The 129,211-nt window shown below is 47.8% G+C and overlaps 2 protein-coding genes across 3 annotated transcripts; one reads left to right on the forward strand and one right to left on the reverse strand.

Annotated features, from left to right (window-relative positions):
* The first annotated feature begins 20,074 nt into the window (after positions 1-20,074).
* Positions 20,075-69,384, forward strand: LOC140426787 (acid sphingomyelinase-like phosphodiesterase 3b). 2 transcript variants are annotated; one of them, XM_072511952.1, is made up of 8 exons: positions 20,075-20,311; positions 32,021-32,231; positions 37,923-38,020; positions 39,257-39,400; positions 41,519-41,688; positions 43,162-43,342; positions 52,064-52,197; positions 62,372-69,384. In XM_072511952.1, exons 1-8 carry the CDS (start codon positions 20,251-20,253, stop codon positions 62,738-62,740), a joined length of 1,368 nt encoding a protein of 455 aa, XP_072368053.1. In that variant the 5' UTR covers positions 20,075-20,250; the 3' UTR covers positions 62,741-69,384. The 2 variants fall into 2 exon arrangements, with proteins under 2 accessions (XP_072368053.1, XP_072368054.1); XM_072511953.1 differs by having other exon boundaries at positions 52,100-52,197.
* Positions 69,385-76,369: 6,985 nt separating this feature from the next.
* On the reverse strand, positions 76,370-96,156 carry LOC140426788 (transmembrane emp24 domain-containing protein 9-like). The gene is made up of 5 exons (XM_072511954.1): positions 95,984-96,156; positions 89,025-89,125; positions 87,614-87,739; positions 81,340-81,486; positions 76,370-80,509 (listed from the first exon to the last, which is right to left on the reverse strand). Exons 1-5 carry the CDS (start codon positions 96,120-96,122, stop codon positions 80,360-80,362), a joined length of 663 nt encoding a protein of 220 aa, XP_072368055.1. The 5' UTR covers positions 96,123-96,156; the 3' UTR covers positions 76,370-80,359.
* Between the last annotated feature and the right edge of the window lie 33,055 nt (positions 96,157-129,211).

Consider the following 129,211-nt stretch of genomic DNA (forward strand, 5'->3'; position numbering starts at 1 on the left):
TAAGGGCAATTTATCATGGCCAATCCACCTAACCTGCACATCTTTGGACTGTGGGAGGAAACCGGAGCACCTGGAGGAAACCCACGCACACACGGGGAGGATGTGCAGACTCCGCACAGACAGTGACCCAGCCGGAATCGAACCTGGGATCCTGGAGCTGTGAAGCAATTGTGCTATCCACAAGGCTACCATGCGCCGCCCGGGGATGTCATTTCCGCGCCAGCTGGCGGGGCAACAAAGGCCGTTTCCGCCAGCTGGCGGGGCAGAAATTCCTCCGGCGTTCGCCTAGCCCCTCAATGTTGGGGCTCGGCCCCCAAAGATGGGGAGCATTCCGCACCTTTGGGGCGGCGCGATGCCCGTCTGATTGGCGCCGTTTTGGGCGCCAGTCGGCGGACATCGCGCCGTTTTGGGAGAATTTTGCCCCACACTTCTAACAGTTCAATTTCACTACCAGAAAGGCTGATAAACAGTTATTAACATATTTCCACATTGCTAAAAGGGTGCTGGCCTGGTTCCATTCTCATCTATTTGATCATAGCCAGACAATCAATTGTTTAAAAATTCATTCATGGTTTGTGGACCTCACTGACTAGGCCAGTATTTATCACCCATCCCTAATTGCCCTTGAGAAGGTGGTGGCAAGCTGCCTTCTTGCATCATTGCAGTTTATGTGGTGTGGTACACCCACAGTGCTGTTGGGAGGGAGTTCCATGAATTTGACCCGGTAACAGTGAAGGAACGGTGAATATACCTTCAAGTCAGGATGTGAGTGGCTTGGAGGGGAACTTCAAGGTGGTGATGTTCAATTTGTCTGCTGCCCTGGTCCTTCTAGATGGTAGCGGTTGTGCGTTTGGAAGATGTTATCTAAGGAGCCTTGGTGAGTTCCTGCTGTGCATCTCTTAGCTGGAACACACTGCTGCTACTGTGCATCGATGGTGGAGGGAGTGAATGTTCGTGGTCGGGATGCCAATCAAGTGGGCTGCTTTGTCCTGGATGGTGTCAAGCTACTTGAGTGTTGTTGGAGCTGCATTCACCCAGGCTAGTGGGGAGTGTTCCATCACACTCCTAACTTGCACCTCGTAGATGGTGGACAGGCTTTGGGGAGTCAGGAGGTGAGTATATGGCTGGTCCAGTTAGGTTTTTGCTCAATGGTAGCCCACAGGATGTTGATTTGGGATTGAGCAATGGTAATGCCATTGAATGTCAAGTGCTCACTCTTACCGATACTGTCATGGACAGATGCATCTGCAGCAGACAGATTGGTGAGGATGAGGTCTAGTATGTTTTTCCCTCTTGTTGGTTCCCTCATCACCTGTTGCAGACCCAGTCTAGCAGCTATGACCTTTAGGACTCAGTCTGTGGTGGTGCTACCAAGACATTGACGTCCCCACCCAGAGTACATTCTGTACCCTTGCCATCCTCAGTGCTTCCTCCAAGTGGTATTCAACATGGAGGGGGTACTGATTTATCAGCTGAGGGGTGAGAGTGGGGGGGCAGTACATGGTAATCAGCGGGAGGTTCCTTGCCCATGTTTGACCAACTGTCATGAGACTTCATGTGATTCGGTGTCGATGCTGAGGATTCCCAGGACAATTCCCTCCCAACTGTACACCACTATGCCGTCCGCCACTCCTGCTGGGTATGTCCTGACGGTGAGACAGGACATACCCAGAGATGGTGATGTGGTGTCTGTGGCATTTTCTGTAAGGTATGATTCCGTGAGTATGCCTATGACAGGCTGTTGCTTGACTGGTCTGTGGGACAGCTTTCCCAACGTTGGCACAAGCCCCCAGATGTTAGTAAGAGGACTCTGCAGGGTCAACTGAGCTAGTTTGCTGTTGTCATTTCTGATGCCTAGGTTGATTTGTTACAATGGTTTCTCTTTCTGCTCCTGCATCATGACCTCTGTTGTCCCCGAAGGATCTGTCCTTGGCCTCTCCAGTATCCCAACTACACGCTGCTCCTTGGCAACATCAGTTAGTGTGCACAGGTACACTGAAAACACCCAGCTCCACCTTTCTCAACTCCACCACTGTTGTTAAATTATCAAACCGTTTATCCGACATCCAGTAATGGCTGATTAGAAATTTCCTCCAACTAAATTTTGGGAAGACTGAAGCCACTGTTTTTGATCCCTACTCCAAACTCCTTTCCCTGGCTTCGGACTCCATCCCCATCCCCGGCAACAGTCTGAGATGAAAACAGTCTATTCCCAACCTTGGCATCACAGTCCATTCAGGATAAGCCAATGACCTCAAGCTGACGCCATTATTGAAGCCTGACTATTTCTACCCTGTACCATCGCCCGATTTTGACCCTGCTGATGTGTTAGGTGTTCTGGATCACATACAGGTCACCAACACTTGAAATAGTGCAACACTATTTTATTGAATCATTAACTGTTTAAACATACTTGAACTGTGGGTAAATACGATACTAGCTTTAACTAAAGACCTTTGCCTTGTCCTAACCAGTCGATGCACTCAGCACATGGTGAATGTCTGTGTTACAGGCTGTGAGCTCTGTCCTCCTAGCTAACTGCTATTCGAATGAGCGGAAACTCTGATGCCCCCTGTCTTTATAGTGCATGTGCTCTCATTGGCTGCTGATTGGCTGCGGTGTTGTGTGTGTTGATTGGTCCCACTGTGTGTCCATCAGTGTGTGTCTGCACCATGATATACTGGTGTATATTATGACACCTGCCTCAGCTCACCTGCATTTGAAACCTTCATTCATTCCTTTATTCCTGCCAGACGTGACAATTCCAGCCTACTCCTGACTGGTCTCCCACATTTTGCCCTCCATCAACTTGAGGCTATCCAAAGCTCAGGTGCCCATGGATTAACTCACACTAACTGTTTCCAGCTTCCTCCATGACCTTGTGCCTCTCTCTCACTGTGATTACCTCCAGCCCCACAACCCTCTGAGGTACCTGTGCTTGTCTAACTCTGGCCTCCTCCCTGGCCCCAATTTTAATCTCGCCACCATTGGTGGTTGTGCCTCCAGTTGTCTCGGCCCCAAGATCTGCAATTTCCTCCGTACACCTATCCGCCTCTTCACCTCGCTTCTTCCTACCTTAAAACCTATCTTTGTGGTGATTTGATGTCTCCGTACATGGCTCTGCATCATTTTGTTTAATGTATTAAAGTCGCTATACAAGTATAAGTTGTTGTTATGCCCGTAATGATAAGATTTCACTTTCTGCTGTACATTTAATGATCGTTATGTCAGCCCATACAGGAAGTCCCCTCTGCAAAAACTCAGTGAGACTAGTTAATGGGCTAGATACTGGATATTCCGTCTTAACCTGCTCCTCTGCTGTAACATTTACCTACAAATAATGATGAGCACTATTATCCTTGCCATTAATTATATTGCCAGTAAATTTTGGCCTCTTCTGTATCCATAGTCTGGATGTATACTCTAACTTTGTGTGTTTTGTGTGCATCACCCTCGTATGTGTTACAGCGTACAAAAGTGTGTCTCCCTCCCAGTTTCTGGGTATTTCAAGCTCTTGGTGCCTGCATACTCTCTGAGCTTGAGTCTCTCTCCACAGATGTCGTCTCAAGTGCATCATTTTGCTCTATCTTTTTGCTAGATTTGACAAAGAGACATCCAGACTTGAAACGTAGCTCTGTTCTCTCTCCACAGATGCGGTCAGACATGCTGAAATTGTCCAGCACTTATGTTTTTTCTCTATGCTTGTGTGTGTCCCTGGAACCCTCCCACCCTATTCTCTCTCCCTGTATGTTGGTGTGTCTCATTCCCTGGTGTGTTTCAGTATGGGGCCAGTCTGTCTCTCTCTCCCTGTTTTGAGTGTATCTATTGTTACGACACCCTGGGCAAGGGCACTGTCAATTCCAGCCCCACTTGGCCCAGAGTCACAACGCAAGTGAATTAATAATTAATTCTTATAAAATACCCAAGGTCTTTGGCCGTTGGCAGCCCAATAATTACAGTCACCAGGTTTGTAAATTTAAACACCATTACTGTTGATTTATAACAAGAATTATAATAAAATATGCAGCTAATACAACTAGTTAACTATTAACCAGGTTTCCTCTGGGTGCTCCGGTTTCTTCCCACAAGTCCTGAAAGACGTGCTGAATTGGACATTCTGTATTCTCCCTCTGTGTACCCGAATAGGCGTTAGAGTGTGGCGACTACGGGACTTTCACAGTAACTTCATTGCAGTGTTACTATAAGCCTACTTGTGACAATAATGAAGGTTATTATTAACTAATTCCTAACTCCTTGTTTTAACTTGCACCCCACCCTCTAAGCGCACACATACAAGACAGACAAACACAGAGGGGAGGAAAGGGGTCAAAATAATAATCAAAAGGAAAATGAGTCTTTGTTTTCGATTATGGATTTTAGCGCACCTTTATTCAGAGCAAGCTTACAGGTTAAAGTTTCTGTTTGCAGACTGTACCAGTCATCTCTGTAAAATCATTCATTCATTCAGGTTTTCTGCAGTTTACAAATGCAATACTCACAGCTTTTCTGGAGAGGCACCATACTTCGCTTCAGACTTTGCTTCCAGTATGTGGTTTGTATTCAGGCCTCTGTAGTTTCCGTAATATAGAACACACAGCAGACTTTCTGGAGAGACATACAGTCACCTCTGCCTCTGCCTTCTGGAGAGAGGGATAGCACTCACAGCAGCTTTGCTGGCAAGAATTTGTAGGATCGTACCACTGGCTGCCAGAATCAAATCTGAAACTACTTGTCACTCTGAAAAGCATTCCACTGGGATATAATCAAATCACCACCTGTTACCAGGCAGAGTACCGTGTTTTGAGCCAATTCATTGGCCACTAGCCATGCAATCAAACCGAGACCCAACCCATCTCTCTCAATATTGACATCAATCCTGCGGTCTCATGTTCAAATCAGCACATGCTAGCAAAGTGATCTCTCCTGTAACTTCTGCAGTTTTTTTGCTTGAAGTAAAGATACAGGCTGCTTGCCTTAAAGAGACATTTCCATTTTTAAAAAAATTTGGAGTACCCAATTCATTTTCTCCAATTAAGGGGCAAATTAGCGTGTCCAATCCACCTAGCCTGTACATCTTTTGGGTTGTGGGGGCGATACCCACGAAACACAGGGAGAATGTGCAAAGTCCACACCAATAGTGATCCGGAGCGAGGATCGAACCTGGGACCTCGGTGCCGTGAGGCAGCAGTGCTAACCACTACACCACCGTGCTGCCCTCTAGAGACATTTCCATTAATCATCCACAGATCAAAATAAGAGTGGCAAAAAAAAGAAAGGGGAAATAAGGGGGATAAACAGGAAGGAGTGTACCTATGTTTCACTGTGTGTCTCTCTCTCTGTTTTGACTGTATCTACGTTTCACTGTGTGTGTGTATCTCTCCCCGTTTTGAGTGCATCAATGTTTCACTGCGTGTGTGTGTCTCTCTCTCCCTGTTTTGAGCGTATCTATGTTTCACTGTGTATGTGTCTCTCTCGCTGTTTTGACTGTATCTAAGTTTCACTGTGTGTGTGTCTCTCTCTCCCTGTTTTGACTGTACTTATGTTTCACTGTGTGTCTATCTCTCCCTGTTTTGACTGTATCTATGTTTCACTGTGTGTGTCTCTCTCCCTGTTTAGAGCGTATCTATGTTTCACTGTGTATGTGTCTCTCTCGCTGTTTTGACTGTATCTAAGTTTCACTGTGTGTGTGTCTCTCTCTCCCTGTTTTGACTGTACTTATGTTTCACTGTGTGTCTATCTCTCCCTGTTTTGACTGTATCTATGTTTCACTGTGTGTCTCTCTCCCTGTTTTGAGCATATCTATGTTTCACTGTGTATGTGTCTCTCTCCCTGTTTTGACTGTTTCTAAGTTTCACTGTGTGTGTCTCTCTCTCCCTGTTTTGAGTGTATCTATGTTTCACTGTGTGTGTCTCTCTCCCTGTTTTGACTGGATCTATGTTTCACTGTGTGTCTCTTTCTCCCTGTTTTGAGTGTATATATGTTTCACTGTGTGTCTCTTTCTCCCTGTTTTGAGTATATCTATGTTTCACTGTGTGTGTGTCTCTCTCCCTGTTTTGAGTGTATCTATGTTTCACTGTGTGTGTCTCTCTCCCTGTTTTTACTGTATCAAAGTTTCACTGTGTGTGTGTCTCTCTCCCTGTTTTGAGTTTATCAATGTTTCACAGTGTGTGTCTCTCTCTTCCTGTTTTGGGTGTACCTATGTTTCACTGTGTGTGTCTCTATCTTCCTAGTTTGTGTGTATCTATGTTTCATTGTGTGTCTCTCTCCCTGTTTTGACAGTATCTATGTTTCACTGTGTGTGTCTCTCTGTCTGTGTTGGCTCTATCTATGTTTCACCGTGTGTGCCTCTCTCTCTCTCCCTGTTTTGAGCGTATCTATGTTTCACTGTGTATGCGTCTCTCTCGCTGTTTTGACTGTATCTAAGTTTCACTGTGTGTGTGTCTCTCTCTCCCTGTTTCGACTGTACCTATGTTTCACTGTGTGTCTCTCTCTCCCTGTTTTGACTGTATCTATGTTTCACTGTGTGTGTGTCTCTCTCCCTGTTTTGAGTGTATCTATGTTTCACTGTGTGTGTCTCTCTCCCTGTTTTTACTGTATCAAAGTTTCACTGTGTGTGTGTCTCTCTCCCTGTTTTGAGTTTATCAATGTTTCACAGTGTGTGTCTCTCTCTTCCTGTTTTGGGTGTACCTATGTTTCACTGTGTGTGTCTCTATCTTCCTAGTTTGTGTGTATCTATGTTTCATTGTGTGTCTCTCTCCCTGTTTTGACAGTATCTATGTTTCACTGTGTGTGTCTCTCTGTCTGTGTTGGCTCTATCTATGTTTCACCGTGTGTGCCCCTCTCTCTCTCCCTGTTTTGAGCGTATCTATGTTTCACTGTGTATGTGTCTCTCTCGCTATTTTGACTGTATCTAAGTTTCACTGTGTGTGTGTCTCTCTCTCCCTGTTTCGACTGTACCTATGTTTCACTGTGTGTGTCTCTCTCCCTGTTTTGACTGTATCTATGTTTCACTGGGTGTGTCTCTCTCTTCCTGTTTTGAGTGTATCTATGTTTCACTGTGTGTGTCTTTCTCCCTGTTTTGACTGCATGAAAGTTTCACTGTGTGTGTCTCTCTCTTCCTGTTTTGGGTGTATCTATGTTTCGCTATATGTCTCTCTCCCTGTTTTGACAGTATCTATGTTTCACTGTGTGTCTCTCTCTCTGTTTTGACTCTATCTATGTTTCAGTGTGTGTGTGTGTCTCTCCCTGTTTTGACTGTATCTACGTTTCACTGTGTGTGTCTCGCTCCCTGTTTTGACTGTATCTACGTTTCACGTGTGTGTCTCCCTGTTTTGATTGTATCTAAGTTTCACTGTGTGTGTGTCTCTCTCCCTGTTTTGATTGTATCTTTGCTTCACTGTGTGTGTGTCTCTCTCTCTGTTTTGAGTATCTATGTTTCACTGTGTGTCTCTTCTCCCAGTTTTGTCTGTAACAATGGTTCGTTGTGTGTGTCTCTCTCTCCCTGTTTTGAGTGTATCAATGTTTCACTGTATGTCTCTCTCCCTGTTTTGAGTGTATCTATGTTTCACGGTGTGTCTCTCTCTCCCTGTTTTGAGTCTATGTTTGTTTCACTGTGTGTGTCTCTCTCCCTGTTTTGACTGTATCTATGTTTCACTGTGTGTGTCTCTCTCCCTGTTTTGAGTGTGTCAATGTTTCACTGTATGTCTCTCTCCCTGTTTTGAGTGTATCTATGTTTCACGGTGTGTCTCTCTCTCCCTGTTTTGAGTCTATGTTTGTTTCACTGTGTGTGCCTCTCTCCCTGTTTTGACTGTATCTATGTTTCACTGTGTGTCTCTCTCTCCCTGTTTTAAGTGTCTGTTTCACTGTGTGTCTCTCTCTCCCTATTTTGACTGTATCTATGTTTCACTGTGTGTCTCTCTTCCTGTTTTGACTGTATCTATGTTTCTCTGTGTGTGTCTCTCTCTCCCTGTTTTGAGTGTATCTATGTTTCACTGTGTGTCTCTTTCTCCCTGTTTTGAGTGTATCTATGTTTCATTGTGTGTCTCTCTCTCTCCCTGTTTTGACTGTATCTATGTTTCACTGTCTGTGTCTCTCTCCCAGTTTTGAATGTATCTATGATTCACTGTGTGTGTCTGTCTCTCCCTGCTTTGACTGTATCTATGTTACAGTGTGTGTGTCTCTCTCCATGTTTTGACTGTATCTATGTTTCTCTGTGTGTCTCTCCCTGTTTTGACTGTATCTATGTTTCACTGTCTGTGTCTCTCTCCCAGTTTTGAATGTATCTATGATTCACTGTGTGTGTCTGTCTCTCCCTGCTTTGACTGTATCTATGTTACAGTGTGTGTGTCTCTCTCCATGTTTTGACTGTATCTATGTTTCTCTGTGTGTCTCTCCTTGTTTTGACTGTATCTATGTTTCATTGTGTGTGTCTCTCTCTCCTGTTTTGACTGTATTTATGTTTAACTGTGTGTCTCTCTCTCCCTGTTTTGATTGTATCTATGTTTCGCTGTGTGTGACTCTCTCTCCCTATTCTGACTGTATCTATGTTTCACTGTGTGTCTCTCTCTCCCTGTTTTGAGTGTATCTATGTTTAACTGTGTGTCTCTCTCTCCCTGTTTTGATTGTATCTATGTTTTGCTGTGTGTGTCTCTCTCTCCCTGTTTTGAGTGTCTGTTTCACTGTGTTTCTCTCTCTCACTGTTTTGACTGTATCTATGTTTCACTGTGTGTCTCCCTCACCGTGTTTTGTGTGTCTCTCTCCCTGTTTTGACTGTATCTATGTTTCACTGTGTGTGTCTCTCCCTGTTTTGACTGTATCTATGTTTCACTGTGTGTGTCTCTCTCCCTGTTTTGACTGTGTCTATATTTCGCTGTGTGTCTCTCTCTCCCTGTTATAAGTGTCTGTTTCACTGTGTGTCTCTCTCTCCCTGTTTTGACTGTATCTATGTTTCACTGTGTGTGTCTCTCTCCCTGTTTTGACTGTATCTATGTTTCACTGTGTGTGTCTCTCTCTCTCCCTGTTTTGACTGTATCTATGTTTCACTGTGTGTCTCTCTCTCCCTGTTTTGACTGTACCTCTGTTTCACTGTGTGTGTCTCTCTCCCTGTTTTTAGTGTATCTATGTTTCATTCTGTGCCTATCTCTTTCCCTGTTTAAAGTGTTGATGCACGATTACTTACTGCAAAGACGAGGTTAAGCATCACTGAAGGATTTAATAGACTAGAACTGTTCCCCAGCAGCTCAGGTACGGAATGAGGACTGCTGGGACAGCACTGACTCTTATACCCCGCCTATCAGGGCAGAGCCACATACTATACAGCCAATGGTAAACCACCAGGTTTAACCAATGGAACTTCAGCCTCTCGGGTACTGCAATACCTGATAATACCACATTCACCCCCTGTTAAAAAGAGTCCGTCGGGGGTGGTGGCCAGCGGCAACAACTATATTCAACATGGTACGATCAGCTATGGAGGTACCGTGACGCCTCCTTATAGTGTTTAGAGGATATTTACAGTCGTGGCAGATATATACAGTCAGTGTTTATTATTTATAATTACAGATCGGTTAAACTGAAGCAATCAGTCGGTCGGGTGCCCTGGTCATCCCCTGGGATCGTCTGAGCCTCGGTGGTGATTCCGGCGGGGGTCCGGGCGTTGCGGCTCTGGGAGCGTGGCTTCGGCCTCCATGGCAGCTTTGTCACCCGTAGACGGCACTGGTGGAGAAAACGGTTGACCTGGAAGGGGGGTGCCTGTAGGGGGCGGCAGTGGGCGGCAGGGCGCCCGGCAGGAGCGGCGGGAAGACTGACCCTCCTGTGAGGTGCTGTGGGGGGGGGGGTTGGGGTGCGCTTGGGGTTTCCGCGTACGCCAGGTACCGTAGGGAGACCGTGTCTTGTCGGCCGTCTGGGAATGCCACGTAGGCGCACTGGGGGTTAGCGTGCAGCAGATGGACCCTCTCGACCAATGGGTCCGACTTGTGCGCCCGCACGTGTTTCCGGAGCAGGATGGGTCCGGGTGTTGCTAGCCAGATTGGGAGAGGGGTCCCGGAGGAGGACTTCCTGCGGAAAACAAGGAGACGTTCGTGAAGTGTCTGATTGGTGGTCGTACAGAGCAGTGACCGGATGGAGTGGAGGGCTTCCTGGAGGACTTCTTGCCAGCGGGAGACTGGGAGATTTCTGGACCGTAGGGCCAGGAGGATGGTCTTCCAGACCGTTCCGTTCTCCCTCTCTACCTGCCCGTTTCCCCGGGGGTTGTAACTGGTCGTCCTGCTTGAGGCGATGCCCTTGCTGAGCAGGAATTGACGCAGTTCGTCGCTCATAAAGGAGGACCCCCTATCACTGTGTATGTAAGCGGGGAAACCGAACAGTGCAAAGATGCTATGGAGGACCTTGATGACGGTGGTTGCGGTCATGTCGGGGCAGGGGATGGCGAATGGGAACCGGGAGTACTCGTCAACCACGTTCAGGAAGTACGTGTTGCGGTCGGTGGAGGGGAGGGGGCCTTTGAAATCCATGCTGAGGCGTCAAAGGGACGGGAAGCCTTTATCAGCTGTGCCTTCTCTGCCCGGTAGAAGTGCGGTTTGCACTCCGCACAGATTTGGCCGTCTCTGGTGGCTGTCCTGACCTCCTCGATGGAGTAGGGCAGGTTGCGGGTCTTAACAAAATGGAAAAAAACGAGTGACCCCGCGGTGGCAAAGGTCCTCGTGGAGGGCTCGGAGGCGGTCCACTTGTGCGGTAGCACATGTGCTGCAGGGCAGGGTGTCAGGAGGCTAGTTCAGCTTCCCAGGACGATACAAGATCTCATAATTGTAGGTGGAGAGTTCTATCCTCCACCGCAAGATCTTATCGTTTTTTATCTTGCCCCGCTGTGCATTATCTAACATGAAAGCAACTGACCATTGGTCAGTGAGGAGAGTGAATCTCATGCCGGCCAGGTAATGCCTGCAATGTCGCACAGCTTCTACTATGGCCTGGGCCTCCTTTTCGACTGAGGAGTGGCGGATTTCGGAAGCATGGAGGATACGGGAGAAGAAGGCCACAGGTCTGCCCGCTTGGTTGAGGGTGGCCGCCAGAGCTACGTCGGTTGCATCGCTCTCGACCTGGAAGGGGAGGGACTCGTCGATGGCGCACATCGTGGCCTTTGCAATGTCAGCTTTGATGCGGCTGAAGGCCTGGCGGGCCTCCATCGACAGGGGGAAGGTTCCGGACTGGATTAGGGGACGGGCTTTGTCTGCTTAGTTAGGGACCCACTGTGCGTAGTAACTAAAAAAACCGAGGCAGCGCTTCGGGGCCTTGGGGCAGTGAGGGAGGGGGAACTCCATGAGGGGGCGCATGCATTCAGGGTCGGGGCCTATAACTCCATTTCGCACTACGTAGCCGAGAATGGCTAGACGGTCGGTGCTAAATACGCAGTTATCTTTATTGTACGTTATGTTAAGGATTTTAGCGGTCTGGAGAAATTTTCAGATGTTGGTGTCGTGGTCCTGCTGGTATTGGCCGCAGATGGTGACGTTATCGAGATACGGAAACGTTCTGCGTAAGCCATACCGGTCAACCATTCGGTCCATCTCGCGTTGGAAAACCGAGACCCCGTTAGTGACACCGAAGGGAACCCTTAAAAAATGATAGAGCTGCCCATCTGCCTCGAAGGCAGTGCATTTGCGGTCACTAGTGCGGAGGGGTAGCTGGTGGTAGGCGGACTTGAGATCCACCGTGGAGAAGACCTTATAATGCGCGATCCTGTTTACCAGGTCGGATATGCAGGGGACAGGGTACGCGTCCAGCTGCGTAAACCTGTTGATGGTCTGACTGTAGTCAATGACCATCCAATGTTTCTCCCCGGTCTTTACCACCACTACCTGGACTCTTCAGGGACTGTTGCTAGCTTCAATGACCCCTTCCCTCAGTAGCCTTTGGTCCTCCAACCTAATGAAGGTCTGGTCCTGGGCACTGTACCATCTGCTCCTGGTGGCGACGGGTTTGCAATCCGGGGTGAGGTTCGCAAACAGGGAAGGTGAGTTGACCTTAAGGGTCACGAGGCCGCAGACAGTGAGGGGGGGTATAGGGCCGCTGGATTGGAAGTTCAGACTTTGCAAGTTACATTTGAAGTCCAACCCCAGGAGTGTAGCTGCACAGAGGTGCGGAAGGACATAAAGGTGGAAATTGTTGAATATCCTTCCTTGGACTGTGAGGTTTGCTAGGCAGAACCCCTTTATCTCCACTGAGTGGGAACCGGAGGCCAGGGAGATTCTTTGATTTACAGAGTGGGTAAAAAGTGAACAGCGCCTTACCGTGTCGGGGTGTATGAAGCTCTCCGTGCTCCCAGAGTCGATCAGGCAAGACGTCTCGTGGCCGTTGATGAAGACCGTCGTCGTTGCTGTTGCGAGTGTTCAAGGTCGATTTTGGCCCAGAGTCACCGAGGCCAGATGCAGTAGTCGCAAATTTTGATCGGGCAGTGTTCCGGCCGGGCTGGGGTCCTGGGGCCCCATCCAAGATGGCGTCTCCCATGGGTCGCACATGGTGGTCGGAGATGAACAAAATGGCGGCGCCCATCCGTCCAGCGTGGTGTCCGAGGAACAAGATGCCCGTGGGCCGCAAGTGGCCCTAGGATACGTGGGTGGCGGTGACTGCTGGCCGCCTGGGGCCCGAGGAGAAGTTCGCTGCGGCAGTCCGGAGTCGCCGCTGGAGACCGCGACCACCGCTCATGCCTGGCAGACCCCCACAAAACGGCCATTCTTGCCGCACCCTTTGCAGGTGGATGTGCGGACCGGGCAGCGCTGGCGGGGGTGCTTTGCCTGCCCGCAGAAGAAACAGCGGGGCCCATCGGAGTTGGCAGGCCGCCTTACAGCGCAGGCCTGCGGGGACACGGAGAAGGTCTGTGGGGCTGCCGCTGCAGGATTCCATGCTGCCCAGGGGGCCGCCGCGTGGTCGGGCACGTAGGATTGTGTGTTCCTGGAGGCAACGTCCATGGACCCTGCCAGGGCCTGTGCCTCGCTAAGTCCCAGGGTGTCTTTCTCTAAAAGACGCTGGGGGATCTCTGAGGAGCTCATATCTGCTACGAAGGCATCCCGGACTAGGAGTTCCGTGTGCTCACTCCCCGAAACTTGCGGGCAGCCACAGCTTCTGCCCAGCACCAATAGCGCGCGGTAGAACTCCAACGACTCCCCGGGGCTTTGCCGTCTCGTTGCAAGCAGGTGACGTGCATAGACCTGATTTACAGGGCGGATATAAAGTCCTTTTAAAAGTTTGATTGCTGCATCAAAGTCTTCCGCCTCCTCGGTGAGGGTGTAGATCCCAGGGCTTACCCTTGAGTGCAGAAGATGCAGTTTCTGCTCCCCCGAGGGTGTGCCTCCAGCCGTCTCAAGGTAGCCTTTGAAACACACCAGCCAGTGCTCAAAAATCACCGCTGAGTTCTCCGCATGGGGACTGAGTTGCAGACACTCCGGCTTGATTCGGAGATCCATCCTTTCTACTTAAGTCTAGTCTATTAATTTGATGCGCGATCAATTACTGCAAAGACGAGGTTCAGCATAACTGATGGCTTTAATAGACTAGAACAGTTCCCCAGCAGCTCAGGTACAAATGAGGGCTGCTGGGACGGCACTGACTCTTATACCCCGCCTATCAGGGCGGAGCTACATACTATACAGCCAATGGTAAACCCCCAGTGGACCAATGGAACTTCAGCCTCTCGGGTACTGCAATACAAGATAATACCACAATTGTATTTATGTTTCACTGTGTGTGTCTCTCTCCCTTTATTGACTGTATCTATGTTTCACTGTGTGTCTCTCTCTCCCTGTTTTGAGTGTATCTATGTTTCACTGTGTGTCTCTCTCTGTTTTGACTGTATCTATGTTTCACTGTGTGTGTCTCATTCTCTCCCTGTTTTGAGTGTATCACTGTTTCACTGTGTGTGTCTGTCTCTCCCTGTTTTGAATGTATCTATGTATCACTGTGTGTGTGTCTCTCGCTCCCTGTTTTGAGTGTATCAATGTTTCACTGTGTGTGTTTCTCTCCCTTTTTGAGTGTATCAATGTTTCACTGTGTGTGTCTGTCTCTCCCTGTTTTGAATGTATCTATGTATCACTGTGTGTGTGTCTCTCTCTCCCTGTTTTGAGTGTATCTGTGATGAATGATAACTGTATAACTGTACCTTTAATGTGATGATCCCTTTAAGACCGGGTTTGGAACCCTGGATGAGTCCGCCTCTGGCTCCGCCCCCCCCCCAGGGAACTCTATAAAAGGTAATGTTCAGTGGGCAGCGTGCAGTGAGCACACTTCTCGGCAGCTGTCTGGTTCTCTGTTAAGCAAAGCCTTTGAATTATCAATCTTCTCTCTCGATTTGTAATTGAGGGTATCTCAATTTAATTAGCAGAATACTTCGCGATGGACAGCGGACTAAAGCCAGAGAAGCTCAATTAGGACGCTCGGTCGCCGGAGGCCACTGAAATTTTTTAATACTGGTTCCGGTGTTTTGATGCCTATCTGAACTCCTCAGAGACTGCAGTAGATGGACCTCGCAAGCTGAGCTTACTACATGCTCGGGTGGACCACAGACTCTCCTCCGTGATCGAGAAGGCTACGACGTACGAAACAGCGGTCGAAATCCTGCAGAAGCGCTTTGTTAAGCCGATAAACGAGGTACATGCCCGACATTTGCTCTCGACCTGCCGCCAGTGTTCCGGGGAAATGTTAGACGAATACTTGGAGAGACTCACCGCGCTCGCCAGGAACTGCGATCATAAAGAGGTGACGGCAGAAGATATGAACCTACATATTCGCGATGCGTTCGTGTCCGGTATCCGATCCACGTACATCAGGCAGCGGCTCCTAGAAGACGGGGCAAAGGATCTCCAAGGCACTGTAACGCTCGCCTCTTCTCTGGAAGCGGCCCACCATAATCTCCGCACGTACTCTGCGAACCTTGTGAACCCCTCTCGATCCCCTTCAGACTCGGCCACGCTACAGGCCTGCGCCATGCGACGACCCGCTCACACCGAGGGCACACCGTGCTATTTCTGTGGGCAAGGCCAACACCCACGCCTGCGTTCCCCAGCCCGCTCCGCTATCTGCAACGACTGCGGAAAGAATGGGCACTTCGCAAAGGTCTGCCTGGCTGGGCCCAAAGGCCAGAAACAAAAGTCTCATCGGGCTCAGAAATCGAACTCCCAGGCCCACAGGTCCCGCAACGCGGCTGCGCGCCAGCCGGACACGCCCACTTCTGACGCATCATTCAAAATCCGACACATGCGACCGACAGCGGATGCCATTTTGTGACTCCCAGTGGCCATTTTGTGAGTCCGACTCAACCGAGGACTCTGACTACCCGCAAATGGGAGCGATCACTCTCGATCAATCACGGCAGAAGCACCTGCGGAACTCAATGATGCAGGTCCAAATCAACGGCTGCGACGCCCCCTGCCCATTTGACTCCGGGAGCATGGAGAGCTTTGTTCACCCAGACACGGTAAGACGCTGCTCCTTGTGCACCTATCCCGCCTCCCAAACTATCGCCCTCGCATCTGGGTCTCATTCGGTCCAAATCATGGGGTATTGTGTCGCGAACCTCGCTATTCAAGGCGCCGAATACGCCCGTTTTAAACTTTATATCCTCCCTCACCTTTGCTCCCCCATGCTGCTCGGTCTGGACTTTCAGTGCAGCCACCGAAGCCTGACACCGACGTTCGGTGGCCCCCTGCCCCCACTCACGGTATGTAGCCTGGCCGACTGAGCCTCAACTGTCAGGGGAAAAACCGTGGTTTTAATGAGTGGTCGGGCTTTGTCTGCATATCTGGGGACCCACTGGGCATAATAGGAAAAGAGCCCCAAGCACCGTTTGAGTGCCTTGAGGCTACGGGGGAGGGGAAGTTCCTTAAGGGGGCGCATGCAGTCGGCAACACTTAAAATCGCACCACCCCCCTCTTCGCAAACCTCACTCCCGACTGTAAGCCCATCGCCACCAGGAGTCGGCGGTACAGTGGCCAAGATATGACTTTCATCAAGTCAGAGGTTTAACGACTACTAAAAGGGGTCATAGAGGCTAGCAACAGCCCTTGGAGAGCACAAATATTGATGGTCCGGTCTGGGGAAAAGCAACGAATGGTGGTGGACTATAGTCAGACCATAAACCGTTTTACGCAACTCGATGCGTACCCACTTCCCCGCATAGCAGAAATGGTAACCAAATCGCCCAGTATCGGGTATTCTCCACGGTCGATCTAAAATCCGCCTATCATCAGCTCACTATCCGCCTGGAGGACCGCCCCTATACGGCCTTCGAAGCAGCCGGTTGGCTTTTTCACTTCCTCAGGGTCCCTTTAGGCGTCACAAACGGAGTCTCTGTTTTCCAAAGGGCGATGGATCAAATGGTGGACCAGTATGGCTTACGGGCTACATACCTGTACTTGAACAACGTCACCATCTGCGGCCATGACCAGCAGGACCACGACGCAAACCTGAGGAAGTTCCTCCAGACCGCCTGGGCCCTCAATCTGACATACAGCAAAGAGAAATGCGTGTTCCACACAACCCGACTAGCCATCTTCAGCTACGTCGTGGAAAACGGGATCCTGAGCCCAGACCCCGACCGCAAGTTCCTTAAGGAACTTTCCCTCCCCCGTAGCCTCAAGGCACTCAAACGGTGCTTGGGGCTCTTTTCCTATTATGCCCAGCGGGTCCCCAGATATGCGGACAAAGCCCGACCACTCATTAAAACCACGGTTTTTCCCCTGACGGTTGAGGCTCAGTCGGCCTTCAGTCGTATCAAGGCCGATATCATCAAGGCCGCCATGCACGCGGTGGACAAAACCATCCCCTTCCAAGTAGAAAGCGATGCATCAGACGTCGCCCTGGCTGCTACCCTCAACCAGGCGGGCAGACCAGTAGCGTTCTTCTCCCGAACCCTCACCGCCTCGGAAATCCGGCTCTCTGCAGTCGAGAAGGAGGCACAAGCCATAGTAGAGGCCGTGCGGCACTGGAGGCACTACCTACCTGGTAGGAGGTTCGCCTTCATCACCGACCAACGGTCGGTCGCCTTTATGTTCGATAACGCACAACGGGACAAAAAAAAGAATGATAAAATTCTGAGGTGGAGGATAGAACTCTCCACTTATACGTTCGATATTACATATCGCCCGGGGAAGCTCAACGAGTCGCCAGATGCCCTGTCCCGCGGCACGTGCACCAACGCGCAGAAAGACCACCTGAGGGCCATCCACGATGACCTCTGTCACCCGGGGGTCACCCGACTTGCTCAGTTCATCAAGTCCCGAAACCTACCTTACTCCACCAAGGAGGTCAAGGCCATGACCAAGGCTTGCCAGATCTGTGCGGAGTGCAAACCGCACTTCTACCGACCAGACAAGGCTCACCTGGTAAAGGCCTCTGGGCCCTTTGAGCGACTAAGCGTGGACTTCAAAGGGCCCCTCCCATCCATCCCCCGCAACGTTTATTTCCTCACTGTCATCGATGAATTCTCCCACTTCCCATTCACTGTCCCATGCCCCGATATGACCTCGGCCTCCGTAATCAAGGCACTGCAAAGCATCTTCACCCTGTTTGGTTTCCCCGCTTATATCCACAGTGACTGGGGTACATCATTCATGAGCGATGAGCTGCGTCGATATCTGCTCAACAAGTGCATCGCCTCGAGCAGAACGACCAGCTATAACCCGCGGGGAAATGGGCAGGTGGAGAGGGAGAACACGACAATTTGGAAGGCTGTCCTTCTAGCCTAACGGTCAAGACGTCTCCCAACCACCCGCTGGCAGGAGGTCCTACCCGCTGCCCTACACTCCATTAGGTCGCTCCTCTGTACTGCCACGAACGAGACCCCCTCACAACCGTTTGTTTGTCTTCCCCAGGAAGTCCACCTCTGGGGTCTCGCTTCCACGTTGGCTGATGACTCCGGGATCAGTTCTACTCCGGAGGCACGTGAGGAGCCATAAGACAGACCCACTAATCGAGAGGGTCCAACTGCTACACGTAAACACTCAATACGCCTACGTCAAGCACCTCGACGGCAGGTGACACCGTTTCCCTGCGAGACCTGGCACCCGCTGCCTCTCCCACCGATGGCCCCCCCTTCTACCGAAGCTCCCCACCCTGCACCGGCTGCCGACTCCGACAGCGCCCGCCCCATGGCTCCTCTTCCCCCCCAGCCGGTGCCGGCACCAATCATCCTAGTCACCCCAGATACCCCCCTGCTCCAACACGGGCAAAGACTCAGACAACCGTGCTCCCGGATATACCCCCACCGAGGACGACCGTATCCGCCGCACCACCACCGAAGCTGAGATGGTCAACACGGACAATCAGAACACCCAAAAGACTGAACATGTAATTGCACTTCCCCCCCACGACGGACTATGCATTTTTTTTAAACAGGGGGTGAATGTGATGAATGATAACTGTATAACTGTACCTTTAATGTGAGGATCCCTTTAAGACCGGGTTTGGAACCCTGGAGGACTCCACCTCCGGCTCCGCCCCACCAGGGAACTGTATATAAGGGAATGTTCAGTAGGCAGCGTGCAGTGAGCACACTTCTCGGCAGCTGTCTGGTTCTCTGCTAATTAAAGCCTTTGAATTATCAATCTTCTGTCGCGAGTCGTACTTGAGGGTATCTCAGTATCAATGTTTCACTGTGAGTGTCTCTCTCTCCCTGTTTTGAGTGTATCTATGTATCACTGTGTGTGTGTCTCTCCCTGTTTTGACTGTATCTATGTTTCACTGTGTGAGTCTCTCCCTGTTTTGAGCGTATCTATGTTTCCCTGTGGGTGTCTTTCACTGTTTCAACTGTATCTATGTTTCACTGTGTGTGTGTCTCTCTCCCTGTTTTGACTGTATCTATGTTTCAGTGTGTCTCTCTCCCTGTTATGGGTGTTTCTATGTTTCCCTGTGTGTGTGTCTCTCTCTGTTTCGACTGTATCTATGTTTTACTGTGTGTCTCTCTCCCTGTTTTGAGCGTATCTATGTTTCACTGTGTGTCTCTCTCTCTCCCTGTTTTGAGCGTATCTGTTTCCCTGTGTGTGTCTTTCTGTTTCGACTGTATCTATGTTTTACTGTGTGTCTCTCTCCCTGTTTTGAGCGTATCTGTTTCACTGTGTGTGTCTCTCTCTCCCTGTTTTGAGCGTATCTATGTTTCACTGTGTGTCTCTCTCTCTGTTTCGACTGTGTCTATGTTTTACTGTGTGTCTCTCTACCTGTTTTGAGCGTATCTATGTTTCACTGTGTGTGTCTCTCTCTCCCTGTTTTGAGCGTATCTATGTTTCACTGTGGGTGCCTCTCTCTCTGTTTCGACTGTGTCTATGTTTTACTGTGTGTCTCTCTACCTGTTTTGAGCACATCTATGTTTCCCTGTGGGTGTCTCTCTCTGTTTCGACTGTATCTATGATTTACTGTGTGTCTCTCTCTCCCTGTTTTGGCTGTATCTATGTTTCACTGTGTGTGTCTCTCTCCCTATTTTGAGTGTATCTATGTTTCACTGTGTGTGTCTCTCCCCCTGTTTTGAGCGTAACTATGTTTCAGTGTGTGTGTCTCTCCCTGTTTTGAGCACATCTATGTTTCCCTGTGGGTGTCTCTCTCTGTTTCGACTGTATCTATGATTTACTGTGTGTGTCTTTCTCTCCCTGTTTTGGCTGTATCTATGTTTCACCGTGTGTCTCTCTCTCTCCCTGTTTTGAGCGTATCTATGCTTCACTGTGGGTGCCTCTCTCTCTGTTTCGACTGTGTCTATGTTTTACTGTGTGTCTCAATGTGTTTTGAGTGTATCAATGTTTCACTGTATGTGTGCCTCTGTGTGTTTCCCTCTCTCACTGCCAGTGCGTTCGTGGGGTCCGGATGTTTGAGAAGTAAATATCTCAAGGATATCTTTTTAAGCGAATCCGAATAAAGCGAACGGATTTTTAAAATGAAATCTGCGCCCTCAGATTAAATTACATGTTCTGAATGGAAATTCCGTTCCATAAAACCATGTCTTGACAGTGCAACCTTTGAATCTGGATCCAAACTTGGAACCAGGAGGAAATGACTAAACCACACACCCCACCCCGCACGTCTCCGCTCCAAATCTCCACTCCCAGGGAAAGTCTAAACAACCTTTGGAGCCTCAGGAAAAGTTCAGAGTCCTTTTTCTCCAACTCTCCGTTCGAGATGGGATACCATTTGTAAAATCCAAACCATCTTTGTTGGATCGCAGGAGGTCGCCCAGCAACATAGGGAGTGATCCAGGAGTTACTATCTGCTCTATCAATGTCACTCGTCGCTTTGTGGGTCTTTTGGGTGAGCTCCGCCGCTGCTGTGTCTCCCACAGGTGAGAATGAAGCATTCCCTCACCTCTCAACCTCCTCAGCGATGAGGGAGTCCCTCCCCTTTCTCCCTGGTTAGGTGAGCAGGGTGGGCGGGGGGAGTGAAACATTTGACTGAAGCACGCTTTTCACATCATGAGCATGTGCTAAAATCCTTCACAGCCAACTTTGTTTCACATTCACCCGTGGGCGATGGGTGTTCTGAGCGAGATGGGCAATAAATGCCTCTGAGAAACGCCTTCTGATTGAGAAACTCCTGAAGTGTAGCAGCCACTTGGTTGAATAGCCTTTCCTGAGTAGTTCATAATCAATTCATTAGTTTGGAAGTGTAGCCCATGCTAGGCAAGAGAAGTAGAATTACTAACATGCTGCAGATATGAATGTTACAGGTTAGAGGGCCGATGAATCGCTCAAGAGGGTGGGTGATGAAGAGAGACAGGAAATATTTCCTGCAGGATGGTAGAGCTGGAAGTGTTCTGGGTGAGGTGAAGCAGTAGGGTCTGGTACATGCAGGGTTAATGTGGGTGCAGTAATGTGCTTGTAGTTGTGAGTTGTTAATAAAGACTAGTAAAAATACTCGTCAGACCTATTCAGACACAGACTGAATTAGGACGACGTGGAGTTTATGAGATGGGTGTTAGCGAAGATTCTGGAGTTGGGCTCGCATCAGTTGATTATTGGGGGGGGCAGGGGAGGGATTTTTATACGGTCATGAATCCGAGCTTGGACCGGTCGAGTCCCAAGTTGGCGAGGGCATCGACAGTGGCAAAGGAGCTGAGGGGGTTTATGGAGCGCAGTGGGGCGATGGACCTATGGAGGTTTGGGAGGCCGAGGGCAAAGGAGTTTTCAGACTTTCCTATGTGCACCAGGTGTACTCCCGGATTGTTTTTTTGTGTTGGACAGGACTTTGCTGGCAGGGGTGGTCGACTCGGCGTATTCAGCGATTGTGGTTTCTGACCACGTGCCGCACTGGGTGGATTTATGGGTGGCCTGGGAAGGAGCGGCGGCTGCAGTGGAGGCTGGATTTTGGTTGCTGATGGATGAGGAGATGTGTGAGCGGGTGAGGGCTGCATTCAGGGCTACATGGAGCTGAACGACACGGGGAGGTCATAGCCGCCACGCTGTGAGAGACACGTGAGGCTGTAGTCAGGGGGGAGTTTATATTAACTTGTGCGCATAGGGAAATAACGGAGCGGGTGGAGTGGGCAAGACTGGTGGATGGGATTTTGAGGGTGGACAGGAGATATTCGAAGGCGCCGGAGGCAGGGCCATTGAAGGAGAGGCAGAGGAGGGCGGCATGGTGGCGCACTGCTGCCTCACGGCGCTGAGGACCCGGGTGATCCCAGCCCTGGATTACTGTCTATGTGGAGTTTGCACATTCTCCCCATGTCTGTGTAGGCTTCTTCTCCACAACCCAAAGACGTGCAGATTAGGTGGATTGGCCACACTAAATTGCCCCTTAATTGGAAAAAGATAATTGGTACTTGTGGTGAATGTATTCACCATAATGCATGCATGATACCATAACGTGTTACCTATGACCTGGAAGTGGTGATATGAACTGCTTCCAGGTACTGTACTGTTACCCCGGTATGGCTCCACCTCTGGCTCCGCCCACACCGGGGCATATATAGGCCGGCCTCTTGTGGGCGGCATTCATCTGTACTACTGACTCTGGCTCAGCAAGTTTACGACTAATAAAGCCTTATGTTCACTTGCTCTCGCTGCCTCTCTGTGGATTGAAGGTACATCAATTTATTAGTCATAGACAGCACCATGGAAGCCGCTTTAAAGCTAAATTTATTAGTCATAGGCTCGAACTTGGCGCCCGCATGTCCGAAGCCAAGGAAATATTTGAACATTGACTTCGATGCTTCGAGGCCTATATCGACTCCTCAGCAACGGCTCCCTCGGAGACCCTCAAACTGCGACTCCTCCATGCTCAGGTGAGCCATTGAATCTCGGTAATGATTGAGAAAGCGGCCACGTATGAGGAAGCGGTCGCAACCCTCAAGGCGCACTTCATGAAGCCCGTGAATCTAGCCTCCAACTCCTCCCACTCTGTTATTTTCCTATGCGCCCAAATTAATATAAACTCCCCCCTGACTACAGCCTCGAGTGTCTCTCACAGCGTGGCGGCTATGACCTCCCGTGTCGTTCAGCTCCATGTAGCCCTGAATGCAGGCCTCACCCGCTCACACATCTCCTCATCCATCAGCAACCAAAATGCGTGAACGAGGTGTTCGCTAGGCACCTCCTCATTACTCGCCGTCAACGGGCCGGAGAATCGTTGGACGAGTATCTGGAAACCCTGACCTTACTCGCAAGAAACTGCAGCTACCGAGATGTGACGGCTGAGGAGCATATGAACTCACAGATCCGGGACATTTACGTGGCGGGGGTCCGCTCGAACTATATCAGGCAGCGCCTGCTGAAAAACGGGACCTCCAACCTGCGGGACACGGTAAAGCTAGCGACCTCGCACGAGGTGGCCTACCAGAACCTCAGCGCGTTCCCTGCGGGCCCGGGCCCGGCGACCCCCCTCCTGGACACTTATCAGGCCTGCGCCGCGCGTCTGCCAGCCCAGCCCGGAGAACCACAATGCTACTTCTGTGGCCAGGGCCAACACCCCCGGCAGCGCTGCCCAGCCCGCACGGCGACGTTGAGCGACTGCAGGAAAAAGAAGCACTACGCGAGAATCTTCCTGGGCCGATCTAAGGCCCAGAAATCGAAAACGCACCAGGCCCGACACATGTGCTCACAGCGCCACAGACCCCGCAATGTGGCTGCGTCCCTGCCCGGAACGCCCTCCCCTGACGCGTCATCGGCATCGTACGAATTGTGGGGGCCGCCATCTTGGCCACCAGCCCCAGCAGCGACCGATGGGGGTGGCCATCTTGGGCGCCATCTTCGACCCCTTCCAACACGTGCGACACATCATGGGGGCTGCCATCTTGCGACTCCACCGACCACGCAGGCTACCCACAGCTGGGCGCGGTGACTCTCGACCAGTCGCAGCCGAAACCACTGAGGAACTCCATAATGGTCGTCCGGGTCAACAGGCACGAGACCCTCTGCCTCTTCGACTCCGGGAGCATGGAGAGCTTTGTCCACCCCTACACGGTAAGGGGCTGCTCCCTCCACACCTACCCCACCTCACAAACAATCTCCCTTGCCTCCGGTCTCATTCGGTCCAGATCCGGGGGTACTGTATCGTCAACCTCGCAATACAGGGCGCAGAGTATACCCGTTTCAAGCTCTACGTCCTCCCCCACCTCTGCGCTCCCCTACTGCTCGGATTGGATTTTCAGTGTAATCAGTGAAGCCTGACCTTACAGTTCGGCAGACCCTTGCCCCCCCTCACAGCAGCTTTGCGATCCTCAAGGTCTCCCTCCCCCTTCACTCTTTGCAAACCTCATTGCGGACTGTAAGCCCATTGCCATCAGGAGCAGGCGGTACAGCTCGCTAGACATGGTATTTATTAAGTCAGACGTCCAGCGACTGTTGAGTGAGGGGATCAGAGAGGCCATTAACAGCCCCTGGAGAGCGCAAGTGGTGGCCGTCCAGACCGGGGAAAAGAACCGGATTGTTGTGGACTACAGCCAGACAATTAACCGGTTCACGCAACTAGATGGGTACCCCCACCCACTGCATAGCGGAGATGGTCAACCAGATCGCACAGTACCGGGTGTTCTCCACGGCAGATCTGAAGTCTGCCTTCCACCAGCTCCCAATCCGCCCCGAAGAGCACCACTACACTGCCTTTGAAGCAGCCGGCCGACTCTTCCACTTCCTCAGAGTCCCATTCGGCGTCACTAATGGGGTCTCGGTCTTTCAGAGAACGATGGACCGAATGGTGGACCAGTACGGTTTGCGGGCGACATACCCGTACTTGAACAAGGTGACCATTTGCGGCCATGACCAGCATACCATGACGCCAACCTTCAGAGGTTCCTCCAAGCCGCCCAACCCTCAACCTTACATACAACAAAGAAAAGTGTGTCTTCTGTACTACCCGACTGGCCATCCTCGGCTACGTCGTGGAGAACGGAGTCCTAGGGCCCGACCCCAACCGCATGCACCCCCTCACAGAACTCCTCCCTCCCCACAGCCTCAAGGCCCTAAAACGATGCCTGAGGCTGTTCTCATACTATGTGGGCAAAGCCCGCCCACTGATTCAAATCACCAGTTTCCCCCTGACGGATGAGGCCTGCTCGGCCTTCAGCCGCATCAAGGCCGATATCACCAAGGCTGCAATGCACGCGGTGGATGAGTCCATCCCATTTCAGGTAGAGAGCGACGCATCCGACGTCGCACTGGCCGCCACACACAACCAGGCGGGCAGGCCAGTAGCATTTTTCTCTAGGACCCTCCACGCTTCTGAAATTCGACACCCCTCGGTCGAGAAGGAAGAACAAGCCATAGTGGAAGCCTTGCCGGTAGGAGGTTCACCCTCATCACCGACCAACGATCGGTTGCCTTCATGTTTGACAATTCACAATGGGGCAAAATAAAAAATGATAAAATCTTGAGGTGGAGGATCGAACTCTCCACCTACAACTACGATATCAAGTTTCGTCCTGGGAAGCTCAACGAGCCCCCAGGTGCCCTGTCTCGTGGCACATGCGCCAGCGTGCAAGATGACCGGCTTTGGGCTATCCACAATGACCTCTGCCACCCGTGGGTCACCAGGCTTACCCATTTCGTTAAGAACCGTAATCTGCCATTCCCCTCCGAGGAGGTCAAGGCCATGACCAGGGACTGCCAAGTCTGCGCTTACATCCCCCCCTCCCCGCTGCCCGCCACCACTCACAGCGCCCCATAAGCCCCCCTGGGTCTCCTGTATTGTCCCGCGCTGCCACTGCCGCCACCCATCACCCCCCACCCTACCCCCGCACCCCAACCATCTCCGACATCCCGGACTGAGGCTCAAGCTCCAGACACAATGCCCCTGGAGTCACCACCTGCGACAACTGTGCCCGCCGCACCGACAGAGCTGCGGTGGTCAAAGAGAACGATCCGGCCTCCAGATAGATTGAATATTTAATGACCTCACGTCACCCCCGCTGGACTTTTTTAACAGGGGGTGAATGTGGTGAATGTATTCACCATAATGCATGCATGGTACCATAACGCATGACCTATGACCTGGAAGTGGTGATATGAACTGCTTCCAGGTACTGTACTGTAACCCTGGTATGGCTCTGCCTCTGGCTCCGCCCACACCGGGACATATATAGGCCGGCCTCTTGTGGGCGGCATTCATCTGTACTACTGACTCTGGCTAGGCAAGTTCATGACTAATAAAGGCTTATGTTCACTCGCTCTTGTTGCCTCTCTGTGGATTGAAGGTACATCAGTACTCTAAATTTTTTTTTAAAGGAGAGGCAAAGGCTCCAGTTGGAGTTTGGGCCAGTTTCTACAGGGAAGGCAGTGGGGCAGTTGCGGAGAGCCAGAGGGGCAGTGTATGAGTCCGGGGAGAAGGCGAGCAAAATGTTGGCCCATCAGTTGCAATAGCAGGAGGTGGAGAGGGAGATTGGTTGAGTTAGGGATAATAAGGGCAAGGTGGTGATGGACCTGGAGGGGCTGAATGGGGTGTTTGAGGCGTTTTATAGGAGGTTGTACGAGTTGGCGCCCCCAACCGGGAAGGAGGGAATGCAGCGTTTCCTGGATGGCTTAGAGTTTCCCAATGTGGAGGAGGGGCTGGTTCAGGGATTGGGGGCCCCAATTTGGCTGAGGGAGGTGATGGAGAATATAGGGGCGATGCGGGCAGGAAAGGCCCCGGGGCCTGACTGGTTCCAGGTAGAGTTTTATAAAACGTTTGGGCGGGCCTGGGGCCACTACTGGTGAGGGCATACAATGAAGCAAGGCATAGAGTGAATGCCACCGCCCCCCCCTCCCCTCCCCTACATTGTTGCAGGCTTCCATCACCCTGATTTTGAAGAGGAACAAGGACCCGGAGTAGTGTGGGTCGTGCCGACCAATATCGCTATTGAACGTTATTGGTGATGGTGTTGGCATCACGAATCGAAGACTGCATCCCGGGGGTGATAGGTGAGGATCAGATGGGTTTTGTGAAGGGGAGGCAGTTCTTGGCGAATGTGAGGAGGCTACTCAATGTAATTATGATACCTTTGGAGGGGCAGGAGGTGGAGTTAATGCTGGCGATGGACGCGGAGAAGGCGTTTGATCGGTGGAGTGTGTATAGGTGCTGGAGCGGTTCGGGTTCGAGCAGGGGTTTGTGGATTGGGACCGGCTCTTATATAAGGCGCCAGTCGTGAGCATGGGCTGGTGTTGCCGAGTATGATAAACTATTATTGGCCGGGGAATATTGCTATGGTTAGGAAATGGGCTGTGGGGGATGGGTCAGTGTGGAGGTGAGTGTCGGCAGCATCATGCAGGGTTACGTGTTTGAGGGATTTGTTGTTGGCGCCTTTACTGTTCTTGCCGGCCAGGTACTCCGCGAGCCCAGTGGTGGGGTCGCCCTAAGGGTGTGGGACCAGTGGAGGCAGCAACTGGGGCTGGAGGATACCTCGGTGTGGGTGTTGATCTGTAATAACCATAGGTTTGCACCGGCGGGGCTGGATGCAAGGTTTCGAGGGTGGCAGCAGGCAGGCTTTGAGCGCATTGGCAGCTTGTTTCTAAGGGGCAAGTTCGCAGAACTGGAGGACCTGGAGGAAGTGTATGAACTGCCCAGGGAGAATGGCTTTAGGTACCTGCAGTTTGGGACTTTGTAAGGAGAGAGGTGCCGTCCTTTCCTGGGCTGCCGCCCCTGGGGACAAGGTGCTGTGGAGGGACGAAATAGGGGAGGGGAAGGTGTCAGATATCGATAAGAAGTTGATGGAGTGTGAGGGAGCCCTGATGGGGGTATTGAGCATAAATGGGAGAAGGAGCTGGGAGGGGAGGGGAGGGGAAACGTGGGCAGAAGCCTTTCAGAGGGTACATGCATCCTCATCATGTCTGAGGTCAAGCCTCGTCCAGTTTGAAGTGACCCATATGACAGTGGTGAGGATGAGTAGGTTCTTTGCGGGGGTAGAGGATACATGTGGGGTGGGCCCGCGAATCACGTCAACATGTTCTGGGCGTGTCCGAGATTGAGGGGGTTCTGGCAGGTGTTCTCTGATGCGATGTCCTAGGTGCTGGGTGTGCAGGTGGTTCTGAGTCCAGAGGTGGCGATATTCGGGAAGACCCGGGAATTCAGGGAGACGAGAGGCTCATGTTTTCGCCTTTGCCTCCCTCCAGTTCTTTTCTATGTGTCCTGACTCGCAAAGCTATACAGCTGATTAAATTAAATTGGCAGCGAGCTGACCCATATAGCCATTGTAGATCATTCTTCAGGCAGAAGCGCGCTCCTGCCATTTTAGAAAATCCGCCATGAACTGGGAAGAGCCATTGTTCAATGAAGAACAATACCACCTTGGAAGTCTGCAATCTCTTAAAGCTGTACCCACACTTTCAAAAATATTCAAAATGGATCGCAGTTTCACGCTTCTGACTCCACTGGGATTCACATACGTCTCAAACCAGGCAGAGAATTCAAGTCCACGGATGGGAAATGTTTTTTAGATGTAGCATTGCTACAGGCCCGAATAAAATATCAGAAGCGGAACAACACGCTTCTTTACTGGATCTGAATTGGACCAATTGCGGAGGACAACATTGCATGGCATGTTAGCGATGAGTCATCTGCCAAACCTGATCATGTTTTTAAAATCCTTCAATGTTTATCTCAACCTGAGATTCAATAAAATATTGCCAAATTTAATAAGAGAGGCCAACTGCCCGGGGAGCCTGTTGATTCCTCAGAAACGATCTCTTACAGGCTTGCCGAGGGATGTCAATGTGACGATTTAATGACTAAGTTCATCTAAGACAGAATCGTGGTGGGTGTTGCAGATGATTCGCTCTCATCCTACAAGTTAAAGATGACAAGGACGAGGGACGAAATAGGGGAGGGGAAGGTGTCAGATATCGATAAGAAGTTGATGGAGTGTGGGGGATATTGAGCATAACTGGGAGAAGGAGCTGGGAGGGGAGGGGAGGGGAAACGTGGTTAGGTTATTGAGCTGGTTAGACTGAGTTATTCAAACATCACAGGATCATCCCAAGGGGAGAGACCATTACATGGGGCAGAAACCAAACCCTCGATCCAGTCTATCAGGTCATAGAAAGGACCATCCAAGTGAAGGAAACAATTCCTGAACCACCCAGCAGAGTGACCTTGCCAGCGCTGTGGCGCAAAGTTACTTCACAGCAAAGCTCGGTGTCTGTGAGCAATGCCCAAGGCATCCACTGCAACCGACAGGGGCACTTGGGTAAACTGTGCAAGTCAAAACCCCAGCACTGCACAGACATCCCAAAGATAATCCACTAAGTTGAGAACAAACACCATGAACACACACACACATTCTTCTTGGTGACATCAGAGAATGCAACTCTTCATTTTTGAATGCAGACATCTTGGGAGGTGGTCATCTAACAAACTTTAACTTAAATTCGTGAACCAGATGACAGTCCTGTCAGGCGAGGAACTGTGGTTCCAAGACCTTTGGATTTCAATGATAGACATGCCACTCTCTGGAGCACGGTCTCTGACTCGCAGTCATCAACATGGAGCCACTGAGGTATGGTGACAAACAGATCTTTGAACTGATGTACATTGTCTGGAATCAGTCTTTTTCTCTTCTGAGCAGCGATGCCTGCGCAGCCCTTGATCTCCTCCAGATGGTAGAAGATGCCAAGACTAGGGTCAACAGCAGGCTACCTCCAATTACGATGATGGTACAGCTGGTAGTCTTACCAACCACTGTGCACACACAGCAACGTCCACCCAGGGTACCAGAACCAATAGGGAATCTGGAACCTCATATCGGTCTCACACCTTCAATGGCAAAAAGCAGAGGTGAGAATGTGACTCAATCTTCTTGTCACAGGATCGTCCTTCCCCGGCCCCAGAGAGCTTCCAGATGGCCCAAACGGGGGAAGAAAAAAGAAAAGGCACCACCAAGCAGAAGCCCACCTTGCAAGAAATGATCAAAAATAACAACCATGCATTGTCAGACCAGCCAGACTTGGTTTAACATCAAGCAATGGAAGAAACGGCTGAAACTATTCCCAAACGTCAGTCCAAACTCCAAGCCAGCAATACAAACCAAAACCACCGGGGCTGACCACTCTCCCGACAGAATGGAGAATGAGGTGTGGAATGGCTTTGAGGCATCCAGACCACCTGAACCTCTAACTACAAGTGATTGAAATGGGGCGATGGGATAGTGAGATTGTTACTCACGTTAACACTGTAATAACAATATTATTAGAATGGTATTAAGATTGCAACAATGAGGTTATTGCACAAGATTTATAAGAATGTAAGACTTGAAGTTACTTCATCTCCATAGGATAAAGACTCCTGGGGAGAAGGTGTAGTCGTATGGTCTGATATATAAAGTTAATGTGGGACTGAGTACAGAACCATCCACACAGTGATGTTAGAAGACACATAACCCAGAGCCAGAGGAAGCCTTGGAATTATGTAAAGACCTAGGATGGAGTCAGTGCCATACCGGACGCTCTACTGTAAATACGTACATAGTTGTGAGTTGTCTTTTGCTGTGAGTACACTCAAGATTATGAACCTACTTTGTGGTGTCTGAAGCAGAATTCTTCAGGAGGGATGGGACGGGAAAGGTTGGGGTGGGGGGGGGGGGGGGGCAGGATTTTCAAAGGGGGCCCAGAGCAGGTAGGAGTTGAAAATCATGGTCTTCGTGGTTGTCCAGGGATCCCATCCCCTCTGGCACCAGTTGAAATTTTCAAAGGTGCAGTGAGGGCAAGTGAATCCATAGAAAGCATCCTATCGGGCTGCATCACAACCTGGTATGGCAACTGCTCGGCCCAGGGCTGCAAGAAACTTCAGAGAGTCGTGATCACCGCCTAGTCCATCACACGAACTTGCCTCCCATCCATTGACTCCATCTACACCCCCCGCTGCCTGGGGAAAGCGGGCAGCATAATCAAAGATCCCTCCCACCCGGCTTACTCACTCTTCCAACTTCTTCCATCGGGCGGGAGATACAGAAGTCCGAGAACACGCACAAACAGACTCAAAAACAGCTTCTTCCCCACTGTCACCAGACTCCTAAATGACCCTCTTATGGACTGACCTAATTAACACTACACCCATGTATGCTTCATCCGATGCCAGTGCTTATGTAGTTACATTGTATACCTTGTGTTGCCCTATTATGTATTTTCTTTTATTCCCTTTTTTTCTCATGTACTTAATGATCTGTTGAGCTGCTCGCAGAAAAATACTTTTCACTGTACCTCGGTACACGTGACAATAAGCAAATCCAACCCAATCCAATCCAATCCAATGGGAACCGTGTTTGCCGCTAATTAACTTTTTAATTAGCTTTTTCTTGTCAAGTTCTTTCATGTGGGTGTCACAGGCAAGGCCAACATTTATTGCTCATCCCTTGAATTGAGTGGCTTGCTCGGTCACTTCAGAGGGTAGATAAGAGTCAACTACATTGCTGTAGGTCTGGAGGCACATGTAGGCCAGACCAGGTAAGGATGGCAGCTTTCCTTCCCTAAAGATCATTAGTGAACCCAATGGGATTTTACAACAATCGATGATGGTTGTCATGGTCACCATTAATGAGACTATCTTTATAATCTAGATTTATCAATTGAATTTAAATTCCACCAACTGCTGATGGGATGTGAACCATTTTCCCCGGGAGTTAGCCTGGGCACGAGGGTAATAATTGTAGTGACATTACCTCTATACCAGCATCCCACCAACAGGCCTAGTCGGTCAGGATAGCAATTTTCAATATTTCTTTGTGACAAGCTTGAACGTTTGTGCACATACGGTGAGTGTGCCAAGGGGCTCATATAAATTGTGTGCATTCATTTTCGAATCAGATTTGAGCATCAAGATGACCGCTGCACCTTAACTTGTCATTAATGGAGATTTTTTGCCATGTTTGATCTGGCTTTTAAAGAAGCTTCCTGTTCTCTTCAGAAAGGTAGCAACAGCTACCAGCACAGCTACCAGCTTCCTGTGCCATCAGCACCAGGTAGGCAGTCCCTGCCTACTGGACATGCTCAGTGCCACTAACTGGATTCCCAATTTGCTCCCTGCCCAATTAGGGCATTTACATGTAAAAATGAGGTCACACAATTCAGGCAAGGGTTCTGGACCTGGAATTCACCTGGGTATCGGATTCCTGATCAACTGTCCCATATTTTAAGCAATTCTCCCTTATTTTGACTGAGTCTCATATCCCTTAAGTGGTGCCTTTTGTCCTGTATTTCTAGGCCAGTCTGTGGGAGACTGGGCATGGGGGCCTTCTCTTTCCTGTGCTTGTTTTTTCCTGTGAGCATGCACACCAGGAAGAATGATGGCCTGGCCACCTGAATATCCCCATCCTGCTCATCTAGTCACCAACAATTGTCACTTGTGTCACTGCAGCACTCCCTCAGTACCGTCCTGGGAGTGGGCGTATCAGACTATATTTTTTTCTCAGACCCCTGCTATCTCATAGAGGGGACAAGTCATTATTCAGAGTAAGAACATATTGAATTAGCATATCTGAATTAGTGACATTAAGCCAAGCTCAATCCACATTGACACGTCCAGGCTCGGTGCCAGAAAAGCAGAAATATCTTTGTCTGTTCAGCCATGAAGTGTACTTTTCTTTTGCTTTCAGGTTATTTCTGGCACATCACAGATGTGCACTGGGATCCTGATTACAGAGTTACTGACAATCCATTGGCAGTGTGTCCTTCCGCATCGGAGCCCGTAAAGAATCCTGGAAAATGGGGTAGTTACCTGTGCGATTCTCCATGGACTCTGATCAATTCGTCAATCTATGCCATGAAGGATATCTTCCCGAACCCCAACTTTATCATTTGGACAGGGTAGGTATGTACTAGGTAGGGTCGTATTGTGTGTGAACACATGGTGTATAGGAGCATAGAAATGCTAGTTGAAAAGAGAATAAGGTGTATTATGTCCGCCTTCTACCATCCTGGTGGTTGCACTATACACTAACAATGGCTATAAATTTGTCTTAAATAGGCCCATACACGATGTGAGGGAAATCCCAGTGGTGGACAGTTTTGGAGACCACAAATCTAAAGTCACCTGTTCTTCCTGCTGCACTTAACATGTGGGCGGCACGGTAGCACATGGTTAGCACTGTTGCTTCACAGCGCCAGAGACTCAGTTTCGATTCCCAGCTTGGGTCACTGTCTGTGCGGAGTCTGCATGTTCTTCCCGTGCCTGCGTGCGTTTCCTCCGGGTGCTCCGGTTTCCTCCAAGAAAGCCCCAAAAGATGTGCTTGTTAGGTGAATTGGACATTCTGAATTCTCCCTCAGTGCACCGAACAGGCGCCAAATAGGGGACTTTCACAGTAATTTCAGTGCAGTGTTCAAGTAAGCCAACTTGTGACACTGATAAAGATTATTATTATTACTTGCCATGTCTCAAACTACTCATATAGTGTGTCCCAAAATGTTATTCTCAGAAGGAAATTTAATTTGTATTTGTAGGAATCCATACTAATTCTTTCTTGGAAGATTGTTCCATTAGTTGACCACATGCTCACTGAAATGTTTCTGAAGATTTGTTTGTGGATTTATCCCACCATAATTGCAGACCATGCCCTCTGGTTCTTCTGTTCTGGACAAGGCAAAATAGATTGTTATGATGGGCAAAATTCTCCCGAAACGACGCGATGTCCGCCGACTGGCGCCCAAAACGGCGCCAATCAGACGGGCATCGTGCCACCCCAAAGGTGCGGAATGCTCCGCATCTTTAGGGGCCGAGCCCCAACATTGAGGGGCTAGGCCGACGCCGGAGGAATTTCCGCCCTGCCAGCTGGCGGAAACGGCCTTTGTTGCCCCGCCAGCTGGCGCGGAAATGACATCTCGGGGCGGCGCATGCGCGGGAGCGTCAGCGGCCGCTGACAGTTTCCCACGCATGCGCAGTGGAGGGAGTCTCTTCTGCCTCCGCCATGGTGGAGACCGTGGCGGAGGCGGAAGGGAAAGAGTGCCCCCACGGCACAGGCCCGCCCGCAGATCGGTGGGCCCCGATCGCGGGCCAGGCCACCGTGAGGGCACCCCCCGGGGCCAGATCACCCCACGCCCCCCCCCCCAGGACCCCGGAGCCCGCCCACGCCGCCTTGTCCCGCCGTTCAAAAGATTGTTTAATCCACGCCGGCGGGACAGGCAATTTATCGGCGGGACTTCGGCCCATCTGGGCCGGAGAATCGAGCGGGGGGGGCCCGCCAACCGGCGCGGCCCGATTCCCGCCCCCGCCGAATATCCGGTACCGGAGACTTCGGCAACCGGCGGGGGCGGGATTCACGGCAGCCCCTGGCGATTCTCCAACCCGGCGGGGGGTCGGAGAATGACGCCCCATGGTCTCCATTGCAAAGTGTGTAGCTGTTAAATGCAGACTCTTGTTCTCAAAGATTTGATCCCAGTCAGTCCGATCATAACCCACAATAATGGCAAGCTGGAAATTCATTCTGTTCACCTTTGCTGTTCTTACAATGTACTTTAGAACTCCCTTTATACTGCTGTTACAGTGAGCTTTAACTTTTAGCATCCTCTAAACAGGTAGCTGCCATTCAAATCACCCACATGCCTCACATATGCCTTCAGTTGAATTCCTAAATGAGATTGGACCAAATTAGGCATCAAAATTGATCTCTTATAAGACTTACAAATATTAAGATTTTTAAAAAAATATATATTTTTTATTGTCCTTTTTCACATTTTCTCCCAAATTTACACCCACCAACAATAAACAATAATCAGTAATAAATATGTCAATCGCCATATCAATAACCACAATCCCATCCTCCCACCAAACCCCAAACATTAGCCCGCATGTTCACACAAACAAATGACAAATAGGAATCAGGGATCACCCGTAGTCACCATTAACACACACAGCCCCCCTCCCCCCAAACCGTCCCACCCACATGCCCCAACTAATGTTCGATGTTGTCCAGTTCTTGAAAGTGCATGATGAATAATGCCCATGAATTGTAGAACCCTCCATCCTCCCCTTCAGTTCAATCTTAACCTTCTCAAGAGTCAAGAATTCCAACAGGTCCCCCCGCCACGCTAGGGCACAGGGTGGAGAGGTTGCTCTCCAACTTATCAGGATCCGCCTTCGGGGGATCAACGAGGCGAAGGCTACAACATCTGCCTCCACACCCGTTTCCAACCCTGGCTAGTCCGACACCCCGAATATGGCCACCCAGGGGCCCGGGTCCAGTTTCACGTGCATCACTTTAGAAATTACCCTAAAAACCTCCTTCCAGTAATCCTCTAGCTTTGGACAGGACCAAAACATGAACGTGATTAGCCCCCCCCCCCCGCAACGCTCACACACATCTTCTACTCCTTCAAAGAATGGGCTCATCCTCGCCCTCGTGAGGTGTGCTCTGTATACCACCTTCAGCTGTATCAGCCTCAACCTCGCGCACGAGGTGGAGGTGTTCACTCTCCGGAGCACCTCACACTAGAACCTCTCCTCCATATCCTCTCCCAACTCTTCCTCCCACTTTGCTTTGATCCCTTCCAGTGGCGCCTTCTCCTCTTCCACATAGCTCCGTAAAGCGCTGACACTACCCCCTTCTCCAGTCCCCCTGTCATCAGCACCTCCTCCAGCAACATAGAGGCCAGCTCCACCGGGAAGCTCTGTATCTCCTTTCTGGCAAAATCTCGAACCTGCATGTATCTAAACATTTCCACCTGCTCCAGCCCATACTTCGCTTCCAGTTCCTTCAATCCTGCAAACCGACCCCTAATAAACAAATCTTTTAGCGTCTTAATCCCCTTCTCCTCCCATTTCCGAAAATTTCCATCCCACTTCCCTGGCTCAAATCTGTGGTTCCCCCGAATCGGCATTTCCCTTGACCCTGCCCCCACCCCGAAGTGTTGGCGAACCTGCCTCCAAATTCTCAATGAGTATTTCCCCGGGGCCATCGGGAGCGGCGCTGTTGCTAGTGCTTTCAATCCCGACCCCCTGCACAAACTCTCCTCCATTCTGACCCACTGGGAATCAACCCCTCTGACCCAGCTCCGCACCTTCTCCACATTCGTCGCCCAGTAGTAATCCATCAGGTTCGGAAGACCCAAACTCCCTGCCTGCCTTCCCCTCTGCAGCAGCAGCTTTCTAACTCTGGCCACCTTCCCTCCCCATATGAACAAAGTAATCCTTCCCTCAATCTCTCTGAAAAAAACCTTTGGCAGGAAAATCGGCAGGCATTGAAAAATAAACAGAAATCGCGGCAACACGTTCATTTTAACCGCCTGTACCTGACCCGCCAGTGACAGAGGGAGACCATCCCACCTTGCCAGATCAGCTTACACTCTCCCCACCAAACTAGAAATGTTGTACCTGCGGAGCCCCCCCCCCCACTCCCAGGCAACCGGCAACCCCAGGGACCTAAAGTGAGTCCCTGCCCTACGGAATGGGAACCCCCCCACCCCTGCCCCCACCCCCAGCCGAGGCATCACTCTTGTCTAGATTTAGTTTGTACCCCGAGAAAGACCCAAACACTCGAAGCAGCTCCAATATTCCCCCTATCGAAACACTCAGTTCCGACACGTATAACAGCAAGTCATCGGCAAATAAGGACACCCTATGCTCTATCCCCCCCCCCCGCACTATTCCTTTCCATACCCCAAAACTTCTTAATGTGATGGCCAATGGCTCAATCGCGAGTGCAAACAGCAGGGGGGACATAGGACATCCCTGCCTAGTCCCACAGTGGAGAGATAAGTATCTCGAGCTGATGTTGTTTGTGCGGACACTCGCTCTCGGCTCCTTATATAGTAGCTTTACCCAGTTCACAAATCTTGGTCCAATCCCAAACCGCTGCAGAACTGCCATCAAGTACCACAAATATTAAGATGACATGTATTTACCCCAAGTGCGGTGGTGTGTTTTAGTTGTCTATTTAACCTCTCTTGACAGATAGCCTCATTTGAAATAACACTCTGGAAAGTTTGACGGTTTAGGGTTACATGGGGGGGGGCCTCAATCTATGGACTACATTGATTAAGAACATATCCAAGTTTGTTGATCTCAGCATTGTGAGCAGTAGAAATAGAGCAGAAAATTCCAACGAGATACTAATAGATGAAATTAATGGACAAAATTGTGGCAAATGGATCTCAGTTGTTCGAATTTCATTGTAAGTTTATTCACTTTAGACTAAAAATAATAGAACAGTGTGTTGTCTAAATGTTCGAAATGGTGAAATGCTAAAAGCAGTGGGGGTCCAAACCATCTTGATTATCTATGTATATGGATCTCAAAAACACCGTGGACAGGTACAAATAATAACCAAAATAGTTCATGGAATGCAGAACTTTATACCTGGAGGCCAAGAATACAAGCGTGTTATAAATCATGCAAAACTTCCTATTTACATCAAACCTGGAGAACTGTGGGAGATGTTCTGGACAAACGCCGTAGGAAAGATATTGATCTGGGAGGGAGCGTTAATTTACCTGAAAATACTTGAACTCCAACGGTTTAATTACGCAGAAAAATTATACAAACCAGGGTTGTAATTCCTTGGAATTGGAATATTAAGGGGAGATTTGATCAGTTTTCAATATAATAATATTAGATATAGGGTGGATAAAGAGAAAGTAGTTCCACTGGTTGGGGAATCTAGGACCAGGGAACATTGCTTAAAAGATAGAGCAGGGCTTTTCGGGAGTAATGTTGGGAAACACTTCCATATGCAGAGGGTGGTAGAAGTTTAAAACTCTCCTCTGTCAGTGGCAATTCATGCTAGATTGTTAATTTTAAAACTGAGATTGATAAATCTTTGTCAATGAGAGGTATTGAGGGATATGGGGTAAAGGCCCCCAATGGAGCTGGGTCACAGATCAGCTGTGATGTCAGGCAGTCCAGCTTGTTAACCTCACTTACTTTTCTTGGCAAAACATTCAGCCTGGTGATCTCTGTAAAGAACTATTTCCTGGCAACTTTTCTCGGTTTGTCCCTCATAACCCTCAGTCTGTAACCTCTTGTCTTCTCCCCGTGTCTGCATGGTTTGCTCTGGGTGCTCTGGTATCCTCTCGGTCCAAAGATGTGCAGGTTAGGTGGATTGGCCATGCTCAAATTGCCCCTTAGTGTCCAAAGTTGTGCAGGTTATGTGGGGTTATGGGGTTACGGGGATAGAGTGGGGGAGTGAGCCCAGGCGGGGTGCTCTTACAGTGGGTAGGTGCAGGCTTGATGGGCCAAATGGCCTCCTTTTGGATGTCTATATCCAAATATAAAAGCAGATTACTGAGGATGCTGGAATCTGAAACGAAAAAGAAAATGCTGGAAAATCTCAGCAGGTCTGGCAGCATCTGTAGGGAGAGAAAAGAGCTAACATTTCAAGTCCGATGACTCTTTGTCAAAGTATCCTGTTTGCTTACCTCATAAGACATTCAGCTGGACCAGAGATGTCAACCAAACAGGAATCACACTGAGTCCAGTTCAGAAAGTTTATTCCATCAAGAATAAAACCTGAATCGTCCTACTATTCAATGGGATTAATGTGTAAACTTTATTCCCTTCTCCTCCAGGGATGATACTCCGCATATCCCCAATGAGAAGCTCAGTGAGGAAGCAGTGCTGAGGATGGTAGGGAATGTGTCGCAGCTCATACAGCAGGTGTTCCCAGGTGAGTGGTAACATTGTCACGGCCGACGATGGACAAGCTTCCGTGAGATTTAGATTTAGATTTATTGTCCTGTGTACCGTGGTACAGTGAAAAATATTGTTCTGCGTACAGTCCGGGCAGATCACTCCATACAGGAAAACATAGAACATAGGATAAATACATGAGGATACATAATGAAACTACATAAACATAGACAGCGGGTGAAGTATACGGTATATCGTACTATAATTAAAGAGAAGATGCTTGGGAAGATTAGTTCAGTCCATAAGTTCAGTTCAGTCATTCAGGTGTCTGGTAACAGGCAAGCAGCAGAAAGCACAGATCACTGCCGGACAGCATGCCAATAAACCCAGCAGAAATACAAAATGCCAGCTCGTAAAAGGTGGTTACACCAATAAAATAAAGTATTGTATCAATGAGAGTCAGTCCATCCTGATCACGATGTGGAGATGCCAGCGTTGGCAGCAGCGCTCCGAAAGCTAGTGACATCGAAACAAACCTGTTGGACTTTAACCTGGTGTTGTAAGACTTCTTACTATCCTGATCACGACAGAGGAAAGTGCCATCTGTTGACCAAAACTAACCGTGGCAGACATCACAGCCCAGTCTGATCTTGTTTTGACTTCAACGCCACAAAAAGCCACTAGTTCAAGAAAACTATCAAGAGCAAAAACCCCGACTGGTTTTCTTTCTGCTCCCCAGCCCAGAGTTCTTAAGACTAATTACAATTGTAAATTCAACCACACTCAACAAATGCAGCCCAGACCTATTTGGTGTTCATGGCTCAGTTCCACACTGGACTAGCCATGGGAGGAGGCTCAAGGCAAAACCTTCATTCCACAATCCTGTTTATGGCACCATAATAACTCTCCAAAATGGAGACACATAATGAGACCAAATAATAAACTGATTAGGTTAAGAGTTTAGTAAAAACTTCCTTACTATCCCCAGTTGGACTAACATCCTGAATGCTATCCCCTGACCCGTGCATCTGTGGATGCCGTGTGGAGCCTGAACGAGGCATGACTGCGACTGTCCCTACCCACATCCCTATGTTTGTTCAGTCGACTGGGCTGCCTGGGCCCACTCGGGTAGTGGAGGGCGCCCCCTGCCTGTGAAACCATATACTGTAACCATGTCTTCAGGAGAAAGGAGAAATCAGTGTCAGAGACGACCAATCAGTCGAGCCGATTGTCCAACATCTGAATGATAATTATGTTTTTATCCTTCATTCAGATACCAAGGTTTATGCTGCAATGGGAAACCATGACATCCATCCAAAGAGCCAGTTTCCTGCCACGGGTCACGTGATTTATAATCGAACTGCAGAGCTCTGGGCCCAGTGGTTGGACTCAGCATCAATTCCCACCTTCCACAAAGGTAACTTTGGCACATTTAAAGGGAGTACAGCCACTGCCGATTTGTTACAGATAATTTTATTTTTAAAACCTCTACTTAAAACATTTTTGGCATCACCCAAAAAATTACATGACACCACTCTTGGCTTATTGACAAATGATCCGTCATCCTCTTTCCCCGGGGTACTGCGTCTTCCTCCCTGTCACACACACACACACACCGCACTTGCAACTTCTGCCAACCTCTCCTGTTCAACGCCCAGTTGCTCCCAGGATAAAAGAAAAAGGTGGCAGCAACAGAAATGTTTTCAGACACCTGCATGTGTGTGCAAACATGATACGTGCAGATTGTGAGCAGGGGCCCATGCTTCATTTTAAAAGAAGCCTTTCAAGAAGTCTTGTAGAATGGAGCACCAGTAAGAACAGTCCATCTCAACTTAAATAAAATGCATAGTAAATAAAAGAGACCTGTGGATCTTTCTGATTTGACAATAAATTGGAGCTATTGCAACTTTTGCCCAGCTGCAGTGAGTGAAGCTGTTATAAGGTCAATATTGAACCAAAATAGTGAAGGAGTCCGAACACTTTATAAGTCATTGGTACGATGAACCTAGAATACTGTCTAGAATTCAGGTCACCACAGATGGATGTTGCAATTATTGAAAGGCTATGGGCTAGAGCAACCGGAAAGATTGCTGGGGTTGGAGGGATTGGGTTGAGGAACGATTAGGCAAAATGGCATGTTCTCACTCATTGAGAGGAGATTAAGAGCGAACATAATTGTTATTTATAGGATTCCAAAGGGACTGGCTAGTGCAGACTATGACAAACTATTGTGTCTTGTCCAGAACAAGTAAAACCAAGGGGCACTGTCTGCACTTGAAGGGTGCCAGCTCAACACTCATCTGGGAAGCAATGGGCACGGCCCTGATTTTAACTTTGTGTATAGTAAATGTATTTTTTTCACTAAGTCAAAATCATGCCCATTAATATTTCTGTGAGTGAGTGGTCAATCTATAGACAATCTGGGACACGGTGAAAGTGGGTGGTATTAATTCATTCAAATTCAATTTGGGTAAATTTCTTTCAGGAAAATTACATTTTGGGATACAGTAATTTGAAACATGGCTGTGGTAAATGATGAGGAAAAACTGGTAACTTTGGGCATATGGATCCCAAAGCTGTCCACCTCTGAGGATTGCCTCATGTCATGTTTGGTTGTAAAATAATTGAGAGAGATTGACAACTCCATTATTGTTGTATGTAACAACTAATAGGATGGTTGATGATGAATTAGATGGACCTAGATGCTCAGTATTTTCTTTTTGTGCAATTTCTATGTGCCACGCTTCCTACATTTATTGGGGAGGGGTGCATTGTCTCAAGGTAAGATTTTGAACTAAGGCCCTCCTCCACTCCTCAAGGTGGCTAGCCCAGTAGAAATACACAATAGGAGGGTGTCCATACTATAATTAGGCTCATCACCTCTGCTAGGGAAGATAAAAATAAATAAGTCAGGGTTTTCACTTTTGACTACTCGCTAGTGGCTCTTGCAAGGTTTGCAAACATCAAGTGAGTGCAATATCAGACTTGGCTGTTATACTCGCCAGAGTCAAATAGCCTGCTGGACACCTCTAGATTCACATCTGAAAAATTGTCATCGATGTGAAGTGCCAAGGGGGCTGTTAAAGCCCAGTGAATCGTAACCCAGCAAGAGATTGTACCTTGGGGAGGGTGGATACTGAATGTACTACCCTGCTCAAGGGCAATTAAGGATGGGGAAAAGATTCACATCTCAGAAACAGATAAAAGAAAAATAATGGCAGTCTATTGACGCAGCTTGTTGAGAGTTTATCACTGACCTATATGAACCTTTGTCTGTCCCATCATGGACGGGAAAGAAAAACTTGGGGAAGCAACCAAAGTCCTTTTTTATGGCCCTGCCATGGAGGGGGTGGGACTGGAAAATGCCGCGAGCCATTCAAAAGTCCTTTGACTTCAGCAGGAGCGGAAATTCCCGCTGGCATAAAATTCCACCCATTGACTTTCGACAGGACCAGGAAATGTCACCCTTTATGTTTTTTCCAGCGTACGTGTATGTTGCTTCCAGTGACCATTTACTTGCCACTTTAATGTGCAGGTGCCTTTTACACAGAGAAGCTGCTGCATCGGGAGGGACAGCGAATGATCATCCTGAACACAAACCTCTACTACAAAAGTAATGCACTGACTGAATATCTGAGTGACCCTGCAGGCCAGTTTCAATGGTTCGATGACATCCTCTCCAGAGCCTCAACAGCTGGCGAGAAAGTAAGAGATATTGGAGTCCCAAGCCATGATTCGCTTCATTGCAGCCCTATGCTGCAAGGAAAAGGTTTGATCGAATGGAGCTCTTTGAAACAGATATGGAGGGCAGCATTCCTGTGTTCGTGTCTGATCTACATGGATGTTGAGCGTCATTAAAAGTAACAATTATCACAGATGAAAGAGCACTATATTTAGCTAAGTTTTGATTAAAATGACAACTGAAAGGATAGTTGTCAAGGCTCAGAGTTTAAATGTACCTTATGCTATGGTACTAAGCCATATAGGTTCCATGTTAAATCCTTGGGCTGTGGTGAATTACCATGTTCCTGGATGGCACAGCAGTGAAAGTGCTGCGGAGTGGACAAATTATACCACGTTTCTGGCTCCAGATCGCTATACAATCACCTTCTTTTGCAGAAAAGGTTATAGGTAAGGGAGCATCAAGTGATGTCCCTCTGGTTATAACCAGTCAATATTTTGTCCTCAGGGTTGTAGCCATCTGGGATGGCCACTTCCAGAATACAAAATGGATGTTTGCAAAGATTGTACGGAACTATAGACAATGCTAAGAAAGCAGGCAGGCACCGAGCCTGTATGCATATTGGAACCGCAGCTCCCAGACGAGACTGAAACTGGAGGTCTATTAACATATTGATGACCCATCTCCGGGAACAAAGAAAAGACACTCAAGCAACCGATCTAGCTCCAGACCTCGCGGCTCCAGTTCCCCAAACCAAAAACGTAAACAAAGCAAGGCCAACGGCCACATATGACCCGCCGAGCCCTCAGGGCACCCCTTTATTGGTCAAGATCAATACAAGTGATCAAGATACGGCCCAATTAATTTGGGCCAAGTTCAAGGCCCGCCCAAAAGCGCGCGAAACCCCTTCGGGTATAAGAAGAAGTCCCTGAGAGAGAATTGCTCTCTTGGAATCTGCTCTCAAAGCAGAGAGACCCGTCCACCAGCATCACCAGAAGCAATAAGTCCAAGGTCAACGCTCACTACCAGATGGACGACCTTAGCTGTTCTCTTGTACCACTTCGACCCCAGCAGCCTCAGACCCGAACAACGGACATTGTTCCTCTGACTGAGTGGGCACCTGAAGCTAAGTATAGGTGTTAGCGTTAGAGATAGTTTAGTTTGTAGTACTTTGTGCATGAGTAGATATTACTGTGTGTGTAAATAAATAGTATTGACTTTGAACTAACTAATTGGTGTATTGGCCCTTTGATCAATATTCGGGTTTGAACCTTGTGGCGGTATCGAAAGATACCTGGCGACTCTAAAGCAAACGTAATTAGGATTAAGGGAGGCGACCATATTGACCGCCATATTTAGAACCAAATAAAGAGAGCAACAGGGTGACTGCACAATGGGTTGCCACTCAGACAAAGTACCGAGGGTCATTGATATGCTTTGAACCTTAAAGAAAGGATGAGAGGCAATTGGAACTAATATTTGAATCTTATTGTCAGGTTTACATCATTGGGCACGTACCTCCTGGATTCTTTGAGAAGAAAAGGGGAACACACTGGTTCCAGGAACATTTCAACAAGAGGTACATCGAAATCGTCAAAAAGCACAGCCAAGTGATAGCAGGGCAGTTTTTTGGACATCAACACCGTGACAGCTTTAAAATCTTCTACTCCAATGATGGTACAGTAAGAATAGTCTCTTCCTATTAAAATTACAAAGAGAACATAGAACAAAGAAAAGTACAGCACAGGAACAGGCCCTTCGGCCCTCCAAGTCTGGGCTGGTCATGATGCCCTAACTAAAAACAAAACCTTCTGCCCTTACTCGGTCCGTATCCCTCTATTTCCTCCCTACTCATGTACCCATCCAGATGCCTCTTAAATGTTGCTAATGTGCCTGCTTCCACCACATCCTCTGGCAGCATGTTCCTGGCACTCACCGCTCTTTGTGTGAAAAACCTACCCTGCACATCTCCCTTAAACTTTCCCCCTCTCACCTTGAACCTGTGCCCCCTTGTAATTGACACTTCCTACCTTGGAAAAAGCCTCTGACTATCCACCCTGTCTATGCCTCTCATAATTTTGTAGACAGACCTCTATCAGGTCTCTGCTCAGCCTCCAACTTTCCTGTGAAAACAATCCTAGTTTATTCAACCTCTCTTCATAGCCAACACCCTCGAGACCAGGCAACATTCTGGTGAACCTTTTTTGCACTCTCTCCAAAGCTTCCACGTCCTTCTGATAATGTGGTGACCAGAACTGCATGCAATACTCCAAATGCGGCCTAACCAAGGTTTTCTATAGCTGCAACATGATTTCCCAACTCTTGTGCTCAATGCCCTGCTGATGAATGCAAGCATGCCATATCCCGACTTAATCACCTTGGCCAGTTGTGTTGCCACTTTCAGGGAATTGTGGACTTGCATGCCCAGATCCCTCTATATATTAATGTTCCTAAGGGCTCTGCCATTTACAGTATAATTCACACATAGATTTGATCCTCTAAAATGCATCACCTCACATTTGTCCGGATAAAACTCCATCTGCCATTTCTGTGCCCAAGTCTCCAATTTATCTATATCCTGTTGTATCCTCGGACAGTCGTCGGCACTATCAGCAACTCCACCAATCTTCGTGCCATCCACAAACTTACTAATCAGACCACCCACATTTTCCTCCAGATCATTTATATATACTACAAACAACAGGGGTCCCAGCACTGATCCCTGCGGAACACCACTAGCTACAGATCTCCATTCTGAAAAATACTCTTCCACCGTTACTCTCTGTCTTCCATAACCAAGCCAATTCTGTATCCATCCAGCCAGCCGACCCCAAATCCCATGTGATTTTAGTTTTTGTACCAATCTGCCATGTGGGTCCTTTTCAAACGCCTTACTAAAGTCCATCTAAACTACATCCACAGCCCTTCCCTCATGAATTTTCTTTGTCACCTCTTCAAAAAACTTAATCAAGTTGGTGAGACTTGACCTTCCCCGTACAAAACCATGATGCTTGTCACTGACTCGTCCATTTTTCTCCAAATGTTCATATTCTGTCCCTCAGTATCTTTTCCAATAGCTTCCCCACCACTGATGTCAGGCTCACCGGCCTATAAATTGCTAGATTATCCCTTCTTAAACAAGAGAATAAAATTGGCTCTTCTCCAGTCCTCTGGAACCTCGAGGATGTGAAGATATCTGTTAAGGTCCCAGCTATTTCTCCCCTTGCCTCCCGCAGTAACCTGGGATAGATCCCATCTGGCCCTGGGGACTTGTCTACCTTAATGTAATTTAGGATACTCAACACTTCCTCCTTTGATATATTGACGTTCTCAAGATAGTTCACACACTTATCCCTGACCTCAACGTCCGTGATGTCCTTCTCCCTCGTGAATACTGATACAAAGTACTCAGTAAGGATTTCACCCACTTCTTGTGGTTTCACGCATCATTTCTCTCCATTGCCCTTGAGTGGGCCTACTCTTTGTCTTGCTGCCCTCTTGCTCCTAATATTTGCTTAAAAAGCCTTGGGATTCTCCTTGACCATGTTTGCAAAAGACATTTCATGGCCCCTTTTAGCCCTCCTAATTCCATGTTGAAATTCCTTCCTACTTTGACTGTACTCCTCAAGGCCTTTGTCAGATTTTAGATGCCTAGTCCTATTGTATGCTTCCTTTTTTATTTTGACTATGCTTACAATTTCCTTTGTCATCCATAGTTCCCGAATCCTGCCATTTCTATCCTTCATTTTTGTGGGAACATGCCTGTCCTGCACTTCAATCAACTGGCCTTTAAATGCCTTCCCACATGTCAGACGTGGCTTTGCCTTCAAAAAGCCACTCCCAATCCACATTCACCAAGTCCCATGTAATCTGGATGTAATTGGCTCTTGCATTGAAGGAAACACACTCCAGACCTACAGTCCCGCTGAGCCCTGCAGCTGCAGCTTCCCTATGCCTGCACTTACTCTGCGCTGTTTGTCTCAGTCTCACTTTTATCCCCAGTCTCTACACTTACTGGCCTACTATTCCGGTTCCCACCCTCCGCCACACTAGTTTAAACCCTCCCGAACAGCACTATCAAACCTCTCGTCCAGGATATTGGTACCCCTCTAGTTCAGGTGCAACCCGTCCTTCTTGTACAGGTCCCACCTTCCCCAGAAGACATCCTAGTAATCCATATATCTAAAGCCCTCCCTCCTACACCAGTTCCTTAGCCACATGTTCAACTGTACTCTCTCTCTGTTCCAAGCCTCACTAGCACGTGGCATGGGGAATAATCCCGAGATTACTACCCAAGGGGTCCTACTTTTTACCTCCCGACCTAACTCCCTGAATTGTCTTTGCAGGACCTCTTCCCTCTTCCTGCCTATGTCATTAGTGCCAATGTGGACAATGACATCTGTCTGTTTACCCTCCTGTTTCAGGATGCCCTGAAGCCGTTCAGAGACATCCAGGACCCTGGCACCCGGGAGGCAACACACCATCCTGGAATGCCCCTATTGAGAGGAGACTATCAAGTCTCCTACTGCTAACACTCGCTTGGACATAGCCCCACCCTGCTCTACAGCAGAACCAGTTGTGGTGCCACAAGTCTGGCTGCTGCTGGTATCTTCTCCTGAGAGGCTAGCCCCCAAAAAGTATCCAAAACGGTACACCTGTTTGAGTGGGTAATAGCTACAGGTGGCTCCTGCCTTACCTGCCTGCCTCTCCTGGCGGTCACCCATCTACCTGTCTGAACCTATGGTGTGACCACCTCCCTGAAGCTAGTGTCTATCACACTCTCTGCCCCTGTATGTTCCGCAATGAGTCCAGCTGCTGCTCCAACCGAACTACGCAGTCTGTGAGGGGATTCAGCTGGTCACACGTCCTGCAGACATAATCGCTATAAAGCTCCCAGATCTCCCACATCTGACAGGAGGAGCATATCTCCTAAATTATGATCAAAATATAAATCAATTTTTGTGTGCAGCGAGTCATAGAAAATGACTAGCACCCGTGCAGTAAGTAAGGCAAGATAGTGCAGCACATTCCTTCCATGATCCTCAGTAACAATTCACCTTGATCCTGAAGTGGAGAGCATTATATCACACAAAGGCTGCAATATTTCACTGTTTTAAATGCAGTAAATGCGGTACAATGGCACAGTGGTTATCACTACTGCCTCACAGCGCCAGGACCACCGTTCAATTCCAGACTTGGGTGACTGTGTGGAGTTTGCAAGTTCTCCCTGTGTCTGCGTGGGTTTTCTCTGGGTGCCCCGGTTTCCTGCCACAGTCCAAAGGTGTGAAAGTTAGGTGGATTGGCTTCATTAAATTGCCCCTTAGTATATCCAAAGATATGCAGGTTAGGTGGCCATGATCAATGCGCAGGGATATGTGGATAGGACAGGGAAATGGACCTACGTAGAGCGTTCTTTTGGCGGGTCAGTGCAGACTCAATGGGCCAAATGGCCTCCTTCTGCACTGTAGGGATTCTATGGATATTGATTAAAGGCCTTTCATAGGGGCATAGGAACAGAAGTAGGCCATTCAGCCGCTTGAAACTGCTCCGCCATTCAATGAGATCATGGCTGATCTGTGGCATAACTCCATTTCACTGCCTTTGGCCCATATCCCTTAATATATTTGAATAAGAAAAATGTATCTCATATTTATATTTAATAACTAATCTAGCTCCAGTTGCTGTTTGTGAGAGAGAGTTCCAAACTTCTACCACCCTTTGTGGATAGGGATGCTTCCTAATATCTGTCCTAAATGGTCTGGTCCTAATTTTTAGACCATGCCCCCTAGTACTAGAATCTCCAACCAATGGAAACAGTTTATCTTTATATACGCAGTCTTTCCCTGTTAATATCTTGAAGACTATGATCAGGTCATCCCTTAGCCTTCTAAATTCTAGAGAAAACAGGCCTAATTTGTATAATGTCACCTCATAACTTAATCCCTGAAGTCCAGGTATCATTCTTGTAAACCTGCGTTGCACTCCCTCCAAGGCCAATATATCCTTCCTGTAGCATGGTGCCCAGATCTGCTCACAGAACTCTAAATGGAGTCTAACCAGGGATTTGTAAAGCTACAGCATAACGTCTGCTAGATAGAAAGGCAACATTCCATTAGCCTTCTTGATTACTTTCTGCCCTGATTTGTGGCATTTTAAAGATCTATACATCTGAACCCCCAGGTCTCTTTGGACATCCACTGAATTTAGTTTCATACCATCTAGAAAGTGCCCTGATCTATTTTTTTGTGGTTACTTGCTTACATTGAAATCCATCCGCCACAGTTTTGCCCATTCACCTAGTCTGTCAATATCCCTTTATAATTTTACGCTGTCACCTGCACTATCTACAGTGCCAGCCAACTTTGTGTCATCAGCAAATTTGGATATATGGCTTTCCATGTCACTGTCCAAGTCATTAATGAATAATGTGAACAATTGAGGCCCGAATACAGATCCTAGTGGGACACCACTATTCACACCTTGCCAATTTGAGTACCAACCCATTATCCCTACTTTCTGTTGCTTGCCACTCAACCAATTTCCTAGCCATGTCAGTATTTTGCCCTCAATTCCATGGGCTCCTACCTTAGCTAGCATTCTCTTATGTGGGACATTATGAAATGACATTCCTGCACCCTTTCCAATACATGTATGTCCCTACTGTAGAGCTGTGATAATAACTGAACAAAGCACTCTAGGTTTGGTCTGAACAATGCATTATAGCATCATTAACTGAATAATAGCTTCAAGTATATTCTCTGTATATCTATGTTGAGCTGCTCTGCCTCTATATGTCAACATTCCGTCAACATTCTGTCATTTCTCTTGGCTACTTCATCACATTATCTGAACAAGAAAAGCAACAACGTTATAAATTCTTCTTGATCCCTGTCTACAATTATAGACTAATTCCATTCTATTGACTGATGCCACACATACCTTCCCCCTAACATTTTCCAGTATGATTGCCAATAATTATCTTCAAGCTGTCTTCCCAATTACATAATTGTTCAGAACTGCTCTAATGTGATTTTGAGGTTTCCCTCAAATGGCCAGTCAGCACCTGGCCTAGCCTCACAGCTCTTTCCTCGAGCAGTATCAGCCTCCCCACACTTGCAATTGATTAACACCTTGCATGTTTCCTTAGAAATCACGCCATTTGCAGAGTGATCATTGTGACATGCCACAAAAAAAGACAAACTTCCCTAGCTGATCCTTGGATGCATTGCTGACCATAATTGAAATGATAAAGGAAGAAAATGGGTTTGACTATAAGATCTAGAGCTAACGCCTCAAGTCCTTACTCCTTCAGTCAAAACCCCAAAGTGGTTATAAAGACTATCTCACTTGGCTCGCACTTGGGCAGAATACTCACCTGCAGAGGACAAGATAGCAGCTTTCACACATGTACACGTCCACCAAAACCACCCAATTTACTTCTCTCGTCCCAGTCCAGCAGCCACATGGTCCTATAGCAGCATCCTGACTGAGATAATCAAACTCAGCACAGTTGGAATTCAAACGCAGGATCACCCGGACCGTACCCTCAGCTCCTAACCATCAAAACCAGTTGAGTAATTGGGAAAACCAGAGAACTGTCTTTATTCAATAAACAGCAATGTATCAAGCTCCTCATGATGGTATATTCTGGCAGCGTTCACTAGCTAGCTTGACACATGAAATGATCATTAGATGAGGTAGTGAAGAGTGTCTGAACCACAATCTGCCAGGAGAGAATGGGCAGAGAATGGGACTTTCCAACACTGCTGGTTTTACTCTATGTTTCATATACTCATTTACTTCACGTGGATAAAAAAATCTTATTTTGATTGAGGTATTTGAATTTCACGCTCAACCTCCTCCAATTTGAAACTGGTAAGACAAGCAGACACTGTCTAGTCACTTAGTCGTCATTAACCAATCACCTCTTCTATTTAGGAAGAGAGGGTATTTTGGCCTTTTCTAAACTGGTTTATTTGCTTCAATGTCTTCCTAATGACTAATGCGTGTCGACTCCGCTCAGTTAACAGGCCTCTTATGTTTAGGTTAGAGTCTTCACCAATACTTTAGCATAGAACTGTGACTCTTATGTGGACATTGTTTGCAAGCTTTGGAATTTACTCCTAAATGTCTCTACCTCTCTGCCTTTCTCTCCTCCTTTAAGATGCTCCTTAAAACTCATCTCTTACATCAAGCTTTTAGTCACCTATCCTAATGTCTACTACTTTGAATTGATATTACTTTGCATCTGATCACACTCCTTTGAAACACCTCGGGCTTTACAACATTAAAGGCATTATATAAAAGCAAATTCTTAGAATTAGTGAATAGAACAGCACAAAAGGAGGCCATTCATACCATTGAGCCTCTGCTAGCTCTTCTGAAGAGCAATCCAGTTAATCTCACACCCTAGCACTTTTAAAGGACTGCTGAGGATTCTTACTCACTACAATACCTCTAGACGTTTCTCGAACTTCCTCTTTATCTATTTTCATCTCATTTCATATTCCAACAACCTCATTTACCATTACTTAAGCAAACTTCCTCTTCCTTGATACACACAGTTGCAAAGTATTCATTTCGTATCTCAGTCACACCCTTTGTCTTCTCCAATAGATCCCAACTTTAGTCCCTAATCAGCCCCACTGTTCCTCTGATAACCCTGTTACTATTTCTGTACCAACAGAAGATCTTTGGACTCCCTTTTGTATTAACCACTAACCCATTCTCGCCCTGCCTATTTTGCCCCTTCTACTTCCTTTTTCACTTCTCTGTCCTTTTTATATTCAGCGGGATTCTAGCTCAGGGCTAAATCGCTGGCTTTGAAAGCAGACCAAGGCAGGCCAGCAGCACGGTTCAATTCCCATACCAGCCTCCCCGAACAGGCACCAGAATTTGGCGACTAGGGGCTTTTCACAGTAACTTCATTCGAAGCCCACTTGTGACAATAAGCGATTTTCATTTCATTTCATTATTCAGCTAACATCTACCACACTCCCTTTTCTCTGCTTCATCTTAAACTCTAATTTCATCATCCAGAGAGATCTTGCTTTTATTATTTTTTCCCCTGTGGTTCTGTACCTAGATTAACACAAAACCATCTCCCTTTGAAAGGCCACATTTTGCTCCGTTATATTGCTGCCTGCCAGTCTTTGACTCCAATTTACCCGGGCAAGTGCCCTCCTCAATTCACTGAAACCAGCCCTCTCCAGTTGAGTATATTATCTTGGATCGTTCCATGTGTCCTTCTCCGTAACAAACATTTTGATACCACGATCACTGTTCTCATGACTGTGACAGTCTCTAGCAATGCCTTTCTCCTCAAAGTGCAGGAAACATATCAATCAAGAAAATTTCCTGAACACACATCAGAAATTTCTTCCTTTTCATCCCTCAACACAATCACTGCCCCCCTTCAATATTGGCATAGTTAGGGTTTCTCATGAACATTACTCTGTATTCATGCACCTCTCAGTAACTTCCATGCAAATCTACTCCTCTACCAACTTCCCACTATTTGATGAGCTATAGAGTACACCAAGTGGCGTAATAGCTTCTCTATTGTTTATTTCTGTCTTTGATAACAATGTTAGAAACGCAGGTTCCTTTAAGAGTAAACATGTTCATGCCCCAGGGTGAGTTAAGGTCAGGTGATAGTCATTGAAACCCGTACAAGAGCTGGGTTTTTCCCTAGTTGAGGTGGTTACTTGTGGACAGGGGGCGGATGCAGAAGGGAAGGTAGAGACTGGTATTTGTACTGAACTCTAGTGTCACAGTAAAACAGTTGTTTATTATCAGAATGTCTTCTGCTGCCTAATTCGGTCAATGGATATTTACCTATAAACACTCAAGGCCTTTCTTTCCAGTAATTTAAAATTCTCCTTAACCAAAGTTGCTACATCCACAACAAAGCCAAGGACATTGATACTGTATGAACAACATGAGCTTCACAGATAGACTATGTAAGCAAATTTTGTTGCTGTTGAAATCATCTCTTTTGCACCTCGATCATGGGTTTGACATCCTTCCTAAAGTTAAAATGGGATAGGTGCTTGATGGCTGGCGCAGACACAATGGGCGGAAGGATCTCTTTCTGTGCTGGAAACTCCATGACTCTGAGAGTACTGGACGGAAATACTGACTGGTGTCGAACCAATGGTTTGCATTAGCATTACCACACTATATTTATCCAATTTAGGCTCCAATTCTTTCTTTAAACTGTTTGATCAAACTTCTCCTCCCACTTTTGAGGTTTTTAACCTCTAAGCCTTTCTACTATTCAATCCTTTTGAAAGTTTTGTGAGTATTTATTGCCTCCTCCCACAGATTTCTTAACATTACATTTTATATGTGTCCATTGGCCTTAGACTGATAAATCACAGAAGTATTTCATTGCAGGTTCTCCAGTCAGTGCTATGTTCATTGCCCCTGCAGTGACCCCTTGGAAAACCACATTAGCTGGCTTACGAGATGGATCACAAAACCCTGGGATTCGCCTCTTTGAATACAATACAGACACTCTCCAGATCTTGGTAAGAATTCATACATACTGGACTGGCTGGCTCAGCTTTTGTAATGTAATCTCTATGTTATTTGAACTAAAATGTTGTGGTGCCTGATCTCCGCACCCACCCCAACCCATTTCTCTCACCAATGCCTGAAATTTACATGGGGGGAGGGTCCCCCTCATCTCCTGCCAGAACCTTCTGGATCAGTAGAACTCAGTCATTAGAGCCTTGTTTTTCGAGAGTTTGCACTGAAGTTTTGACAGGGGAATCCCATGACAGTTCTTCCTGCTGATCGCAAAATCCCAAGTTACTTCTTTTTTTTTCTTAAGAGAGTATCCTGTGCTTTGGTCTGGCTGGATGCTTTCATTTTGAACTGGTCATAGACTGGTATTAAAACATGATCATTTAAACTGTAAGAGCTTTAATGTCACTGGATATATTCAGCCTAAAAGATCAATGTTACTTGGATTCCAAATCAGGCATAATATTGCTGTTTACATGCAGCTGATGTCTACAAGTAGAAATCTAAAAACAACCACTGATCCCGAGCTTTAGTAGTGGGCATCACCTTGTATGGGTCCAGAACGGAACCCTAATTTTGGTTAAGATCCTGGATTAGAACTCAACTATTTGCATTTGTTAAATGTGTGAACAAATGTTACTACCCCACAGGAGCGATAACACTGACCAGTATACAGTTTTTAAATGTTAAAACAAACTTTAATTTGAACACAGAATGAAGCACATTACCGACAAAGAAATGGTTTTACAGTTAACATATACAACATCTCAACTTGCTTCCTGAACTTGCCCCTACATTCCAATTAAGCAATATATTTCAAAAACCACTTATGCATAAAATTAACAACCAGGTTTTATTTGCTTATCTTGGTGCAGAGTCCTTAAAGAGATAAACCTTTTTTTAGGACCAAGCAGAAAACCTTCCAGACAGATCTGGCCCCTCCCATTAGCTGCACTGAAAGCACATAGCATTCTTGTTACAAGATGTACCCTCATTTGTTTAGCCAGGCTCAAACTTTTACAATATTACATTAGCTCTCAAAGTGCAAACGGGTAAATGGCTTTAATATCTATTAGCAAAACACTATCCCCTCAAAAATCACTGATGACCTCACTTTTAATCAGAACTCTAGCAGACATACTGTCTGTAAGCATTTCAACCTAGGTTTTAATAAACATTACTGCAAAAATACAAACTATAAAATATGACTTCCCTCGGAGGTCAGTGCAAGGACTTCCACAAGGTCCCGGCGCGCATCTTGGGTCTTACATCTGGGGCGGGATTCTCCGACCGGATCGGAAAATCGCCGGGGGTCGGTGTGAATCCCGCCCCCGCCATCTTCCGAATTCTCCAGCCCCCCAAAAATCGCCCCGGCGTGAATCGCGCCACCCACCTCGGAGAATGGCGGGGACCAGCGCGACTCAATGGGCCCCGGGGCCACCCGAATTCTCCGGGCCGCGATGGGCCAAAGTCCCGCCCGTTTGGTCCCGCCGGCGTAAATCAAGGTTGGTCCCTACCGGTGGGACCCAGCTCTGTGGACGGCCTCCAGGGTCCTGGGGAGCGGGGGGGAGGGGGGAGCGATCTGACCCCGGGGGATGCCCCCATAGTGGCCTGGCCCGCGATCGGGGCCCACTGATCCGCGGGCGGGCCTCTGCCGTGGGGGCACTCTATTCCTCCGCGTCAGCCTTGTACCGATTTGCGATGGCCGACGCGGCGATGAGCCCCCCCCTGCGCATGCACGGGGATGACGCCAGCAGACGAGCATGCGCCAACTCGCGTCGGCTGGCGGAGGCCCTTCAACGCCGGTTGGCGTGGCGCCAAGCCCCATCCCGCCGGCCGGCGCGCACAAACCACACCGGCGCCATCCTAGCCCCCTTTGGGACGGCTCGACGCCAGAGTGGTTCCCGCCAGTGTTTGCGCTGTTTTTTCACGGCCTGACGATTTGCGCAGAATCCTGCCCCTGGTCTCCCATGATCCGGAAACCGGTAGATCAGGGATTATGAATGGAGAATTAGTCTAAGTGTCCATGAAAATGGTTCTGACTGCAGCCAAGTTAAAATGTTTCATGGGTAGTGGTTAGCATTGCTGCTTCACGGTGCTGAGGAACCGGGTTTGATTCTGGCCCCAGGTCACTGTCCTTGTGGAGGTTGCACATTCTCCCTGTGTCTGTGTCGGTCTCACCCTCACAATCCAAAGATGTGCAGGTAGGTGGAGTGGCCACACTGAATTGCCCCTCAATTGAAAAAAAAAGGAATTGGGCACTTTAAATTTATTAAGAAAGGGCAGCATGGTGGCGCAGTGTGTTAGACATGCTGCCTCACGGCGCTGAGGTCCCAGGTTCGATCCCGGCTCTGGGTCACTGTCCGTGTGGAGTTTGCACATTCTCTCCGTGTTTGCATGGGTTTCACCCCCACAACCTAAACATGTGCAGGCTAGGTGGATTGGCAACGTTAAATTGCCCCTTAATTGGAAAAAATGAATTAGGTATTCTATATTTTTTTTTAAAAATGTATTAAGAAAAATTTTGAAAAGTTAAAATAATTCATAATAAAGACAGAAAATGCTGGAAATACTCAGCAAGTCCAGCACCGACCGTTTGTTGAAGAGAGGAACAGTTATGGTGTCAGGTCACTGACCTTTTATCGGAACTGGGAGTGCTTAGAATCCCCAATCAATGTTGAGTTCAACAATTTAATATAACCTCTGCCCCCTTTCTTTTTTTGCAACGGTAACTGCTAGTGGTTCTTATTCTACTCCCAATTACAACTTCTGCGACAACGACCCGCGACAACGCAGAATCGCCGAGCAGAAACTTATAGCCAAGTTCCGCACACATGAGTGCGGCCTCAACCGGGACCTGGGATTCATGTCACATTATATTCATCCCCCACCATCTGGCCTGCGAAATCCTACCAACTGTCCTGGCTTGAGACAATTCACACCTCTTTAACCTGGGGTTACACCATCTCTGGATCTGTAAAGATTTAATCACCTGCTAATGGTCGCATTCCTAGCATTGTTTGGCATCTTTGAATTTGTCTATATATGTGTTTCTGGAACAGACCTCTTCATTCACCTGAGGAAGGAGCAGCGCTCCGAAAGCTAGTGACATCGAAACAAACCTGTTGGACTTTAACCTGGTGTTGTAAGACTTCGTACTGAACTTCTGTAATCACACTTGTTTTTTCTCTTGTCCCACTACCTTATCCTTCGTCTTCTGCCAGAAGCTCTAATCCGATTTATTCCATAATAACGCTGAATGTTATTAGCCCCAACATTATCATGAATGCAAAATCAGGGGTATTGTCAAACAGGGTTTTGTTAAACTGTGATAGTCTCCAAGGCATTTCCTTCCCTCTCACAAGAAAGAGACAGTGGAAGGAGATGGAGAACAGCAAACTATCAATGTCTAGAAGGAAAGATTAGTTGAGCATTTCAGAAGTATAGTCATGATGCTCGATCAATAACTCCTGAAGCTTGATTGGAGACAATTGAAGGCGTTTTGTACTAGATGTTTCCCCCAGCAGCGCAGGTACAGAATGCAGCTGCTGGGGAGACACAGGCTCTTATACTCCGACTTACAAGGCGGAACCAGCAGGCAGGCTTCACCAATGAAATAGCAGTCTCAGGTACCTCCCACACCAATAGTCTTACAGCATTATTTAGGGTACCGTAATACCTCTAATACTGACTACCACATTCACACCCTGTTAAAAAAAAGAGTCCGGCGGGGGTGGCAGTCTCGCGTTATACAGTGGTAGAGGTGTAGGTTATGGTGGTACCCGGTATACATTAGCACAGTGTTTTGCCTCGTTACATGTCGCAACTATTTACAGTAATTATTTACAGTCAGAATGAAGCAATTAGTCGATCGGGGGCCCTGGTCGTCCTCTGCGATCGTCGTAGCTTCAGTGGTGATGCAGGCGCCGGCTCAGGCATCTGTGGCTCCGGGAGCGTGGCTTCGGCTTCTTCAGCAGCTTCATCACCCCTAGATGGGACCAGTGGAAGGACCGATCCACCTGGGAAGGGTGCGGCTGTGGGGTGCACCGGTGGGAGGGAGGATGGGGTTGGTAATGGAGGTGTGGGTGGGGATCCAGCAGGCGCCAGGTCCCATAGAGAGACCGTATCCTGTCGGCCGTCGGGGTATGCCACGTAGGCGTATTGAGGGTTAGCGTGGAGGAGATGGACCCTCTTGACCAATGGGTCCGACTTGTGCCCTCGCATGTGTTTGCGGAGCAGGATGGGTCCAGGAGCTGCCAGCCAGGTTGGGAGCGAGGTCCCGGAGGAGGACTTCCTAGGGAAGACAAGGAGACGTTCGTGAGGCGTTTGGTTGGTCGTGGTACACAGCAGTGATCGGATGGAGTGGAGAGCATCTGGGAGGACCTCCTGCCAGTGGGAGACTGGGAGATTCCTGACCATAGGGCCAGTTGGACTGTCTTCCAGATCGTTGCGTTCTCCCTCTCCACCTGCCCATTTCCCCAGGAGTTGTAACTGGTCGTCCTGCTCAGGCAATGCCCTTGCTGAGCAGGAATTGACGCAGTTCGTCGCTCATGAAGGAGGACCCCTTATCTTGCAGGGGGTCTGTAGGCGGGGAAACCAAACAGCATGAAGATACCATGGAGGGCTTTTATGACGGTGGCTGTGGTCATTTCGGGGCAGGGGATGGCGAATGGGAACCAGGAGTACTCGTCAATCACGTTCAGGAAGTACGTGTTGTGGTTGGTGGAGGGGAGGGGCCCTTTGAAGTCCATACTGAGGCGTTCAAAGCGATGGGAAGCCTTCATCAAGTGCGCTTTCTCTGGCCTGTAGAAGTACGACTTGCACTCCGCGCAGATTTGGCAATTTCTGGTGGCGGTTAGATTAAGGATTCTTGCGGTATGGAGGAATTTTCAGAGGTTGGTGTCGTGGTTCTGCTGGTCGTGGCCGCAGATGGTGACGTTATCGAGGTACGGAAACGTGGCCCGCAAACCGTACTGGTCAACCATTCGGTCCATCTCCCGTTGGAAGACCGAGACTCTATTTGTGACACCGAAGGAACCCTTAGGATGTGGTAGGAAGTGGCAGTGGATTTGCGGTCGCTAGGGCGGATGGGGAGCTGGTGGTAGGCGGATTTTAGATCCACCGTGGAAAAGACCTCGTATTGTGTGATCTGATTGACCAGATCAGATATGAGGGGGAGAGGGTACACATCGAACTGCGTATACCTGTTGATGGTCTGTCTATAATCGATGACCATCCTATGCTTCTCCCCGGTCTTTACAACCACTACTTGAGCTCTCCAGGGACTGTTGCTAGCCTCAATAATACCTTCCTTCAGTAACCGCTGGACTTCCGACCTAATGAAGGTCCGATCCTGGGCACTGTACCGTCTGCTCCTGGTGGCGACGGGTTTGCAATCCGGGGTGAGGTTCGCAAACAGGGAAGGTGGATCGACTTTGAGGGTCGCGAGGCTGCAGACATTGAGAGGGGGTATAGGGCCGCCGAATTTAAAAGTTAAGCTCTGGAGGTTACATTGGAAGTCTAACCCTAGGAGCGTGGCAGCGCAGAGGTGAGGAAGGACGTAGAGCCGGTAATTTTTAAACTCCCTTCCCTGGACCGTAAGGTTTGCTATGCAGAACCCTTTGACCTCCAACGAGTGAGACCCGGAGGCCAGGGAGATTTTTTGGTTGACTGGGTGGATGGGAAGAGAACAGCACCTTACCGTATTGGGGTGTATGAAGCTCTCTGTGCTCCCGAAGTCAATCAGGCAGGATGTTTTATGTCCGTTGATGAGCACGGTCGTCGTCGCAGTCGAGAGTGTTCGGGGCCGAGACTGGTCCAGGGTCACCGAGGCAAGTCGTGGCAAAATTTGGATGTTTTCCTCGGGCGGTGTGTGGTTATCCGAGTCGGGGTCCTGAGAGCCCAGCCAAGATGGCGGTGCCCACTGGTCGCACATGGCTGGAGGTGTACAAGATGGCGGCGCCCATCCGTTGCTCGTGGTCCCCGGGGAACAAGATGGCGGTGCCCGGAGGCCGCACGTGGCCCTGGAAAAGGAAGATGGCAGCGCCCGCTGGCCGCATGTGGCTTGTGGAGAGAGTTGTGGTGGCGGTCCCAGTTCGCCCCCGGAGACCGCGGCGACCGCCCGGGCCTGGCATACTGCCACAAAATGGCACTTTTTGCCGCACCCTTTGCAGATGGATGAGCGGGCCGGGCAGCGCTGCCGGGTGTGCTTGCTTGCCCGCAAAAATAGCAGGGGGCCCCCCGCGGTTGCCTGGCAGTCTCGCAGCACACGCTTGTGGGGGATGCATCGGAGTCGGCCGCAGTGGGGTTCCACGCTGCCCAAGGGGCTGCCGCGCGTTCAGGGACGTAAGTGCGGGCATTTCGGGAGGCTACATCCAGGGAGCTAGCAAGGCCCCGTGCCTCCTTGAGGCCTACTGTCTCTTTCTCCAGCAATTGCTGGCGGATTTGGGAGGACAGCGTACCTGCAAAAAATGCGTCCCGGATCAAAAGTTCTGTGTGGTCGCTGGCCGAAACTTGCAGGCAGTCACAGTTCCTCCCTAACACCAGGAACGCACGGTAGAACTCCTCCAACGTTTCCCCGGGGATTTGTCGCCCCGTCGCTAGCAGATGTCGGATGTAGACCTGCTTTACAGGGCGAATATAGTGTCCTTTTAGCAGGGCCATTGCGGCCTCAAAACCATCCGCATCCTCGTTGAGGGTGTAGATCTCTGGGCTCACCCTCGAATGGAGAACCTGCAGTTTCTGGTCCTCCATAGGTTCAGTCGTGGCCGTCCTGAAGCATGCCAGCCAGTGTTTGAAGGTTGCAGCTGAGTTTGCCGCGTGGGGGCTGAGTTGCAGACACTCCGGCTTGATTCGGAGCTCCATTCTTGAAAATCTAGTACAATAAATTGATGCTCGATCAATAACTCCTGAAGCGAGACTGGAGACAATTGAAGGCTTTATTGTACTTGATATTTCCCCCAGCAGCGCAGGTACAGAATGCAGCTGCTGGGAGACACAGGCTCTTATACTCCGCCTTACTGGGCGGAACCAGCAGGCAGGCTTCACCAATGAAATAGCAGTCTCAGCTACCTCCCACACCAATGGTCTTGCAGCATAATTCAGGGTACCGTAATACCCCTAATACCGACTACCACAAGTCACAAATGTTTACCTATTATTCTTGGATGTAATCACTTACTGCAATGTTAAACTCCTGGTTCATATCTTTGTACCCCACACTCTAAAAGTTGTGACTTTGGAGCAGCAGTCATTAAAAAGAAAATAGAACAATGAACTCCATTGCAAAATGAGTACAATTTGTAGAGAGACATGCTGAAACTTTATGGTGGCCTGGCCAGAGCACTCAAATTATGTTACGACCCCCTAGGCTTGTGCACGATCAATTCCAGCCCCACTTTACCCAGAGTCACAACACAATTGAAATGAACTCTTAATTTTAAAATGTACGCCAAGTCTTTGGCTTCCCAATAACTACAGTCACCAGGTTTGTAAGTTTAAACAAAATTAATTTTTATTAATAAAAACTATAATTAAATAGGCAACAAATACAACTGGTTAACTATTATCTAATTCATAACCCCCCCCCCCCTCCCCTTTAACTCACCCCACCATCTCTACACACACAAGACAGATAAGCACAGAGGGAAAAGAGGGATATAAAAATAATACTAAAAGTAAAAGGATGAGAGTTTCTGTTTAAGACCGACATCTTCCAGTTAAATCTTTCTTCAAACTAGGCCTGCAGTTGGATATCTTTGCTTTCAGTCTGCAGTGGTTTTCACTCTAGACTCATCAGGGTCTCGAGACTTCTCTGCAGACTCAGAAACAGCAGGCAGGGAACAGTTGAAAGACAGCGAGCAAGAGAGAACAACACACAGCCTCTCCTCTCAGCATCCAGGAGGATTTCTCTGCTGGATTTCGTTTTGGTCACGCAGGAATAAGAGAAGCCTTGAAGCTGTGTGGAGAATAACCACAAACTGATTTCTAGCAGAATGGGGCCAGCCCTAAGACTTTAGTCTCACTTCTCCTTTAGGGCTCTGATAAGAAAGGATATTCACAGTGACCTTCTGAAAGGGAGGAATGCATAATAATTTGTAGGTCCTCCTCCTCCACGCAGAGCAGTCTTGAGGGTGAATTTGGATAGGCATCTCACCAACATGAATACACCTTTTAACAAATAGCTGATTGGTCAGATTGCGCTAAAATTATTTGCTGCATGGAACCCATGTAAAGCTGTCAGTGTGTTAAAGGTTTGAGTTATAAATTGCAACTTACATGTGTGCTGCTGAAATACAAGTAAACATGGTTAACTAATGAAAACTTCAAGGTTTCTTACCTTCACCCATACCTGTTTGTGATGCCACAGGTACACTGCACAGCACCGGTCAGTTGCTCACGCCTGCCAAGCATGCTACACTACTTTTCATCTGATGGGTATGCCCAAATTTTGCATACAGGGAAGCCTTCCTCTTGCAGTACCATTTCAATATCTGTTCAAGATCTAATACCGCAACAGGCCAGCTTTCTTGCCTGCAATCCCCATTCTCCAAATTGCTTTGGATTTCATTTGTTTTTGTGAATTACTTCTATTAGAACATAGAACATTACAGCGCAGTACAGGCCCTTCAGCCCTCGATGTTGCACCGACCTGTGAAACCACTCTAAAGCCCATCTACACTATTCCCTTATCGTCCATATGTCTATCCAATGACCATTTGAATGCCCTTAGTGTTGGCAAGTCCACTACTGTTGCAGGTAGGGCATTCCATGCCCTTATTACTCTTTGAGTAAAGAACCTACCTCTGACATCTGTCTTATATCTATCTCCCCTCAATTTAAAGCTATGTCCCCTCGTGCTAGACATCACCATCTGAGGAAAAAGGCTCTCACTGTCCACCCTATCTAATCCTCTGATCATTATGTATGCCTCAATTAAGTCATCTCTTAACCTTCTTTTCTCTAACGAAAACAGCCTCAAGTCCCTCAGCCTTCCCTCATAAGATCTTCCCTCCATACCAGGCAACATTCTGGTAAATCTCCTCTGCACCTTTTCCAATGCTTCCACATCCTTCCTATAATGCGGCGACCAGAATTGCACGCAATACTCCAATTGCGGCCGCATCAGAGTTTTGTACAGCTGCAACATGACCTCATGGCTCCGAAACTCAATCCCTCTACCAATAAAAGCTAACACACTGTACATCTTCTTAACAACCCTCTCAATCTGGGTAGCAACTTTCAGGGATCTATGTACATGGACACCGAGATCTCTCTGCTCATCCACACTGCCAAGAATCTTACCATTAGCCCAGTACTCTGTCTTCCTGTTATTCCTTCCAAAATGAATCACCTCACACTTTTCTGCATTAAACTCCATTTGCAACCTCTCAGCCCAGCGCTGCAGCTTATCTATGTCCCTCTGTAACTTGTAACATCCTTCCCCACTGTCCACAACTCCACCGACTTTAGTGTCATCTGCAAATTTACTCACCCATCCTTCTACGCCCTCCTCCAGGTCATTTATAAAAATGACAAACAGCAGTGGCCCCAAAACAGATCCTTGTGGTACACCACTAGTAACTGGACTCCAGTCCATTCAGGCTTTGGAAATGTTTCCAAAAAGCAACTTTGAACAACAGTTGACTGTGTGTGTGTGTGTGCCCACATCTTCTCCCAATTTTCACCTTTAGGCCACTGAATTCTGTTTGGTATATTCTTGTGGGCACTGTCTGCACCAGTACCCCTTTCAAGTGGCCATGGTTTTCTGTGTGCAAGCCCAGATGCTGAGCACGGCATTGAGTGCCATGAAACCTAGAATGATCCCAATGTCCACCCATATATATTCTCCATCAGGGATCACTGACATGCAAAACTGGATAAGTGTGGAGTGAGTACCCACTGCCTTGATTTAAAAAAGAAACAACATCCTTTGCCCAGAATTACAGGGAAGAATTGTTACAATGCATGTCTCGCGTGAGTACAGACCTGGGATTGTGACCAGCAACTTCTGGTCAGTCTTTTGGTACTCATTTTAGGACTGCAGTGTGCTGCAGTCACTTGTTAAAGCAGCTGTAGAACATCCCTGTGTTTGAAATGGAGCATGCTTTATTAAATCAAAATATGACGACTATTTGGTCTTATTCTGTATATCTTTCTCCCCTTCAACCACCGTAGGACATGGTGACATATTATTTAAATTTGACTTTTGCGAACACCTGGACTCCACGTTGGGAAAAAGAATACCGCCTCACGGAATCATTCCAAGTACCTGATGCCACAGTTGAATCCATGCAGACTGTGCTGGATAAAATAAGCTGGGACAAGCATCACCTGCAGAAGTATTATGAATATAATTCGGTCAGTTACGATTTGGGGGAATGTAACGAGTGGTGCCGGATTGATCATGTTTGCGCAATTAAAGATGTCGATTATGGAAGTTACAAAACCTGCATCATGTCTGAGGGAATATCCAAAATCAATGAAATGTGGTTGCTGTTGTGGCTTTCTGTGTTATTATCTCCCCTGTTATTCCCTTACTATTGACTGCAATGTCACACAATGGAATTTCACTTGTCTATATGTAATCTGATAATCTTTTAATCCGATATTACTGTTCAGAGTTAGTGTTGATCGCGCAAAATGCATGTGAACATGGAACATAACCACCACATAGACCTGTTGGGTAATCTTGTTTCGGTAATTTAAATCTGTATTCGCATTCATGTGATTTAAATCTGTATTCACATTCGAGTTCCCCATACTTAGAGCATGAAGGCACCACCTTCATTAATACCAGGACAGAGAAGGGTCCAGGTTCAGCTCACTGGTGGATCTTTTGTCCTATAATAATAATCTTTATTGTCACAAGTAGGCTTACATTAACACTGCAGTGAAGTTACTGTGAAAATCCCCTAGTCGCCACACTCCGGCACCTGTTCGGGTACACTGAGGGAGAATTCAGAATGTCCAATTCACCTAACGGCATCTTTTGGGACTTGTGGGAGGAAACCTGAGCACCCGGAGGAAAAACACGCAGACATGGGGAGAACGTGCAGACTCCGCATTTACAGTGACCCAAGGCAGGAATTGAACCTGGGACACTGGCACTGTGAAGCAACAGTGCTAGCCACTGTGCTACTGTGCTACCCAATTGAACCTAGGAATCAAGAAAATACATTGAAGATGTTTTTTCAAAAGGAACAAGTGTAGGATTCTATATATGAACACTTAAGAGTTTCGCTCTCGAAAATCACTTTCCCGTTACGAACCTGCACATCAATATAACCACTGTTCTAGATTAGTCTCAGCGATAATATCAAATTATACCTGTCAGCAAAGGATGTTCCTCTCAGAGAAGCTATTGAATTGATGGTTGTAGATCAATCAGCTTAATTAACCGATATTAAACCAAATTTTCAGTTATCATTTTGTCAAATATTACTGGACTGTTAAGACTATCTACCACTCAGAATTTCCTTGTTGGTTTAAACCAAGATTAAACCCTGGTCTTTTGACCAAAAGGACAATCCCAATTGGTATCCTGCTTGAGGAGTATTCTTAAATGCTGAAATAAAGTGGAGCTGAAGGTCTGGAATCACAAGTTCCCACAAGGGCAGCACGGTAGCACAAGTGGATAGCACTGTGGCTTCACAGCACCAGGGTCCCAGGTTCGATTCTCCGCTGAGTCTGCACGTTCTCCCCGTGTCTGCGTGCGTTTCCTCCGGGTGCTCCGGTTTCCTCCCACAGTCCAAAGATGTGCAGGATAGGTGGATTGGCCATGCTAAATTGCCCCTTAATTGGAAAAAATGAACTGGGTACTCTAAATTTAAAAAAAAAGAATAATAACCCAAATATTCATGCAGCAGCAAATTTGCCAAGATGCACAAGGAGGAGTGGCAAGCTACAATAGTCCCTAGGCTAGATTGCAAGCACTGCCAGCTTAAAACCTCTTGACTATGTTATTAAACTAGATATCCAGAACAGAGAGCTCAAATCTCACCATTTGCCGTCTGTGAATTAGGTAGATAGAAAATTGTATTATTGAGAAACCTGCCTCAGAGACCTCAGGCATGCGCCGTTCAGCACTGGTTCCCACAAACGGGGACCGGATGGAATGGCACTTGTGGGGGTCTCCCAGGGGATCAGAGACCCCCAGCTGCGTGCCTTTGGGCAGGGTGGTGCCCTGACACTGCTGTACCCAGGCGCTGGCAGTGACACCTGGGTACTAGCCTGGCCCTACCAAGGTGCCCAGGTGGCACTACCAGGTGGCCTGGGCACTGCCAGGTTGGCACTGCCAAGGTGCTAAGCTGGCATTTTTTGTGCACGCGTAATCGGGCCGGGGTTGCCCGGCATGTGTGTTGCGTAGGTGCGGGGCCAGGGACCCTCCCATATTGCATTCGGGCTGGGGGGAGGGGGTTGTTGGGAGATCAGGACGCCTTTTAAAAATAGTGTTCCGATCTCTCACTACAACGGGGAGTTCCAGCGAGCAGAGCTCCTCATTGTACAAAACGGGGCTATGTGTGGCCTCGGCCGTGTGGTCCCCGTTCAGGCCCCTTAGTCAACATGAGTCGCGTTGAATAGCCATGTGTTTCTCGGCACTGCTCGCTAGGGGACTTTTTTCCCTTTTGGGAGAATCGTGCCCCATGTTTCCTCTTGTGGGTGAGCCCAGAACTCGGGGGCACTTTTAAAATTTGGGGTCGCCCTTTTAAGACCGAGAGAGAGAGAAGTTCTTTCTCTCAGAGGATTGTGTGACTTTGAAACTGTCTGCCTCAAGTGGTGGTGGAGGTGAGGTTACTGAATATTTTTAAGGCAGGGTTAGATAGGTTCTTGTTGGGAAAGGGAATCAAAGGTTATTGGGGGTAGAGGGGAATGTGGAACTTGAAACATAAACCGATCGGCCATGAGGCATGGTACTCTGGTATCGTTGCACTCTCGCTCGAGCGAGGTGAGGCCAGTGAGTAACATGAGCCCTGCCGGGTGCCGGGGGTTTTACGGTGTGGCTGGCCCATTCCCTTTAGCGGAGTCGGGGTCTCGCCGGGAGGCTAATTGTTAAGTAATGGGTTAATTAGTTGTCTCATTTATGTTAAGTATCCATTAATTGACACATTGCAATTAGTTGTGTCATTTATGTTAAGTATCCATTAATTGACACTAATATGTAAAGGGGCTTCAGGTGGCCTGTCAGGTGATGTATAGTTAGAGTTTTGTGCAAAGGCTGTTGGAATGAAATAAATGTGTGTTTGTGAAAAAGGAACAGAACTTTAGACTCTTCATATCACAGCAACTAAAACGTATAACAATTAGTAGGAGAGAATGATGCTGTGTAAATGTGAAGGGTTGAAAGGTACAACTTTTCCAGATCAAACCAAGGAGTGAGTGAGAAAAGGAAAAAAAAAGGGATATATTGCTGAACTGAGGATAAAGATGGCTGGATATGACTATCCTCCCTTATTTTCTGAAAGGGAATCGTACGACCAATGGAGAAGTGCAGTAGTTATGTGGACTAAGGTAACTGCTTTGGGAAAGAGAAAACAAGGTATGGCATTAGCTCTTTTTCTACCATATGGCAGTAAAATCCGAAACAAAGTGCTTTCTGAGCTGGAATTGGAAGAGTTAGACTAAGAAGGTCTGGAGACTTTATTACATTATATGGATAAGATTTATAAGAAAGATGAAGTATTAAGTGCGTATGAAGCATGGTCGGATTTTGATAAGTTCCGGAAAATGGAGGATATCTCCATGGAAGACTATATAATGGAATCTGGCAGACTCTATAAAAGGCTGCAGAAACAAAACCTGGAATTTCCACAGTCTGTGTTGGCCTTTAAATTACTTGACTGCGAGAGTGAGCAACATGGATAGGCTCCTGGTTTTGACAGGAGTTCAGTTTATTGATAAGGATGCCTTATTCGAACAGATGACAAAAGCTTTACAAAAGTTTCTGTGGAAACATTTGATTCCGATGGCTCTGATGATCCAAATAGGTCAGCCTCCCCGACCAGGCGCCGGAATGTGGCGACTAGGGGCTTTTCACAGTAACTTCATTGAAGCGTACTCGTGACAATAAGTGATTTTCATTTCATTTCATTTACATTTTCATTTCATTTCAGCCTGCAAAAAGGCAGAATATGGAAGATACACTACTAACAGGATGGCAAAATTGTATGGCTAAGAACAGGGCTCAAGACTATAGAAGGAGACCGAGACAAGGAAATTATGAAGACAGAAACCCAATCAACGATTGTACGAAGTAAAGAAAAGAGAGTAATTCTGGATCAAATCGTGGAAAAATGGATAGAGACAGGAATGGGTCCACCGGCAAAATTCCTTACGGATAATGGGGGAGAATTTGCTGATGATGAGTTTAGGGATATGTGTGAAAACATGAATATCAGAGTTATGAATACGGCTGCAGAAAGAAAGCCCATTTAGTAATGGTGTCTGTGAAAGAAATCATGCTGTCATCGATGACATGCTTTGGAAAATTTTGGTAGATTGACCAAATTGCAGGCTAAATTCAGCTTTAGCATGGGCAGTACATGCAAAGAATTAATTGCAGATCATTGGGGGCTTCAGTCCTTATCAACTAGTGTTTGGTCAAAATCCTAAAATTCCATCCATTTTGGATGACCAGCCTCCAGCTTGGGAGGGGACTACAATTAGCTCTGGTTTTGCTGAACATTTCAATGCATTGCATACCAGTAGAAAAGCTTTTTTGGAAGCAGAAGTCTCTGACAGAATTCGCAGAGCTTTAAGACATAACGTACGGCCATCAGATGCCGTTTTTCAGCAAGGAGGCATGGTATACTATAAGAGAGACAATTCTAATGAATGGAATGGCCCAGGGATGATCATAGGCATAGATGGCAAAACAATTATTTTGCAACATGGTAATCAAATTGTTAGGGTGCATTCATCAAGGATAATGGGTACTGATTACAAATTTTCAAATTTAGACAGAGCAGACAGACATGACGAGGAACCAGAGTCATCTGGGACACATGTGTTACAGATCTATGAGGACCAATTAACTGATATAGACAGGGTTTCTGTGGAGAACACAACACTTCTGATGAATTAGAACAGGCTATTTTTCCGAAAGGGCAACTGCCAAAAGTTGGTACAAAAGTGACATACTTGCCTGAAGGGTCTAGTCAATGGAAGGATGCAACTGTTATTAGTAGAGCAGGGAAGGCCACTAGAAAGTATAAACATTGGTTGAATGTACAGCATTCAGGGGAAGGAGTCAAAACAATGGATTGGGAAAACAAAGTTCAAAAATGGAGGGCACAGAAACGCAGTGCCAGTTCAGATAGTACATCGGATAGTGAACAGGTCCGCAGGAAAAGGTCGAGAACTATTGAAAGGACATCCCACAACAGAAGGGAAAGATCAAGCAGTAGCAGAAAAAAACGAGATACCAGGCGGGAGAGGGGACGTAGTTTATCAAGATCTCGGAACACGAGTAAGACAACAAATACTAATAGGAGTAGAAGCCCACATGCACGTGAGATTTTGGTGGCTTCAAATAAATTAGATGAAAAAGTTATCAAAGAAGCTAAACAGTAAGAATTGCATAGTTGGAGTGAATTTTGGGTATACACAGAAGTACCGGATAGGGGACAAAGAGCTCTATCCCACAGATAGATTTGCACGGAAAAGGTTCTTCCGGATGGAACTTATAAGGCAAAGGCCAGGTTTGTGGCAAGGGGATTTGAAGAAAACTTAGAAGATCAGGATTTAAAGGTCGATTCACCTACAGCAGGAAAGGTTATTTTAAAGATCTTCTTGGTTCTATTATCCACAAAGGCATGGGAATTCAAATCTATAGATATAAAAGCTGCCTTTTTGCAGGGGCATCAGCTCCAGAGACATTTTTCTCCGTCCTCCTAAAGAAGCAGCTAACACAGAAGGGGTACTCTGGAAGTTGAACAAATGTGTATGTGGATTAAATGATGCATCTAGAGTCTGGTATTTTTCGGTAAGGTCAGTTTTGTTAAAGTTAGGCTGTTGTCAGTTGAAAGCAGATCCTGCAATGTTTTACTGGCACTATAAAGGAAATCTTTCTGGCATATTTATGATGAATGTCGATGATATTTTGTGGGGTGGTACTAGTGATTTTGAAGCTATTGTAATCTCTGGTTTGAGGAAAGAATTCAATGTTGGAAGTCAGGCTTCCGGTGCATTTAAATATATTGGACTGGAAATTGGACAGACTAAGTTAGGGGCAACTTTACGTCAGCAATCTTATTTGGAAAGCATCAGCCCAATAGCAATTAGTCGTGGCCAAGATTCACGAAAAGATGCAATGGTTTCAAAGATAGAAAAACAGCAACTGCAAAGTTTAATTGGGCAACTGAACTGGTTAGGTAGACAGACTAGACCGGACGTGAGTTTTGGTGTCTTAGAGTTGAGATCCCAAAGTGGAAGACGTAATAAGAGCAAATAAAGCGTTGGCCAAACTAAAAATGCAGGAGTGTGTTTTAGGTGACCTTGGGCACTTGAAACTCATAGTTTATACTGATGCGTCCTACTCAAATTTATGTGATGGGGTTTCAAGCGCAGCACGTTTTATAATTTTCCTGTTGGGGAACAATGGTAAATGTTGCCTGCTTGTGTGGGAAACAAAGAAAATAAGGAGAGTGGTAAAAAGCACTTTGGCTGCTGAGACGTTAAGCCTTGTAGAGGCGGTGGATATGGAAAGAGGTTAAGGATAGACATCGCAAGTTTGAAGCAGATGTTGGACAGAGGGGAAATAACACAAATTAAATGGGTCGACAGGAGCTATCAACTGTCAGACTGTTTTACAAAAAGAAGGGCGAGTTCACAGAAACTTTGGGATATTGTTAATGAAGGGCACTTGTTTCTGTGACTGTTTCTTTTTTCTTTCTCGTCCAAACAAAAAATAAGGGGGGGGGGGGTAAATCATGTGTGTGTTTTTGAGTTTCTTGAAATTTTGTTTTCACCTAATTATTTTTTTTTCTCCTAATTTTTTTCTCCAAGGAAGGGGAGACTGTTAAGTAATGGGTTGAGATACATTGCAATTAGTTGTCTCATTTATGTTAAGTATCCATTAATTGACACTGATATGTAAAGGGGCTTCAGGTGGCCTCTGTCAGGTGATGGATGGTTAGAGTTTTGTGCAAAGGCTGTTGGAATGAAATAAATGTGTGTGTGTGAAAAAGGAACAGAACTTTAGACTCTTCATATCACAACAACTAAAACGTCTAACACCAATTGTCACCGCTTGCGCCTTGTTTCCATGTGATTGATGGGTGCGGGCCCTTGTCCAACGGCCTCCCATCATTCATCGGCCTCCCCATTGGTCACACTGGCACCGATTGGTGCTCCTTTTGAGGGGCGTGGGCGTGGGCCTGGCCCGGGGGTGGGAGGGGGGGGTGGAAATCCTTTTGTGGGGAGCCGGGTGGCCATCTTTGCTCACGGGCGGGGAGCCCAGTGGCGCTGGGTGTGCCGCACCCGATGCTGAGTGGGGTGTGGGACCCTCGGCTGCGGGGAGTGGGAGGCGCTTGAGGGGTTCCCTGTGTAGAGGTGGGCAGCATTGGCGGGGGGGTGGTGGAAGAGAAGCCACTTGCGTCGCCACCATGCTGACCCCTGGATCATGTGTGCCCGTTCCAGGGGCAGCTCTTGTCCCTGCCCGTCTAATCAACCGTGGCCCCCACCGGCTGCCGGGGCCTCTGGCCATGCAGCTGAGGATATTGCAGGTGAGGAGTTGACTGACGTGGTCGGGTGGGTGCTTCATGCAGCCTGGATGGGATCCCATGGTGGGCGGGCTATGTGGGAGTCATTGCCTGGAGTCCCAGTCAAATCGTGATGCCTGGGCGGCGTGGTGGCACAGTGGTTAGCTCTGCTGCCTCATGTCCAGGGACCTGGGTCCAATTCCTCGGATGACTGTGTGGAGTTTGCATTTTCTCCCTGTGTCTGTGTGGGTTTACATAGAACATAGAACATCGAAAAATACAGCACAGAACCCATGATGTTGTGCCGAACCTTTGTCCTAGATTAATCATAGATTATCATAGAATTTACAGTGCAGAAGGAGGCCATTCGGCCCATTGAGTCTGCACCGGCTCTTGGAAAGAGCACCCTACCCATAGTCAACCCCTCCACCCAACACTAAGGGCAATTTTGGACACTAAGAGCAATTTATCATGGCCAATCCACCTAACCTGCACATCTTTGGACTGTGGGAGGAAACCGGAGCACCCGGAGGAAACCCACGCAGACACGGGGAGGATGTGCAGACTCCGCACAGACAGTGACCCAAGCCGGAATCGAACCTGGGACCCTGGAGCTGTGAAGCAATTGTGCTATCCACAATGCTACCGTGCTGCCCTTAAGAACAAATAAATCTACACTATATCATTTTACCGTAATCCATGTACCTATCCAATAGCTGCCTGAAGGTCCCTAATGTTTCCGGCTCAACTACTTCCACAGGCAGTGCATTCCATGCCCCCACTACTCTCTGGGTAAAGAACCTACCTCTGACATCCCCCCTATATCTTCCACCATTCACCTTAAATTTATGTCCCCTTGTAATGGTTTGTTCCACCCGGGGGAAAAGTCTCTGACTGTCTACTCTATCTATTCCCCTGATCATCTTCTAAACCTCTATCAAGTCGCCCCTCATCCTTCTCCGTTCTAATGAGAAAAGGCCTAGCACCCTCAACCTTTCCTCGTAAGACCGACTCTCCATTCCAGGCAACATCCTGGTAAATCTCCTTTGCACCTTTTCCAAAGCTTCCACATCCTTCCTCAAATGAGGCGACCAGAACTGTACACAGTACTCCAAATGTGGCCTTACCAAAGTTTTCTACAGCTGCATCATCACCTCACGGCTCTTAAATTCAATCCCTCTGTTAATGAACGCTAGCACACCATAGGCCTTCTTTACAGCTCTATCCACTTGAGTGGCAACTTTCAAAGATGTATGAACATAGACCCCAAGATCTCTCTGCTCCTCCACATTGCCAAGAACTCTACCGTTAACCCTGTATTCCGCATTCATATTTGTCCTTCCAAAATGGACAACCTCACACTTTTCAGGGTTAAACTCCATCTGCCACTTCTCAGCCCAGCTCTGCATCCTATCTATGTCTCTTTGCAGCCGACAACAGCCCACCTCACTATCCACAACTCCACCAATCTTTGTATCATCTGCAAATTTACTGACCCACCCTTCAACTCCCTCATCCAAGTCATTAATGAAAATCACAAACAGCAGAGGACCCAGAACTGATCCCTACGGTACACCACTGGTAACTGGGATCCAGGCTGAATATTTGCCATCCACCACCACTCTCTGACTTCTATCGGTTAGCCAGTTCGTTATCCAACTGGCCAAATTTCCCACTATCCCATGCCTCCTTACTTTCTGCAGAAGTCTACCATGGGGAACATTATCAAATGCCTTACTAAAATCCATGTACACTACATCCACTGCTTTACCTTCATCCACATGCTTGGTCACCTCCTCAAAGAATTCAATAAGACTTGTAATGCAAGTAAGGTTTCCTCCGGGTGCTGCAGTTTCCTCCCAGTCCAAAGATATGCAGGTTGGGTGGATTGGCCGTGCTGTATTGTCCCTTAGGTTTGGTGGGATTACGGGGATAGGGTGGAGGCGGGGCTTAAGTAGGTGCTATTTCAAGGTCGTTGCAGACTTGTGGGCCAAATGGCCTCCTTCTGCACTGTAAATTCTATGATTCTATGATGGCCAAATGTGCTGAATTAGGAGGATGACAAATAAAACAAGAAATTATAGTTATATGCCAAGTCATAAAATGTAAAGGATGATATCAGCGTACTAATAATTACAATGTATCAGAAAGTGCAATCTCCTTGATTTGCAGAATAGAACAAAGAACAAAGAAAAGTACAGCACAGGAACAGGACCTTCAGCCCTCCAAGCCTGTGCCGATCATGATGCCCTAACAAAAACCTTCTGCCCTTACTCGGTCCGTATCCCTCTATTTCCTCCCTATCCATGTACCCATCCAGATGCCTCTTAAATGTTGCTAATGTGCCTGCTTCCACCACATCCTCTGGCAGCGCATTCAAGGCACCGACCAATTCTCTGTGTGAAAAACCTCCCCTCTCACCTTGAACCTGTGCCTCCTTGTAATTGACACTTCCACCCATGGAAAAAGCCAATAACTATCCTCCCTGTCTATGCCTCTCATAATTTTGCAGACATCTATCAGGTCTCCCCTCAGTCTCCATCTCTCCAGTGAAAACAATCCCAGTTTATTCAACCTCTCCTATGATACCAATCAATCCAGTCAAAACGGTAGTTAACAAGAACTGTGGTTTTAATCAGCTAGAATGTGCCCACCAGTAGCTTCTCCTGCACTGAGAGGCTGTCCCGGATCGATGGGTTATATACCTTCTCAGAGGGGCGGAGCCACAGGCGCAGCCAACACCATCAACACAACAGTAACAGTGAGTAAATACAATAATATATACAACAACCATACATGGCTCACCACATTCACCCCGTTAAAAAAAAAGTCCGGCGAGAGTGAAGTGGACTCACAGGTTCAGTCTCACAGGAGTGTATTGTCCGCTGTGAGCGTCGCAGTCTAGGCGCTGGCGTCGAGACCTTCGACTCCGGGAGCACGTCGTCCTCACAATAGGGTCCCGGACAGGGTGACGGCACACGGGCGGTGCTAATGGACCCCGGATGAGTTGATGGGGTAGAAGGAAGCGGTGAAGTGATGGTGGGCACAGGGGTACCAGTTGATGGGGTAGATGGGAGGTAGAAGGAAGCGGTGAGGTGATGGTGGGCGCAGGGGTACCCACGGGGGCCAGGTCCCTGAGGTAGACTGTCCTGCCGCCCGTCGCGGTGTGTCACAGCTGCGTACTGAGGGTTCGCATGGAGGAGGTGAACCCTCTCGACCAAGGGGTCGGCCTTATGGCTCCTCATGTGCTTCTGGAGGAGTACCGGCCTAAGAGTCGTGAGCCAGTTCGGAAGCGAGACCCCGGAGATAGACATCCCAGGAAAGACAAATAAGACAGTCGTGACCTGTCCAACAACAGCCATACATGGCTCACCACATCCTCATAGCCAGGTTTTTCTGCATATATTAGGAGCAAGAGGGTAGCAAGAGAAAGAGTAGACCCACTCATGGACAATGGAGGGAAGTTATGCGCGGAACCACAGGAAGTGGGTGAAATCCTTAATGAGTACTTTGTATCGGTATGCACCAGGGAGAAGGACATGACGGAAACGACACTGCATTGTGTCGGAGATCATGTCAGGTTGAGAGCCTTATATTTTCAATCATTTACAAACTATTTATGAGTTTTATAAACTAGGGGATTGAGTTGCCTCAGTCTATTCATTCTCTATCTTATTTGTAGAATGGTGTGTTTTCACCTTAAGTTCCATCACATTTTTACTTTTGTGCAGTTATGGCCAAGAAATAATGATCGTGGGATATGGGATTCAAGAGTTTTCTAGTCAAGTCAGCAAAGGAACACATTCAGTTCAATTAATATACATTATCTAGGATGAGCTTCCATACTCATTGCTGAACGCTTTCAAGCTTGCTCACACGCTCTTTGGTAATTCCTGCATTCCAAATAGGCATTGTGTATTCAACAATGGGTTTTACATAACTATTAAACAGTGAACAGATTTGTTTGAAATACATTGTGATGCTTGAGAAGATATTGCACATTGTCTTATTTGCTCTCAAACATTTCATAATTCCATTTGAGATCACTTTCAATGTGCATTCCTAATAGTAATTTCAGCATCAGTTAAGTTGATGGGGAATAAGTTCTGGAATAAAAAGCTAGGTCAGCTGATGATTATGACACTATTGAATTGTTGCAATATTGCATCTGGGTCACCGATTTCCTTTTGATAAGGAAATCTGCTGCTTTTACCCAGTCTGGCCTGTGCGACTCCAGATCGATATCATAGAATTTGCCATGATGTGGAGATGCCGGCGTTGGACTGGGGTGAGCACAGTACGAAGTCTTACAACACCAGGTTAAAGTCCAACAGGTTTGTTTCGATGTCACTAGCTTTCGGAGCGTTGCTCCTTCCTCACCTGAGGAAGGAGCAGCACTCCGAAAGCTAGTGACATCGAAACAAACCTGTTGGACTTTAACCTGGTGTTGTAAGACTTCGTACTATCCTCAGGTGAATGAAGAGGTCTGTTCCAGAAACACATATATAGACAAATTCAAAGATGCCAAACAATGCTAGGAATGCGACCATTAGCAGGTGATTAAATCCTTACAGATCCAGAGATGGGGTAACCCCAGGTTAAAGAGGTGTGAATTGTATCAAGCCAGGACAGTTGGTAGGATTTCGCAGGCCAGGTGGTGGGGGATGAATGTAATGCGACATGAATCCCAGGTCCCGGTTGAGGCCGCACTCATGTGTGCGTAACTTGGCTAGAAGTTTCTGCTCGGCGATTCTGCGTTGTCGCGGATCCTGAAGGCCGCCTTGGAGAACGCGACAGATAGAATTTGCAGTGCAGGAGGCCATTCGGCCCATTTGTCTGCACCGGCTTTAGAAAGAGAACCCTACTTAAGCTCACGCCTCCACCCTATCCCCGTAACCCCAACTCACCTTTTTTGGACACCAAGGACAATTTATCATGGCCAATCCACCTAACCTGCACACCTTTGGACTGTGGGAGGAAACTGGAGCACCCGGATGAAACCCACACAGACACGGGGAGAACGTGCAGACTCCGCACAGACAGTGACCCAAGTCGGGAATTGAACCTGGGACCCTGGAGCTGTGAAGCAACTGTGCTAACCACTGTGCTGCCCATAAATAATAGAGCCATTATTTTGATTTCTTTATGCAAATAATACAAAAACAGTGTTGCTCTCTAAAGTGAGAAAAGTAGAAACTATTTTCCTTAACTAAAATAATTAGGTGACTAAAAGTAAAGTCAGATTGAGACGAGATGATATGCTGAACTATTTAAGTCTAAAACAGCATCTAGCAGGTGTCAGTTTAATCACGTTAATGCAATATATATTCCAGTTGATTCTATAAAAGGTTTGAAAGAAAATGTTATCATACATTTTCTATTCAGATGCAGGTTTCATTTAAATCAAATATGATGGATAATAGTTATTTCTTTTTACCAGGAACAAATATCACCTCTCAGATACTTACTTAAGTTCTCTGCTTAGTACAATATTTATCCGGTCTTTAAGGGGCCTGAACTTCTCAGAAATAGAGAACCATGTTTTTCTTCCCATGACGACAGCATTGCGTTTTCCTGCCTTTTACTGTTGGTATGGTGGTCATCTTCTGGAAATACTGGAGCTCTTTGTTCAATCTAATCGGATACCAATGTGATTAATTCTCAACTGCCTTGTGAAAGACAACTTTCCGCCATTGGCTCAGCTAAATTAGGTTTTCATTTGCCAGTAAGCACAAATTTTAAAAACTGCTCAATATTATCATGTTTTGAGCCGTTGGTTGAGCAGTAGGTAGAGGAATGAAACACTTCCAATTTCAGACTCAGTGTTATTAAGCATTCCCAGGTTATGTATTAACCTGGGCAGCGCGGTAGCACACTTGGCTAGCACTGTGGCTACACAGCACCAGAGTCCCAGGTTCAATTCCCCGCTGGGTCACTGCCGTGTGGAGTCTGCACGATCTCCCCGTGTCTGCGTGGGTTTGCTCCAGTTTCCTCCCACAGTCCAAAGATGTGCAGGTTAGGTGGATTCGCCATGCTAAATTGCCCTCGAGTGTCCAAAACGGTTATGGGGATAGGGTGGAAGTGAGGGTCTAAGTGGGTCGGTGTGGACTCGATGGGGCGAGTGGCCTCCTTCTGCACTGTATGTTCTATGTATCTATGTAACATTTCATTTAGGGTCGTGTGTAATATGTTAAGATTACTCAGACTGGGTTTAACATAAAAGCCATGACAGGAGACTTTCTTCCAAGTATGGATTAAATTTCAGCTCAGTCACAAATTTTCCCCAAACCAAGTCACATACAGCTGTAAGCCAAACTATTTTGCCAGCATCGGACAAAAGACAGATATAGAAGTATCCACGATCATTTTCCGATGGGAAGAAAATTTTATGACCATAATTCTCGCCAGCTCTGGTCAGCAAACTATCTGGGGAAACACAAAAACTGGACTCTACAGGAACAAAGAGGACAATGGATATAATGAACACTTTTATTAAATCTTTACTTGAAGTGAAAAATAAATCAGCTCAAATGATTTACAAATCCATCTTGTTTTTTAAAAAAATAATCAGATACAGTATTTAAATACTGAACAGACATCTAAATCAGAAAGCAGTCAGTTCTAGAAACATGCATCAAGTCCACACAGTTTTCGCAGATCCACCTGGGTCTCACTGCGTCTGCTACTTTTGGCCAGGGATTCCATAAAAGTGAACTCAGAACATTTCCACATCTAACTGGTTTTTAATTGCAGTCTATAAAAATCAATTAATTTCTGACTTTAAGTTGAACAGTCACAGCTTTTCATTCCTCCCAGTTCTCTGTCCACCACCCCTCTGGGGTTCCACAAGTGTTCAAAGTTCCCCACTACCTCTACCAAGTTGTCTTTCTTCATTGGTGAGCCAGGGCAGCAAGCATCAGAAAACGGTTTATTCTGAAGCTTAAAAGCTGCACCCAATTCTGCTCTCAACATCCATGTGCAATCCAGCAGGCAGGGATCATTGGCACAGTCAAAAGCTGTGGCAACATTTTCCTCTTTTTCCATTCTCCACCACCCATTTCCCAGCCCAGAAATGTCACGGTCACTTGGCACCACAACCAGTCAAGGTCAATTAATTCACCTTTCATCAGAGATCTGATTAAAAGGACATGGTCTATATGGTTCAGTATCTCATAGCACCCTCTTGTCATAAGCCAAGAGACAACAGGCAGCCGCATTTTAATGCAGTCATTGGGCTACAATGCAGTTTTATTTAACCCCATATATAGATTTATCAAACCACAGATTTTGTTTTCAAATTGCCAGTTACATATGCCTAGGTCGGAGGTAGCCTGCATGAAGAATGAGAAACATTAAAAAAAAAGGTGGAATTGGTTTATTTCAAAAATGAGAACTTATGAAAAATAGTCCATGGTAGCAGTAACTAAGAACTTGTACATGTCAATCACTGCAACGTACAGAGGAACAAATCTCATTAAGCAATGCAATCTCTACACAAAATGCATCAGGTTCCAAAAAAAAAAAGAAGTTAAAGAAATAAAAGGAAAACATCAAACTTGAAGAAAAAGTAGAAATTTACAATCTGAGGCACTATTTATTTTCTCAACTCTTAGATCATCAATGAATTGGTTCTGATGTTTTATATGACATATATAGATCTATATTTTGATAACCAAGGCAAATTGTCCATTTGCAATAGTTGCCCTGGTCCACGTTCCACCCATTTATTTGATTAACAGATTAGGAGGATGGTTTCCAGATAGCACACAGTGCCGTGCTGTTCATTTCAATTTTTCCACACTACACCCAGAACAGTGCTTAAATCCGTGCTGTTATTTACACTATATCCTCTCATATCAGGGGTGCAAGGAATAGATTAAACCACCCATACGCTGTCCTTGAGCATAACTAAGTAGAACAGCGCTCATGTAGCATGCACTCTCAATCCAGAGTTCCTTTAGAGCTGCTTTTGACGAGAACATGTGTGAAATGTCATTAACCACAACAGCATCTCCCCTGGCAAATGAGTAATATCTGCAACACGGAAACACACTTTTCAATCCAGCCACTGGTTCAATTCATCAGTGAGCCCATCATTGTTTCAGACCTCACCAGACACCTAGCCTTCTCTTCATTTACCATCCATACTTCACACAAGCACTACCGCAATAAGCTCAGTTGATTCTCCTGGACTGCTGGTTACGGTGTAACACCAAAGTTGTCATGGAGTGCACAAGACTCTGATGGTCCTGGCTCGAGGTAGTTGAGAAGACCAAGCCTGTTAAACTTGAAGATAGCATGCATTGAAATCATGTACAGATGAACATGATGCCTGTGAAATGGTTCACATCAATATTCACGAGGAGGCACTATATATCTGGATGCCTCAGGTTTACTAGATTAATAAGAACGGATTTGACCACCTTGTGGTATTTTTCCGGGTAGAGATTCCCAAGCAGAGAAAATGGCTCCAGGAAAATAACTAGTGACAGGTCACTTCCCTGAAAGGGAAGAAACAACATTTATTAATATTCAACTTTTTCAACCTATCAGTTTGGTTGATGACAAGTTTCAGAAGGTAGGAGAGATTCAAACTAATAACTGTAGAGCAAAGGTAGCCAGTTATAATTAGACAAGCGTGGTTTATGACAGAGCATTGCTTTGAAAGCAATAAGCAGTACAGAAACTGCTACTCAGGGATGGGGACCATCGCATCAGCATTTTTAGAGCAGTTTAGAGCCACGGGTATGGTCCCCTAAGCAACCCATCAACAAAATACCAAGTGCTGGCGGCAGTGGATCATGAATGTCCAGATATCCATGTCAATGATCAAACAAGCATGACAAGATACATTTAGATAATGACAGTCAACATGGTTTCTCACCTAGCAGTTCAATCATGGGTTGCACTGAAGCAACAACTCACAGATTCAGGAGGATGCCCCGTCATATGGAGCACCTTGGTGTACGTGATTAATGTGAAGACATTTAGACACCCTGTCTGGTATTCTGCCAGTTCCTCAAAACGGGAAAATCTCATGAATGCAATCCAATGGGGTCAGCTCATCGAACAAGTCTTGTTGACAACAGTAGAAAGTAGCAATGGCCTGACTCATTTACCTGCCCCAATAAAAGGAGGCAGAGAAAGAGAAAAAACATACCAGAAAGAAAAATAAAAGTCCCAACACCCAATCTGACAAAATTTCCACCCAACCTCTATCAATCCACAGAAAGCAACAAAGTTCAAAACTTTACAAACAGGCAGTATATGGTTGATTCAGCCATGCTCAAAAATGTTAACAATTTGAATGCAGTCAGATTGAGAAAACATCTCTAGTTTCCACTTCTGTCAATGTGCTGCTACTGGGTCCCAGACAGTCAGCACTTATGGTACAAATATTTACAGCTGCCTACAAACAATCAGAATCAAGTGCAGCTGCACAAAAATGTAACACCAAACCCCATTTCATACTCAAATTCAAAAAGGATATCCCCACGTATACCCGGTGGTTCCTACATCCTTGCCCCTCAATGATTGATAGGACCAAAACCAATGTTTCCAATTACAAAGACAAATGGCAATACAATAAATTATATTTCTGAGAACATTACAAGAAAATCAGAGCACTAAATCGCTCTGCAGTGTTGCCCTTCCAAAGTCAGAGAAATTCAATTCTAACCAGATACAATTATAAATAATGAACACTTGCTTAGTCATACAGACAGGCCAAGTCTGGTGACATTGCAAAACATTACTCATCCCTCCATGATCACACCTGGTCACATTGAGGTTACCACTGCACAATATTTAGGGATGACTTAAATGGAAAAAAAAAAAATCTCACAAAAGACAGACTTTTTAAGTCTTAAAGGGAACTTCACAGGGCATTGCTTGGTGCTTAATAGTCCCAGAAATGTGAAGATTAGCCAATAAATTTAACAACTCAACAGCTACAGATAATGAAAAGGAATGCATACCTTAGTACATTTAAATACTGCATAACTCCACTTCAAATGCTTCAGTAATGGACTTATTCAAAGTTTTGGTGATATGAAAACAAAATAGATTTACAATGGCTTAACATACAGGGTCCCAGAGGCAACAAAGCAGTCAACTCCAACTGTAATGTAGGTTGGACAGAGCTGCCTTTTTGTCCCTGGGCATCTCTCCAAAAACATAATGTCTGTTACTTGCCAGGATCCATTTGGAAAAATGACTAGTATTTACATACTGTCTTTCACAACCTCAGGACATCCCAAAGCACTTCACAGTCACTGAAGCACTTTTGAAATGTAGTCACTTATGTAGGGAGGAATGCATGTCATGGAGATTGGGGAGAGGGAAATCAAAATTAGGCCAAATCCAATGAGCCACGACTTGAATTGTGTAACTGAAAACGTGCCTTTGGCCGATCAGCCTTGTACAGTATTTAAATCAATTGAATACAGGTCATTACAATCACGACCTATACCAGTTTCTTGGCCTCAAAGAAGCTTTTCAGATGCCTCATTTGCCAGATTCCAGTCAGAATGAGAATCAGCGTTTGCACGATTGACCACCACAGGACTCGTTGATTGGTGCTCTCACTAGTCACCCGGAAACGTTCCTCGCGATACTGGAACAGAAAAAACATTCAGGATATATAAATATTTATAGCATAAGTGGCCATATCTTGGAGTAGTCATTACATTGTACCATGTTGAACATCAATGCTTGCTTTTGACAACAATTTTAGTATACCTGATCCAAATAATAAAAAGCCTCAATTATACCAAAACATCCTCAGCTTTTCAAAAGTAGGGCACGGCTTCATTCAATACAATTACAACAGACGTACTCAAAAGAATCAATGACATTGGGCAGCACGATGGAGCAGTGGTTAGCACTGCTGCCTCACGGTGCCGAGGTCCCAGGTTCAATCCCAGCTTTGGGTCACTATCCGTGTGGAGTTTGCACATTCTCCCCGTGTTTGCAAGGGATTCGCCCCCACAACCCAAACGATGTGCAGGGTAGGCGGATTGGCCACGCTAAATTGCCCCTTAATTGAAAAAAATTAATTTGGATACTCTAAATTTATTTTTTTTAAAGAATTTAGAAAGAAAGCAAAAAACTTCAAATATTTTGGAATGTTGTTCAACACCAAAAAACCAGAGGACAATAACTAGAGGTTTCTGAGCCCCACCTTCATAATTTCAGTAAGGTGAGTGAGGTACAAAGCTACCTTTATTGACTCTCTACAATCCACAAGACCTTTCGACCCAGTTTTATTGCTGCCTCTAATCCACATACACATGCTGATTCTTACTTCTTAGCATTTGAAGTTTTAGTTCCCCTCCATGCAGTCACTATGTTCCTGCCCCCCATTTATTTCAACAATGATATCTTTGCCCCCTCAGCTATGCCTATATTTTTCTCCTAGACAACCACCCCTCTAGCCCCACTTACCCGCTGGTAGTTTTGTTCTTTCTGGATTTGTTCCACCTGTTCAATTAGTTGCCTGACACGGAGCTGAAGTTCTGACAGCTTGTCCTTCGCTGCAATCTCAACATAATCATTGGCATGTTCACCAACTTGGATGTCCAAGTGAACCCGCTGCAGAGAGAAAATTCATTACTCAGTGCCCTCAAAGTAAAAATAACTTCGCTGTTCAACTAAACCAAAGAGCGTCCTGGTTTGTACGGATCAGTGCCATACAAGGGGGTGGCTTTAGACAGGCATTTAGGGACACAAGGCTACTTTCCAGTGCTTCTTTAATCGATAGTGGCACTGTTGCCTCACAATGCCAGGAACCTGGGTTCAATTTCGGCTTGGGTCACTGGCTGTGTGGAGTCTGTACATTCTCACAATGACTGCGTGAGTTTCCTCCGGGTGCTCTGGTTTCCTCCCACAGTCCAAAGATGTGCAGGTTAGGTGGATTGGCCATGATAAATTGTCCCTTAGTGTCCAGGTATGTGCTCATTTGAAGGGTCGGTGCAGATTCAATGGGTCGAATGGCCTTCTTCGGCACTGCAGGGATTCTATGAATAGGGCTCCAGTGCTCCAATTATTTTACTGAACAAGAGAGAGGACTAGAAGACTAGCATTACAAGGAGGACTGGCTTTTAAACCTACTGGTGAAATATTGCGTGAAACTTCCAATATTCAATACAAATGTAAAATTCTGGGTGACAAAAACCCCGGCTGGATTAGGGACAACAGCCTGAATTTGTGTGGCTGATCTTGTTATCTCTCCCACCCTTTCTGTTTTTCTGCTCCCACCCCGCCCAAGTTCAGGCCAAAAAAAAAAAAACAAGAAATACATCTTGAACGAACATCTTAAAGCAAGATTCACACTGTCAGCAAGTGTGGAGCTAGTAGTTCTATAAAAGTAGCTTATCTGGCAATAAGATATGGGGCGAGATTCTCCGGCCCCCCGCCGGGTCGGAACCGGATATTCGGCGGGGGCGGGAATTGCGCCGGTTGGCGGCCCCCCCCCCCCACCCCCCCCGCGATTCTCCGGCCCAGATGGGCCGAAGTCCCGCCGCTAAAATGCCTGTCCTGCCGGCGTGGATTAAACCACCTCTCTTACCAGTGGGACAAGGCGGTGTGGGCGGGCTCCGGGGTCTTGGGGGGGTAAGGATAATGTGACTGAAGTAAAATCTGTCATTCCCCCTCCCAAACACTAGGAATCAAAGGTTTCACAGGGCAAGGAGAATGATACAGAATCAAGATTAAAATTAACAGTAACTATTTTGTTGGATTTAACTATGATTAGAGAAATCACTGGATTCACCTCCATGGCAAGGCAAGCAAACTCACTAACATTTGGTCACGGTTACCTCACTAAAGTCAGAACAAATCTTACCCATTAAAATACGGAGGGAAAAATTGACAAGACAGTATTTCCATTGCAAGGAGAGAAGATATGCTAAACTAGTGTGGAACCTGGACTTCCAGTGGCAGCCATGGTCTGATCAGTTGCACACAAGGTGGCGCCTTTGATCCTTTCTGCCCATTTAAAAGTGATTTTTGTGGATAAAGTGTGAGGAGAGTGGAGGGTGATTTATTCTCCAAAGGATTGGAATGATGACGGGGTATCAAACCCAGCTAAAGTCGGTGAAAGCCCTGGCTCAGGAGTTGGGAGGACATTTGTGGTCCAGCACAAGTGGGAAAGATGGTGGAGTGGGAAAGATGGTGGAGGGGGAAGGGCCGTTGCCGGCTTTCATTTCGGCAGCAATGAAAGGTGATGCAGGGAGACTGGTTGAGTGCGATCGAGGGAGCAATAGCACCTCTTTGCGGGTGAAGCGCTTGGAGGCGCAGAAACAACAATTCAAGAGGTGGAAAGGGTGGTATTGATAAATGATTGGATCGTATTGTTGGAGGCGTAGATAGCGATCCTGGATGAGGCCTATAAAGGTGCTGCACGCAAGGGTGGATGACCAGGAGAATTGATCCAGGCAGCAGAATCTGCATATGGTGAGCCTGTTAGAGGGAATGGAGGGAACAAGTGTCAGGGGCCACATCGTGAAGATGTTTGAGAAGTTGATGGAGGAGAGGTTCTTTGACAAGGCCTTGGGAGGTAGATTGTGCCCACCGATCCTTGAGGCAGAGGCCAAGGGCTGGGGAGTCAACTCGGACGGTGATTGCGCGTATGCACAAATTCTAGGAGAAGGAACAAATTCTGAGCTGGGCCAGGACGATTTGGGACTGCAGCTGGGAAGGGAATCGAATGCAGATTTATAACATTGGTGCTGATCTGGCCAAGAGACAGGCGGAGTTCAATAAGGCCAAGGCAGTGCGCCTCCGGAGACAAGGTTCTGTTTGGGGTGCTGTACCCAGCCAAACTTTGGGTAACTTTCAAGGGCAGGGAACATTATGTCCTGAAGCTGGAGCAGGCAAGTGAGTTTGTTAAGGAGCAAGAGTTGGGGGAGGTATGTGATAGTGAGTGGGGTGTTAGCGGGGCACAAGTGCTGTTAGTGAATGTGTTTGCACCCAACAGGGATAATGTTTACTTTATGAAGAAGCTGTTAGTGTCCATCCCAGATTTGGATTCTCACCAGTTGATCATGGGGGCTTGGGGGGATTTTAATTGTGTTAGAGCCTAGAATGGATAAGTTTAGTCTCAAGTCAATGGCTACGGAGTTGGGGGCGTGACCCGGTATTCAGGACTATAATGGAAGAGGTGGATCAGTGGAGGTTTAGGCACCCGGGAGTGGGAATATGCCTTCTTCTCGCACGTTCATCGGGTATACTCCTATTTTGATTATTTTGTGGTGGGTAAGGCGGTTCTGTCGGGGGTTATAGAATCACAGAATTTACAACACTGAGACAGGCCCTTCGTTATGCAGGAATATTAATGTCAGACCATGCGCCAGGTTATTTGGATGTGAGGTTCGGGACGAGCACGGAGACCGCAGTGGCGGTTGGATTTGGCAGATAAAAGGTTTCGTGACAAGGTGACTTGGCGATTAATAATTAGGTGGAGTTCAATCAAAACAGGGAGTCTCTGCAGCCACATTCTGGGAGGCATTGTAGGCGGCGGTTTGGGGGGGGGGGGGGGGGAAAGAAAGAGTTATTTTGTTTAAGGCTCATAGAGATAGAGTTGAGAGGGAGAAGAGGCAGAGATTGTTGGAAGGTATTGTGGGGGTGAATCGCAGGTACTCTATGGCCCCGACTAGGGACTTGCAATTGCTAGCAGAAAGAAATTGCAGGGGCAGTTTGATTGGTTGACAAACAGGAAAGGTGGTGGGTCAGCAACACTGGCTAAGTTGGGGGGTGCAATACAAGCATGGGGAGAAAGCTAGTCGCCTGGTAGCACATCAGCTGAGACAGCAGGCAACGGCAAGGGAAATTGTGCCGGGGGAGGTGGTTGTTGACGGAGCCAGAGAAAATAAATAAGGTGTTTGAGGCATTTTATCAAGGGCTCTACAGGGCCGAACCTAGAGGGGAGGAAGCAAACTCTTGGGTGGTTTGGTGTGGAGGTGGAAGAAGAGAAGTGGTAGGTACTCTAGGAGCTATTGGAGAGGAGCCATTGGGGCTGCAAAAGGTAATGGAATGTGTGAGTATGATGCAGTCAGGGAAGTCGCTGGGGCTGGGTGATTTTCCGACGGAATTGGCTCATCTTACAAGCATGTTTAATAAGTTGTTGGAAAGGGGGTAGTTCTCAGCTATGCTGACACAGAAATCTATTTTGTTGATCCCAATAAAAGGACAAGGATCCTACGGAGTGTGGTTCTTACAGGAATATGGATGCAAAAGTGTTGGTAAGGCTGTTGACGAGGCAATTGAAGGGGTGTGTGCCGGATGTGGTCTCGAAGGACCAAATGAGGTTTGTGAAGGGGACGGTGCCAGAGGTGATCGTATTAATGGACATGGAGAAGGCCTTTGACTGGGTGAAGTCGCCGTATTTGTTTGAAATTCTTGGGAGGTTTGGACCAAACTTAATTGCTTTGGTACAGCTATTATACACATCCCCGTGGCAAGTGTGAGAACGGATGATACAAATTCAGGTTATTTTAGGCTGTATCAGGGGACAAGACTGGGATGCCCATTGTCATCATTGCGGTTTGTATTGCCTATTGCATTCAGAGCTTCGAATGAGTGGCAGGGGATTGTGAGGGGGTAGAGAGCACAGGGTGCCTTTATACACTGATAATTTATACGTCCATGATTTATTATTGTATGTGGCAAATCCATTGGAAAGTATGGACAGAATTAAGGATTTGTTGGGGAAATTTCAGGCATTTTCCAAGTAAACATTGACTGTCGGGAAAAGCGAGGTCTTCCTGGCGACCGCCTAGGGAGAAGTGTGGATTTGGGGGCCTTGCTATTCAAGGTGGCCAGTGTTAGGTTTCAGTATCTGAAGATTCACATGGCAAATGATTGGGCAGTTTTGCACAAGTAGAATCTGAGGTTTAGCAGAGGGGATCTGAAAAAGGTGGGATGGTCTGCATCTGCCGCTGGTGGGAGGGTACAGGCAGTGAAGATGAATGTGTTGCCAAAGATTTTGTTTATTTTTCAATTCCTTCCAATTTTCCTTTCCAAATGCATTTTTCCAGAGGATGGATAAACTGATTTGTTTGGGCAGGCAGGATGCAGACAGCCAGTAGGGCCTTATTGCAAAGGAGGCAGCGGAAGGGGAGGCTTGTGCTCCCAAACCTGTTGCATTGCTATTGGACAGTGAGGACTCTTGTAGGGGGGATGAATCGGAGGGTCCTGGCAACGGCCCTGTTTCAGTTTTCACCTAGTGATATATGAACAGCCCCATGGTAGAGTCTTCAATTAAGATTTGGTTGAGGAGGCACTTTAAACTAGGGCATATGTCAGTTTGGCACCAATATGTGGGAACAATAGGTGAAGTGCGAGAGAGCTTTGAGTTACCGAGGGGGAGAGAATTTAGAAACTAACAGGTGCAGGACTTTGCATGGAAGGAAGTGCTCTCATTTCCTCAGTTGCCAGAGTGCATGATGCTGGAGAGGTTGCTGGTCCCGGACGAGTGGTTGGGGGAGAAGGGGACGGCACTAGTGGAAGTGGGAGGAAGGGTTGGGGAGCGAGATAGGGGAATTTGGAGTACGTTAGAGCAACTAAACCTCCTCTTGTGCGAGGTGGAACCTTAATACAGTTTAAGGTGGTACATAGGATTCACATGACTCGGACCCAGATGAGTGGGTTTCCTCGGGAGTCAAGGATGTGTGCGAGAGGTGTGGGAGGGGGCCAGCGAGCCATGATCGCATGTGCAAAACTGGTCAGCTTTTGGGAGGTGGTGTTTGGGAGCATGTCTGGGATTGTGGAGGTTAAGGTGGCACCGTGCCCTCTGTATGCGATTTTTGGGGCGTCAGAGGTAGCAGGGTTGCAGGAAGGAAAGGGGACCGATGTCGTGGCCTTTGCATCTGATTGCCGGCCGATGGATATTATTGAACTTGCGGTCGGCAATGGCGCCGGAGATCATGGCGTGGTTGGGGGATTTGCATGAATATCTTAGGCTGGAGAAGGTAAAGTTCGCTTTTTGTGGGTCAGAGGAGAGGTTTTATGTGTGGTGGGGGCAGTTTCTGACTGTTTGACGAATTGTTTGTCATCGGGGGAAGGAAGGGAGGTGGGGTTAGGGATTAAAAAGGGAAAATTAACAAACTGTATGTGCTAAATTTGTTTTGAGGTGTTATGTTTTTACCCATGTTTGGAATAAAATATATATATTTTTTAAACTTTGTGGAACCTTGGTGAGACTACACTTACAATAATGTGTACAGCTCCAGCCTTCATATCACAAAAAGGATAGGAGACACTGGCGAATGTGTAAAAATATATAAAAGGGTACTGAAACGGAGAGGTTATAACCACTATGAAAGTTGAACAGGCTGAGGCACCTTTCCCTGGAAAAGAAAAGGTTTTGGGTGGCCCAAAACAAGTCTCTAAAAGTTATGACCTGGTTTGTTAGAGTAAATGTAGAAAAGATCTTTTCATTGTGGGAGGGTCCAATTAAGTGTCATAAGCGGTACGATAGCACAGTGGTTAGCACTGTTACTTCACAGCGCCAGGGACCCGGGTTAGATTCTCGGCTTGGGTCACTGCCAAGATGGAAGGAGGCTCACATGGCCATAAACAGCAGCATAGACCAGTTGGGCCAAAATGCCTGTTTCTGCGCTGCAAATTCGATGTATCGATTGCACAATCAATATATGTTAGTAATTTTACCTTTCGTTTTCCCCCCAAACTGTATTTTTCTTCCAAATTATTTGCTTACCAGCATTCCTGATGCAAATAGAGAGAGTTTGGTGGAATTGGAGTGCAGGCAAATCTGATGCTCTCCTGGAATATGGGAGGTGAATGTGAATCTTCCCTCAGAAGCATACTGCCTTGACAGAATGACCTATAGAAAAAGACAAGACATTAAATTATTACAAGCAAAATGCAGCGGATGCTGGAATCTGTAACAAGAACAGAGGATTATTTGATTTTAGAGGCAAATCTTCCTTTTATAAACATTGATCTGCTGTATACCAACAATCTTTTGAAATAGCTTCCAAGTACGTAATCGCAGAGTGCTGCATGTATTAGAGACAGGCAGATATAGAGAAAAAGCTTCACAGCCCTTTCGTTAAAACAGAGCTTGGGACGTCTCCAGACCCTCTAATTTGTTTAATATATTTTTGTTCATCGGATCAGAGAGTCACTGACAAGACCAGTATTTAATGCCCATTCCTAACACGCCTTGCAGTAGTCGTTAACCCCTTTCTCAAACTGCTGCAGTTTGAGTGCTTAAGGTAGAACCATAGTGCGGTTAGGAAGGGAGTTCCAGGGTTTTGACCTAGCAACAGTGAAGGAATGATATTATGGCAAGTCAGGGTGGTATGTGACTCAGAGGGGAACTTTATGTGGTGGTACTCCCATACATTTGCGGCCCTTGTTCTTCTAGTGTGTCTTGTAGATGGTACACTGCTGCCTGATGCACCAGTGGTGGAGGAAGTGAATATTTAAGGTGGTGGATGGGGTGCCGATCAAGCAGACTGTTATGTCCTGGATGATATTGAGCTTCTCGTGTTGTTGAAGCTGCACCCAATCCAAGTAAGTGGTGAGCAACCGGTCATGTTCCTGGTTTGGGCCTTGTGGATAGTGAACAGGCTCTGACTAGAGTTATTCACCTGCAAGGTTTCTCGCCTCTGGCCTGCTCTTGTAGCCACAGTATTTATAAATTTGGTACAGTTAAGCTTCAGGTCAACGGCAACCCCCCCCCACCCCATTATGTTGATGTTGGGGCATTAATTGATGGTAACGCCAACTGTAATGTTCACTTGAGTATTATTCTCAACAATTCCACTTGTGGTTGGTCAATGTGAAAATTATATTACAAATACTTACATTTATTACCTAATGGCACAAACACAATCATGGAGATCATATTTGGTTAAGCTTGCTCTTGCAAAAATTATAAACCAAATGAAAACCTCATTAAAGTTTAGAAATGTGATTTATGTTGCATCAAACTGGACTTGGAAGGAAATAAAGTCCAAAGAAATTCCCTTTCCTCGCACTATCATTCATCATTAGCACAAATTCACTTTGAAAAATTTAGTGAGGAGAGAAAATGTCTCAGACCAGTAGACAGTGCTCTTGAAGTGAGCAAAAGAACAGATTTGGTTTTCACAGCTTCCTACCTTGTCATCGGGATCCTTCACTTCCACAAACATTCCTAGACCCACAGGAGACGGCAAATACTCTTCCCTCTGTTTGTCATACATCAGAGTTTTGTAATTACCTGAAAAATTACATTGAAACAAAGTGACCATTAATTACTAAATTCCAACATTATCATGCACAGGAGGACACTAGTGTCCAAGGCATTATTCATTGCTTAAATTAGCCTCCTGCCAACTGAGTTATGACCATATTGATGTAACGAGTTAATAAGCATGAACCTTGTGCCACCCAACCCAAGAATGTATGGGGGAAGGAGCGGTGAAAATTCAAGCATTTATAAAAGTGAAATGTAACAATTACTCTGGGTGGGGGCCTTTAATGTCCATCACCAAGAGTGGTTTGGTGGCACTACTAATGATCAAGCCCTGAAGGATATAGCTGCTAGACTGAGCCTGCAGCAGATGTTGAGGGAACCAAGGAGGAAAAACCTATGTGACATTGTCCTCGCCAATCTGCCTGTCGCAGATGCTTCAGCCCATGACAATAAAAGCTAAGAGCGACCACCACACGGTCCTTGTGGAGACAAAGTCCTATCTTTGCACAAAGCTTACCCTCCATCAGGTTGTGTGGCTCTACTACGGTGCCAAACAGAATAGATTCAAAACAGATCCAGCAACTCAGAATTGGACATCTGCATAATTGTATTCAACCATAATCTGTAATTTCATTGGCCAGCATATCCTTCACTCTACCATTCCGTGAAAGCCGGGGTACAATGAAGAATGCAGAGGAGCATTTCAGGCATACCTAAAAATGAGGTGAAGCAGGGAAGTATTGAATGGGTCAGAGTAGTCGTCGAGTATCTGGTCAAAGTGATCGGCGATAGTGTAGCCAGTGGTCTCTTGCATGTGGACAGCAGGACCAGCCAGAATAACTGATCATCAACCTCCAAGGGCAGATTCCCTCCTTCCCGCCCTTATTGTTCCTCCAATCAACTGGAGGAGCAGCAAGATCTGGAGAACGACGGGAAACTGTGATTGGAGGAACTGGAGTTGCAAGCATGGGAGAGACAGAATAGTGGTTGAAGGAGAAGTTCCTCATAAGTTCTTTCCCTCTCATGCTCACTGCTACTCCAATCACAACTCTGCATTATTTTCCCACTTTGACTGCCTTTTCAATCCTCTGCTCCTTTTGGGCTCTGGAAGAGGCGAATGTTAGAGGTATATTTAGAATGGTGGAATTATCCAAAATCCAAATTTCTCATCCCCGTTGCATGCCAAATAGCAGAGGGAGCATATGATAGACAGAATCCCACAACCAGCAGATCAAATCGCCACAGTTTTGCCACATCCAGTCATTAATATAATCAAATAACCTACAGGAGGTAGTTCCATCCTCAATGAATTTGGAGCTCAGCACATCTATGCAAAAAGCTAAAGCAGTTAAAACTGCCTTCAGCCCAAAGTGCCAAGTAGATAATCTCCTTCAGCCTCCTCCCAAGGACCCCAACATCACGGATACCACTCTTCAGCCAATTAGATTGTGCTGCCAAGAAACAGCTGAAAACATGGGACACTGCAAAGATGTGTCCAGATAACATTCAGGCACCATTACTGAAGATTTTTGTTCCAAAACTAGCTGTGCCCCTAGACAAGCAGCTCCAGTACAGCAACAACACTGACATGTGCCCGGCAATGTGGAAAATTGTCGAAGCATATGCTGCCCACAAAAAACAGGACAAATCCAATCAGTTTATTCTCAATCATCAGCAAAGACGCCAGCGACAGTGTTTTCAAGTGGCCTGTACTCAGGAATAATCTGTTCACCTGGGTTCTGCCAGACTCCTGACTTCATTGCAGCCCTAGTCCAAAAAAAAGAGCTGAGCTCAAGAGATGAGGCGAGTAACTGCCCATGACATCAAGTCAGAACTAGGACAAAGGACGATGGCTGCACTGTAGGAGGCCAATCATCTCAGTCCCAAGACACTGTTGCAGGTGCTCCTCAGTGGTGTCCTGGGCCTAACCATCTTCAGCTGCTTCATAAACAACCTTCCCTCCATCCGAAGGTCAGAAGTGGGAACGTCCTACAGACTATTCATAGAAGAGGAGGTCAGGGCAAGGGGAAGCATCACAAAATAATCTGATCCTCTGCATGTCTACATGCATGCCTTTCCATCAGATATCACCAAATCCTGACATGGACCTTTACAGAACCAGATCACATTGTTCGGATCTGTTAAATTGACACATTAAAGGAACTGAAGCAAAAACCTTCCTGCTTTGCATAGTTAAGCAGTATTGCAGGGGTGGTTCCACCTTGTGGACAACTGGAGGGACTCGTATCACACTTTCCTTCTGAAAAATGCGTTCATCTCTGATGAGAGGTGTCCAGAGGTTAACTGCAATCACACAAGCACATTCCCCGGGTAAGGCCATCAGCAGCACAGCTCTCAAAACTCCAACAGAACCTAACTTAGTGTTGATAAGAAACCAGGGTTGATAAGAAACCAGAAGAGAATATAACAGTTTTCCTGTTTGTTACTTTGTGGCAGAGTTTATTTCCCTCGGTACTGTAAATCATCATGACACCCACCTGAGGTATGCGTCACTTCTGGAGCTAAAATGTCTCTCTTGTTTCCCTTCGAGACCTACAACCAACATAAAAACAGCACCGCCCAAGGTTTTATATAGAAGAGTTCCACAAATTTTGGAATTTTCTTTCCAGGGGAATCTTTCCCAACTTTGCAGAGCTTCAGGGGCTGCATGGAGGACAAATTGCATTGTGAGCAGCATACAGCCTGTACAGCAGGAAGATGTTGCTCATTAGATTAGAACCATGATAACAAACAGCAATAGGAAGTTGTTTACTGAAAGAAACAAAAGTAAATGGCCACCCTGGGTTACATTAGGTTGAATGTATTTGACTAAAGAAACAAACTATCTGCTCATTATCACATATCTGTTTGTGGGTGCTTGCTGTATTACAACAGTGACAACACTTGAAAAGACCGTTCAAAGGCTGCAAAGCATTTTGTGACACAAGGTTATGAAACGTACTGCATCAGTGAGAGTCTCTCTTTTTTATCTATCGCAAAATTGGAAAGTACAAGGTCACAAAGTGATGTGGAAAATGAAGCACCTTCAGCACAATCATACAAACATGCTCCACACTCTCAATCTCCAGTCAGAGTTCATGAAAGACAAAACTGCTGTGAAAATGTGCCAATATAAAGGCAGTTGCAGCAAAACCTCTTCTGGTTTTGTATTATTTGTTCTCTCTACTTTATCTTGTGCAAAAAGATTTTTTTCTCAAAAATAAAACAAGCTTTGAATTCTTTGTGTTTCTTCTACTATCCGACTGCTCCGTATTTTTTAAGGGAAAGCAAATTCCAAAGAATAACTTCACTGCAAACTGGATCAAAGAGGCAGCTCTGCCAGTATATCCAAAGTCAAAACAATGACGACTGACAAAAGTCAGTTTACAGCTCGAAAAAGTATTAAAACAGTAAATTCAACCAATGGAGGAGGAAACTTTGCAGTATTCATAGCACCCAATGACTCCAAGGCACGTTCTGCAGGCAAATTTGCATCAAGGATTAAAGTGGCATATTTTAAATTTAAACAAATCAGCCTCTTTCCCCAAAAGGCACAGGCTGAAGTGTCCAGCACAGAATGTCATAAAGCACAATCTTTTTCGTTTGAAGGGTGGGAGTGCACGGACCTCAATTTGACTGCACATCTTAATTTCAAACAGATTGCTCTGCATGATTATCACCCAAACTAAGCTCTGTTCTTAACATTATAGACTGAAGAAAACATATCTGGAACAGCAGGCACAAAGGTCTCAGCTCTGAAGAAGAGACACAAGGTCAATTAACCTGTATGGGTTCATCCATTCAGAAAGAACAGATCGTCCTCCCATCACAGCAGCTAATGGTTTCTTGTATAATTTCACAACGGTCTGAAAGCCTGTTCCATGCGTTGATCACTTGTTTGAAGAACTTCCCAAAATTATTTCCAAACATGCCATTGACCAATTTGAATCACTCAACAAGCCCCTCCCACTTTGAAGCCTTTTTCCAAAGTTACCTTTGCACCCTGTCCACTGTAACTTGTATTTATAAAGCACCATTAACATAAAAAGGTCCGTTTCACAGACATAGGGAAATTGGACACTGCCAGGAGGGAGAAATTCAGAGAGACAGTTTTGGATTCTTTTAAAAGAGGGAGGGGCAGTGTTAAATACAGATTTTTAGCTGAACTGTCAGAATGCTATAAGAAATCATAGAAACAGAATTCCTTTCATGGAGAAGGAGTCAATTCGGCCCATCAGGTCTGCACCGACCCTCGGAAGGGGCACCCCATCTTGGCCCACTCCAACCTTTGGGCACGAAGGGACAATCCATGTAACCTGCGCATCTTTGAACTGCGGGAGGAAACCACAGCACCTGGAGGAAACCCACACAGACAAGGGGAGAAAGTGCAAACTCCACATCGACTGTCAAGGCCAGAATTGAACCTGGTCCCTGGTGCTGTGAGACTGCAGTGCTAAACACTGTGCCACAGTGAAAAATGCAGAGCTTGGAGTAAGAAAGATCTTGTGTGATGCAGGCTGAACAGATCAGAGATAGTCACAGCAAGACCACGAGAAAGATTTTAAGATAAAGAGGAGAAAATGTAATCTTGCTCATCAAGTGGAAACTGGGGCATAGGATTTTAAAATAAGGACATGTAGCAGAGTTCAGGATGGGTTGGGAGTTTATGGAGGGTAGAGGACAGAAGGCCAGCAAGGAGAGTACTATCTGGAGATGACAAAACTATGGCAGTAATGGGAATGAGTTAGGTAACACTACTGAGGTCTTTGCAAAGGAGGTTACAATCTGAAAGATCATCTCAAGGTCAAAAAGGAGCACTGCTGTCTCTCAGCGCCAGGGACCCTGTTTCGATTCGATCTTGGGTGACTGTCTGTGTGGAGTTTGCACTTTCTCCCCGTGTCTGCATGGATTTCCACTGGGTGCTCCGGTTTCCTCCCAAAGTCCAAAGATGTGCAGTTCAGGTGGAGTTACGGGGATAGGACGGGGACGTGGGCCGAGGTTGCGTGCTCTTTCAAAGGGTCGGTGCAGACTCAATGGTCCAAATAGCCTTTTTGCACTGTAGGGATTCTTTTTTAAAATAAATTTAGAGTACCCAATTCATTTTTTCCAATTAAGGGGCAATTTAGCGTGGCCAATCCACCTAACCTGCACGTCTTTGGGTTGTGGGGGCGAAACCCACTGTAGGGATTCTATGACACAAAGACTGGAAATATTCTAGTTAAGCTTGTGTCAGACCACGAAGTGCTGAGATAACAGAGCGTGTGGCAGAGTCCAAAGTCTATGGCCTCATTCTTCCGAATGCTGGGCAGGAGGAAGCCCTGAGAAGACCAAAACGGAAACCTCAACAAGCAGTTAACAGTACAGAGGCAATTGGGGGATCAATTGGGAGATGTTGGCTGCCACCAGCCTACTTTTGGCAGCTGATTCCATCTATAGAGGATGCCACCAAGGGCCATTGCATAAATGGGAATCATGAAGGGGCCAAGGTGAGATCCTTGGGGAAATTCAAGTGACAGTGTGAGGAAACAAAGGTGTTATCACTGGAGATACCTAGCTATGTTTGAATAGAGTTACACTTGGGAAGACCTACAAGCTGAACTGGATGATGATGTCACAGTCAGTCATGCCCAAGAGATGCAAGAAGACACCAGGAATAGTAGAGTACACAAGATCAGATATATGACTTCATTAAAAGCCATTTCAATGTTGTAAAAGCAGAAGCCAGGCTGATGCTCCAAGCCCTTAGGATGAAAAAGGTCAAAAGTGGAGCACATGTTGGAAAACTTAGAAAAGTTAGATAACTGCAATTTTTAAACAAAGGAGGATAGCACACAAAGAGGGAAAACCATTGGCAATATTAGTTGGCATAAGGGCCAAGAAGGAGTGTTGGATGGTCAGATGTTGAGTGGGGATGGAGCAAAGGAAAAAGTAATGTAGACAGGGTGGGAGAGGAGGAAATTAGTAAGCAAGTTTTGAAATTGGAAACTACAGTAGGGGAGGCAACTCTTGGATTTCCCTGGCAACTCCAGAAATGAAAGAAATGAATCTCCTGTGACCAACCCAGGAAAAATATAACTAAAAGTTATTTTTCTTCATTTTCTTTGAACTCTTCCATTTAATAGTTAGAAAAAGTGAAGATAGGGAAATACTTTTTACTGAGCAGGGTAGTTGGAGGCAGTAAATCATCTGATGAAACTTTCAAGGACACAGAGTTGGCAACCCCATGTTATTATAAATCTCAGAGTTGAATCAGAGTAAGTTTGCCCACTCTGATCCTCCCATGTCAAGAACAAGCCCTGTGACTCTTTACCACCTCCAGGCATTAAACCTTCATGTTTTGGTATCCAAAGCTGATCTTGCACTCACTCTCAGTTCCAAGGGCAGTCATAACTACAAGTTAACACCTCCATGCTGCTTCGCACCGTCCACAAAAATATTAAAGTTTTCAAACTTCTCTACATAAAAAGGAAACTGTACAAATACTGACGCTTGAAAATGTTATTTTAAATATAAAGCGAACGAGTATAAGAAACTTACGATTTAAAAAAAACCATTAATACACAGCAACTCATACAAGGAAGTTCAAGGCAGAAGCCAAATGACCTCACCAGTCCCGGAGATCCTATAACAGACTCCAGTCTGGAATAGAGATTCATTCTTTTATTAAAAAGTGGCCAACTTTCAACTTCCTCTGCCCTGTTTGCTGGGGTTAATTTAAGCACTCGACCCATGAAACCATGCTCTACTCTTTTGGGATCTGCCAGTGTGGTCAGGGCACCAGAGTCCAGCCTCAGAGAGTTCTCTCCCTCTGACAAGAGTTTACGTGTCAGTCAGATGAAAGCAATGGGGAGGGGGCAGCTGGGAGCTCTTCTTTCTATTTACCTATGACCATGGTCTCGTCGGGTATCTCCTCGATGAAGCATTTCTTTTCCGTCTCGCCGATGTGGAAATAGAGGCCGGAACATAATGTGGCCGCGACCTGCAGTAAAACCGAGAAACGTAACCACTCGCCGACCGCCATCTTAGCTCAGTCACCTGCACTACGCCTGCGCGCAACCCACTACCGGGAGGGGGGAGCACGCGCATGCGCTTTCTCAGCAGCGGCGCAACGTCCAATCTGCACCACGCGTGCGCGGCGACGGGCAGGGCCGCGGCATTGCGCATGCGGCAGCCAGAGTGCCACGTACCCCTTTAATCGCCTTGTCTGATTGGATGTTACAAGATGGACCCTAACGATTGGCTTGTCCCTTTGGCCGTGACTCCGCTGATTGGCTGCTTTCACTGTTCTTCATTGCAATTGGCTGTTTGCGCCAGAGGCTTTGTCGCCCTCTCAAGGATGATGTAGGAAGGTTCAGTTACATGGTGGAGGTGGCGATCCATTGGTAATCAGTCATACAGAGTGTTTGCTCTAGGGTTCGATTCCCACCATTACAAATCCAATGATGATCATGAACCAATTGCCATATGTAAAAATATTCACCATATGAAGCGCAGGGTGACGCACAATCAATTACACAGAGACGAGAGTTGAATACAACTGAGGCTTTATTACTCTAAGATGTGCGGCCTCCTACAGCAGCTGGCGAAATGGCTGCTGTATAGGGAGCACACATATTTATACTCCGCCTACTGGGCGGAGCCAGCAGGCAGGGACTACCACCGTACCTGTAATAGAGGGTCTTACCACACATCTTCTAATATGTACAACAGTGGTGATTACCACATTCACCCCCTGTTAAAATTGAGTCCGGCGGGGGTGGTCGAGAACTATATGCAGAGCAAGTTTAATATACAGAAGTGAAAAAATATATATCTCTGAAGTCCAGTACAAGGTGGTTTGATAGTCCCGAACCAATTATAGATTTAGCCGGTGCGGGACCTTAATGTGGCGTTGGGAGCGGCGATTCCGGTGTTGGTCTGGTCCTCAGTGACTCCGGGAGCGTGCCAAATTCCTCTTCATCCTCGGGCGTGGGCAGTGGGAGGACGGATGGTCCTGCGGGGGTTGTTGCTAGGGAAGGGGGGTGGAGCCGGGCCAGAGGGGTGTATGTGTGTGGAACCTGCTGGTGCCAGGTTCCTGAAGGAGACAGTATCCTGGCGGCCGTCGGGGTACGCGACGTAGGCATACTGGGGGTTAGCGTGGAGTAACTGTACCCTTTCAACCAACGGGTCCGCCTTGTGGAGTCGGACGTGCCTACGGAGGAGTACGGGTCCTGGAGCTGAGAGCCGGGTCGGGAGCAACACCCCGGGTGTGGACTTCCTGGGGAAGGCAAAGCGACGTTCATGGGGTGTGTCGTTAGTGGCGGTGCATGGTAATGACCGACTGGAGTGCAGTGCATCGGGGAGGACCTCCTGCCAGCGGGAAGCCGGGAGATTTCTGGACCGTAGGGCCAGTTGGACGGCCCTCCAGACCGTCCCATTCTCCCTCTCCACCTGCCCGTTTCCCCGGGGGTTATAGCTGGTCGTCAACCTGGAGGCGATACCCCTGCTGAGCAGGAACTGACGCAGCTCATCGCTCATGAATGAGGATCCCCTGTCACTGTGGATGTAGGCGGGGAAGCCGAACATTGCGAAGATTGTGTTGAGGGCTTTGATGACGGTGGCAGACATCATGTCAGGGCATGGGATGGCGAAGGGGAATCTGGAGTATTCATCGACCACACTGAGGAAATACGTGTTACGGTCGGTGAAGGGGAGGGGCCCTTTGAAATCCAAGCTGAGGTGTTCAAAGGGGCGGGAGGCCTTCACCAGGCGCGCGGTGTGGCTGGTAGAAGTGCGGTTTGCACTCCGCACAGACCTGGCAGTCCCTGGTGATTGCCCTGACTTCCTTGACGGAGTAGGGTACAACCATGTGACTCCCGGGTGACAAAGGTTGTCGTGCAGTGTCCGGAGTTGGTCTACTTGTACGCTGGCACATGTACCTCGGGATAGGGCATCTGGGGGCTCGTTGAGCTTGCCAGGGCAATACAAAATCTCGTAGTTGTAGGTGGAGAGCTCGATCCTCCACCTCAAGGTTTTATCATTTTTGATCTTCCCCCGCTGTGTGTTGTTGAACATGAAGGCTACCGACCGTTGGTCAGTGAGCAGAGTGAATCTCCTGCCTGCCAGGTAATGCCTCCAATGCCGCACAGCTTCAACGATGGCTTGGGCCTCTTTTTCAATGGAGGAGTGCCGAATTTCGGAGGCATGAAGGGTTCATGAAAAGAATGCCACGGGCCTGCCTGCCTGATTGAGCTTGGCGGCTAGGGCGACGTCTGATGCGTTGCTCTCCACTTGAAAGGGCAGCGTTTCATCTACAGCGTGCATCGCGGCCGTGGTGATATCGGCTCTAATACGGTTGAAAGCATGTTGAGCCTTGGCCGTCAGGGGGAAAAGGGTGGACTGGATAAGTGGGTGGGCCTTGTCCGCATAGTTTGGGACCCACTGGGCATAATATGAAAAGAACGCCAGGCAGCATTTGAGGGCCTTGGGGCAGTGGGGAAGGGGGAGCTCCATGAGGGGGCGCATGCAGTTGGGATCGGGCTCCAGAACACATTTCTGGACATCATAGCCGAGGATGGCTAAGCGGTTTGTGCTGAATACGCACTTCTCCTTGTTATAGGTGAGGTTTAGGGGAGTGGCGGTGTGGAGAAATTTGGCAAGGTTGGCATCGTAGTCCTGCTGATCGTGGCCGCAGATGGTGACATTGTCTAGGTACGGAAAGGTGGCCCGCAACCCGTACCGGTCGACCATTCGGTCCATCTCCCTTTGGAAGACCGAGCCCCCGTTGGTGACGCCGAAGGAAACCTTGAGAAAATGGTAGAGGCGGCCATCTGCCTCGAAGGCAGTGTAAGGGCAGTCCGCCTTATGGATGGGGAGCTGGTGGTAGGCGGATTTGAGGTCTACAGTTGAGAAGGTCTGGTACTGTGCAATCTGATTGACCATATCAGATATGCGTGGGAGGGGGTACGCGTCGAGCTGCGTGTACCTATTGATGGTCTGGCTGTAGTCCACGACCATTCTGTGTTTCTCCCCAGTTTTCACCACTACCACTTGGGCTCTCCAGGGGCTGTTGCTGGCCTCGATGATGCCTTCCCGAAGCAGCCGCTGGACTTCGGACCTGATGAAGGTCCTGTCCTGGGCGCTGTACCATCTGCTCCTGGTGGCGACGGGTTTGCAATCCGGGGTTAGGTTTGCGAATAGGGAAGGTGGGTCGACCTTCAGGGTCGCGAGGCCGCAGAGAGTAAGGGGTGGTAGGGGCCCGCCGAATTTCAAGGTTAGGCTCTGGAGGTTACACTGGAAGTCCAGGCCGAGTAGCAGGGCAGCGCAGAGGTTGGGGAGGACGTAGAGGCGGAAGCCGCTGAATCCTACGCCCTGGACCGTGAGTGTGACTATACAGTAACCCCGGATCGCCACGGAGTGGGATCCGGAGGCCAGGGAGATTCTTTGATTGGCGGGGTGTACCACAATGGAGCAGCGCCTTACCGTATCTGGATGGATGAAGCTTTCGGTGCTCCCGGAGTCCAACAGACAAGAGGTTTCGTGCCCATCGATCTTCACGCTTGTCGAGGCGGTGGTTAGATTGTGCGGGCGAGACTGGTCAATCGTGACCGAGGCAAGTCGTGGCTAATCGTCGCTGGTGTCGAACGATGGGGTGCCCGGGGGCACGTGTCCTGAAACAGTGGTGGTGCCCATGTGCCGTGGGGAAGACAAGATGGTGGTGCCTGATGATCTTGGGGTGGACAAGATGGCGGCGCCCACGGGCCGCACGTGGCGGGGGTTGAAAAAGATGGCGGCGCCCATGGGCCGCACGTGGTCCGAGAAGGGGAAGATGGCGGCGCCCACTGGCCGCGCGTGGTCTGAGGGGGAGAAGATGGCGGCGCCCACTGGCCGCGCGTGGTCTGAGGGGGAGAAGATGGCAGCGCCCACTGGCCGCGCATGGTCCGGGGAGGTGAAGATGGCGGCACCCATTGTCCGTACGCGAGGGGGGTCGGGGCAATAGCGGCGACTGAGCGGGCCTGGCACACTGCAGTGAAGTGCCACTTCTTCCTGCAGGCCTTGCCAAGGGCGGTGCGGGCCGGGCAGCGTTGGCGGGGGTCTTTCTGTTGCCCGCAGAAGTAACATCGGGGTTGGCTGGCTGGCGTGTGGCACAGGCGTATTTGCTGGGTGAGGCCCCGGGTTGGGTGGCCGTCTGCGGAGTCCACGATGTGTAGGAGGGGTGGGCCGCACGGCCTGGGGTGTAGGCCTGAATATTGCGCGAGGCGATCGTCATCGATAGCGCCAGTTTTTTTATTGCTGCGAGGTCGAGCGTGGCCCCCTCTAAAAGTCGCTGGCGTATGAGGTCTGACCCTATCCCCATAACAAAGGCGTCCCGCATGAGGAGGTTCGAATGTTCTGTGCTGGTGACAGCCTGACAGTCACAGTCTGTGACCAGAGGAATTAAAGCACGCCAGAAATCTTCTCCGGACTCACCAGGGAGTTGACTACGATTAGAGAGTACGTGTCTGGTGAAGAGAGTGTTCGTCTGCTGGGCGTAATTCTCTTTCAGTAGTGCCATGGCTTCGGCGTAGTTCGGCGCATCCTGGATAAGAGGAAAGACGTTGGAGCTCAGCCACGAGTAGAGCATCTGGATCTTCTGAGCTTCCGGGATTTGGTCTGGTGCAGACCTGATGTAAGCTTCGAAACAGGCTAGCTAGTGTTGAAAGTCCTTTTTGGCGTCGCTTGATTGTGGATCCAGCTGCAGGCTTAGAGTAATAAATTGATGCACGATCAATTGCACAGAGACGAGAGTTGAATACAACTGAGGCTTTATTACTCTAAGATGTGTTACTCCTCCGGCAGCTGGCGAAATGGCTGCTGTATAGGGTGCACACATATTTATACTCCACCTACTGGGCGGAGCCAGCAGGCAGGGACTTCCATCGTACCTGTAGTACAGGGCCTTACCACACATCTTCTAATATGTACAACAGTGGTGATTACCACACAGGACTACTTGCCTGCCACTCGGCTCATTTAAATATGTCTGCGTTGTACCCTCCCGGTGCACGGAACTTAACAGCCTCGCCTGGTAGACCTCGCCATGGCACCATTTAGTACAGGTCTATGCAAACGTGGACCAGGCATAACAGCATCTGGGAGGTCTCCCAGGCCATATATTTACAGTGGTAAACTGGTTACTGATGTTCGATCGGAACCCTTGAATCTGTGGACCTATTCCTAACATTATCCTGGAGTGGCACTCAGCACATGCTGGATGTCTGAGTGGCTTGCTGTGAGCTCTGTGCCCTGAGCTGTCTCCTGCTGGAATGCTTGGGAAGTGTCATGTTCCCTGTTTTATAGTGTCTATGCTCTTGCCTGTGATTGGCTGCGGTGTTGTGTGTATATTGATTGGTCCGTTGATCTGTCCATCAGTATGTAGGTATGCTTGCACCATGATGTTTCCCTGAATATCATGACATCCCCCTTTTTTACAAGAACATGTGCCTATGTGGTTATAAATAGAGATGTGTACTGAGTGTAGCTAAATGTGTGTGTGTGCAATATCTACAGCATGTACATGAGACTAAACTATATACAAGGGGCGATGTCGGGTGCGACATAGCAACGAGGTTGTACCATAAACAAAGGACGGGGAAATGTTGAACGACAAAACGAACTCCTGTAACGACAAGGAAGAACAGAAACATATTAACACAGTGGTATTATGAGTTCAATGTTCAAACAGGCTCATAAGTCCAGTCAAGTAGGTGGGCGACGAATTCGGGTTGACCGCCTCAAAGGTGGGTCAGGATCCACCTGCTGCGGAATGGGCCTGGCAACGGACAACGACGGAACAGTCATGGTGGCAGGAAGCTCCACGAAGTCGACATCAGGAACAACAGGAGGGCGCGGTACCGGTTTAAGTTCCCGTAGTGAGCGTGGAAGTAGGCGAAGAGCCCGGCAATTGCACCTGCGAATGGAGCCATCAGGCATGCGAAACAGGAACGAGCGGGGAGCCACGCGTCGGAGAACTTCGGCAGGTGCTGACCAGCCACCTTCTGGTAGGTGGATGCGGCATCGTCACCAGGCGCCAGGGCGGGAAGATCAGTTGCCCGTGTGTCATATGCCATCTTCTGGCGAACACGCTGCTGTTGCATCCTGTGCAGTACCGGAGCATGGTTGGTTGTGGGTACCAGAATGGATGGCACAGTGGTCCTGAGGGCGCGACCCATCAATAGCTGGGCTGGTGAGAGGCCAGTGGCTAGTGGGGCCGAGCGATAGGCTAGCAGAGCTAGGCAGAAATCCGATCCAGCAGCAGCAGCCTTGCAGAGGAGCCGCTTGACGATGTGAACGCCCTTCTCCGCCTTTCCATTGGACTGGGGATGCAGAGGGCTGGATGTGACGTGTGTGAAGCCATACGAAGCAGCAAAGGATGACCATTCCTGGCTTGCAAAACAGGGCCCATTGTCCGACATGACGGTAATCGGAATGCCGTGGCGAGCGAAGGTGTCTTTGCAGGCCCTTATGACAGCGGACGATGTCAAATCATGCAGGCGTATGACCTCTGGATAGTTTGAAAAGTAATCAATGACGATTACATAATCGCTGCCGAGCGCGTGAAAAAGGTCCACACCCACCTTCGCCCAGGGGGACGTCACCAGCTCATGGGGCTGAAGTGTCTCAGCAGGTTGCGCCGGCTGAAACCTTTGGCAGGTGGGGCAGTTGAGCACCATATTGGCAATGTCATCACTGATGCCCGGCCAGTATATCGCCTCTCGAGCCCTCCGTCTGCACTTCTTGACCCCCAGGTGGCCTTTGTGTAGTTGGTCGAGGACCAGCTTGGGCATGCTGTGCGGAATCACAATCCGGTCCAGCTTTAGGAGGACACCATCAATGACGGCCAAGTCGTCTCGGACATTGTAGAACTGCGGGCACTGTCCTTTGAGCCAGCCTCCCGTCATGTGGCGCATCACCCGTTGTAGAAGGGGGTCAGCCGCAGTCTCCCGGCGAATACAGGCCAGACTTGAATCGTCAGCTGGCAGATTTGCCGATGTAAAGGCCACCTGCGCTTCGACCTGGCAGACGAACCCCTCCGAATCGGGCGGTGTGCTCACTGCTCTAGATAGGGCGTCCGCAATGATAAGGTCCTTTCCCGAGGTGTAGACCAGTTGGAAGTCGTACCTCCTGAGCTTGAGTAGGATGCGCTGGAGGCGTGGGGTCATTTTGTTCAGGTCCTTATGTATGATGCTGACCAGGGGGCGATGGTCAGTCTCAACGGTAAACTGGGGGAGACCATACACGTAGTCATGGAACTTGTCTATTCCGGTTAGCAAACCCAGGCACTCCTTTTCGATCTGCGCGTAGCGCTGTTCTGTGGGGGTCATGGCCCGCGAGGCATAGGCGACCGGGGCCCATGATGCAGTGTCATCCCGCTGTAGTGTTACCATCCCAATGCTGGACTGGCTGGCATCAGTCAAAAGTTTAGTGTCACGAGATGTGTCGAAAAACGCCAATACCGGGGCTGTGGTGAGCTTAAATTTGAGCTCCTCCCATTCCTTCTGGTATGCGGGCAGCCACTGGAACTCCGTGGACTCCTTGACTAGGTGGCGCAGAGCCGTCGTGTGGGAGGCAAGGTTGGGAATTAACTTCTCCAGGAAGTTGACCATGCCTAGGAAGCGTAGCACTGCTTTCTTGTTTGCCGGCTGCGGCATGGCTGTAATGGCGCTCACCTTGTCTGCATCCGGACGGACCCCTGACCGGGAAATGTGGTCCCCCAGAAACTTCAGCTCGGTTTGGCCGAAAGAACACTTGGCTCGGTTGAGGCGCAGGTCATTTTCCCATATCCGCACAAAGACGCGCTGGAGACGATTGATGTGCTCCTGTGGTGTGGTGGACCAGATGATAACGTCGTCCACGTAGACGAGCACCTCTTCGATGCCCTCCATCATCTGTTCCATGATCCTGTGAAAGACCTCGGACACTGAGATGATGCCAAATGGCATTCTGTTATAGCAGAATCTGCCGAAATGAGTGTTGAAGGTGCACAGCTTCCTGCTGGACTGGTCCAGTTGGATCTGCCAAAAATCCTTCGAGGCATCCAGTTTTGTAAAGATTTTATCCCGGGCCATTTCGCTCGTGATCTCTTCCCGTTTGGGTATGGGGTAGTGTTCCCTCATTATGTTGTTGTTGAGGTCTTTTGGATCAATGCAGATCCGGAGCTCGCTGGAGGGCTTCTTAACACACACCATGGAGCTGACCCATGGCGTGGGCTCCGTGACCCGGGACAGCACCCCTTGGTCCTGGAGATCCTGCAGCTGCTGCTTGAGGCGGTCTTTGAGTGGCGCTGAGACCCTGCGAGGTGCGTGAATGACCGGGGTGGCGTCCGGTTTGAGCCGTATTCTGTAGGTGTAGGGCAGTGTGCCCATGCCCTCGAATGCCTCCTGGTTGTGGGCGAGGAGCGATTGAAGCTGTGCCCTAAAATCTGGATCCGGGAAGTCAGATGTGCCTTCTGGAGACAGAGCGTGGACCCCCTGCATGAGGTGGAGAACCTTGCATGCCTGTGCGCCTAGCAGGGAGTCCTTTGATGATCCGACTATTTTGAATGACAGTGTGGCCGTGTGTGTGTTGTGTGTCACCTGGAGCTGGCAGGATCCTATAGCCGGGATAACGTTTCCATTGTAGTCGACCATCTTGCAACGGGATGGCCGAATTGGTGGTCTGACAGTCATGGCGTAGAAGGCTAACCATGCTATGAGGTTGGCGGAGGCACCAGTCTCCAGGCGGAATGTTATCGGTGATCGGTTGACCGTTCGGATGGCACACCATTCATCACCCGGATTGATACTGTTCACTTGCAACGGCTGGTGGGTCCTGGCTGGAGACATCCGGTTCCTATCAATGGCCGCAACACGGAAGGCGTCCCGGTCGTTTGTGTCACTGGTCTGGATATCGTCTGGGCACGCCTCGTAGTAAGGAGGCTGAATGGTCCGCACGTCCCTGCGAGGTTGTCGGAATTAGGGAACATTGGCAGGTTGAGCTGCTCGACAGCAGGCAGCGTAGTGGCCCATCTTGCCACAGCGGAGGCATTGTCTGTTTCTTGCCGGACATTGCCTCTTTAAATGTGTGGCTCCGCAGTTGCCGCACGTCGTGACGTCATGGCGTTCGTTGCACCACCGCGCATGCGCAGTTCGGTCTTGCTTCGAGCGCGCCTGCGCATCACGTCCCTCTGTGTCGACGTCTGTTTTGGCGCGCACAAACGCGGGAGGCCTTGGAAAGCGCGCAAAATGGCCGCCCTCGTCCGGGCCGCGGGCCAAGAGGAACTCGATCGCCTGGACCCGTTCGGCCTCGTAGAAATCCTGACTTGCTGATCCGGCCGCATAGGACCCCAGCCGCGCCGATTCGGCCGCTTGAAATTGGGAGTAGCGGCTGGTCGCGTTTTCATGCAGGGCACAGGCTTCGATTGCGGAGACTAGGGTGAGGCCTTTGATTTTGAGGAGCTGCTGGCGTAGGGTGCCCGAGGTGACCCCAAAAACAATCTGGTCCCGAATCATTGAATCGGAGGTGGTGTCGTAATCGCAGGACTGCGCGAGGATACGGAGGTGTGTAAGGAAAGATTGATAGGGCTCATCCTTACCCTGCAGGCGCTGCTGGAAGAGGTACCTCTCGAAACTCTCGTTTACCTCGACGCTGAAGTGTTGGTCGAGTTTGAGAAGGACCGTCTTGTACTTGATCCTCACCTTCCGCGAACACCAGGGAGTTGTAGACACGGATGGCGTGTTGACCTGCCGTGGAAAGGAGGAGGGCGATTTTCCTTGTGTTCGAAGCGCTCTCCTTTTCGTTGGCTTCCAGGAAGAGCTGGAAGCGCTGTTTGAATAGCTTCCAATTGACTCCGAGGTTTCCAGCGACTTGTAGTGGCTGTGGCGTGCTGACGGTGTCCATGGCGCAGGATGGCAGATTCCTGAGGATTCGTAGGTAGGTCCCACAGTTACCGGGTTCCAATCCTGGTACTATGATGTGTTGGTGCTCTGCTACACAGACGAACCAACACGATTGCGAATGGTACAACTCAGTTTTATTACTAACATATATTTACAGTGGTAAACTGGTTCCTGAAGTTCGATCATAACCCTAGAATCTGTGGACCTATTCCTAACACTATCCTGGAGCGGCACTCAGCACATGGTGGATGTCTGAGTGGCTTGCTGTGAGCTCTGTGCCCTGAGCTGTCTCCTGCTGGAATGCTTGGGAAGTGTCGTGTTCCCTGTTTTATAGCGTGTATGCTCTTGGTGTGATTGGCTGTGGTGTTGTGTGTGTATTGATTGGTCCGTTGATCTGTCCATCAGTGTGTATGTATGCTTGCACCATGATGTTTACCTGAATATAATGACACCGTTGACACCCAGACATCTTGGCACTGCCAATCTGGCACTGCCAGGGTGCACAGGTGGCACTGCCAGAGTACCAGGATGGCAGAGTACCAGTATGGCAGTGCCAAGATGCCTGGGTGTCAGGGGAGTGCCATCCTGCCCAGAGCCAGTCCGCCCATGGTTGCCCATGCCAGAGATCGAGCCCAGGGATGCCTTGCCTCATGAGGTAGGGTGAGGGGGGGCTCGAGGACTCTGTAAGAGTACATTGGGGACAATGGGAGGCCCGAGGCTGCGGTGGGTGGGGTGGCTGAGGGGATTCGAAACATCGGGGTGGCATTTAAAAATTGCACCCTGATTCAGTACACTTTGCACTGTGAAGCTGAACTCATCAGTGCAGGAAATTCTGTCAATGGGGCGTTCCTCACAGAGGCCCAAAAAATCAGCAAAGTGCCATTAAATCGCATGTCAGCGCTGAGAAACACCCCGCCAATCACTCCCAAATTGGCACTTAGAAATATTTCAGTTAAATCGCACCCTACAGATCGTACCTATGCCTCCATTTTATTTGAACATTAGGTCTTGACTACAGTTCTGCTTTTCACATTTATACCTCTATATCCATCTTGTATTTCTTTATTTGTCCTATTATCATCATTTATTGATTTTCAACGTCACCCACTTTGTCACTGACTCCTGCTTTCCGACCTTTCACAGACCTTCCCTTTTGTTATTTTCCTTCCCCACACATTCCCTGTCTCTGGACCTGCTTAAAACCCGTTATATCTCTAACTTTTTCTTCTGTTGATTAAATGTCATAGACCTGAAACAATAACTCTCCTCTCTCCTCAGATGCTGCCTGATCTACTGAGTATTTAAAACATTTTATTTCGCATTTCAGATTTTCAGCATTCACATTTTGTATTTGTATTAACAGGGTTAGGTTGTGAGGACTCCATTAGAGATTAGAGGTGGGCAAAGAGACAGGGGGAGAGTTTTAGAAAAGAGAAATTTGCATTTATATAACATATTTCAGGATATCCCAAAGCACTTACTTGTGAAGTGTAGTCACAACCAGAATGTAGGAAATGCAGCATTCAACTGATGCACAAGGTCCCACAATAATCTATTTAGGTGATATTGGTTGTGAGGTAAATATTAACCAAGCCACTGGGGAAAACCCTCTACATTCCTTTGAATAGTGCCATGGGATATTTTATATTCAGTTGAGAAGGCAGATGCAACTGCAGTTTTGTGTCCTATCCAGAAGGTGGCACCACTGACGAGACAGAAAACCCCAAGTGTCAGCTTTGAATTTGTGCTCATGGCTCTCGATTGGATTCTAAGCCCACAATCATTTAACACAGGCATGATTGTTACTACTAAACCAAGTCCAATGTCTTAAGTAGATCACCTTCAATTATCATAGCACATATGCAAAACATCAGTTACTCTATTATTACAAAATCTGTGTGCTTTTCAAAAACTCCTTTCATGTCCTTACTCTACTGTTTTGAACCCTGCCGGTGTTAAACATGAGGGTACCCCAAAACCCAGAAGAATAACTTGGAACACGAGTTCTTAATGGTGTATATTTTCAACTTGGTATACCGTGAGAAAAGATATGCAAACCAGGGAGGAATAGTCGAGTTATTTTGTAACCAATTAGTGAAGAATACTCATTAACTTAAGATAAAAGCACATGACAAGAAGGACTATAATACACTACAACAGAACACTTAACCACACTGATGTCTATAAACACACAGTATTACATGAAGTTACCCCTTTGTTTCTAACCACCTATGTTTCCTGAACTCTGAGGCCCCTTAGTTCCCAAACAACATCCAACATTGTGAATAAACTCGGTTTGTTCTCACTGGAACAACGGAGGTTGAGGGGCGACCTGATAGAGGTCTACAAAATTATGAGGGGCATAGACAGAGTGGCTAGTCAGAGGCTTTTCCCCAGGATAGAGGGGTCAATTACTAGAGGGCATAGGTTTAAGGTGCGAGGGGCAAAGTTTAGAGTAGATGTACGAGGCAAGTTTTTTACACAGAGGGTAGTGGATGCCTGGAACTCGCTGCCGGAGGAGGTGGTGGAATCAGGGACGATAGTGACATTTAAGGGGCATCTTGACAAATACATGAATAGGATGGGAATAGAGGGATATGGACCCAGGAAGTGTAGAAGATTGTAGTTTAGTCGGGCAGCATGGTCAGCACAGGCTCGGAGGGCCGAAGGGCCTGTTCCTGTGCTGTACTTTTCTTTGTTCTTTGTTCTTTGTATTATATAACTCTATGAACTAAATCCAGCAGGTAGTTACCATGCACAGGTTACTTGTCAAAATTTGGAGAAAAAACATCTTCAGTTTCAGTGAAGGCATAATCTTCTCGGTTTGGGTTTTGGATTTTAACCAGCTGCCCTTTTAGCAGTAACCTGTTTACAGGGGAGACTTTTTTCTGCTGGGTATGTGCTGTGATGGTAGCTGTCTTTACTATCTCCCTTTCTCCAGCTATTGTGCTATGGCTGTGTCATTTTTCCCTTTGGTGTTACCCACATTGTGGGCACGGCTTTTTGGCATGTAAGTGCCAATTCGTTTATCTCCCCACTTTGAAGTTACCTCAATGTTTATTTTGAGATGATTTAAGTCTTTGAAACATGACAGACCTGAAACCAATGGTGTACTCCAAAATGTCCCACACAACTAAGATGTCTCGCACATCACAATACAGACCCCACAAGTCGAGGAGATCATTCTGGCTCCCGATTTAGGCAATGCTTTGCATGAGAATTGTTTTCCACTTGTGCTTTGCTGACACCATCTTGATCAGAGTCTCAAAGGCTGCTCCCCAACAATCTCCAGTCTAGTTCTATACCAGCTGCCACAACCCCAGCAATTGGTGATATCTTGAATCAAATCGACAGGTTGTCCAGATATTCCTCTGCTGTAGCGTTTCAGCTCGAGTGAAAACTGTCCTGACCTTATTTTTAATCGATAGCTGTCGTACTTTTTAATTTGCTTTATTAGGCAGTGGATTGGAGTTTGGTACTGAGCCAGTAATAATTTAATGAACCATCAGCTCCTGACCATTAATAGGCCAAGTGCGGGAATGTGGATCTAATTGTCGGGATCTGCATTAGCATTGTTTTCCCGAGTCACTGAGGTAAACACTTGCTTTTCTCATTGGTACGTCAATTTGCATATCAGAACTGTTATGGGTCTGGGTTTACAGAACCCCAAAGTGTTTCATGGAGTTCAACCGACCCACAACTTTTAATAGATTGTGGTGTGGGAAGCACACGGCGTACTCTCCAGGTGTGATACAACAATTATGGACAAATGGTTTTTAAAACAAAACAATGTTTATTCTATGAACTCAATTAACCTTTTAAAAACAAACATTAAATATCTTAACATCCATTACTTCAAAGATAACCCCAAAAGACTACAACACTAAATAATCCTTCAAACTGTTCCTTTAAACATCCAAAAGACTTTAAAACCTTCAAAAACAGACATGAGGTTACATTCAATATATTTATAGTCTTTGGATTTGCAGACATCAACAGACCAGCTCTGTGTTTCTTCCTGTAGCTCTCAGCAAGCTCTGTGTTTTCTTCCTGCAGCTCTCAGCAAAACACACAGACACTCCCAGCTTTCTCCTCAAATGGAAACCAAAGCAGAAGTGAGCTCAGCTCCCACTCACCCTCTGACATTACTTCAGTAATATGATCAGCTCCATTTCTTAAAGGTACATTGCTTAAACATCCATTTCTTAAAGGTACTCTCACATGACACCTCCCCCAAGAAAAAAAAATAAACCATCAACTTCAAGATGGTTTCATTTTTCACCTTTGCACCATCAATTAAGAAATGCACACAGTAAAAACACTTTACCGGTTAAAAAAACAACACACGCAAACAGGTATAATAATATAGTCTATTTTTTTTTCTCGTTCTTCTTCCTCCGACCGAAATCCTTCCCAATTGACAGTCTCTTTGAACAAGAAAGTCTCTGCACGATCCATCCATTTCTCTACTCCTCGGCATTTCTCTTTAAAGTTAGCTACTTTAGTTCAATCTGATCACAGAGTCCCTTGCAATTCTCCAATACAGGAGTATCGGTTATCATAGCTTTCAGGCAGTCAAATGCATGTTGAAACTCCGCTGTCCATTGAAATTTTTTAATACGTTTCTTCAGCAAGTCCGTCAGTGGAGCAATCACGCTACAAAACTCTTGCACAAATGTTCGCTCACATCCACTCATGCCACAAAATCGCATTATTTCCCTTCGTCTTGAGAGTATCGGAAACTCCCCAATAACTTTCAGGAGAATGAGGATGAGAAAAATATCAGGTATGATTGAATGACGGAGCAGACTCTATGGGCCAAGTGGCCTAATTCTGCTTCTATGTCTTATGGTCTTATGATCTTATCTCAATTGCCCAGTGTTTATGGGGTGGGCCAGTAAGACACCAACCTGCAAAGTACTCAGTAGAGGCTAATCGTGGACCGTAAATACACTGTCTGTAAATAAAACTTTATTCTTATTTTTACTCGATGTGGATTCCCATATCTTTATTAAACTGGTGACGAGGAGTAAACTGGTTTGCTGTTGATGCTGCGACCGACTCAACTGAGCCACCTCCCGATTCTCTAGACCCAGGTTTAGATTTCTTTGATTTGCAATGCCTCTGTTTGGGCGGTTAGATTCATTTGACACTGGTGTTGAGGACTGGAACCAATAGGCTGAATGAATGCGTTATTTCTTCCGGGCCAACAATATCATGGAGAATGAGCGCAAGGCAGTCATACTGTTGACAGCCTGTGGACCGCACACGTTCGGATTGATCTGGGTCTCACATACCCGGCAATGCCAGAAACACAATCATTCAACCAGCTCGCGGAGTTTGTGGAGCAACACTTCAACCCAATTCTGTCGATAATCATCCGGTATCAAAGGTATCAGTTTAATACCGCGGAGAGGTCCTCTGGTGAGTCTGTCACCGAGTTTGTAACTCGGCGACAGAAGATAGCTGATTTTGTGAGTATGGAACTGTTTTCATAGAATCATAGAATTTACAGTGCAGAAGGAGGCCATTCGGCCCATCGAGTCTGCACTGACCCTTGGAAAGAGCACCCTACCTAAGCCCACACCTCCACCCTATCCCCATAACCCAGTTACCCCACCCAACCTTTTTGGGCATGCAGAGCAATTTATCATGATCAATCCACCTAACCTGCACATCTTTGAACTGTGAGACAACCGGAGCACCCGGAGGAAACCCACGCCCACACGGGGAGAACGTGAGGGGATGCAGACAGTGACCCAAGCCGGGAATCGAACCTGGGGCCCTGGATGTGAAGCAACTGTGCTAGCCACTGTGTTACAGTGCTGTCCTGTTCGTCCGAAATGTTCCGCGACTGTTTGGTCTGCAGTATCAACAATATGGAAACTGTGGAAAATCTTTTGGGTGAAATTTCCTTGACTTTTAAGCAGGCGCTGTAGATCTCCGTAACCTAAGAACGCGTGGAACGCCACGGCGAAGAGATACAAGAGATGGCGGTGAATATTTTGGGGTGTCACCCCTCACGTGCTAACCTCGCGGCCCGGACCAAATGTCGCTGCAACTCTGGCTTCTGGGTGAAGAACCGGCCGCTGAGATGTGCAACATCCCCGGACTTGGCTGAAAGTATTCCAGCCCATGTGCTACGTGTGGATGCCAGTCTAGGTGTACCCGCCGGCAGCACGGAGGCCAGCCTTCCAGGTGCCCGGTCAAAGTCGGCCTCAACACCGGGGCTGGACCTTGCACCTGAATGACCCAGAAGAGGCCGCGGATGAGGCTGAGATGCAGCTGAACTGTTTGGAGCCTGTGTGAGCCCTATTCGCTTTCCAATTCAAGTTAATGGTCACATGCTCCAGATGGAGCTGAAAACAGGAGCGGCCGTTTCTGTGGTGGTGCAGAGCACTTTAGATCTTATCAAGCAAGGGTTCCATATTTTGTCTTTAGCTGACACGGAGGCTCGTTTGGCCACTTATACAGGGGAACAGCTGAATATCGTGGGGTCCACCCTCACTCCGGTAATTTATGGGTGCCAGTCAGTAGTCCTTCCTCTCATTGTTGTGCAAGGAAATGGTCCCAGCCTGTTGGCTGCGATTGGCTATACTATCTGCAGTTGGATTGGCAGCATATCCTCCAAATGGGCTCTGGCGGTCTGTGTACGGTACTGAGCAAATTCCCGGAGGCTTCCCAGCCTGGTTTAGTTACCATAAAAGGGGCCATGGCCAAAGTCCAGGTGGTCCCAGAAGCCCAGCCCCAATATTTTCATGCCCGCCTGGTTCCCTATGCTATAGTGGAGAAGGTTGAGACCGACCTTCAGCATTTGGAAAGTTTGGGCATTATTTGTCAAGAGCATTTTACTGATTGGGTAAAGGTCCCCGTAATAAAGCCGGATAAGACAGTCTGCCTCTGCGGAGACTATAAATTGACAGTGAGCACAGCTTCGAGGGTAGACCATTACCCTTTACCACACATCGAAGATTTGTATGCAACATTGGCCGGTGGCTGAACATTCACGTAATTGGACATGAGCAACGTTTATCTACAGCTGGAGCTCGATAAAGCCTCGCTGAAGTACGTCATAATTAACACGCACAAGGGACTCCATCAGTATACCCGGCTTCTGTAAGGAGTCTCCTCAATGTGTGCAGTTTTCCAACACGTCATGGAGAACATCCTGCATGGATTGCCACGCGTTGCGGTTTACCTAGATGACGTGTTAGTCACAGGGGCCACAGAACAAGAATATTTGCAGAACCTTGAGGTGGTGTTGAAACGGTTTTCCGAATATGGGTTCTGCCTGCGCTGCGCTGCGCGAAGTGCATATTCCACGCAAAAGAAGTTATAATTGGGATAGCAGGTGGACCGAGATGGTCAGAACCCAGTTGCTGAGAAGATACGGCAATCAAAATGTCCCCCCGCTCTGCGAGACGCCATTGAATGTCGCTCTCTTCTTGGATTAGGGAATTATTAAGGGCGCTTTATTACGAATTTGGCTACCATCCTCTCCCCCCTCCACTTGCTTTTGAAAAGCCCCATCTTGGGTTTGGGGCAAGGCCCAGGATACGGTGTTTAACAAGGTGAAGCGGCGGTATCTTAGGCGGACACACTCCTCAAAGTCATTGTACATCACGTGCGATGCTTCGCCATATGGCATTAGGGCGGTTTTGACCCATTGAATCGACGATGGCTGTGACTGTCCGATCGCTTTTGCCTCCCGAACGCTGGGTGCGGCTGAAAGGAAATATGCCCAGAACCAAAAAGAGGGTTTCGTGGTCGTATTTGGTGTAAAGCAATTTCACCAATACATCTATGGCTGCCATTTTTTTATCGTCACCAATCACAAGCCATTGCTAGGCCTCTTCCGTGAGGACAAGGCAGTCCTGCCCATAGTTTCGGCAAGGACTCAGCACTGGTCTCTGTTACTGGCGGCTTACAAACACTCCTTCGAGCACCACCCAGGGACCCAGATTGCGCATTCTGAAGAGTTGAGCCGTCTTGGCCTACAGGTCGAAACCGCGAACCCTCCTACGCCGGACAACGTGATTGCTGTCCTGCATTTCGTGGACTCCTTACCCGTCACTGCCTCGTATGTTTGTGACTGGACGCAGATCGATCCTGTACTTGCCAAGGTGTGTCATATGGTGCTATATGGTGGGCAGCATCGGCAGCCACCAGGGGAGTTGAAAGCTTTCTCCTCAAATTTGTCGGAGTTGAACGTAGAGCTCGGCATCCTCCTGTGGGGCACCAGGGTTGTTGTTCCGGTGAAGGGACAGACTGCCATGCTGAAGGACCTTCACAACGCCCATGCCAGAGTGTCTAAAATGATGAGACGCTACGTCCAGTGGCTGGGATTGGACACAGATGTCGAGACGTTGGCACAACATCTGCCAGGAGCGCCAAAAGCTCCCTGCGGAAGTACCCCTACATCCTTGTGAGGATGCCCTTGGGCCTGCGTGCACGCCAATTTTGCCGGTCCCTTCTTGAGTTTGATGTTTCTCGTCCTGGTGGACACCCACTCAAAGTAGCTGGAGGTCCACAAGATGGTGACGATCACATCCGGGCGACCATCTAACGATTACACATTTCCTTTTCCACCCATGGAATCCCAGAGGTACTTATGACCGATAATGGGGCCTCCTTCACAAGTGAAGAGTGTGCCGCTTTTGTGAAGAGCAACGGAATTTGCCATGTCCTCACCGCCCTATACTATCCAGCAGCGAATAGTTTGGCAGGGAGGGCCTTGCAAATGGTTAAACGGGGGCTCAAAGGACAGACATCTGGCTCAATGGATGCAAGACTGGGAAGACCTTTATTTTCATACAGGACCACACCACACGCAGTAACTGGGGTAGCCCCCACTGAGATTTTTTTTTAAATATTTTTATGAAACTTTTATCATTTTATACCCAAAGAATACAAAAATTACAAACAACAATGAACCAAATAATAACAATAATCCAATCAACCTGCCCCTCCCTTAGTTCACCCCCCCAGCCGCCATCTTCAGTAGAACACTTCATTGACCCCCCTCACGGTACATTTGACCATCCCGAGGTACAAAAACTTAATTAAGTCACCTAGCCATGCTGAGGCATTAGGTGGTGCCACCAGTCTCCAACTCAGGAGGATTGCCTCTGAGCAATCAACGAGGTGAATGCCAGGGCATCTGCCCCGCCCCCGTCCGCAACTTCGATACTCTGAATATAGCCACTAAAGGGCTCCAGCTTAATATTCAGGATTGCCGATATGGTGCTGAAAAAGAGACCCAGAAACCCTTAAGGTTGGGACAGGGTAAGAACATGTGTGTGTGGTTTGCACAACCTCTTGAACAGTGCTCACACATATTCTCAACCCTCTTAAAGAAACGATTCAATCTGGCCTGAGATGCACCCTAAACAATACCTTGAGCCGGATTAGAGTTAGCCTCGCACAGGATGACCCAGCTCCTCACACCATTTGGCCTTCACCCCCTCCACCGAGACCAACTCTTCGCCCAAAATCTGTCTTTCTATGCCAGACTTACAACCCTCTTCCAACCCCGAACAAGAAAGAATCCTATCCAATAAGGTTGAAGGCGGCGCCAACAGAAGTGTTGGGAACATTCGTTGAACAAAATTTCGAGCCTGGAGGTATCTAAACCTGTCCGAAGGCAAGAACCCGACTTTCTCTTTCAGCTCCTCCAAGGCTGGCAAATCGCCCCTCCAAAAATAAATTCTTCATTCTCTCCTTCCACCTCCCAAATGTGGCATCCAACTTCGCCGGCTCGAACAAGTGGTTCATACATAAGGTTAAATATCACAGGATCCAAGGTGAGGTAGCCAATTGGATACAAAATTGGCTTGACGACAGAAAACAAAGGGTGGCTGTAGAGGGTTGTTTTTCAAATTGGAGGCCTGTGACCAGCAGTGTGCCTCAAGGATCAGGGCTAGGTCCACTGTTATTATTATTTATATAAATTGAATAATAACTTATTGTCACAAGTAGGCTTCAATGAAGTTACTGTGAAAAGCCCCTAGCCGGCACATTTTGGCGCCTATTCAGGGAGGCCAGTACAGGAATTGAACCCGCGCTGCTAGCCTTGTTCTGCAAAACAAGCCAGCTGTTTAGCCCACTGTGCTAAACTAGCCCCTGTATTAATGATTTGGATGAGAAGTTAGGAGGCATGGATGGTAGGTTTGCAGATGACACCAAGATTGGTGGCATAGTGGATAGTGAAGAAGGTTATATAAGACTGCAACAGGATCTTAATCAATTGGGCCAGTGGGCCGATGAATGGCAGATAGAGCTTAATTAGTTAAATGTGAAGTGAAGCATTTTGGTAGATCGAATCGGGGCAGGACCTACTCAATTAATGGTAGGGAGTTGGGGAGAGTTACAGAACAAAGAGACCTAGGGGTACAGGTTCACAGCTCCTTGAAAGTGGAGTCACAGGGTGATGAAGAAGGCATTCGGCATGTTTGGTTTCTTGGTCAGAACATTGAATACAGGAGTTGGGATGTCTTATTGAAGTTGTACAAGACATTACTGAGGCCACACATGGAATACTGTGTTCAGTTCTGGTCACCCTATTATAGAAAGATATTAAACTAGAACGAGTGCAGAAAAGATTTATGAGGATGCTACCAGGACTTGATATTTGAGTTATAAGGAGAGGCTGGATAGACTGGGACTTTTTTCCTTGGAGCGTGGGAGATGTAGGGGTGATCGTATAGAGGTCTATAAAATAATGAGGGGCATAGATAAGGTGAATAGTCAACATCTTTTCCCAAAGGTAGGGGAGGCTAAAAATAGAGGGCATAGGTTTAAGGTGAGAGGGGGAGATACAAAAGGGTCCAGAGGGGTAATTCTTTCACATAGACGGTGGTGAGTGTCTGGAATGAGCTGCCAGAGGCAGTAGTAGAGGCGGGTACAATTTTGTCTTTTAAAAAGCATTTAGAGAGTTATATGGGAACGATGGGTATAGAGGGATATGGGCCAAATGAGGGCAATTGGGTCTAGCTTAGTGGTAAAAACTGGGCGGCATGGACAAGTTGGGCCGAAGGGCCTGTTTTCATGCTTGACGTTGACCCCAACTTGAAATGCTGCCGGAGTTGCCTCCACATATTTAAAGTGGAGACAACCATTGGGTTTGACGAGTGCTTTGCAGGAGCAAAAGGCAAAGACGCCGTCGGCAGCGCCCCCCAACTGGACCCTCTGCACGACACAGACTCCATCAGCACCCAAATAGACCCCGGGTCTCCACACCACCTCAGCACCAGAGAGTAAAACATCAAATTTGGCAGCGCAAGCACCCCCCCCCCCCACCCCCCGACTGTCTATCCCTCTGTAAGACCCCCCTCCGAATCCTTGGTGTTTTCCCTGCCCATATGAAACCCACTCAATACCCCCCCCCCCCCCCAAACAAAGACTTTGTAAGGAATAGCGGGAGACACTGAAATAAAAACAAAAATCTCGATGACATATTGAACCCCCTGAGATGTTAATGGGTCGTAGACTTCGTACATGGCTGTGTTTGATTCTGCCAGACATCGGCGCAAAGGTGCAGCATAACCAAGATTCGCAAGGGCATTTTCCAATTCGACATGGACCTCTTCACCACTTCGCACCCGATGATACAGTGTTCGTTCATAACTTCAACTATGGTGTTCGCTGGCTCTCTGGGATTGCCATCCAGCAAACGGGAACAGTCTCATGCTAAGTTCGAGTCCAGGGGCAACTAATGAAACGACACCTGGACCATATTCGCTTACAGTGGTTGCTCCCTCGTGGAGCACTTCGAAAGAAGTCTGCCATGGATCCTTACACTTGTATCTGTTTGGGAATGTTTTCCCACACAACGGTAACAAACCTCTAACTCTTGTGACTGCCGGTCACTTTTCTTTTTTCTCTGGCTCCGCAGCTCCCTCACTCCGGGAACTTTGAGCAGCCGCCATTTCCTTCCACTACTAATTCACCGCGCTTTGCACGCTTTGTAGTTCAAAAGTGCATTGTTCTGCACTTTTAGTTACTTGAACTAACTGAACCGCTTTGTCCAAGGATATCTTGGCTTCTGCCAGCAACTTCTTCTGAATATTGAAGTTGTTGATGTTACAGACCAATCGGGCATGCAACATATAATAATCTTTATTGTCACAAGTAGGCTTACATTAACACTGCAATGAAGTTACTGTGAAAAGCCCCTAGTCGCCACATTCCGGCACCTGTTCGGGTGCACAGAGGGAGAATTCAGAATGTCCAATTCATCTAACAGTACGTCTTTTGGGACTTGTGGGAGGAAACCAGAGCACCCGGAGGAAACCCACGCAGAGACAGGGAGAACGTGCAGACTCCGCAGACAGCGACCCAAGCCGCGAATCGAACCTTGGACCATGGTGCTGTGAAGCAACAGTGCTAACCACTGTGCTATCGGCAACACCGCAGGCCACCAATCGTAATCATCCCCGCAGCCAATCACAAGCGACCAACAGTGCCCCGGCCAATCGGGGTCCCCCTGAGCCCTGATAGCTCCGAGTGCGGCGTTAGCCAGGGCCTCGTTAACCACTTCGACTGGGGTTGGCCGTGGTGGGTGAGGGGCGGGGGAACGTTGGGAGGGCTAAAGATGTACCAAATTCACAATGTTCCAACATCTGTCGAAGTTTTGCTCAAAAGCAGATACCGTTTCTCCAGGACCTCTAACAACTGTATGAAATTTATAGCGCTGCATAATAAAGGCGCTTGGGGATTGTAATGGTCCCTCGCTAGTTGCACCAATTGATCAAAGGACTTGGAGTCCGGAGTATCCGGACATGTTAAACTTTGCACAAGGTTATATGTTTGTGGGCACAAACTGTTAAGTAATATTACTTTCTGTTTATCTTCTGCCGTGATTTCATTGACCGTGAGAAAGCATTGAATCCTTTCGACATCTCGTCCCAACTTTCAACCTCTGGATCAAACGGAACAATTTTTCCAAATTGTGGCATCGCTATTCGACTGCTGATTCAGGACTTTGAGAGACTCTTCTCCCACCACCTTCCAATTTTCAATGACTTTCCTTCGACTGGAATAATTTATCCTCGTCACCAATGTTATAATGTGAGGTGAAACGACAAGGCACTGTTAAATCACATCAGTGATTTATTTAACAAAATAACTTTATATACAGAAGAGTACAGTTTACACAAGTCAGGACTTCCGGTGGCTGCTTGTAGGAGGAGATCGTGCATTAGGTAGCTCTTGCTAGGGTACTTGTTTTTTGGTCCTTTTTGCCCATTTAACAGGATTTTCTGGTGAGGAATTTCTTCCTAAAAGAAAGTAGAGGGGTCCTGGTATGGAAATATGTCGGAAAAGACCACAAGTAAGAAGTCTGTGAATGGAAATTCCTCAACCGACTCATGGCTTCGCGACGAGCCTCAGCAGGGAAGATAGTAGCGGGGCTCCAGCAGTTGCGGTCGCCCCGATCACGGCGGATATGCTAACTGGGGTGTTGACCATCGAGTTCGAAAAGCAGTTTGAAAAACATTTTGAGAGGCAATGGAGAGTGATGATCGATACTCTCCATAAGTCGATTGAGGAGGCGCTGGTTCCTGTTCGTGAGAAATTGGAAAGGTCTTTGGAAGCTGTAAAGGAACATGGCGAGGTGTTGAAAGGGGTGGAGGAGACTTTGTCGAGGCACAGCGACCAAATCGCCTCGCTGGAGGCTCAGATACTGGAGGCGAAGGACCAGAATAGGGATCTGAGGGGGAAAGTGGACTATCTGGAGAATCAGTTGATGAGGCAAAACCTCAGGATTGTGGGGTTGCTGGAGGGTGTGGAGGGCCTGTATCCAACTATGTACTTATTGCAGATGTTTGGTAAGATGGTGGGAGAAGGTGTACTGTCATAACCTTCTGAGTTCGATAGGGTCCATCGAACACTCCAACAGAAGCCTTGGGCGAATGAGCCACCACGAGCGGTTATAGTCTGATTCCACAGCTTCCAGGACATGGAGCAGGTCCTGAAGTGGGCCAAGGAGAATCGGGACCTGAGATGGGAAGGAAACCATGTTGGAAAGTATCAGGATGTTGTTGTGGAGCTGGCGAAGAAGCAGGCATCCTTTAGTAAGGCCAAAGCGGCTCTATACAAGAGTGGAGTGAAGTTTGGAGCGGTGTACCCTGCGAGTTGCATGTTACCTTCAGGTCTAAAGACCATTACTTTGATATTGCAGAGGAGAGAGAAGCTTTTATTTCAGAGCATGGAGTGGAGTCGAGTTAAATGGGCTCTGAGTGGACTTGTTATGGTTGTTTATGGGAAGGGGATTTGGGGTATTTTATATTTTGTATGTATTTGTTTTTATTTTGTTGGTTTTGGGTTGTGATGCAGTTGTTTTGCTTAAGTTATATGGTGGGGGTGGGATGTTAACTGTTTTGTGGGATATTGTTTATGGCAGGATTTCTCTTTTTTGGGAAATAAATGGCTCCTGTGACATCATACTCTTGCGAGGGTTGTTGAATTTTGTTGCATTTCTTTCTCTTTTTTTGGCCTTAGGAAGGGGCTACCTCGCTAGCATTATAGTTTTAGCTAGCGTACGGGAGCGAGGCAGGGAGAGGGGCTGCGGCCTGTTGGACCTGTTTTTGTGGTTCAATAAGCCTAGCATTTTTGTTAGGTTGGGTACTGTTCTTTGGAATGTGATCAACATGGATGTTTGGATGGGGTCTGGTTCAGGGGAGGGAGGGAGGAGGGTCTACATCCTCTGGGCACACGTTTGTTAATCCTTTACGGTGGAAATGGCTGATTCCTGGTGAAGGGTGTCGGGAGACCCCCGGTTTGGTTGGTCACCTGGAATGTAAGGCGATTGGGGGTCCCATTAAAAAGGTTGAGGTTTTTCTCTTGCCTAAAGAAGCTGAGGGCTGATGTAGTGTTTTTGCAGGAGACTCATCTGTGGGTGAGGGACCAGAACAGGCTGCGTAAGGGATGGTGAGTCAGGTTTTTCATTAGGGCTTCGAAGCCAGGGCCTGGGGTGCAACAATTTTAATCAACAAGGGGATTTGTTTTTCGATGGACAAGGTAGTGGCGGATCCATACCTTAGGTATGTGATGGTTACAGGCTCCTTGGCTAGTCGGTTGGTGGTGTTAATTAAAGTATATGCCCCAAACTGGGACGATACAGCATTTGTTAGGAAGCTGTTGGCTTCCATTCCGGATTTGGATACACACCAACTGATTTTTGAGGGTGATTTAAATTGCGTGCTCGATCCGAACATGGACTTTTGTAGGCCAAAATTGTTGCCGCTCTCGGGGTTCACTAAGACGTTGCTAGCGTTTATGGAACATGTGGGGGAGGGCTGATCCATGGAGATTTATGCACCCAAGGATTGAGGAGTTCTCCTTCTTCTCCCCTGTATGTAACGTGTAGTCCGGGTTTGACTTTTTTCTGATGGGCCGGTCTCTTCTCCCTTGGATGAAAAAGGCAGAATATTCGGCCATTGTCGTCTCCGATCATACTCTTCATCTGGTGAATTTGGCCCTGTTCAGCGCCTGCCATGGAGTTTAGGTGTCGGGTTGTTGGCGGATTTGGGGTTTTGTGGGCACCTGTCTGAGGCCATTGGTCAGAATGTGGAATTCAATAGGAATGATTCTGTCTCGCCCTCCATGCTTTGAGAAGCCTTGGGCCTTGAAGGTGGTGATTAGAGGAGGGATTATATATTGTACAAGGTGCATATGGAGGGGGAGGTAAGGGCGAATGGCAGAGGTTACTGGATGAGATCTTGGAGGTGGACCACGGGTACTCGTGTGACCCTTCCTTCCCCTGAGCTCCTGGCGAGCAGGAAAAAACTGTAAACACAGTTTGATCTATTGTCTACGGGAAGGCGGTGAGACAGTTGTGGTGTTCAAGGGGGATCTTTTATGAGTTTGGGAAACTGGCCACCCATTTGTTAGCTCATCAGCTGAGGTGGCAGGCAGCCTCCCGGAAGATTATTCAGGTTAGGGATTCGAGTTTAGTTTCCATCCCAGACAAAGTCAGTGTGGCATTTGAAGCTTTTTATTGGAATGTTTATAGGTTGCAGCCATCGGTGTGGGTGGCGAGGGGTGGCCCCGGGGGGGTGGTGGGGGGGGGGGGGGGTGGTGGACATGTCGCTATTTTTGATATGTGGGAGTTTCTGGAGGTGGTGGCTGAGAGACATGAAGAAGCTGAGCCTGGAGGAGATTTTTGCTGGTATTGGGCTGATGCAAAAACCTCATGGGTTCCCAGTGGAATTCTATAAGGTGTTGGTTCTGTTGCTGGTAGACATGTTTACCGCCTCTCTACCCACGTGATTGTGTCTTTAGATACCGAGAAGGCATTCGACAGGGTGGAATGGAGGTACGTCTTCAAAGTATTGGAGAGGTTCAGTCTAGGGCCAAAATTGATTTCATGGGTTTGGTTGTTGTATAGGATCCCCTTGGCTAGTGCCATACCAACACCTTGATTTTGGGTTACTTCCATATGAAAAGGGGGACTAGACAGGGGTTTCCGATGTCTCCCTTCTTATTTGCCTTAGCAGTTGAGTCCTCAGCCATAGCTTTGAGGGCTTCGGGTAAATGGAAGGGGATAAAGAGAGGAGTCGGGGAGCACAGGGTGTCTCTATATGTGGACAATTTGTTGCTTTATGTTGTGGACCCGGTCCCCACTGTTATGTTTGACTACAGAGACCATGATTAAGTCAGTGTACAAAAGAGCATCTAGTTCTAGACTAGTCAAATTTATTAATGTATAGCAAACTGTGGGTTGGAAACTAAAGCTAATAAACTGGAACAAACATAAACACAACTATCCACGACAAATTCTCCTATAGACTCCCCCCAGGTTACAGTGTCACATGGTATTACTTGCCTGCCACCTAGTGCTCAGACGTCAAACATATTTACATGTACAATTGCTAATGCGTATCACTATACCCACTATGGGTGATTTAATGGAATTATTGAGGAGCTTTGGTTCATTTTCAGGCTACGAGCTGAATCTGGAAAAGAGGGAATGTTTTCAGTTAACCCCCCTTATCGTTTGGCCAGCTGTAGCTTCAGATATCTGGGAGTTCTGGTGGCCCATGATTGGGCCTGATTGCATAAACTGAACTTCACAAATCTGATGGACAAGGTTAATTCCAATCTGCAAAAGTGGTACAACCTCCCTCTGTTCCTGGTGAGCAGGGTCAGTCTATCAAAATGAACATTCTTCCAAGGTTTTAGTTTTTGTTTCAATGTCTTCTTCCCTTCCTCCCAAGTCTTCCTTTGGAAGGGTGAATAGGTTGATTTTGTCCTTTATATGTGTGGGTAAGATTCTGAGCATCCGTAAGATAGTTCTTCAACTGGATAGACAGTCGGGAGGCCTAGTACAGCCGAATTTGCTTTATTATTATTGGGCGGCCGATGCTGAGAAGGTGCTGGGGTAGTGCAGTGATCTCAATTCGGTATGGGGACAGATAGAGGTGAGGTTGTGTAGGGGGTCTAGTCTTGGGACATTTGTGATGGCCTCACTTCCATTTTCTCCGGCTAGGTACTCCTCGAACCCAGTGATCGTGTCTACTTTATGGATATGGAGACAATTCGGCAGCATTTTAAGCATGGAGCCATGTTGATGCTGGCCTCAATCTGTGCTAATCATTTATTTGACCCATTGAAACTGGATGCTACGTTCCCGGTGTGGGAAGGGAAGGGGCTGTAGAGATTCGGGTATTTCTTTACAGAGGGACGGTTTGTCAGCTTGGACGAATTGCGGGTGAAGTTTGGGCTGGCGAGGACAGACTTGTTCAGGTACCTCTAGATAAGGAGTTTTGTGCGGGTGGCCTTCCCAACATTTCCCAAGGCACTGCGGGTGTCTCTGTTGGAAAGGATACTTTCGTTGGCAGGGTGGGAAGAGGGTAGCACGGCTGGTATCTATGGGCGAATTGCATCTGAGGACTTGGACTCAGTGGATGGAGTGTACGCAAATTGGGAGGGGGATCTGGGGTCTATAGTGAATGATGAGGTGTGGAGTGAGGCCCTGTGGAGAGTGAACTCCGCATCTTCTTGTGCGCAACTTCATCTAATCCAGTTTAAGGTGGTGCACAGGGCGCAATTGACCAAAGCTTTTCTGGAGGTAGAAGATCAGTGTGGGTAGTGTTCCGGTGGGCCAGCCAATCACACACATATGTTCTGATCTTGCCTCAAACTGGTAAGCTTTTGGGTCTCCTTCTTCACCACCAAGTCGGCGATTTTGAACATCGAACATTGAGCCTTGTCCTCCAGTGGCCATTTTCGAGGTATTGGCTCACCGGGACTGCAGACGGGAGTGATGCTAGATGTCCTTACCTTCACCTCGCTGATTGCCCAGAGGCGGGTTCTGTTGCGGTGGAGGTCTTTGTCTCCGCCCAGCACCTCAGTATGGTTGGATGATCGAATGGAATTCCTATACCTGGAGAAAGTCAAGTACATCGTTAGAGCGTCGGTTGAAGGGTTCTACCGGAGGTGGCAGCCATTCATTACCTATTTTAAGGAATTAGTCACCATTAGTTGCTTGGGGGGGGTCGGTTGAGGTTTGGGGTTTTGTTTATTTTATTTGTTGTTTCGATTGCCTTTTTTTAATCTTGTCAGATGGGGTGGATATGTGTAAAATTCCAGGCGAGCGACCACATGGAAGCAATGACTGTAAGAAAAACTCACATTTATTTTATCTATTATATTACATTTCCTACCCCCCGAAGGGTACCCGGACCCGGCCCACACTTGGACCGGGGTATTTATGTCCGGGAAGCCTCTGGCTCAAGGAGATGGCTCCGGCCCCTCATCTCAGGGGATCATACACAAGTGAGGCCACGGGACTCTGAGGTTGCAGAACCTGTGGCCTTAGGTCGGGTTAGAATGGTACGATGCGTCAGGGTTTTTGTTATGTTGGTTTTTGTCTGTCATCTGAAAATGAAAATCGCTTATTGTCACAAGTAGGCTTCAAATGAAGTTACTGTGAAAAGCCCCTAGTCGCCACATTCTGGCACCTGTTCGGGGAGGCTGGTACGGGAATTGAACCGTGCTGCTGGCCTGCCTTGGTCTGCTTTAAAGGCCAGCTCTTGAGCCCTGTGCTAAACCAGCCAGATTACTGGGGTAATATGGGTTTTATTGTGAAACTTCTTTTTAAACTCCAATTGGAAAATGTTTAATGTAAATATCCTTTTTTAAACTCCTCCACGGGTCTAGTCCCCTCAACTTCCAAGCTTACTTTGACCATACCCCAACATTCAGGTCTGCGCCTGGACACCGATAGGCTTAGGTTCGTGCGCACCATCCCCCTAGGCTGCGGGCGGGTCACATGACATGCAAAGGATCGCCTCCTTAAAGCGGCCACGCTATCACAGTCAAAACGTGGATCCCTTGCCTATGATGACTTGGTTGCTGTCCGCACGATTGGCTCAGCAATTCTCAAGAGGGGGGGAAAAATAATGTGACAAATCTGGTCCTTAATCAATTCTTAAGCAAATACCTATTAATAAGAAGTATTAATCGGGAGCATGGGCATGTGCACATCAGCTGAGGGTAGGATCAGATCTGTTTTTGATGGTGCCCCTTCCCATGGTGAAATCAACCGCCAACGTTCAGTTTGTCAGCTTTCGGCATGCCAACTGGCCACGAAGCTAAGGCCTAAGAGTGATTTTAGAACTTGTAGATCCCACATCTCCCACAGGACAATGTTACAATATTAACAAATCATGGAATCCAGCTGGTTTTTAAGCCGCACTGTGTCACCCTCATTTAGGTTTCCTCAAAAGACATTGAATCTTGTCTTCATTCCACAAAAAATCCATCACCAACATTGTTTCCTTTCATTTCCGCAGCATCACCTACGTCCATTGGGGCGGCACAGTTGCACAATGGTCAGCACTGCTGCCTCACAACACCAGGGACCCGAGTTCAATTCTGGCCTTGTGCGAATGTCCGTTTGGAGTTTACATGTTGTTCCCGTGTCTGCGTAGGTTTCTTCCAGGTGCTCCGGCTTCCTTCCACAGTCCAAAGATTTGCAGGTTAGGTGGTGTTACAGGATTAGAGCGGGGGAGTGGGTCAAGGTACGGTATTTTTCGGAGAATCAGTGCAGACTCGATGGGCAGACTGGCCTCCTTCTGCACTGTAGGGATTTTATGATATTCAGAAAACACAGTTGGATGCAGTTTGTAGGTCCCTTAACAGTAGTCATACTGTTGGACAGAGCGAACAAATTATTGGCGTTTGCGATAAAGGCAATGTAGTAATTGTAGGAAGGCTTTAAACTTCATGTGGGACTGGACCAATAAAATTGGTAAAGCTTGTCTGGAAGATGAGTTTGTCCAATGCATTCAGGATAACCTGCTTGATCTGAATGCAGATTGAACTCTCTTCTCTTTGAATAGGACCATGGGATTTAAAAAAAATAAATTTAGAGTACCCAATTCATTTTTTCCAATTAAGGGGCAATTTAGTGTGGCCAATCCACCCACCCTGCACATCTTTGGGTTGTGGGAGTGAAACCCATTCAAACAAGGGGAGAATGTGCAAACTCCACACAGAAAATGATCCAGGCCGGGATCGAATCTGGGATCTCAGCCCGGTGAGGCAGCAGTGCTAACCACTTGGTGGTGGAGGTCGCAGGTTTGCAAGGTGCTGCAGTGCATCTTGTAGATGATACAGACTGTTGCCACTGTCTGTGAATGTTTAAGGCAGTGAATGGGGGGGTAATCAAGTGGGCTGCTTTGATATGGATAGTGTCAAGCTTCTTGAGCGTTGTTGGAACTGCACTCATCCAAACAAATGGAGAATATGTAGTCACCACTAAGTAGTATTATATGTATTACGGTAAGGCCTGTATAGTAGAGGTACATGGGTAAATCCCTGCACGCTGGCTCCGCCCAGTAGGCGGTGTATAAATGTGTGTGCTCTCCTGTGCTGCAGCCATTCTAGTTCTAGCTACAGGAGGCACAACATCTTTGCTCAATAAAGCCTCGATTATTCCACTACTCTCGTCTTTGTGCAGTACGAAGTCTTACAACACCAGGTTAAAGTCCAACAGGTTTGTTTCGATGTCACTAGCTTTCGGAGCGCTGCTCCTTCCTCAGGTGAATGAAGAGGTCTGTTCCAGAAACACATCTTTAACCTGGTGTTGTAAGACTTCGTACTGTGCTCACCCCAGTCCAACGCCGGCATCTCCACATCTCGTCTTTGTGGTAATTGATAGTGCATCAATTTATTGAGCAAAGATTTTTTTTGACGATGGATCTCCGCATCAAGCCTGATCGCCTGCAGCTGAGCCCTCAAGCAGCCAACGCTACATCCGCCTTTGAGCACTGGCTAGCCTGCTTCAAAAGCTACCTCCGAACATCCGCTGAGGAACCCTCGGACTCGCAGAAGCTCCAAGTCCTTTATTCATGGGTGAGCCCTGACATTTTTCCTCTCATCCAGGATGCGCCCACTTACTCCGAAGCGATGGAGCTCCTGAAGGGACATTACGTTCGACCAGTCAATCAACCAAACACCAAGCACCTCCTGGCCACGAGACAGCAACTCCCCGGGGAGTCTCTGGACGATTTCTGGCGTGCCCTGCACATCCTAGGTAGGAATTGTGGCTGCCAGGCAGTTTCGGCAGTCCAGCACACCGAACTTTTAATTCGAGACGCTTTCGTTACAGGCATGAGGTCTGCGTACGTCCGCCAGCGGCTACTGGAAGGGGGTATGCTTGATCTTGCGGGAACTAGGCAGCTCGCTAACTCGTTAGAAGTGGCCTCCCATAACGTCCAGTCATACGCCCCTGACCGCACGGCACCCTTGTGGGCATCGTGGGCCCCACCAGCTGCCGACTCCAGCTCACCGCAAGCTTGCGCCGCGCGCCAGCCAGCCAACCCTGGGGGGCCCAAGTGCTATTTTTGAGGACAAACACCCCAGGCAGCGCTGCCCGGCGTGGAGTGCGACCTGCAACGGATGTGGGAAGAAGGGACACTTTGTTTCTGTTTGCCAGGCCCGGTCGGTCGCCGCTGTTTCCAGGCACACCCCACGTGCGACCCAGGGGCGCCTCCATCTTCCTCATCGCCAGCCACGTGTGGCCCGTGGGTGCCGCCATCTTCTTCACCGCAAACCATGTGCGGCCCGTGGGCGCTGCCATCATTGATGCCCCCCGCCATGTGGGCGCCGCCATCTTTGGCGCCATTTTGGACGGCGTCTCAGGACCTCTGCTCGTCTGGCCGTTCTTTGGCAGCTGCTACCTCCACCACTGCTGACGAGCGCTGGGCCTCCCAGCATCTGCCACAGCTCACCTCGATCACCCTGGACCAGTCCCGGCTCCGCAACCTCGCGACCGCAACAACGACGGTGAAGATCGATGGGCACGAGACGACCGGCCTTTTTGACTCTGGGAGCACGGAGAACTTCATCCACCCCACTACGGTAAGGCGCTGCTCCCTCCCGGTACACCCAGTCACCCAGAAAATCTCCCTGGCCTCCGGATCCCATTCCGTGGAAATCCGGGGGTACTGCATCGCGACCCTCACCGTCCAAGGCGTAGAGTTTAGCAACTTCCAGCTCTACATCCTCCCCTACCTCTGCGCTGCTCTGTTACTCGGCCTGGACTTCCAGTGCCATCTCCAAAGCTTAACCTTAAAATTCGGCAGACCCTTACCCCCCCTCACGACCCTTAAGGTCGACCCACCTTCCCTGTTTGCGAACCTCACCCCGGATTGCAAACCCGTCGCCATCAGGAGCAGACGGTACAGTGCCCAGGACAGGACCTTCATCAGGTCGGAGGTCCAACGGCTTCTGCAGGATGGGGTCATTGAGGCCAGCAACAGCCCCTGCAGAGCTCAAGTGGTAGCAGTAAAGACTGGGGAGAAGCACAGAATGGTCATTGACTACAGTCAGACCATCAATCGGTACATGCAGCTCAACGTGTACCCCCTCCCACGCATATCTGACATGGTCAATCAGATTGCGCAGTATCGGGTCTTTTCCACAGTGGACCTGAAGTCCGCCTACCCACCAGCTCCATCCGCCCGGAGGACCGCCAATCCAATACACTGCGTTCGAAGCAGATGGCCGCCTGTATCACTTCCTTAGGTGCCCTTCGGCATCACTAATGGGGTCTCGGACTTCCAGCAAGAGATGGACCAAATGGTTGACTGGTACGGACTGCGGGCCACGTTCCCGTACCTAGATAACCTCACTATCTGTGGCCACGACCAGCAGGACCACGACGCAAACCTCCAAAAATTCCTCCAGACCGCCAAACTCCTTAACC

The sequence above is a fragment of the Scyliorhinus torazame genome, chromosome 7 (assembly GCF_047496885.1).
Source record: "Scyliorhinus torazame isolate Kashiwa2021f chromosome 7, sScyTor2.1, whole genome shotgun sequence".
In the NCBI taxonomy this organism is placed as follows: Eukaryota; Metazoa; Chordata; class Chondrichthyes; order Carcharhiniformes; family Scyliorhinidae; genus Scyliorhinus; species Scyliorhinus torazame.

Excerpts from the sequence above, each read along its gene's own strand:
- LOC140426787 (XM_072511952.1), top strand. The coding sequence starts at position 20,251 with ATGTCACTCGTCGCTTTGTGGGTCTTTTGGGTGAGCTCCGCCGCTGCT. Across the intron at positions 32,232-37,922 it reads AACTTTATCATTTGGACAGG|GGATGATACTCCGCATATCC; the intron begins GTAGGTATGTAC and ends CTTCTCCTCCAG. Across the intron at positions 52,198-62,371 it reads CAGACACTCTCCAGATCTTG|GACATGGTGACATATTATTT; the intron begins GTAAGAATTCAT and ends CAACCACCGTAG.
- LOC140426788 (XM_072511954.1), bottom strand. The coding sequence starts at position 96,122 with ATGGCGGTCGGCGAGTGGTTACGTTTCTCGGTTTTACTGCAGGTCGCG. Across the intron at positions 87,740-89,024 it reads TGAAGGATCCCGATGACAAG|GTCATTCTGTCAAGGCAGTA; the intron begins GTAGGAAGCTGT and ends CTTTTTCTATAG. Across the intron at positions 80,510-81,339 it reads AAGAACAAAACTACCAGCGG|TATCGCGAGGAACGTTTCCG; the intron begins GTAAGTGGGGCT and ends TTTCTGTTCCAG.